The 144,179-nt window shown below is 42.8% G+C and overlaps 10 protein-coding genes across 14 annotated transcripts; 2 read left to right on the top strand and 8 right to left on the bottom strand.

The window, feature by feature from the left end:
* Positions 1–15,642: 15,642 nt before the first annotated feature.
* LOC307234851 (olfactory receptor 2AT4-like) lies at positions 15,643–16,614 on the bottom strand (the record flags this gene model as incomplete). The annotated part of the gene is made up of 1 exon (XM_080006715.1): positions 15,643–16,614. The coding sequence occupies one exon, from the start codon at positions 16,612–16,614 to the stop codon at positions 15,643–15,645; it is 972 nt and encodes a 323-aa protein (XP_079862841.1).
* A 3,504-nt stretch (positions 16,615–20,118) lies between these two features.
* LOC307234850 (olfactory receptor 2AT4-like) lies at positions 20,119–22,437 on the bottom strand (the record flags this gene model as incomplete). The annotated part of the gene is made up of 3 exons (XM_080006714.1): positions 20,119–20,218; positions 20,825–20,877; positions 21,484–22,437. The coding sequence occupies 3 exons, from the start codon at positions 22,435–22,437 to the stop codon at positions 20,119–20,121; spliced, it is 1,107 nt and encodes a 368-aa protein (XP_079862840.1).
* Positions 22,438–29,051: 6,614 nt separating this feature from the next.
* Positions 29,052–30,029, bottom strand: LOC307234849 (olfactory receptor 2AT4-like; the record flags this gene model as incomplete). The annotated part of the gene is made up of 1 exon (XM_080006713.1): positions 29,052–30,029. The coding sequence occupies one exon, from the start codon at positions 30,027–30,029 to the stop codon at positions 29,052–29,054; it is 978 nt and encodes a 325-aa protein (XP_079862839.1).
* Positions 30,030–36,605: 6,576 nt separating this feature from the next.
* LOC307234848 (olfactory receptor 2AT4-like) lies at positions 36,606–37,583 on the bottom strand (the record flags this gene model as incomplete). The annotated part of the gene is made up of 1 exon (XM_080006712.1): positions 36,606–37,583. The coding sequence occupies one exon, from the start codon at positions 37,581–37,583 to the stop codon at positions 36,606–36,608; it is 978 nt and encodes a 325-aa protein (XP_079862838.1).
* A 12,461-nt stretch (positions 37,584–50,044) lies between these two features.
* LOC307234847 (olfactory receptor 52E4-like) lies at positions 50,045–50,980 on the bottom strand (the record flags this gene model as incomplete). The annotated part of the gene is made up of 1 exon (XM_080006711.1): positions 50,045–50,980. The coding sequence occupies one exon, from the start codon at positions 50,978–50,980 to the stop codon at positions 50,045–50,047; it is 936 nt and encodes a 311-aa protein (XP_079862837.1).
* A 4,456-nt stretch (positions 50,981–55,436) lies between these two features.
* On the bottom strand, positions 55,437–56,381 carry LOC307234846 (olfactory receptor 51I2-like; the record flags this gene model as incomplete). The annotated part of the gene is made up of 1 exon (XM_080006710.1): positions 55,437–56,381. One exon carries the CDS (start codon positions 56,379–56,381, stop codon positions 55,437–55,439), a length of 945 nt encoding a protein of 314 aa, XP_079862836.1.
* Positions 56,382–59,593: 3,212 nt separating this feature from the next.
* LOC307234689 (olfactory receptor 52B2-like) lies at positions 59,594–60,529 on the bottom strand (the record flags this gene model as incomplete). Its single annotated transcript, XM_080006538.1, has 1 exon — positions 59,594–60,529. One exon carries the CDS (start codon positions 60,527–60,529, stop codon positions 59,594–59,596), a length of 936 nt encoding a protein of 311 aa, XP_079862664.1.
* A 6,103-nt stretch (positions 60,530–66,632) lies between these two features.
* Positions 66,633–128,011, bottom strand: chrna10a (cholinergic receptor, nicotinic, alpha 10a; the record flags this gene model as incomplete). The annotated part of the gene is made up of 5 exons (XM_080007529.1): positions 66,633–67,321; positions 67,395–67,927; positions 68,898–69,052; positions 69,159–69,304; positions 127,966–128,011. The coding sequence occupies 5 exons, from the start codon at positions 128,009–128,011 to the stop codon at positions 66,633–66,635; spliced, it is 1,569 nt and encodes a 522-aa protein (XP_079863655.1).
* stim1a (stromal interaction molecule 1a) lies at positions 81,145–114,513 on the top strand. 5 transcript variants are annotated; one of them, XM_080006910.1, is made up of 14 exons: positions 81,153–81,343; positions 82,138–82,270; positions 86,015–86,145; positions 90,113–90,227; positions 91,796–91,907; positions 92,290–92,405; positions 98,699–98,876; positions 103,197–103,374; positions 105,242–105,409; positions 106,603–106,703; positions 107,986–108,218; positions 109,963–110,026; positions 110,298–110,371; positions 110,751–110,893. In XM_080006910.1, the coding sequence occupies exons 2-14, from the start codon at positions 82,150–82,152 to the stop codon at positions 110,756–110,758; spliced, it is 1,599 nt and encodes a 532-aa protein (XP_079863036.1). In that variant the 5' UTR covers positions 81,153–81,343; positions 82,138–82,149; the 3' UTR covers positions 110,759–110,893. The 5 variants fall into 5 exon arrangements, with proteins under 5 accessions (XP_079863033.1, XP_079863036.1, XP_079863032.1 ...); XM_080006907.1 differs by having other exon boundaries at positions 81,145–81,264; positions 109,963–110,371; positions 110,751–114,513; XM_080006906.1 differs by having other exon boundaries at positions 109,963–110,371; positions 110,751–114,513.
* On the top strand, positions 116,116–122,534 carry LOC307235237 (protein sel-1 homolog 3; the record flags this gene model as incomplete). Its single annotated transcript, XM_080007268.1, has 22 exons — positions 116,116–116,563; positions 116,718–116,844; positions 116,929–117,052; positions 117,453–117,503; positions 117,674–117,735; positions 117,886–118,018; positions 118,101–118,236; positions 118,348–118,485; positions 118,584–118,789; positions 119,137–119,316; positions 119,425–119,544; positions 119,828–119,968; positions 120,080–120,142; positions 120,283–120,456; positions 120,578–120,705; positions 120,812–120,895; positions 120,976–121,066; positions 121,180–121,267; positions 121,369–121,478; positions 121,578–121,705; positions 121,817–121,919; positions 122,211–122,534. 22 exons carry the CDS (start codon positions 116,116–116,118, stop codon positions 122,301–122,303), a joined length of 2,928 nt encoding a protein of 975 aa, XP_079863394.1. The 3' UTR covers positions 122,304–122,534.
* Positions 128,012–144,179: the final 16,168 nt, after the last annotated feature.

Genomic DNA, 144,179 nt, shown 5'->3' with positions numbered 1-144,179 from the left:
ACAGCATATACAATATATACATTTCTGACAGACAACTCTTCGATTTTATTTTAAATTATCTTTATTAGTGGCGTCGTTTGAATTTGGTGGTGTACAGAAAACATAGGCATGGTTAATGAACTAGAAATATAGGAGTGATGAGCTTGAATCCCCCCATTGGATAGAAGGGTGGAGCTCAACAGGTGGATGCAGGGGAGGTGGAGGGGGGCGCAGCAACACAGCAAGCAGATAGGGCAAGAGGGATTTGGCCGCTTCAATATGCCGGCCCAATAGGACGTGGAAGCGTGTGGCGCCGTCAAGTTGTCAGACAGAACTAGCTCTGCAAGCGACGCCTCATTTCTATATATAACGTTGTTTTCTTGCCGTTAGGTGCAAATGGGAACGTGGACCTCAGCGTAACCGCCGGCGATGAAGACGGCGTTTTCTTCGTCAGCCCCGCCGGTGTTTTATGCTTGAACGCGGAGTTGGACCGAGAGAGGAGATCGTCCTACAATCTGACCGTCACAGCTGTCGACCGCGCCCAGACGCCATCGTTGCGGTTAACCAGCTCAGCTCACGTTTCGGTTCTGGTTGGGGACGTCAACGACAATCCTCCGTCCTTCATGTCGGCCCAGAGCGTTGCTCTCCGTGAGGACTCAGCTCTCGGTTCTGTTGTAATGACCGTGCGCGCCGAGGACGCGGACGCGGGCTCCAACGGGGACGTTTTCTATCATCTAGACGACGACGCCAGGGGCCGGTTCACCATCGATAACGCCAGTGGGCGCCTGTCTCTGCAGAAGCCACTGGACAGGGAACAAACGGACGTCCTCACCATCACCGTAACTGCCACTGATGGAGGATCGCCGCCGCTGGCAAGCTCAACGAGCCTCACGGTGCACGTGGAGGACGTCAACGACCATGATCCCGAGTTCTCTCGCAGGTCCTTCAGCCTGGCGCTGAGCGAGGGCGTCCCCAGGGGGACCGCCGTCCTTCACGTCCAGACCCGGGATCTGGACATCGGGGCCAACGGGCAAGTGCGGTACGCCCTGTCCTCGGGGGGCCCGTTTGCGGTGGACGCCGTCCGAGGCCTGGTCACCGTCATGGACGAGTTGGACAGAGAGAAGGTTTCCAACTACACTCTGGTCCTGACGGCTGTGGACCGGGGCAGGAAGCCCAGGTCCTCCACCGCCCTCATCAGCGTCTCTGTCCTGGACGACAATGACTTCACTCCCCTGTTTTCCCCAGCGACGCAGATTGTACATGTGATGGAGAACGAGGGTGATCTCTCCCTGCTCACTCAGCAGGTATCACAGCCCAAATGCAGAGTAACATGTAAGGGATAACGTACAACCAGACCGCCATCGCAAAATAACTCCCAACGGGTTGATCAGGGTCTTGTATTACTCTGGAGGGGGTTATTATGTGGTAATGACCGGTTGGCTGCACATTTACTCTGCTAAATAGAATACAATGAAACTGAATAATGATTTGAAATTATTTTATAACTAGTATGCCTAGTTTAAGAGCTTATACACTAAGAAAAATAGTCAACAACAACATCGCTAATTGGTTGCGCGTAGCAACGGACAATATTAACAGACAGGGGTCATTATTCAGAAATAACTGCTGATTTCCGCTGTTGACCAGTCGGAATTGAGTATTCTGCAGAGCGGTGCTCCAAGCGGTTATGATTAACTTCGCTATTTATATTATGGTAACAATCATCTTTTGCCTTCTTTATTTTATGAGGTTTTGGCTCTGGATGAGGATTTGGGCGTCAACAGTCAGCTGACGTATTCCATACAAAGAGGAAATGAGGAGGATTATTTCAATCTTTCACCCAATGGCACATTTCGCCCCCGACACAGCCTGGACAGGGAGAAGGAACCGTTGTACACCTTAACAATTATTGCTGTTGACGCAGGTAATTCTGTGGTAAACTTGTGTGTGTTTCCCTCATAGAATGACCCGATGTTGGTTGTGGTGAACGAAGGCGGTTTCCCTTTGCCCCCAAGGTTCTCCGCCTTTAACAGGCACCGTCACCCTGCACGTGATAGTGGATGATGTGAACGATAACACACCACAGTTTTTGGAGGACGGCTACAACACCATCGTCCCTGAGGACAGTCCCCCGGGCACCGTGTTTGCTGTGGTCTCTGCTTCCGATATCGATGAGGGAGCCAGTGGAGAAATAAGGTCAAATGCCCTTTTTTTGAGTTGCTGCAATTAAAGGGAGGCATGGTAAAATAAGACTTGATCTTTAATGTTAAAGGGGAAAAAGCCCCCTTATGAAAGCGGAAAACTGATTCCATGACAACTGAGAAAAAATTCACTTTATTCCTCACATCTTCTCTTATTTTATTTCACCGGATTGATTTTTTTGACCTGTACATTAGGTATTCCGTGGCGGATGGTGATTCCCCATTTTCCATTGAAGCCACATCTGGGGAGTTATTCACAACGGATATTCTGGACCGAGAAACCGTGGCCATGTACCAACTGACTGTGATCGGCAGCGATAAACATCCTACTGATCCTCTGTCAAGCTCTGTGCTTGTCACCGTCCTGGTGGGCGACGTGAACGATCACTGGCCACAGTTCCTTAATAGTCCTTACGTGGCCCATGTGCCCTCTGAGATGGATCCAGGTGAGGGGACCTTCTGATAGTTAAGGTCAATTTTTCATGCTATTTGTTCCTTACATGCTTGGTACATGGAGGAATGGTTGGGAATACATTAGTGTTTACTTTGTTTACTGTTGTGTTCTTTTATGCAGGCTCTGTTATTTGCGCGGTGAGAGCCGTCGATAGAGACGCCGAGATGAACGCTGAACTAAAATTTTCATTGTACGGACCGAGCGCTGGTCTCTTCTCCATCGACGCCCACAGTGGAACGGTGTTCAGTGTAGGAGCCGTCAAGCGAACCAAAGGCCTCACCATCAACGTACGTGTAGAGGACGGCGGGGAAGCTCCCAAATCCGACGTCGCCACGGTCACCGTGAGGTTCCACAACGCCTCGGAGTTCCCGGCGGTTCACGTGGACGTTATCATGACGGTGCTGTCGGAAGAGGAGCCGGTGGGGACGCGGCTGGCGCTGGTCTCCGCCACCAGCCTGAGGACAGAGGGACGGGTTTCTTTTTACCTGGTGTCTGGAGACGCCGAAGCGGTGTTTGGCTTGGACCAGTCGAGCGGTGAACTGACGGTGCGGACTCCACTGGACTATGAGAACAACAAGCACTTCGCGTTGTTGATCGAAGCCAGGGACTGGGGATCGCCGCCGTTCTCGTCGTTCCAGGAACTTGACATAGACATCGGCGACGTGAACGATAACTCCCCAATGTTCACGCAGAGTGAGTACAGGTGTGAGGTTTTCGAGAATTCCCCCGCAATGGCGTTGGTTTGCGGCGTCGTTGCCATCGACGCCGACTCTGGAAGTTACGGTTCAGTGCGGTACAGCATCGCAGACGGAAACACCGACAGCGCTTTTATTATTGACCCTGAGAGCGGTGAACTGAGCACCACCAGGAGTTTAGACAGGGAATATATCCCCAAATACAATCTGTCGTTGGAGGCCGTGGACCAGGACAACCCTCTACATAGAGACAGAGCGATCGTACTGGCCGTCGTTTTAGACAGAAACGACCACGCGCCTCGTTTTTCACAGATCTTCGTGGCGGAGATCGCGGAGGACGCCCCCGTCGGGCACACCGTCATCCAAGTCGTCTCGACCGATGACGACACGGACGCTCACTCTCAGATCGCCTACTCCATCATTGACCAAAGCGGCGATACCCCGTTCGGTATTGATAGCGCCAGCGGCTGCATCACCGTTGCGAAACCTCTGGACAGGGAGAAGCAGAACCGTTACGCGGTGAGAGTCAATGCCAACGATTCAGCGTGGAGCGTGAGCACGGACGTCGCCATCGCCATTGCAGACGTCAACGATAACAAACCAGTGTTTTCACATCACTCACCCCTCATCGTTATTTTACCGGAAAATAAACCTCAAGACGTGTTTGTCACACAAGTTACCGCTACGGATGCAGACGCAGGGAAAAATGGTCAGATTTTCTATGTCATTGAACCCCCCAATGATTACTTCTGGGTGAACGCCTCCTCTGGGGAAGTCTTTACCGCTCAGCCAATGACTTCACACAATTCTGCGTCTGAGGATTTTGGTTTTACAGTTTTTGCGTATGATTGTGGAAGGATTTCCTTGTTTAGTAATACCACTGTGACCGTAAGATTAGTACCATACAACTACTATCCACCTACCTTTTCGCCTTTCCCACAGAAAATAGCCATTCCCTTTGACACGGCCGTAGGAACGCGGGTGTTCCAGTTTACAGCACTAGATAGGGATTATAATCACAGTAGCACTGATATTGAGTATATTTTAAATGGAGGACATGCAGCTGGTATATTTCAGATCCACAGGGAGAGCGGAACATTAATGTTGAATCAAAGTCTTAGGGAACACATCACTGAGGTTTTTACATTATCAGTTACTGCTAATGATTGGGGCTTTCCACCTCTGTCGTCACAGGCAGAAATTACTTTTGAAATAACGCCAAGGAATACATTTGCGCCACACTTTTCAGAGTCAGAAACCACTTTCTCAGTCCCCGAGGACTTACCTGTTGGGTCGGTTATTGGCAAAATACAAGCTGAAGATGGGGATTACAGTGCCAACGGTGACCTTACATATTCCATAAATCCAGAAAACGAACGTTTACCATTTTCCTTAGGGAATAGTTCTGCTTTGCTAACAGTTATCAGAGACCTAGACTTTGAGGAAGAAGCCGGATATCATTTTCAAATCAAAGCTGTGGACGGAGGTTGGATATCCAAAACTGGATGGATAAACATTACTGTGAACATTGTGGATGTTAATGACAATCCTCCAGTGTTTTCGGCCTACGAGTATGTGGCGTCGGTGCCGGAAAACTCTGGAATTGGAACAACTGTCTTCCACTTGAAGGCCACCGATGCAGATTCAGGAACTAACTCACAAATAATCTACTCCCTAATCGCTGGGCATGTTGATAGGTTTGCAGTCGACTCAAGAAACGGCACAATCACCACCATGGATGTCTTTGACTATGAGCGAGAGCAAATGTTTGATGTAACAGTCAAAGCGTCAAACGTGGGAGCTCGTCCTTTATTTAGTGTGGCTCATGTCATCGTCCAAATCCATGATGTGAATGAGTTCACCCCAACTTTCGAGACGAAAGAACATAACTTTTCCATCCTCTCTAACGCTCCTATTGGAACTCGGATTGGCAGAGTGACGGCTTCAGATTTGGACGGCGGCTACGAGGGACAGGTGTTCTACTTGGCCTTCGGTCCGAACAAAAACATGGGCTTTGACGTTAAGGAACGTTCTGGAGAAATATACTCCACTGCTAGTTTCAGGAGGCAAGGAAACTCTCATGCAGTTCTACAAGTTCTGGCAAAGAACAGGGGCGTTGTCACTGGCTTGGATGTGGATGAAACCTCAGTCCGGATCAGCATCATAGACACAAATGGGGCGCCCGAGTTTACGTCCGACCTCTATTTAGCTAACGTAAAGGAAGACAGTCTCACTGGAACATCTCTATGCACAGTGAGCGCCCTGGACCAGGACTCCATCTTGGCTTGGAGTAGTTTCACCTTTAGCATCGAGAGCGGAGACCACAACTCTTCTTTTGCCGTTCATCCACTGAGTGGTATAATTTCTGTAAACTCACCCCTGGATAGAGAACTGTGGCCCCTCTACAACCTCACTGTTATAGCCACTGATAACGGCTCTCCTCCAGCCACTGGGACCGCTAACGTCCTGGTGACCATTGATGACGTCAATGACAATGCTCCGATACTGACAATGACTGAGGCTCAGGTGAAGGAAAATCAACCCCAAGGCACTGTAGTGGCCAGGTTGAATGCATCGGACTCTGATCTGAGACCAAACCAGGGGCCTTTTACCTTTTGGTTTGTGCCGCTCTCAATTGGGAGTGTTTTTTCATTGACAGCTGATGGAGTTTTATTTACCACAAGACCTCTGGATCGTGAACTTAAATCTCTGTACCATGTACTGGTGGCGGTTAGGGATGCAGGGATTCCCCCGTTGTCATCTACAACGATGTTCAATATCAGTATTTTAGATGAAAATGATAACCCTACTTTTCAGAGAAACATCCACATCGAGGTCAAATATTTTGGCAGTTCTTTCCAAGGAGGCCTAATCGGTAATGTCCATCCTGAGGACGAAGACGAGTCTGACACAATTAACTGCAGCATCAGAAGTGGCCTCTTTAGCATGTTTGAAGTTCCACATGGGACATGTGAATTATGGTCAGCTGCTTTTGAAGGCGAGGCCACTTACAACATAACCATTGAAGCAACGGACCAGCTCCACTTCCCGGTCAACAACAGCATCTACGTCAATTACAAAGGATTCACAAACGCCTCGATGGAAAGCTGCATACTGTTCTACGTGTCGATGTCCTCCGTGGAGGAATTCTTAACTAACAAGTATCGGAGGTTCATCAAAGCGCTGGACAGTCTTTTCAACTTACAGGCCTCCAAGACCCACGTGTTTGGAATCAAGGTCTTTGGCGCTGAAATCCTTCTGCTGGCTGCCGTCAAGAGCTACAACGGCCAGTATCTGAGCAGGGAGGTCGCTAGCGGCATCTCGGCCGGCCACAGGAAGTTACTGGAATCTCAGAGTGACGTGACGATATCTCACATCACCAGTGACCCCTGTGTCACGGACCCCTGTCGAAACGGAGCGAGGTGCAGCAAAAACATCCACATCGGACCGGACGCCGTCGTGCTGGAAAGCCCGGCGGTCATCTTCGTGTCGCCACAGGTGGAGATATTCAACTGCTCCTGCCCGGTCGGCTTTGCCGGGCCGCTGTGTGAAGCAGACATTGATGAGTGCGAGGGGAACCCTTGTCAAAACGAAGGCACATGTGTGAACAACCCGGGAGGATTCCACTGCCACTGCCAGCGCGGCTTCTCCGGCCCTTCCTGCGCCGCCGATGTCGACGGTGTCTGCCCGAAGGAGAAGTGCCGAAACGGAGGAACCTGTGTTCAAACGCACGACGGCTTTCGCTGTCAGTGCAGCACTGGTTATGAAGGTATAAAATAGAGCTTGTTGAGAAATACACATTTTCTGACGGGTAAAATAATATATTTTTCACCTTTAGCCTTTTTTAAATTTGATTTCAGGGGACATCTGTGCGCAGCTCGTAGATCACTGCAAATCTGTGCCCTGTGTTCATGGCAAGTGCATCAATTCTCCAACAGGATTTTCCTGTCGTTGTCCCTTTGGTAAGAATGATATTCACTAATTTGTGATTGTCACTGGCCTAGATTAATGCATTATTGGTTTTTTTTTATGTATAATCAATAAGCTTGATTGAAAACGGTTGTATATTCACCTCGTAGAGAAACTTAAGCTCAAAATAGTTTGTGATAAAGAATTCCACTCCTCACAGTTAAAAAGAACCCGATTAATCACGGTTATATGGTTACTCACATTTACTGCAATACTTAAAATAAGCTGGATCGGGCTTGTTGTTTCAGCACCTCCCATAGATTCTCGATCAGATTGAAATCCGGGGAATTTGGAGGCCAAGGCAATACCTTGAACTCTTTGTCATGTTCCTGAACCATGTTTTCAGTGTGGCAGGGTGCATTATCCTGCTGAAAGAGGCCACTGCCATCAGGGAATACCGTTGACACGAAGGGGTGTTCTTGATCTGTAACAATGTTTAGGTAGGTGGTACGTGTCAAAGTAACATCCACATGAATGTCTGGACCCAAGGTTTCCCAGTAGAACATTGCCCAGAGCTTCACACTTTCCTCCTTCCCATAGTACATCCTGGTGCCGTCTCTTCCCCAGGTAAATGATGCACACTCATCCGGTCATCCACATGATGAAGAAGAAAACGTGATTCATCAGACCAGGCCTCCTTCTTCCATTGCTCCATGGTCCAGTTCTTACACTCACGTACCCATTGCAGGTGCTTTTCAGCTTTGGACAGGGGTCAGCATGGACACTCTGACCGGTCTGCAGCTACACAGCCCCATATGCAGCAAGCTACAATACACTATGTGTAGAAAGGTAGAAAGGTGTCTGACATCTTTCTATCAGAGCAGCATTAACTTTTTCAGAAATTAGTGCTACAGTAGCTCTTCTGTGGGATCGGACCAGACGGGCTTGAATTCACTCCCCAGGCGCATCAATGAGCAATGAGCCGATGACCCTGTCGCCAGTTCACCGGTTGTCCTTCCTTGGACCACTTTTGGTAGGTACTAACCACTGCATACCAGGAACACCCCACAATACCTGCTGTTTTGGAGATGCTCTGACCCAGTCGTCTAGCCATGACAATTTGGCCCTTGTCAAAGTCACTCAGATCCTTACGCTTACCCCATTTTCCTTCTTCCAACACATCTACTTCAAGAACTATTCACTTGCCTAATACATCCATCCCCTTGACAGGTGTCATTTGAACGAGATGGTCAATGTTATTCACTTTGACTGTCAGTGGTTTTAATGTTGTGGCTGATCGGTGTGTGTGTGTGTATATATATATATATATATATATATACACAGTATATAAATCAGTGAGTGTGTTCCTGTTTATTTTTTTATATTATACAAAACACAAGAAAAATTAAACAGTCAACGATTCGAAGCTCCAATGAACTTCAACGAATGTCCGGTTTTAAAACACAAGGTGTCTTTGTTCTGCTCTACAAAAGGCGTCGGCGGAGTCCTTTGTGAGGAGCACAGTTTTGGTTTTGAGGAGCTCTCCTTCATGGAGCTCCCTCCGCTGGATCCCAGGAGTAACCTGATCTCTCTAGAATGTGCCACCGTGCAGCAGGACTCACTGCTGCTGTTCAACCCGGGAGGCTCCTCAAGCCGCGACTTCTTTGCTCTGGAAATCCTGGACGGGAGGCTTCACCTCTCCTACGACCTGGGGTCAGGACCCGTGAGGCTGGTGACAGAAAAGAATGTGGCAGATGGACGCTTTCACAGCATCACGGCCCGGAGGATCGGCAACGTGAGTCATAAACGTGCACACACACACACACACACACACACACACACACACAAAGCGCGCCATCTGGTCAGTTAATGATATTGTTTAATGGGTGATACAAGGGCCTTATTAGCTCACCCAAGACTCACAGTCCATATTGTTCTGCACTTAACAGATTGGATCTATTCTTGTGGACAATTGCAAAGATGTTGACACTGAAGGATTTTGCTTTTCCCAAAGCGATGGCCTCGGTACAGAGAGGTAGCCTTGAATTTAAACTAAAATACATAATTTGAAGTACTTATCTCTCTGTGGGCTGCCGCTGGCGCACAGAAAACAACCATTGTTCTCTTCACATTGTTGTTGTTTTTTTCTTATCTAGGATGCTGGACGTTGGCAGCAGCAATATGACTTTCGGAGGGCTGAGGACCATTGAATCTATCTCGACGCATTCTGCTCAGATTAGAACTCATGACTTTGTCGGGTGTGTTCGTAACATTAATGTGAACGGTGTAGTGTTGAGGCCTTCCACGGCCCTCGCAGCGTACAACATCCTGGAGAGGTAGGCATCACCGGCAGGCCGGTCATTAGAAATAAGGGTTTGTTGATTGGCTGGCATGAAAACTTGTCCTTGGCACACAATTTCCTACCGCTTGTGGAAAATAACGACAAACAGTGTGAATTCGGGCAAATGATCCCTATATATCACCTGAGGTGGACCTTTCAAATTCCTCTCCAGTATTAGTCCTCCCCTACATGGGTGGAGCAGGAAGATGGCGGCACTTTTGCTTTGCGAACCTGAAATCTCTCAGCGCAATGACAACAGTACAAGAACCATTTTGATTATTTTCTATATATTTAATCTCTGTATTGCTTGTCAATGCTCTTACCCTGTGTTTTTTTTTGCTTCAGGTGTCCCCGGGCCCCAGTTCCACCGTGTCAAAGCAGCCCGTGCGAGAATGGCGGCCGGTGCCAGGACCTTTGGTCCGGCTACTTTTGTCAGTGCCAACCTCAGTATAGCGGTATCAACTGTGACAAAGGTGACTGAGCCATTATTCTGTTATTACTATTCACAACTATCCTTCCTTGATGAGACTCAATATTACCCAGGTGAACATTTATCTCTCCAAACAGAAATCTCAGAGGGCTTGGTGTTGCGACTCAGTGCCGGTGCCTACATTGAATATGTGTTTAAAGAGCGATTCAAGAGGGACTTCCTGCTTGAAGACCTGCAGCACCACGGGTTTACGAAAGAAACGGAGAGCAGCAGAAATCCGACAGAGGTCCATCTCAAGTTCAAGACGGAACGTAGTGGAGTTCTTCTCTCTTTCCTGGGAACAAAAGGGCATACGATGCTCGCGGTAAGCAGGAAAGGTACACCTCTAAATCTCAGTGTCATCTGATTTCCAAGAGCAATGCGTGAAGGGTTATTTCTCTGTTGGATTCAGATAAAGGACAGAAAGCTACAGTACTTGTCCACAGACGGCTCTGGACGCCTGCTGCCATTTGCTGGTGAAAGCCCAGTGGCCGACGGTCTGTGGCACGTTGTCGCTCTGTCAAGCAGCCGACAGAACACTCTGGTCCTTTTGGATGGAAACCCCGTCGTGAACGCCGCCAACGGAGCGCTCCATCTCTCTCCCGTCGGTTTGATTAAGATGGTTCTTGGGGGATCTGCACGACTGGATTCAAAACCTGAAGAGCCGGGTGGGTTGTACATACAATAAGACATCACGTCCCTCGGCTACACGCAGAAGTCCAGTCTAACCAAACACCTTCACACACTTTTTCGTTATGCTTCAGGGACACGCTTGCAAGCATGTAGAAATTTAAGCAGAATACTCCGAGGCATTCCTACTGTCAGCTGGTACTAAAAAAATACAAATTTTTGAATGACATCTGTTCCTATAAGGCAGTGATTCTCAACCTTTTTCACATTATCGAGCCTCAATTTGATACGCATTAGGCAACAGACCCCACTTGATAAGATTTAGTCTCTGGGAGCCAAATCTGAATCATTTTTGCTGTTATATATGATTTAGTCCAAATGTCCATACTTGCCTATATTATAGTCAGGGATATAACAGTGAAACAAGGACCAAAATAGTCATTGTTGCACAACATTACACATTCTAAAGTTGAACTATTAATCTTTTTGCCGGACCCGATGCTGAGAACCACTGCTCTGTCGCACACTTATGGTAATGCTGAATGAAAGCACCTTCCCTCTCTTCGACCCACAGGGCTGTCTGGGTGTGTGGAGTATCTCAAAGTCGCGGGCTCCACGCTGCCTCTCAGCGGCCACAGCGAGATGGTGGAGGTCCGGCCCGGCTCGGCTCTGGTCCGGCCAAGCTGCCGCGCCCCGGCCTCCTGCCTTCCCACCCCCTGCGTCGCCGACCGCCGAGTCGAGGCGGGGTGCCTCTCCGGACCGTGTAGAAGCTTGCGTAAGTGTGCACGTGGAACACACAACACGACATGCATCTGTTTGCACAACGCCACGGACCTGTCCTGCGACGTCTGTACCTCCGCGTGGGACGACCGTGACACCTGCTCGGGGCCCCAGAGCAGATCGCTTCTGTGGCTCATCGGCGTGATCCTCCCCGTGTCCTCCGTGTCGGTCATCGCGGCTGCGCTTTGCTTCCTGAGACGACGCGGCGCCAGGGACGATCCCCGTAAGTACCAAAGTGAGGCGGTGCGGGGAATGGACAACTCAGGTTTCTGCCTAGATGGAGGCAGGGCACGGAGCAGCGCCGGAGCCGGGGAGGAGTTCCAACCGCCGGACGTCATCCTGGCGAAGAAACCAAGTCCGGCTGTGGGTTTTTACGGTGACACCGATCCTTCTTATATCAAGCCAGTCACTCAGAGCAGCGAGCTGGAATACTATGAAATAGACAGCTACAGCATCTGCACCACGTTTCCGTCCGCCTCCGCCTCCCCGAAACAAACCCAGCACGGCCCGAAGCATATTGGGCAAAGAGAGAAACCAAACAAATGCAGAGATTTTCAGACGCCGTTGAGCCAAGACGGGGGAAGCAAGTTTCCTTTGAGCACCCAAGGTTTGCCTTTGCCCAGCGCGGGCACGGAGCTCCATTGTCCCCAGTACCTGGAACCCGTGCGGGGTCTCTCTGCCGAGGAGGTACGACAGCTCAACGCCAGCCGCAAGCCGGTCCGATTCTGCCGCCGTCAGCGACGTCCATCTCCACCGACGTCCGCGACGACCGACGGCTTCCTCTCCGACAGCGAAACGGGCAGCACGTTCACCGGCTCAGAGTTTGAGTGTGCACAGTTTTCGGTCACGGCCGCCAAAGACCAGCGTACGTTCAGTGAGAACGCTCCCATTGAAACCACTGAACAGTGGGAGTATATTGTGTGTATGCACACACCACGCTTCAGTACCTTTGCTGAGGTTTTTGAGGACATTGCGTCTCTTCCCGTCGAGCGTAACTCTGACGTACAAACAGACTTAGAAGCAATTATATGATCATTGTGTCGGGGTGTCAGTGTGTGTCATAACGTCATTACTAAAGTATCGAAGCCTGTGATTTAGTAAAAAAGTGTCTATCTCAAGTGCCTAATCTAAATCTTCATAAAGTTATCTTCTGGCTTCATCTAGTGGCAAAATGTGACATTGCATTCAGTAGTAAGTAAGTAAGTAAGTAAGTAAGTCAAAAATACAAGACACACGACAAGCATGGTTTCAGATTAAATAGGTTATACAGTATATTTGTGATGTGACACATTTTTTTTAATAATTTAAGTTTTGAGCATAAGAACAATACAAACACAACAGTATAAACAATAATTATGTAAGTTGAATGACAAGAGTAAAAACATTCCACCATCCCAATCTTTCCTGCCCCAGGTTTGACTTAATTAGAATTTATGCAGTTTTGAATATTATGAGTTTTGGCATATTTTTATCATTACACAAAAACTGTCCTCTTGAATGATTGACATATGAATGTGTAACAGTAGTTTTATTATGTAATTCTCTGCTGGTATAAAACTATAATCTCGCTTCCAATTTTTGTTTCATGCAACCTCCTCAGGAAAGCCTCCTTGAATTCCTTAGTTCTGAAACAACATAATTGGATTAATAGCGGCAGGAAACAGACTGTACAACAGTATCAGCAGAATTCGGATATCCAGGCCGGATGAGAAGCCCACGTGGACGAAACACCGGGGCAGGTAGAGCAGGCAGGCGATGAAGATCCGCAGCATGCACGTGGCACATGGCCCCTCGCTCGGGGCCATCTGAAATCACCCTGAAATCAGCCTCTGAAATCACCACAAAGATGGAGACGTAGGAGAAGAGGATGGAGTCCAGAGGGACCAGGAGGCAGAACATGGCGACGCACGGCGACGTCTCCTCCACCAACCCGCACCTCGGCCCCGCAGGCCTGGCTGGTGATGGAGATGCCGTCGCAGTAGCACTGAGCGATGACCCCGTCGACCGAACGGCTCCCACCATCAGAGTGAACGGTAAGAACCAGGCCGGGCCGCAAATGACCCAATTGCTGCCGTTAGTGATGAGGACGGGGTATGGCGTAGATGGCGCAGAACCGCTCCAGAGCCATCACCGATCAGGATGAAGGAATGGCACGACCCCAAATAATGCATGAAAAACATCTGAATAAAACAACCGTAGAACGATAACACCCCTTCCTCCCTCCAGTACATGGCCGTGACCTCTGGAAGCGCCACATGGACTGTGAGAGGCCGTAGTTCGGCTCTGCCGCATAATAAATGTCTGAAAAAGGAATGGTCAAAACGAATGACTTGTGGAGAAGGATTTGAACCAAAGTTAAAGGTAAAGGAACAATCAGTAACTTGGGACAATGTCACGCCCCCTAAAGGCAGCAAACGGAACTACACCAAGATTCTGACCGCTCCATATCTATCAAAGGTAAACTCATATATACAGTATCCCTCACACAAGTCCTAAAGCCTGGTTGAGATAAGCAAACTGATCAGTTGTACATAAGTCATTAAATTCTGGACGCCTCATGTTTTTCGACACCTCAACAGAAATAAGACGTTTTTAATCATGCTCCTGGGACCCCATCCCTTTCAATCAGCGGCATGGATCAGAGCTTTGATCTGTTGTGGAGAAAACCCCCACTGTGGTCCTTGAACAAACACGCAGCACTTGAGGAAAGTCGAATTCACAGAGTAGACTTTTATTTAAGAATAACCAGTCTGGTTGAGGTCTGCAGAGTACACGAAAGAAACTTACTACTATATGCCATTCAAAGTATTGACTCCTCCTTGTCTCCATATTGTTTTTCCCTCGTATTTTTTCACTCCTGTTTTTCTGAAGCTTACGTCCCACCAGATGGAGACAATTACTTAGAAGCCGAGTCTAACTCCGAGGGAGGCTCCAGGTCACTCGAAGTGACCCCCACACCCCTCTGGCTTCTACGAGGCCTCTCTGTCGAGACATGCTTATTCATATTGTCTGAATGCATTGTTCATATTATGTCTAAAAAAGTTTTATCTTCTTTATATTATGTAAAAACATTATATCTTGTTTTCATGCAAATATATATTTCATGAGGTTGATTTGACACCGCAAACCCCTGCATTCCTTTTCTAGCTGATTGATGGAAGGGGGCTGTTTCTGGGAGCCTTCCACATCTGCTTCTACTTGTGGAATACCTAACCCAAAGACATGTTAACTTATTCATTGATTCCCTTAAAAACAAGTTTAAAATTACCGTACACTACAGATCATCTCGTCAGGTCCGGATATCAAGTCAGGTCTCGAATAAAACATTACTGATTGCACTTTTAATGTCCCCGGCAAGGGATTTTTTTTTTGTTGCCCCCAAATACATTTTAATAATAGAATATCAGAATATTCCATGTCGTCATTGATCAGCTAGGTAAGCGTCTTGTCCAGCCCAAATCAACATCAACACGGGCCCATTAGTTCTACAAATCGACAAATTAAACAATCAGATCATATATATTTGCATCGCCTCATCGGAGATTCATAAATGAAGTTTTGTATTTATTCATCGCAGCACTTTTTAACACACGCTGTTGCAAAGGGGCAGAAAACAGAACCATAATGAAAACAATGTAAATTTGAACAAACTAAGCAGGGAAAACGTGGGAGAGTTTTAGGAGGGAGAGTAGATCTTCTCCCTCTCTTCTGGAGGAACAACAAGATATATTTTCCTTTATTTATTTTTTTCCATGACAGGGATTTGGGAATTTGGGTGCTCTATGAGCTTGGGGTGAGGGAGGGAGGGAGGGGTAGAAAGGGTGCTGGGAATGTATAAAGTATGTAAAATTCAAAATATTGGAAAAAAGGAATATTTCACTTCATTTTGATAAACATTTTGATGATGTTGTGACTTTTTTTTCCCCGAAATATTGTGCATGTCAATTCCCTTTCCTCACGAAAGGAAATCTCAAGCTTTCTATGATAGTGGGTCAAAGAAAGAAAATGTGTGTGCTGGGACACAGACAAATCCGGTCGAATTCTGAACATTTCTAGATCATACACAGGTGCATATTTTCATTTACAAGCTTTGTTTATGAATCCCGCACAGTAGTGAGTTTACATGAGTTTGTGGGTTTCAGGATTTTTCTCACATTGCTCTGACAATGTGATTTTTACGGCTACTACTTGTACATTTCTTTCACATTCACTCCGACTTTAATCTTTTTGAACCTCTTGGTCAGGGTGTCCTTGATGTCCTTGGTTTTTAAGCAGTAAATAAGTGGATTGACGGCGGCGGGGAAGAGACTGTACACCAGTATCAGCGCGACGCGAAAATCCAAACTGAACGAAAAGTCGACAGCGTGGGACAGATACACGAAGCAGCGCGGCAAGTAGTAGAGGCACGTGATGAAGATCTGCGGCGCACACGTGGACAGCAACTTGTAGCGGCTCTGGCGGTCGGGCACCCGCAGCACCACCACGAAGATGGAGCCGTAGGAAGAAATGATGAAGGCCAGCGGTAGCAGCAGGCTGAACATGGCGAAGCCCAGCGCCACGTCCTTGACGAACTTGACGCCGTCGCCGCAGCCCAGGCTGGTGATGGAGAGGTGGTCGCAGTAGCACTGCACGATGACGTTGCCGTCACAGTAGGGCAGCTGGAGGGCGTGCAGCAGGATGCCCAGCATCCGCACCAACGTCCCCGCCCACGACAGGCTGCAGCTCACCTGCACCGACCTGTTGGTGATGAGCGCGGGGTACCGCAGCGGGACACACACGGCGATGAAGCGGTCCAGAGCCATGATGAGCAGCAGCAGGGAGTGAATGGCGCCCAGAGCGTGCACCAAGTACATCTGCAGGAAGCAGGCGCCGAACGACATCCACCTGTCGTCCCACCAGTACCGGGACACCATTTTGGGCAGCGTCACGGTCCCGAATAGCAAGTCGTTGGCGGCCAGGTGGCAGAAGATCAGGTAGGTCGGCTTGTGGAGGCTCCTCTCACGAGCGACGAAGACCAAAATGAAGAGATTCCCGACAACGATCCCCAGGTAGAGGCAGAGGAGGAGGGCGGAAACCACCCCATAGTACATGGGGCGGAGTCCAGGGAAGCCCAGGATGATGAACTCTGTCACAGTGGTTATATTAGTGTGGATCATTATAACGTGTAGGTGTTGAAAATAACCCCGAACATTTAACAGATATTTGCTGATGCTATATTTCAGCAAGTGACCTTTCATCTCCTAAAACAGCACAATGCGTAGGTTAGTCCATATCACCTGTTCCAGTGCTGAACAATTCATTTTGACTCCTGTTATTAAAGATGTTCTGCAGACACATAGTCGTAGCTCGAGGTCCGGATCTCCAGGATCCACAGCCAAACGAGAGCAGCGCGCCACTAAATAAACCTTCCTGCAGCGAGGTTGACGTCATTATCACCGTCAAAAGAAGCCTTCGGGGACATTTTTGCTGGAGACAAGACAACAAAGTTGAATATATATCTGCGAACTGAATTATTGTGTGTTTTGCTGCTGTGAAATTAGAAACGGCAATAAAAAGAAATGAAGCTAGAAACACATAGAGAATATTATTATTATCATTGTCATAATAATAATAATTATTATTATTTGAATTATTATTCCAATTATTATTATTATTATTATTATTATTATTATTATTTGAATTATTATTATTATTATTATTATTATTTATCTAGCAGAATCACACTTTCTATACATACAATATCTACTTCCAAGGGTTTAGTACCACTTTTACATTTCTACTCAAGTGAAAGTATATAACTACATGCTCTGAAATGTGCTATTTTAATATAAGTAAGTATTAAAAGTTAAACTATTCATTATATCCAGTGTGCTGATATAACATATATATCCCAGTAGAGTCTTTATATCTCATGTAGATCCTGATCCTGATTCGACAATATATCTATTTGGGAGAGGATTATTGTGTTTAATCTGTGTGTTTGCCTGACCTTGCGCGAAAGTGCGCAGGGCCCCATGCAATACCTGACACAGCGTTGGTTTATGGTTAGACAAATGTTCAGAATCTACTGATTGGAAGTTTCAACCAGATCGCAGCGAACGGTCCGGGTTGATCAAGCCTGTTCGAATTTCCTTATCAGCACCTCTTTTCTGGCCAACATCAAATTCATCTGGTTCCTCAAAGGCTCAAGCCCAAAATCAATCATTCAAATGCCACAATTAGCCGCTGATGCCTATTTAGAGGGCATTCCTGATTTATTTATATTACACCACCTGTGGTACATCCAAAAACTTCTCACAGGCAATGCAAAGCACAGTACCACCTCAGACCCGATGCTGAACAGGGAATCACTGCAGTTTTCGAGTTCCTCTTAGAGAGAGGCATTGTTACACCGTGTCCAACCTCTGCATACAACACACCCATCTGGCCTGTTAAATAGGCAGAGGGGGTTTCTGGCGTTTTTTACAAGATTTACGTGCGGTTAATGACACAGTACACCACAGAGCTCCACAGAGCTTCACTGTAAGTGAAAAATATTGAACTAACCTTATGCCCAATTGTAACCCCATATCTGCTTTACTAACAACAAGAACATTTTGTACTGCAGGTCACAGCTGAAACTGTTAAAACTGCCTTGTGACCAAAGGAGAAGTTGCCTTTCACTTGTCTGACTCATCACACCCCACAAGACCGTCTGGACAGGAAACCAGACTACGGCCGCTCCTACATGAGGTATAAAATGTTCCCTCTTCTAAGGAATGGTGCATGAGATGTAGTTGATATAAACCGTCGAGCAAGTTGGTGCGGGGGAGATGCTCTTTCCTATTCTGTGTGACCTGTAAAGTGCTAGTGCTAGTTATATACAATTAACTTAGACTAAGTGCCAGTTGTTGTATTTTCTGTTTAACCTGATCTCACCCCACGCATCGATCGCCACCTGAGTAGCTGGAATTTCCACAACAGTACCCAATCCAACCACTGTACTCTCACAGGTCCCCGGTGAATCAAAATATTTTTCTGTTTGATTTGTTAAATTTGGCCAACGCGCTTTTCAGGATTCCAGGAGAAAAATAATCTCAATATTGGTTGCATTCATTTCTAATGGGAACTATGGGGAGCTACGCTGAATTCCCAGTGGTTTTTAGTGCTGCTCTCAAAGAAAGTTTTAAAACTTTTGTTTTCCTGCCAACAGTACACAAATCCAATGTGTTGATGATCTGCTTATCTGTTCTCAAGATGAAGTGTCAAATTCCTGGCCGAACAGGGCCATAAAGCCAGCAAAGGGAAATGGCTCAGAGAGAATCAAGGCCACTTTAAACATTCCTTAATCAATAACAAAAACACAGCTTGTGTCTTTTCTCAGATGCACGGACATTGTAGACAATGGATTATTGTTTTTTCCTATTTAGCTCAACCTCTACATGATAAAGCACACGGCCATGACCTGTCCCCAAAATACCCAGTGCTCTGGAACTCAGAGGAAGAGGACAGCTTTAAACAATGAAAGGCCTCTCTTGATGCAGCTCCAATTCTAGGACTACCTGACATGGACAAAGACTTCACTCTTGCAGTGGATGAGAAGAATGCTTTGATGTCCGCCGTCCTTTTACAGACTTATGGCGATCGTCTTCCCCCAGTGCCATACTACTCTCAGAGGCTCGACCCATAGAGCGCGGCCTCCCTCCATGTAGGGCCCGTTCCAGATCCTGCTGGTTACCGCCTCCACAGTAATAGTGTTGGGAAGAGATATTTCTGTCCACGTGAGCCACCGCCAGAAAGTTCCAGAACCAGCCGACTACGTAGAGCCTGGTGTGGTCAGCAAGGGATTTCAAAAGCCTTACTGCCGAGGGGGAAGGTCCAGATAAGAGAGGGGTGTTATATTTTAGTGACTCACGACCCTACCTCGCTAAGCTGCATTATTTCTCCTGTGTGCGGGGGCATGAGGGGAACAATGTGCATTGGTGCTTGGGATCTCCATTCTCATTGTGCTACCGCTGTCAGGGTGTCATAAAGATGAATAACAATCAAGAATCAAGATTATTGTGTCCCCATATGGTGCTGCCCGAAAAAAAAGAAAACCGCTGGTACGCTGGTAACTGTCCGTATTTGTGCTACAGGAAAAATCAATATCAGAGACAATATACTAGGAGTACTAAACATACAAGGGAGGACTCAAACATTGCATACAGATGACCCTGGTCCAGACCGACTGCACCCAGAGTGCTCACTCCTGGTTAGCTTGTACCCCAGAATCACAGGCCCCAACTGTTGGATGCGACTGTGCAAGCAAAACCTTGGGCTTACACTATATCCATCATTTCTATGACTTCCCATTTACATGGTTGCTCTGTACCTTTTTTTTTTAGGTCAGAGCCCACAAGAGAAATTGTTCCAAAGATTGTCCCCCACTCATGGTTTACCCATTAGTGAATGTGACTAATTATGTGCGTTTCGGTGGATCAGTGGACGTTCCCAGCGCTGGAAAACAGCAGCTGTGATAGTAACATCACTTTGACAGACTACATTTCCCCAGCACCACTTCCTGAACAGGTGTATCTTGTATGTGGAGATAGAGCGTATAGCTGCATATGCACCTAACTCAAATAATACTCAGACTAAGGCCGAAGTGGTTGTGGAATTTATTCTTTATTTGCTTAGTCTCACACCACCGCCCTGAACACATTCGACCCTGATTTGCATTCCGGACTGGATCCCAGGCGACCCATACTCTGTTGATTATGAAACCCTGTGTCATGAACCCTGTGTTAAGGGAATATTGTTTTTGTGTTGCATATCAATTACGCGTCTATTATGATTTTTCTGCTTACCTTAGTATGTAGCCGTAATGTATGATAATTATGCATGGATTTTAATGATATTATGTTTTGCTGTGCTCATTAAAGTGTTTTTGTGATCATTGTAATGATCAAAGGGGGGAATGTAGTGGAATATTATAGATATTACTTTAGAACTATAGATATTACCTTAATAATCACAGTTACTGCCTTAAGAACAATGAGCCACATAAAATACCTCATGTTTGAATACCTATTTCCTTGTTATATTCTCACTTCCAACGTCATAGTTTTCCCACTTTAAGTTATGGCAGAAAGAAAAGTGTCAAAGTGACGGGTCCATACTCTAACTTACAGGGTCCTCACTGATAACCTCCTAAGTGTGATTTTCCAGAACCACACATCAGCCCAACCTGTGGATTATTCAGGAACATAACAACTTGTTGTATCTCTTCCTTCCAATACTGACAGGCTCCCCCTCATGACGCTCTCTATACCGTCTTGAAAGCAGAGGGCCTGGCCCGATCTGTGTGGAAGGAAGATGTGTATATACAGTAGGTGCCGTAGATACCTCAGACTGAGACACTCCACGGCACCTCCCTGTGTGCACTGTGCCTCCGGGGGCTGCAACCATCAAAAATAAACAGAGACTAAGACAAGAAGTTGTTGTGCGTTCAATACGTTATTGATTTATCTCATACCTGAGTACATAATCAGAAATTCAGCGTACCATGGGGATATCCATGACACACATATAAATATACATATCATGACATAATGTAATAGTGTTACAGAAATTAAAGGGTCACTTTAATCTGCAGTTTGTCAGTCTATGGTTTTAAATAAAGAGGCCGACAGACGTTGGTTTTTACTTGTCACAGGGGTCGGATCAGAGATGTGCTTGAGAGGAGCTCCCTGAGACGAACAGCTTATTTTGGGGGAACAGAAATAATATATGGTCAGTTTGGCCTCACAGATTCGTACGTGTTCAAGATAAGGAAAACTCTGTGATGGGCGAAGGAGTGGAGTGGAGCGGTGTTGTTCCTGCTCTTGTAGCTGCGTCGCGGCGAAGCCCAAAAAAACAGTAGTTGCGTCCAAACATGTACAATATAAAACAAGGCTAAAGCATGATGACTCTACAGCTCTACACAACATTCCAGATGAGATCATGTACAAAAAATAACTTTAAAAAAAGTACAAATGTCAAATGCCCTCACAAACAGCACTAACCTGTGCATTCTGCGGACTAAACCACCACTTAAATCGTTTCAGCAAACTTTCCCTGATGTCTTTGGCTCTGAAGCAGTAAATGAGTGGGTTGACCATGGGCGGCAGGAGGCTGTACAGCATGATGATCACGATTCTCATGTCTGTGCTGAACTTCAGGCCCAAGTTGCCGCTGAGGTAGACAAAGCAGCGCGGCAGGTAGTAGAGCGAGATGACGATCAGCTGTGCGCTGCAGGTGGACATGGTCTTCAGTCGGCCCTGAAGGTTCGCGATCCTCAGCACGGCGATGATGATGGAGCCGTAGGAGAACACGGTGAAGGCCAGCGGCACCAACAGGGTAATCATGGCGGCGATGAGCGCGGGGATCCCGTAGGGCGCCCTGTCGGTGCAGGCCAGCCGGGTGATGCCGACGTGGTCGCAGTAGCAGTGGACGATGGCGTTGGAGGAGCAGTAGGGGAGGGGGTACGCCCGGACCACCAACATCAGAGGACCCGCCTTCGCCACCACCCACGCAGTGACACTCAGCACGTGAATGGTGGATTTCTTAATCAGAATCGGGTATTTGAGAGGATGGCAGATCGCCAGGTAACGATCCAACGCCATAATGAAGAACACAAAGGAGTTCACCGTGCCCAGGTAGTGCACAAAGTACATCTGGATGAAGCAGGCGGTGAACGAGATGGTTCCCGACTGGAACCAATACTTTGCGATGATTTTGGGTAAAGTGGTGGTGCTGAACAGAATGTCAGAGGCCACCAGGTTTAGGAGGATGTAGTACATGGGCTTGTGGAGACCCCGGTCGGTGGTGAATAAAAAGATTATGGCGGTGTTCCCGATCAAGGTGAAGAGGTAAACCAGGAATAACACGGCCGAGGCCAGTCCCTGGTACCTAGACTCCAGTCCTGAAAATCCAACAAGGACGAATTCGGTGACAAAGCTCTGGTTTCCCTCCGGCATGGTGCAGTAAAACGTTCCTATAAAGGAGATGGCTTATACAAATGGCTTACAGTGTCAGTGTCAGTATACAGTAAACTTCAGTCATATAAATCTTGCACTATCAGGGGGAAATGTTTATTTTGCATTTAAATGGATTACTCTGAGTATACTCTAATCACAATTGACTATTTTAGCCATAAAGTTTTTCGACAGTAAAGTTGTGTCTCACCTGGTCCGCGCCGATCGTTGCTGTGGCATCACACTCTGCTCCTCCCGGTTTTTATGTTCACCTCGTGATGTCCTCATCACAAGGTGAACACAGGTCCCAAAACTTTCTCGCTGAGGACCTGCGAACCTGGACGCTTTGGGGATCTGTGCGAGTGTCTCCTCAAGAGATTACGAAAAGAAGGATAACAACAACAATAATAGGCATCAACATATTCCACAGCCAGTAAAACTTGCTCCAATTGTTGTTCCCTCAATACATAGACTGAATCAAATCGATCTATCTATGGATGGATGGATGGATGGATGGAAGGATGGAAGGATGGATGGATGGATGGATGGATGGATGGATGGATGGATCATAGAATTGTAAGGTAATATGGAATAAATACAATTATCCAATAACATATTTATAATATATTGTGGTATTTACCAACTATTGTCACCGTTCTAATGTTGCAAACCTCACATTTAAAAAACCTACTATTTTGCAAAAATAAATACGATAATATATATGAGGTGGGGTATTTTTTTCATCTGAGGTAATTCTTTTTGGACCACAATGAGCAACATTGCTTTATCAAATTCACCGCGGCTGCCATTCACCTCTTGCGCGTGGCGGACCCCGCCACCATCATTTTAATCAGCATTTGGAGGGGCACATACATGACACAATACATGGAATGGTGTGAGTGCCATCTAAAAGAATGCATAAAATATGGGATTTTTTTACAAAATAATATTGTGGTTTACCAATTTAAATATTGCTTTTGGTGTGGTTGATGTTACCTTTGATGCTTTTGAACGTTTATGTTGATGAACTGAGTCGTCATGTGTAAGTCCAAGTCAGTTTGGTAGCATTTATTTTATTGATCTATTAAAATCATTGGTCAATTCAGTACATATTTTAGATTTCACGTGTAGCTCTGTTGCATTTTCCTTAAGTTGACACTGAATGTTAAGTGACCTTTAACCTTTAAGCCCTGGAGGGATTCAGTCCCGAGTGGCTTCGCTGTTTCTGACCAGTCAGAGCAGTGACAAAATATTTGAAAATGTTTCCCACTATTTTAATTTCTTTGGGAGGTTGCCAGTTTGGATGAATCTAGTTATTGTTGTGGTCTCCAGGTGCAGTAGATGCTTTGTTAAATTGCCTAATGGTTGAATGGGTTTGGATAATGAACTGGATAAATCCCTTCCCCGAATTTCCCCCCGGGGACGAATAGTGTCACCTCATTTTCAAAGAAAATTATATGGACCTGTGTGTTACCCCAAGGTGACAAACGTCCTGGTTAATTGAATCGTGATTTCAAAATCCCTGAGTAATAATCCGCTGTGGTTTTGTAAAAACCCCAAATGGGAAATGAATTAATATTTCCAGGGGTGAGTTAGAAATCCCAAGTGGTTAACAGCGCTCTCAAAGCACGGCCACCAGGTGTTTGTTTTCACAACCTTTAATCCGCCTGTTTAGGCTGCAATTAAGATTTAACATACAGTGAAACCTCGCTGTGGTTATTCAATCAATCAATCAATCAATCAATCAATCAATCAACCAATCAATCAATCAACCAATCATTCAATCAATCAATCAATCAATCAATTAAAATATTTTTAAAAGTCAATCCATCATCAATAGAGGAGATTATTATACATCAGAATCAGAATAAGGCTTTATTGGCCTGTATGCTTACACATACAACGATGACAAGGTTTGTTTTTCATACAAATGAAAAGTAAGTGAAGCAGATGTATTCAATTGTAATAAATAAATGAATATAAATTTAAATATATACACCGATGAGTATATACAGTATATATAAATACTGTATACAATTATGAGCCACAACATTAAAACCACCACTAATAACCACTAACATTGTGTATCTCCCCCTCGTGCCGCCAAAACAGCTCTGACTCGTGGAGGCATGGACTCCACAAGACCTCTGAAGGTGTCCTGTGGTATCTGGCACCGAGACGTTAGCAGCAGATCCTTTAAGTCCTGGAAGTTGTGAGGTGGGGCCCCCATGGATCGGGTTTGTTGTTTGAGCACATCCCACAGATGCTCCAAAGGATGACCCCGGCCATCCACATGATGTAGAAGAAAATGTGATTCATCAGCCCAGGCCACCTTCTTCCATTGCTCCATGGTCCAGCTCTGATGCTCACGTGTCCATTGTAGGTGCTTTCAGTGGTGGACAGGGGTCAACATGGACACTCTGACCGGTCTGCAGTTACACAGCCCCAGACACAGCAAGCTGTGATGCACTGTGTGTTCTGACACCTTTCTACCAGAGCAGCACTCACTTTTTCACCAATTTGTACTACTACTCTTCTGTGGGATCAGACCAGACGGGTTAGACTTCACTCCCCACATGCACCAATGAGCCTATGACCCTGTTGCTGGTTCACCGGTTGTCCTTCCTTGGACCACTTTTGGTCGATTCTAACCACTGCATACCGGGAACACCCCACAAGACCTGTCGTTTTGGAGATGCTCTGACCCAGTTGTCTCGACATCACAATTTGGCCCTTGTCAAAGTCGCTCAGATTTTTCCTGCTTAACTTCAAGAACTTGCTGAAATGGAACTTTCCTTCCTGCCTTGTAAGTCCCATCCCTTGATATGGGCTAGTGGAACGAGATGATTGATGAATGTCATTCACTTCACCTCTCAGTGGTTTTAATCTTATGGCTGATCGGTGTGTTTACTGTATGTATGTGTGTGTGTGTGTGTGTGTGTGTGTGTGTGTGTGTGTGTGTGTGTGTGTGTGTGTGTGTGTACAATGAGTGCAATGTGCAAGCAGCATTTTCAAAACAAACATTGATATTACAGCGTGAGGCATGATGTAAACATGTTTGATGGAAAAATGACTTAACACACAATCTGTACATGGAACCACAAACACAATGTTTAATCCCACACTCGGGAACAGTGTTGATGTGACACACTAATGAGCCTCCTCCTGGAGCTCATTTGCTGTGTTCCTGCTTTTAGAACCTAAAACAAAAAACAGCAGCCTATGAGTCACACTTTGAAAAAAATAATAACAATGTTTTCCACATGATTTAATGGAAGTTGTCACAATGTATAACTTATACATCTAGGAAGTATCTCACTTCCAATATGTTCTTCAATGTGTTTGGTCATACCCTCAGTATGAATTTCACTCAGAGACATAATTTAACGGTATGTAAATGTCAGCATTTACTTTTCATATACTGTACGTATAGCTCATATTCAACATATTCAAGTAACAATGAGCTCCACCAATCAGAAACGTTGCAGTTAGACAGTCCCCATGACATTGTGAATAAAACATGTTTTTCTTAAAACAAGGTTGATATCATGCAGACTTGTGGCGCCTATAGGAGTAAAAACAAATGATTGTATATATTTCGTAATATTTCCACAATTATTTATAAACCTTACAAACCCCCCCACCCCACCCACCACACACACACCTCCCCGCGGTGGTGTACAGGTGCTCCTCACTTAATGACCTACCTGTTTAACGACCGTTCAGACTTGCGACCAGCTCTCTGACCAGTCTTTATTGTACGCTGCGTACAATACCGCGGCGTCTCAGCGTCAAGCATCTCATCGCGTATCACCCTTTATATACTATATACACTATATACACTATATATAGTATATACACTGTATACATCTCATCTCATCACCGTTCTCAGTCTCAGTCTCCTTCCCACATTCTGTCAGAATTCTCTCCACTAGCAATGGCAATGGCACAACAATGGCCACGCCCCCTTACTGTGAAATAACACGGACCCTCGCTTATTGACCAATTCGCTTTACGACCTGGTTGTAAGAACGGAACTCGGTCGTTAAGTGAGGAGTACCTGTACTTATGCCTTAAAATAAGCTAATTTTAGTTTTTGTGGAGTATCCATGACACCCCACATTTACCCTTTGTTTTATTTGTTTATATACAGTTAAGTTTGATGCTTACCAGCGTTACTGTCCTCTTGGGGGTCAGTTGAAGACCCTACTTTGCTCAGCTGCATTATTTCTCCCGTGGGGGGAAATTGAAGACGACACAAAGCATCATGGCCGATCCAGAGTGGCCTTGGCACCCGTTCCGCCGATGCCGGGGGCATGAGGGGAACAATGTGCATTGGTGCTTGGGATCTCCATACTCATTGTGCTACCGCTGTCAGGGTGTCATTAAGATGAATAACAATCAATAATCAAGATTATTGTGTCCCTGTATAGTGCTGCCCGAAAAAAATAGAAAACTGCATGTGATGTGGGTGGGACGCTGGTAACTGTCCATATTTGTGCTACAGGGAAAATCAGTATCAGAGACAATATACCTGGGAGTACTAAACATACAAGGGTCTCAAACATCGCATACAGATGACCCTGGTCCAGACCGCACCGGACTGCGCCCGGAGCCTGGTTAGCCTGTGCCCCAGTATCACAGGCCCCAACTGTTGGATGCAACTGTGCAAGTGAAACCTTGGGCTTACACCATATCCATCATTTCTATGACTTCCCATTTACATGGTTGTACCTTTACAACCATGTACAGGTACCTGTACCTTTTTGTAGGTCAGAGCCCACAAGAGAAATTGTTCCAAAGATTGGCCCCCACTCATGGTTTACCCATTAACAAATGTGACTAATTATGTGCGTTTCGGTGGATCAGTGGACGGCCCAGCGCTGGAAAACAGCAGCTGTGATAGTAACATCACTTTGACAGACTACATTTCCCCAGCACCACTTCCTGAACAGGTGTATCTTGTATGTGGAGATAGAGCGTATAGCTGCATATGCACCTAACTCAAATAATACTCAGACTAAGGCTGAAGTTGTTGTGGAATCAATTCTTTATTTGATTTGTCTCACCCCTGGGTACAATATTACAAATCCAGATGCGTGCAGTGGTAAATTTCCACCACAATTCTAGAAAAAAAGAAAAGCACACAAATCTTTCTTTTCTTGCCTTATCTGCCGTCCAGCTAGACGTTACGGATATCAGCGGGGCCGTACAGCAGAACAGAATGGCCCTCGATATCCTGTTAGCCTCTCAAGGGGCTGTGTTGAAAATAACGGGGGGTGAATGTTGTTCTTACATTTCTGATGCCACATCAGTCGTCCATGCCCATGACACCGAAGTCAGTCTCACCGAGCTTCATAAAGTTCATGGCCTCGACCCTTTTGGCGCGGTATACAACATGCTTTGTTCACTGGGTGGCTGATTGTTGAAAGGTCTCTTCTCTGTCTTTGCTATCAATTACCATTGTGTGTGTTTTTGTGGTTATTCCTGTGGCATGCGTGAAAGCCTGTCTAGCTACGACCACTACCTCAGTGATGGTCCAAGCGGATATTTCATCAGGCCACAACGCCCTGAACACATCCGACCCTGATTTGCATTCCATTTCGGACCGGATCCCAGGCGACCCATACTCTGTTGATGATGAAACCCTGTGTCAAAGGAATATTGTTTTCGGGTCTCGCGTTATCAATTACAAGCCTATTGTGATTTTTCCGCTTACCTTAGTATGTAGCCGTTTTGTATGATAATTATGCATGGATTTTAACAATATTATGTTTTGTTATGCTCATTAAGGTGTTTTTGTGATCATTGTAATGATCACAGGGGGGAATGTAGTGGAATATTATAGATATTACTTTAGAACTCTAGATATTACCTGAATAGTCATAGTCACTGCCTTAAGAACAATGAACCAGGTTAAATACCTCATGTTGAATAACTATCTCCTTGTTATATTCTCACTTCCAACGTCATGGTTTTTCCCACTTGTCAAAGTGACGGGTCCCTACTCTTACTTACAGGGTCCTTACTGATAACCGCCTCAGTGCCATTTTCCTTACACAACTGAAAAAGAACCACACGTCATCCCAACCTGTGGATTCACCACGACACAAACACAACTTGTTGTATCTCTTCCTTCACTATAGCGACTCGCTCCCTCCCCCTCATGACGCTCTCAATACCATCTTGAAAGCAGAGGGCCTGGCCCGATCTGTGTGGAAGGAAGATGTTTATATACAGTAGGTGCCGTAGATACCTCAGACTGAGACACTCCGTAGCACCTCCCTGTGTGCACTGTGCCTCCGGGGGCTGCAACCATCTCAAATAAACAGAGACTAAGACAAGAAGTTGTTGTGTGTTCAATGCATTATTGATTTATATCACACCTGGGTACATCAGTAGAAATTCAGAGGCGTACTGTGGGAATTTCCACAAAATCTTTTCAAGATTTACAGTTTGCAATTGAGGTGTTAAGTTGGTACTTCTCACATAGAGGCCACAGAACTGTACTTAAAAATGCATAATATAAAACAAAGCTAAAGCATGATGACTCTACAGCTTCATGTACAAAGAATAACTTTTAAAAAAGTACAAATGTCATACTATTGTGATTTTCTTCAGCCCTTACAAACAGCGCTAACCTGTGCATTCTGTGGCCTGAACCTCCACTTAAATCGTTTCAGCAAACTTTCCCTGATGTCTTTGGCTCTGAAGCAGTAAATGAGTGGGTTGACCATGGGCGGCAGGAGGCTGTACAGCATGATGATCACGATTCTCATGTCTGTGCTGAACTTCAGGCCCAAGTTGCCGCTAAGGTAGATGAAGCAGCGCGGCAGGTAGTAGAGCGCGATGACGATCAGCTGGGTGCTGCAGGTGGACATGGTCTTCAGTCGGCCCTGAAGGTTTGCGATCCTCAGCACGGCGATGATGATGGAGCCGTAGGAGAACACGGTGAAGGCCAGCGGCACCAACAGGACGATCAGGGCGGCGATGAGCGCGGGGATCCCGTAGGGCGCCCTGTCGGTGCAGGCCAGCCGGGTGATGCCGACGTGGTCGCAGTAGCAGTGGACGATGGCGTTGGAGGAGCAGTAGGGGAGGGGGTACGCCCGGACCACCATTATCAGAGGAGCCACCTTCGCCACCACCCACGCAGTGACACTCAGCACGTGAATGGAGGATGTCTTAATCAGAATCGGGTATTTGAGAGGATGGCAGATCGCCAGGTAACGATCCAACGCCATAATGAAGAACACAAAGGAGTTCACCGTGCCCAGATAGTGCACAAAGTACATCTGGATGAAGCAGGCAGTGAACGAGATGGTTCCCGACTGGAACCAATACTTTGCGATGATTTTGGGTAAAGTGGTGGTGCTGAACAGAATGTCAGAGGCCACCAGGTTTAGGAGGATGTAGTACATGGGCTTGTGGAGACCCCGGTCGGTGGTGAATAAAAAGATTATGGCGGTGTTCCCGATCAAGGTGAAGAGGTAAACCAGGAATAACACGGCAGAGGCCAGTCCCTGGTACCGAGACTCCAGTCCTGGAAATCCAACAAGGACGAATTCGGTGACAAAGCTCTGGTTTCCCTCCGGCATGGTGCAGTAAAACGTTCCTATAAAGGAGATGGCATAGTATACAAATGGCAAGTCATCAGTATACAGTACACTTCAGTCATATAATTCTTGCACGATCAGGGGGAAATGTTTATTTTGCATTTAAATGGATTACTCTGAGTGTACTCTAATCACAATTGACTATTTTAGCCATAAAGTTTTTCTTCAGTAAAGCTGTGTCTCACCTGGTCCGCGCCGATCGTTGCTGTGGCATCACGCTCTGCTCCTCCCGGTTTTTATGTTCACCTCGTGATGTCCTCATCACAAGGTGAACACAGGTCCCAAAACTTTCTCGCTGAGGACCTGCGAAACTGGACGCTTTGGGGATCTGTGCGAGTGTCTCCTCAAGAGATTACGAAAAGAAGGATAACAACAACAATAATAGGCATCAACATATTCCACAGCCAGTAAAACTTGCTCCAATTGTTGTTCCCTCAATACATAGACTGAATCAAATCGATCTATCTATGGATGGATGGATGGATGGATGGATGGAAGGATGGATGGATGGATGGATGGATGGATGGATGGATGGATGGATGGATGGATCATAGAATTGTAAGGTAATATGGAATAAATACAATTATCCAATAACATATTTATAATATATTGTGGTATTTACCAACTATTGTCACCTTTCTAATGTTGCAAACCTCACATTTCAAAAACCTACTATTTTGCAAAAATAAATACGATAATATATATGAGGTGGGGTATTTTTTTCATCTGAGGTAATTCTTTTTTGGACCACAATGAGCAACATTGCTTTATCAAATTCACCGCGGCTGCCATTCACCTCTTGCGCGTGGCGGACCCTGCCACCAACATTGGAATCAGCATTTGGAGGGGCACATACATGACACAATACATGGAATGGCGTGAATGCCATCTAAAAGAATGCATAAAATATGGGATTTTTTTACAAAATAATATTGTGGTTTACCACTTTAAATATTGCTTTTGGTGTGGTTGATGTTACCTTTGATGCTTTTGAACTTTTATGTTGATGAACTGAGTCGTCATGTGTAAGTCCAAGTCAGTTTGGTAGCATTTATTTTATTGATCTATTAAAATCATTGGTCAATTCAGTACATATTTTAGATTTCACGTGTAGGTCTGTTGCATTTTCCTTAAGTTGACACTGAATGTTAAGTGACCTTTAACCTTTAAGCCCTGGAGGGATTCAGTCCCGAGTGGCTTCGCTGTTTCTGACCAGTCAGAGCAGTGACAAAATATTTAAAAGTTTCCCACTATTTTAATTTCTTTGGGAGGTTGCCAGTTTGGATGAATCTAGTTATTGTTGTGGTCTCCAGGTGCAGTAGATGCTTTGTTAAATTGCCTAATGGTTGAATGGGATAGTGTTCCCTCATTTTAAAAGAAAATTATATGGACCTGTGTGTTACCACAAGGTGACAAACGTCCTGGTTAATTGAATCGTGATTTCAAAATCCCTGAGTAATAATCCGCTGTGGTTTTGTAAAAACCCCAAATGGGAAATGAATTAATATTTCCAGGGGTGAGTTAGAAATCCCAAGTGGTTAACAGCGCTCTCAAAGCACGGCCACCAGGTGTTTGTTTTCACAACCTTTAATCCGCCTGTTTAGGCTGCAATTAAGATTTAACATACAGTGAAACCTCGCTGTGGTTATTCAATCAATCAATCAATCAATCAATCAATCAATCAATCAATCAATCAATCAATCAATCAATCAATTAAAATATTTTTAAAAGTCAATCCATCATCAATAGAGGAGATTATTATACATCAGAATCAGAATAAGGCTTTATTGGCCTGTATGCTTACACATACAACGATGACAAGGTTTGTTTTTCATACAAATGAAAAGTAAGTGAAGCAGATGTATTCAATTGTAATAAATAAATGAATATAAATTTTAATATATACACCGATGAGTATATACAGTATATATAAATACTGTATACAATTATGAGCCACAACATTAAAACCACCACTAATAACCACTAACATTGTGTATCTCCCCCTCGTGCCGCCAAAACAGCTCTGACTCGTGGAGGCATGGACTCCACAAGACCTCTGAAGGTGTCCTGTGGTATCTGGCACCGAGACGTTAGCAGCAGATCCTTTAAGTCCTGGAAGTTGTGAGGTGGGGCCCCCATGGAACGGGTTTGTTGTTCGAGCACATCCCACAGATGCTCCAAAGGATCGGACCCTGACCCCGGCCATCCACATGATGTAGAAGAAAATGTGATTCATCAGACCAGGCCACCTTCTTCCATTGCTCCATGGTCCAGCTCTGATGCTCACGTGTCCATTGTAGGTGCTCTCAGTGGTGGACAGGGGTCAACATGGACACTCTGACCGGTCTGCAGTTACACAGCCCCAGACACAGCAAGCTGTGATGCACTGTGTGTTCTGACACCTTTCTATCAGAGCAGCATTCACTTTTTCACCAATTTGTACTACAGTAGCTCTTCTGTGGGATCAGACCAGACGGGTTAGACTTCACTCCCCACATGCACCAATGAGCCTATGACCCTGTTGCTGGTTCACCGGTTGTCCTTCCTTGGACCACTTTTGGTCGATTCTAACCACTGCATACCGGGAACACCCCACAAGACCTGTCGTTTTGGAGATGCTCTGACCCAGTTGTCTCGACATCACAATTTGGCCCTTGTCAAAGTCGCTCAGATTTTTCCTGCTTAACTTCAAGAACTTGCTGAAATGGAACTTTCCTTCCTGCCTTGTAAGTCCCATCCCTTGATATGGGCTAGTGGAACGAGATGATTGATGAATGTCATTCACTTCACCTCTCAGTGGTTTTAATCTTATGGCTGATCGGTGTGTTTACTGTATGTATGTATGTGTGTGTGTGTGTGTGTGTGTGTGTGTGTGTGTGTGTGTACAATGAGTGCAATGTGCAAGCAGCATTTTCAAAACAAACATTGATATTACAGCGTGAGGCATGATGTAAACATGTTTGATGGAAAAATGACTTAACACACAATCTGTACATGGAACCACAAACACAATGTTTAATCCCACACTCGGGAACAGTGTTGATGTGACACACTAATGAGCCTCCTCCTGGAGCTCATTTGCTGTGTTCCTGCTTTTAGAACCTAAAACAAAAAACAGCAGCCTATGAGTCACACTTTGAAAAAAATAATAACAATGTTTTCCACATGATTTAATGGAAGTTGTCACAATGTATAACTTATACATCTAGGAAGTATCTCACTTCCAATATGTTCTTCAATGTGTTTGGTCATACCCTCAGTATGAATTTCACTCAGAGACATAATTTAACGGTATGTAAATGTCAGCATTTACTTTTCATATACTGTACGTATAGCTCATATTCACGCCTTTCTGAAAAATTGAATGTACCCATCAGCCAGTGCGGTTAACATTTCCATGCTAACAACGAGCTCCACCAATCAGAAACGTTGCAGTTAGACAGTCCCCATGACATTGTGAATAAAACATGTTTTTCTTAAAACAAGGTTGATATCATGCAGACTTGTGGCGCCTATAGGAGTAAAAACAAATGATTGTATATATTTCGTAATATTTCCACAATTATTTATAAACCTTAAAACCCCCCCACCCCACCCCCCACACACACACCTCCCCGCGGTGGTGTACAGGTGCTCCTCACTTAATGACCTACCTGTTTAACGACCGTTCAGACTTGCGACCAGCTCTCTGACCAGTCTTTATTGTACGCTGTACAATACCGCGGCGTCTCAGCGTCAAGCATCTCATCGCGTATCACCCTTTATATACTATATACACTATATACACTATATATAGTATATACACTGTATACATCTCATCTCATCACCGTTCTCAGTCTCAGTCTCCTTCCCACATTCTGTCAGAATTCTCTCCACTAGCAATGGCAATGGCACAACAATGGCCACGCCCCCTTACTGTGAAATAACACGGACCCTCGCTTATTGACCAATTCGCTTTACGACCTGGTTGTAAGAACGGAACTCGGTCGTTAAGTGAGGAGTACCTGTACTTATGCCTTAATAGAAGCTCATTTTGGTTTTTGTGGAGTATCCATGACACCCCACATTTACCCTTTGTTTTATTTGTTTATATACAGTTAAGTTTGATGCTTACCAGCGTTACTGTCCTCTTGGGGGTCAGTTGAAGACCCTACCTTGCTCAGCTGCATTATTTCTCCCGTGGGGGGAAGTTGAAGACGACACAAAGCATCATGGCCGATCCGGAGTGGCCTTGGCACCCGTTCCGCCGATGCCGGGGGCATGAGGGGAACAATGTGCATTGGTGCTTGGGATCTCCATACTCATTGTGCTACCGCTGTCAGGGTGTCATTAAGATGAATAACAATCAATAATCAAGATTATTGTGTCCCCGTATAGTGCTGCCCAAAATAAAAAGAAAACTGCATGTGATGTGGGTGGGGCGCTGGTAACTGTCCATATTTGTGCTACAGGGAAAATCAGTATCAGAGACAATATACCTGGGAGTACTAAACATACAAGGGTCTCAAACATCGCATACAGATGACCCTGGTCCAGACCGCACCGGACTGCGCCCGGAGCCTGGTTAGCCTGTACCCCAGTATCACAGGCCCCAACTGTTGGATGCAACTGTGCAAGTGAAACCTTGGGCTTACACCATATCCATCATTTCTATGACTTCCCATTTACATGGTTGTACCTTTACAACCATGTACAGGTACCTGTACCTTTTTGTAGGTCAGAGCCCACAAGAGAAATTGTTCCAAAGATTGGCCCCCACTCATGGTTTACCCATTAACAAATGTGACTAATTATGTGCGTTTCGGTGGATCAGTGGACGGCCCAGCGCTGGAAAACAGCAGCTGTGATAGTAACATCACTTTGACAGACTACATTTCCCCAGCACCACTTCCTGAACAGGTGTATCTTGTATGTGGAGATAGAGCGTATAGCTGCATATACACCTAACTCAAATAATACTCAGACTAAGGCTGAAGTTGTTGTGGAATCAATTCTTTATTTGATTTGTCTCACCCCTGGGTACAATATTACAAATCCAGATGCGTGCAGTGGTAAATTTCCACCACAATTCTAGAAAAAAAGAAAAGCACACAAATCTTTCTTTTCTTGCCTTATCTGCCGTCCAGCTAGACGTTACGGATATCAGCGGGGCCGTACAGCAGAACAGAATGGCCCTCGATATCCTGTTAGCCTCTCAAGGGGCTGTGTTGAAAATAACGGGGGGTGAATGTTGTTCTTACATTTCTGATGCCACATCAGTCGTCCATGCCCATGACACCGAAGTCGGTCTCACCGAGCTTCAAAATGTTCATGGCCTCGACCCTTTTGGCGCGGTATACAACATGCTTTGTTCACTGGGTGGCTGATTGTTGAAAGGTCTCTTCTCTGTCTTTGCTATCAATTACCATTGTGTGTGTTTTTGTGGTTATTCCTGTGGCATGCGTGAAAGCCTGTGTGGCTAAGACCACTACCTCAGTGATGGTCCAAGCGGATATTTCATCAGGCCACAACGCCCTGAACACATCCGACCCTGATTTGCATTCCATTTCGGACCGGATCCCAGGCGACCCATACTCTGTTGATGATGAAACCCTGTGTCAAAGGAATATTGTTTTCGGGTCTCGCGTTATCAATTACAAGCCTATTGTGATTTTTCCGCTTACCTTAGTATGTAGCCGTTTTGTATGATAATTATGCATGGATTTTAACAATATTATGTTTTGTTATGCTCATTAAGGTGTTTTTGTGATCATTGTAATGATCACAGGGGGGAATGTAGTGGAATATTATAGATATTACTTTAGAACTCTAGATATTACCTGAATAGTCATAGTCACTGCCTTAAGAACAATGAACCAGGTTAAATACCTCATGTTGAATAACTATCTCCTTGTTATATTCTCACTTCCAACGTCATGGTTTTTCCCACTTGTCAAAGTGACGGGTCCCTACTCTTACTTACAGGGTCCTTACTGATAACCGCCTCAGTGCCATTTTCCTTACACAACTGAAAAAGGACCACACGTCATCCCGACCTGTGGATTCACCACAACACCAACACAACTTGTTGTATCTCTTCCTTCACTATAGCGACTCGCTCCCTCCCCCTCATGACGCTCTCAATACCGTCTTGAAAGCTGAGGGCCTGGCCCGATCTGTGTGGAAGGAAGATGTTTATATACAGTAGGTGCCGTAGGCACCTCTCTGTGTGCACTGTGCCTCCGGTGGCTGCAACCATCTCAAATAAACAGAGACTAAGACAAGAAGTTGTTGTGTGTTCAATGCATTATTGATTTATCTCACACCTGGGTACATAAGTAGAAATTCAGAGGTGTACTGTGGGAATTTCCACAAAATCTTTTCAAGATTTACAGTTTGCAATTGAGGTGTTAAGTTGGTACTTCTCACATAGAGGCCACAGAACTGTACTTAAAAATGCATAATATAAAACAAAGCTAAAGCATGATGACTCTACAGCTTTACAAAACATTCCAGATGAGATCATGTACAAAGAATAACTTTTAAAAAAGTACAAATGTCATACTATCGTGATTTTCTTCAGCCCTTACAAACAGCGCTAACCTGTGCTTTCTGTGGCCTGAACCTCCACTTAAATCGTTTCAGCAAACTTTCCCTGATGTCTTTGGCTCTGAAGCAGTAAATGAGTGGGTTGACCATGGGCGGCAGGAGGCTGTACAGCATGATGATCACGATTCTCATGTCTGTGCTGAACTTCAGGCCCAAGTTGCCGCTGAGGTAGATGAAGCAGCGCGGCAGGTAGTAGAGTGCGATGACGATCAGCTGTGCGCTGCAGGTGGACATGGTCTTCAGTCGGCCCTGAAGGTTTGCGATCCTCAGCACGGCAATGATGATGGAGCCGTAGGAGAACACGGTGAAGGCCAGCGGCACCAACAGGACGATCAGGGCGGCGATGAGCGCGGGGATCCCGTAGGGCGCCCTGTCGGTGCAGGCCAGCCGGGTGATGCCGACGTGGTCGCAGTAGCAGTGGACGATGGCGTTGGAGGAGCAGTAGGGGAGGGGGTATGCCCGGACCACCATCATCAGAGGAGCCGCCTTCGCCACCACCCACGCAGTGACACTCAGCACGTGAATGGAGGATTTCTTAATCAGAATCGGGTATTTGAGAGGATGGCAGATCGCCAGGTAACGATCCAACGCCATAATGAAGAACACAAAGGAGTTCACCGTGCCCAGATAGTGCACAAAGTACATCTGGATGAAGCAGGCGGTGAACGAGATGGTTCCCGACTGGAACCAATACTTTGCGATGATTTTGGGTAAAGTGGTGGTGCTGAACAGAATGTCAGAGGCCACCAGGTTTAGGAGGATGTAGTACATGGGCTTGTGGAGACCCCGGTCGGTGGTGAATAAAAAGATTATGGCGGTGTTCCCGATCAAGGTGAAGAGGTAAACCAGGAATAACACGGCAGAGGCCAGTCCCTGGTACCTAGACTCCAGTCCTGGAAATCCAACAAGGACGAATTCGGTGACAAAGCTCTGGTTTCCCTCCGGCATGGTGCAGTAAAACGTTCCTATAAAGGAGATGGCATAGTATACAAATGGCAAGTCATCAGTATACAGTACACTTCAGTCATATAAATCTTGCACTATCAGGGGGAAATGTTTATTTTGCATTTAAATGGATTACTCTGAGTATACTCTAATCACAATTGACTATTTTAGCCATAAAGTTTTTCAACATTAAAGTTGTGTCTCACCTGGTCCGCGCCGATCGTTGCTGTGGCATCACGCTCTCCCCCTCCCGGTTTTTATGTTCACCTCGTGATGTCCTCATCACAAGGTGAACACAGGTCCCAAAACTTTCTCGCTGAGGACCTGCGAAACTGGACGCTTTGGGGATCTGTGCGAGTGTCTCCTCAAGAGATTACGAAAAGAAGGATATCAACAACAATAATAGGCATCAAAACCGGACCCTGCCACCAACATTGGAAACAGTATATAGAAGGGCATATACATCACACAATACATGGAATGGCTGTTTTATGAAGTGCCATCTAAAAGATGGGATTCTTTTACAAAATAATATTGTGGTTTACCACTCTAAATATTGCTTTTGGTGTGGTTGATGTTACCTTTGATGCTTTTGAACTTTTATGAACTGAGTCGTCATGTGTAAGTCCAAGTCAGTTTGGTAGCATTTATTTTATTGATCTATTAAAATCATTGGTCAATTCAGTACATATTTTAGATTTCACATGTAGGTCTTTTGCACTTTCCTTAAGTTGACACTGAATGTTAAGTGACCTTTAACCTTTAAGCCCTGGAGGGATTCAGTCCCGAGTGGCTTCGCTGTTTCTGACCAGTCAGAGCAGTGACAAAATATTTAAAAGTTTCCCACTATTTTAATTTCTTTGGGAGGTTGCCAGTTTGGATGAATCTAGTTATTGTTGTGGTCTCCAGGTGCAGTAGATGCTTTGTTAAATTGCCTAATGGTTGAATGGGTTTGGATAATGAACTGGATAAATCCCTTCCCCGAATTTCCCCCCGGGGACGAATAGTGTCACCTCATTTTCACAGAAAATGATATGGACCTGTGTGTTACCCCAAGGTGACAAACGTCCTGGTTAATTGAATCGTGATTTCAAAATCCCTGAGTAATAATCCGCTGTGGTTTTGTAAAAAACCCCAAATGGGAAATGAATTAATATTTCCAGTGGTGAGTTAGAAATCCCAAGTGGTTAACAACGCTCTCAAAGCACGGCCACCAGGTGTTTGTTTTCACAACTGTTAATCCGCCTGTTTAGGCTGCAATTAAGATTTAACATACAGTGAAACCTCGCTGTGGTTATTCAATCAATCAATCAATCAATCAATCAATCAATCACGAAATTAAAATAATAAAAGTACTGTATGTATGGTATTTTATGAATATTGCTCGTACTCGTGGTCACACTTCAAATATTGAATCACTAAACGGTGGTCAGTAACCTTTAACCTTTGATAAGTCCTTCAGTGGAGGCGTCTTCACATTTGGGGCATGTGGCGCTTTTATGCAGTCCTTGTTTCAACGATAGTAATTAAATCAAACCTCGATTAAGAAACTAGATTTTTTTTTTCTTATTGTATACAAATAAATAAGTCTTTTAAGATACAAACAGAATAGATAACATTTTTGCGGTGCAGTGAAAATATCCAATATGTTTGCTGTGCTGGCCTGGCCCCTCAACCACTCTGTAACACAGTGTGTCAGAGAAGCTGCTTAACTGTACGAACCAAGTACATGTTGGGTCACACACGCAACGCTGAGTTTATGAGATTGACGAAATCACTCACGTTGACAATTTGCTCAGAGCAAAGTTTATCACTTTGCCTTATAAAACGTTTGATTATTTTTTATCATTTATTGATCAATATCTCTGTCACTATGCGTGCAGCACCATCCTTGTTCATACGACTTTATCAGCAAGGTGTCCCACCTGAATTTCAGTGGCAGAAATTTGGTCACAGGTCATTTTTGGGCACTGGCTTTATTGGCCTGTATGCTTACACATACAAGGATTACAAGGTTTGTTTATCCTACATGTACAAAGTAAGTGAAGCAGATACAAAAAAAAGGAAACTATATATATATTTTATAGTTAATAAATTAATATAGATTAAAATATTAACACAGATGATATATATATACTGTATACAATTATGAGCCACAACATTAAAACCACCACTTATAACCACTAACATTGTGTATCTCCCCCTGGTGCCGCCAAAACAGCTCTGACTCGTGGAGGCATGGACTCCACAAGACCTCTGAAGGTGTCCTGTGGTATCTGACACCAAGACGTTAGCAGCAGATCCTTTAAGTCCTGGAAGTTGTGAGGTGGGGCCCCCATGGATCAGGCTTGTTGTTCCAGCACATCCCAATAGATACTTGATCGGACCCTAACCTTTCCTAGGACATATTGTGTGCTCCTAGGACATATTGTGTGCTATCACCGGGTGCGTTGCATTACATTTCACTGCATATATGTATATAAGTATGTATATGTATGTGACAAATAAAAATCTTGAATCTTGAATCTTGAACCCCGCCCATCCACATGATGTAGAAGAAAAGGTGATTCATCAGACCAGGCCTCCTTCTTCCATTGCTCCATGGTCCAGTTCTGATGCTCACGTGTCCATTGTAGGTGCTTTCAGTGGTGGACAGGAGTCAAATGGACACTCTGACCGGTCTGTAGCTACACAGCCCCATACACAGCAAGCTGTGATGCACTATGTGTTCTGACACCTTTCTACCACGGCAGCATTCACTTTTTCAGCATTTTTCCTGCTTCCAACTCATCAACTTCAAGAACTTGCTGAAATTGAACTTATAAATCCCACCCCTTGATATGGGCCAGTGGAACGAGATGAGTGATGAATGTTATTCACTTCACCTCTCAGTGGTTTTAATCTTGTGGCTGATCGGTGTGTGTGTGTGTGTGTGTGTGTGTGTGTGTGTGTGTGTGTGTGTGTGTGTGTGTGTGTGCGTGTGTGTGTGTGTGTGTGCGTGTGTGCGTGTGTGTGCGTGTGACACAATGTTTAATCACACACTTGGGAACAGTGTTGATGTGACTAATGAGCCTCCTCCTGGAGCTCATTTGCTGTGTTCCTGTTTTGAGAATCTAAAACAGAAAACAGCAGCCTATGAGTCACACTTAAAAAATATATATTTTTTCCACATGATCTAATGGAAGTTGTCACAATGTATAACTTATACATCTAGGAAGTATCTCACTTCCAATATGTTCTTCAATGTGTTTAGTCAAACCCTCAGTATGAATTTCATTCAGAGATAAAATTTAACTGTATATAAATATCAGCTTTTGTATGACATACTGTACATAGCTCGCTCGCATTTGCGCCTTTCTGAAAAATCAAATGTACTCATCAGCCAGTGCGGTAAACATTTCCATGGTAACAACGTACTCCACCAATCAGATACGTCGCAGTCACACAGTCTCCATGACATCACGAATAAAACATGTTTTTCTTAAAACAAGGTGGATATCATAAGGACTTTTGCCTTCTACAGGAGTAAAAACAAATGATTGTATACATTGCGTAATATTTCCACAATTATTTATAAACCTTTCAACTGAATGAATAAAGAGATGCATTGCAGGTTGAGAAATTGAAGTCCACTTGCAAACTAACTCTGTCCTGCAATGGAACAAATACTCAGTGTTGTATGCCCAGCGTGATGTCAGCACAGGTTAAAAAGAAGAATTAAATAAATAAATAAATAAGTAAACAAATAGATAGATAGATAGATAGATCGATAGATAGATAAATAGATAGATAGATGGATAGATAGATAGATAGATAGATAGATAGATAGATAGATAGATAGATAGATAGATAGATAGATGGATAGATAGATAGATAGATAGATAGATAGATAGATAGATAGATAGATAGATAGATTTAAAAAGCATTGGTTTCAATTTTCAGAATTAGGGCATTTCAAATCCAGCACCTCAGCCAAGGAGAAGCTCTGGAGTTTAAACATTATATGGCCAGGAAATATGACCATTAGATCAGGTTGGCGAGGGAATAGGTGCCAAACTGGCCAATCAATCATTTTGAAAATAATTTGATCAATAAATTCTATCTACAATCCCGATCCAAATTGCACAAGCACATTCCCCATATGATACAAAACATTGTCTCTTTGCTTCGCCCCATTGCACTTCTATTCCTCTAACGCTGACAATGAAATGGCCTTTTTTGTCCTAGTGTCATGGCACAATCACACACATCTGCAGCGGCGTGGCAGCTGACATGTGGACCTCTCTCAATATAAGATTCAAGATTCAAGAGGGATATTTTCCTGAAGGTGACGTGCCGTTATATCACAGTGGAGCTGATGCTGGCCACTCTTCTTTTGGGGATAACAAAGCTCCTCCTCAGCACACAGCAGCTCCCCTGTGGCGTCAGGCTAAAGACGCTGTTGAAGATGGTCACCTCTTCTTGATAAAAACCTGTAAATAAAATTATAAACTACCCCTTTTGCACTATTGCACAAATGCATTCCCTTTTAATGCACAAATTCCATTTTTTTCTTCAGCAAATCAACCCCCTGCGGAACTCATTTTCCAACCACAAAAGTTCGTTTCAACCAACCATGTGACAGTTCCGCACTCGTTGGCGAACTGGTCAACAGCTCACAAAGGTTAACCAGGTTTTTTTTTTCCACCTGATTACAAATCCATATCAGTATTCAGGTATTCAAACGTGGCTGAAACACTTTATTGTTGTTGTGTTTCATGGACTCTGCGTAAACATGACCTTGATATTGGACATTTGAAACAAAAACAACAAAAACAATACATCCTGGTGTATGGGGCATACGAACAGACGTGGCGGGGCGGAGGCCTGCATATACAGTACGTTCTATTAGTCAAGCACAACCTCCGAAATATGAAAAACACTATGTAAAAAAAATAAAAATTAAGCAAAAAATGAATTCCTACAATAAAATGCAGAGGCCTTATTTTTGAAGAAATGATGGTGGTGCGTTTGTCAATATAAATGTCGTTCCTCAATAAAGTGCATTGTTTTGGCACACACAACTGTCACTGGAAGTGGAGATGTTTCCACCGAGGGATGGCGTCAATGTCGCTGTTTACGAGCCCGAAGGTGAAGCCTCGGGCGAGGCTCCTCACCCGAGGGAGGAGAGGGAAGTTCACCCCAGGGGGGCCGCTTGCCACTGATTGCTGCTGTGTTTCATTTCCTTTCTATCAACAAATGACTCATTAACCTAATGAGCAAAGTTGCCTGGGTATGAATATGTGACAATAACAACGGTAAACTTTTGTTGGTCTCCACTTTGCAGCAAATGTTTCTTCGGGACATTGTCTTTTGAAAGAGACGTCATGATTAAGATTGTTTGTTTTTTTTAATGGTCGACACCAACGGCCCTTTTTTAAGTGCCGTGGCACTGTGCTCAATGACAAGACACAAGAGAGTCAAAGACAGTTCCGCTGTATCAGGCAATTATAATACAACAATAATAATAAATACAGCTGCAGGCAGCAATGCGCAGGGTCCAGTGTAGTCGGCCCTTTGTTAAAGTTCAATGGACAAGTGTGCGTTGGCTCTCTGTTCAGGTGTGTTTTATGACTGCAGAAGTTCACTCATTCCGGCCTGGTTACGGTGTAATTCTGTAATCGGGTGGTGTTTGCGGCTCTTTGTGGGTTTCCCACGCCGTAGCTACGTCGCGGTCCTCATTCTGAAGTAGGGCTGCATCATTATGACTGAAATGATGATATTAATTATTTAGTTCATAATTTCATTGTAATTCTAACTCATGATAGTAGTAATGCTATGGTATTAGGGGTCCAGCCGACAGACATTTACAATTAATTTGGTTGTATGTCATGAATTGTATTTAGTTATAACATTAATCGTAATATATTCTGTTCAAAGTATTCATCATCATATGTAGTCATAATGACAATATCACAATAGCTATAATATATTACACAGTGAAAGTAACTTGTATTTATTGTTTTTGTGTTATGAAGTAATTGTATTGTTTGTGTGTTTTCGTGTTCCAGATGCTATGGGAGAAATGTACTATATGTTAAAAGGAAATATAATTATTATGTACTATACATATAACGAAAGTATAATAATTATCTTGCCTCTATGCTATATGAAAGAAATTCTGGGACCAACCTGAAAGACAGGAAACGCGTGGGTACGTTTCACAGAGACGAAAGATAAACTATAGCTATGTGCAGAGTGTGTGAACATTTCGCAGCAGCAAAGATAAACATGTGCCCACATCAGGTAAAAATGCACGGGATGTTATGACAGCCTAAAAGAGATGGATCTACAGGACAGAGAATAAGAGTCTGAGTCTGGGCAAACAAGAGAGCCTTTCTGCAGAACTGCTCGGCCTTCATACTACTCATAGTACTACGTTTTAATAAAGGAATGAAGTTCATTCCTTGATTTCATAATCTTTCTCTTACTTTGCCGGATCCATGAAAAAATCCGAAATAAACTAGTCTATATCAACTCGTGACCACATCCAGTCGAGTGAACTCGACTTATATCACGAATGTGCGAGTAAGTTATTTTTTTTTTATTTTTTATTTTTGTAATTGTTATAAAAAATACAAGGTTTGGTTTTAAGTAAAAAATAGACTGTTGTTTTAAAGAGACTTCCTCCGGATAAACATAGCCAACTTAAATGAAAAGACAAAGTGTTAAGTATTGACAAGTTCTTCCATAATAATTAAAATGCAAAATTTATGTTAAAGTTCCATAAATGTTGTCTGCATTACAGCATGTGACAAGTTATCTATAATGCGGAATTTTCCAATTGAGATTATTAACAGAAAAAATACAATGAAGTACAAATTAAAGCTTACATTTACTTATTATATTTATGAAATAACATGTATTTATTATGATTGTTATGTAAAATAATTACAAAGTTTGTATTTGTTATTGTTCCAAATGCTGAAAAATAGCCGAAGATGTAAGACAATAAAGAAGCAATTGTCCAAAAATCCAGCCATCGAGGTGAGTCACAATATTCTGCAAGAAAATACTCAAGAAAAATACTGTGAAAAAAATAAAAACTAATGAGGGAACTTAATGCGCGAGAAATAATGTGAAAACACAACGTGAAGGTGAATCATTTCTTTATTTACCCTTGTTAAGATAGCTTGCTTTCAGTAATACATGTATTACAAATGTCAAGCTGTCTTTATAAAAATGAGATTCCCGAACATTATCTTTTTTGGTTATATAACTACATATAACACAATGTTTATTAAAAACTGTTTTATTTGACAATTTAATACAAGTTGTAAATTGTTTATTTTCCCTTATGTAAGGAATTGCTGAATATTGCCATTTTTAATAATACACAACTATAACAAACGGTGAGATCTTTATAAATACTGTGATGGTTTGTCTGATTGTTTTGTCCAGATGTTGTGGATTTGACCGGCCTTGTCATCTCTCCTCCGAATCACCCAATGCACTCTGTTTCACAAAGGAAAAAGAGTTTTACTTAAATATTTCAAATATTTAACACATACAATTGAAAAATTTGAAATTTTGCAATTGGCGGCAATACAATAAAAATATGTTTCACCGAACTTCCATACCCTTCAATAGCTATAATGTAAAACTAATTTACAATTCCGTCCCCCACAGCCGATTCGGATGAGGATCAGGCCGAACCCATGTAGTTTCATGTATCATGTTGTTATTATTATTATTATTATTATTATTATTAATAATAATAATAATAATAATAATAATAATAATAATAATTGTTGTTATTATTATTATTATTATATTACTTCACTTTCTTCAATTTGGAGTTTTATTTTTGCCGAAAGAAGAAGAAGATTTTATTTATAATGTTGTATTAGTATTTTTAAATTCTATTTTCGTGAAGGTTGATTTTACCCTTGAACTTTGACCCTTCAGCCTCGTCACGCTGCGCACTGCGTTATGTGCCTTACGTCGGCGGCGATTGAGCAGAATATCCTGCTCGTAGGTGTATGACGTGAGGAAACATTTTCCCTCGTAGAAGTATCCAGACAGCCATTTCAAAATATATATATATTTTGTCATTGATTCATATCTTATTTCGCGTGTAATTATTGGTGTATTTATTCATTGTTTTGTTGAAGTACCTGCATCGCTGTCTTGAGTGAGGTCGTTTGCGCTGATAGCCACCAGATGGCGCCGTTGAGCCGCTCGGGAGCAGCGTGTCCCAGGTGGATTATTCAAGATTCGAGATTCTTCAAGAGGTTCGTTTGTCACAGACGTTCACACATATATGCGAACAAGTGACTAGTAATGATTAGTTATGGATTCATTTTTGCAGTTGGAGCGGTTTGAGGGAGGCCGCGTAGCACCTGGGCGCCGCCGTGTCGTACATCGAGTGCGGCACCGCCTCGGAAAAGGGCGCCCGAGGAGGCCGGGTTCGCCCTGCCCCCCGCAGCGCACGGCGGGGGCACAAGCGCCGAGACAAACTCAAATCCCACCCCCCCCGCCCGCCCGCCTTCTGCCGGCTGTGCGTGATAAGGCCGCACGCGTCCCCGTAAATGCGCCGCGAACAACAGTGTCGCAGAGCAAGGCGGCTGCTTGGTTTGCGGAGGCTTCCCAAACCCCGAATGCAAACATGGCGCCGGGCCTGAACTAGATGCATCTATCGTCAATGAATAAATATCCACGCCGTTCGTTTGGAGGACCGACGCAGTCCCCGGGGCTGTTCCCTGGCGGCCGCCGGGATCAGGCGGCGATGACTCGGCGGGTCGCGAAAGGCGGCGCCACGCGGCGGAGGCGGGACCGCGCGGGGATGGGACGCGCGCGGGCTCTCGCCGGTGAAAGGTTCAACGCGGGGTCGATACGTCACGTCGACGGTGGCGAGGCTTACTGACGCAACAGTATGAGTGGGGATAGCGGTGAGCGTGTGTTTATTCCATCCGTTCCATCCTATCTTATAACCAACAGCGCACGCAGCAGACCACACACACACGCACACACGCACAACTGTGGAAAGATCCAAGTGCAATTTTTTCTTATAAAAAAAAAAAGAAAAAGTACAATCGCTGGTGTGCAACGTGTCGAAATACAGTATGTGCAATACGCTCTTGACTCCTCTTTACTCTGATTCCTGTTTATGTTGGTTCGACTCAGGTATATGTTTTCTAAATATTTTATAGTGCTTATAGCGCTCACCCTGATATGCTCTATTTTCTGCCGTCACTTTTTGCTGCTGTAGCGGTGCAAATTTCCCAATGGCGGGACTAGTCAAGGTTTATCTTGTCTTATCTCATCTTATGTTCCAGGGTTTCCCCCAATGTATTGCAAGCCCCCCACTGGGCCTGAGCGTTGGCGATTTTATTTATTTATTTTTACGGTATTTTCAAGGTTGTTGTTTTTTAACAAATATCAACATTGGCCCCACATTGATTTTTATATATATATATATATATATATATATATATATATATATATATATATATATATGTATATATATATATATATATATATATATATATATATAGTATACACACACACACACACTTTTTCTTTTTACTATTTAAAATGGGTTTAAAATTGTATTTCATTATAGCAGCGATAGACTTTCTCTCTCGCTCTCTCACTGACAACTGACCCGTCTGAATAACCCTCCTCTCCGTGCACACTCTGAATGGAAACATGGTCATGCACGGGGTGTTTTTTTTAACATCCCGTTGGGTTGGACACCCACTACCACTATGGCACCGGTTCCTAAACGATAGGTATCTACCGGACCGACTCGCAGATTTTTAAAGGAGTGTCAGTTTATTTACATTTATAACATACGGTAGGGTTGACATTTCTCTTTTCTGATTTTATTTTAGACACACACACACACAGATACAGATATACAAGTGAAACCACTGTTTTGAAAAGTGGTTCACAACTACCTTTTATTCATGAAATACTGCAAAATTATTCTAAAATAAAAACATAGACTGTTACTAATGGACAAGTTCATATGTAATGTTTCCTGGTCAGCCATGCTGCTAGTGACTTTTTTTTTTTTTACTTAATTTGTCGATCCCCTAAGTACTGTATTCAGTGAACTGCAGAAAGTGGACTTTATTTTCCTAATGAGTTTATTGACAGTTAATATGTAGTTGGTACAAAAGGTCTTGAAGATGTGTACATCAGCAATGTGTATATGTATATATACATATATCATACCTGTCAACATTGGGATTTTAAAATAAGGGAAATGGGGAGCGCTAAGAGAAGGACTGAGAAAGTGTCCCTGTTACGAATGGGTCTTTTTTTTGTGTCATTCAATTAGGAAACTGAGAAAACGGAAAAAAATACAATAAAAACACACTGTTTTTATTGCTTTTGTTCGGAGGAACGAGGGAACGAGGAGATTTACGGGAAAAAATTCGAAATGGAGGATGGTGGGAGAGTCCCGGGGGAGTCCCGGGGAAAACGTGGCAGGGTTGGCATGTATGACATACATTACTGTGAGATAGAGAGATTGTTTGAAAGATGTCCAAATATAAATGTACTGATTAATATAAACCTTCCCCTTGGATTGTAAAGGTACAAGCAGGATCATTTCATGACTGGGTCGTCAGTTCCCAATGTCCTGTCTCATAATCCATGTATTGTTATAGAATAGAACTTGGGCCATTACTGATAAATGTCCAGGGGTAAAAAAAATAAAATAAAAGGAAAAAAGGTGATTGGTGAAAGGTGAAAAGATTTTTACCACTAAATGGGAATAAACACAAAACATATGTAAACTTTTTTTCATTTTTTTACATTTACATTTTAATTTCAAAAGAGAAAACATTCATGCTGCATATCCAGTTCTTTAAACCACTAAAAAAAATGAAAAAATAAGTTAAAATATAAAGACAGAGGGATACATAGTGACACATATTCTTGTAGAAACAATTCAGAGTAAATTTTACCAACTGGTAAGCATTTTTTGTTTTTCACCAATTTATATGAATATATATATTTTTTTATAATAAGGCAAATATTTAAATTAGTTTAAACTTAATGATTTTGTTTGTAATGGATGAAACTCGATCATATATGTGAAGCACTTACCTTTACCTTAAAATAAAAGAGACAGAATTCTGGGATCAAAGTCAGAATTCTCGGTTTTAACATCATCGCGATAATTCAAGCGCTGGGTGAGGGTGTGCAACAGTGAGGGGAGCCCACAGTTGAAGGAAGAAAGACCCCGTCCTTCAAGCATCTCTTGAATTTACTGTTTTATTTATTGATTTGAAGTTTGGTCTTTTCATGATGGGGAGTGTCCTATCCTGTTTCTTCTTGAGTAAAGAAAATAGAAACATCTATTTGTGGTCGGATATAAATCCTGTTTATTATTATTATTATTATTATTATTATTATTATTATTAATAAACCACGCCCCCACACTGTCATTTCAAAATATTTACCTTTTAATTGTTTTCACTTTCTGATTCTACAAATAATTTAATATTCTGTCAGTACGCTTAGAACACGATATAAACTCTATTCCAGTCATATTCATTAGCAGCTTTTCTTTTATATCCTCTGGGATACCACAACATACATTTTATTATTTTAATTCAATGAGAAGACTATCTACTGGCTTAAAAAACCGAAATATGTTTTACAGAAAGCTTAATATTAATACAGATTTTTTTCTTTATTTAGTCAATGCATTATTAAACGTGTCATATGCAATTCATTTGTATACACGTTTCATTTTTAAAATCTGTATATCTTCCCACACAAAATCTCACGTATCTAAATGCACAAGTGCATGGATAGTCTAATTTGTAATTTAATTTATTTCACCAAATACACTGCAATATCTTTTTTTTTTTTTTCCTTTCATTGTACTGGTGTTATAATCCATAATTTTCTACATTCGTTCACTAGTATTTATAATCTGATATCGTTATGATTTCAGTTCCTAATTACAAGTGAGCAGATATGCATAACATGACAAAAACAGAAACCAAATGTATAATTACATTTGAATTGTACAATGAAAAATGGCAGATTAGGTTGCCTACTTTCATTGTCGTACTTATGCAATGCATTTGAGCGGGCCAAACGTCCGTGCATGACGTATTGCCCATATTACAGTTTATTATACTATATATATTACTGGAAATTAATTAAAAAATATATATATTTTAGGAAACCTTTCGAAAATGAATTCATGTGACACATTAAAGTCAGTACTCAGTTCCAGGCACAAGTGACGGTGCATTCTTCTCACATGAACAGAGTATAACAATACATAAATATAACTATCAATGGGATCATATGAATATTAAGTACCCGTTTTGTTTTTATATTGTCCCTTAAAAATGCCACTCACATTTTTTCATAGTATACACACAGAATATACTCGGAACTCAGAAATAATCTCAGATTAAAGAGGATAATGGTTGGCTTGTCATGGCTCCACTCTACAGAAAGGAAATCTTTTTGTTGAAAAACTGCACCAATTTTGTACGAATTTCCTTGGTCTTAAGCCCGTAGATAATGGGGTTTAACATCGGGGGGAAAACCAGCGCCGACGCGCCGATGAATCGTCGCAAGTGCGGCGAAATATCATTCAGTCTGTAGGATATGATGGTGAAGAGGCCCAGACACTCCAACAGCAGGAAGACGATGAGGTGCGTGGCGCACGTCTGCATGGCCTTGGCTTTGGTGTCGCACCCTTTGGACCTGAAGCAGGTGAGGAGGATCTGCAGGTAGGTGTACAGGATGACCACGTGGCTGATGACCTGCGTCACGGCGACCAATGCCAGGCCGTAGACGTTGTTGACGGAGGTGTCGGTGCACACCAGGCTGAGCAGCGAGGGGTTGTCGCAGTACGAGTGCGTCATCAGCGAGCGGCAGCGCGGCAGACGCAGCAGCAGGTAGAACAGCACGGCCATGGCCAGCACGTTGAGGCCCCACACGGCGGCGATGAGCTTCATGACGTGGGCGTTGGTCATGATGACGTTGTACTTCAGCGGGCAGCAGATGGCCACGTAGCGGTCGTAGGCCATGGCGCTGAGGATGAACACGGCGCCGAGGCCGTAGACGTGGATGCAGAAGGCCTGGGCCACGCACGCCGTGTGGTGCATGCGCCGGGTGTCGAGCAGGATCTCCTTGATGACCTGCGGGAAGAGCGCGCTGCAGCCGATCAGGTCGTTGACGGGCAGGTTGAGCAGCAGGTAGTACATGGGCTGGTGCAGGGACCTGTTGAGCACGATGGTGATGATCAGCGCCAGGTTGCAGAACAGGATGATCAGGTAGCTCAGCACGGCGAAGAGGAAGGCGGGGAGGACGCCGTCGGGCGGGAGGTGGAAGCCTTGCAGGGTCAGAAAGGACGAGACGTTGTAGTGGTCGGCCATCGGGGACATCCGTCTTTTAATCCTTAAAACCTGGGGGGAGAACAGCGAGACCGCAGCGGAAGGGCATTTCAACACGACCATGTGACCGTTGATCCAGACTGAGAACTCGACGAGACATCGTTTTGAAGAAATGTTGGCCAAAGAGACGCGAAGATCTTACCAAGCGAATGCCAGAGTGCGCCGCTCCGTCTCCGGGTTCTGCGCGAGGTTGGACGTGTGCATTGTGCATGAAAGTCTCGAGATCTGAATTCTAATTTGAGATCATTTGGAGAAAAGGTTGGAAAAGTCTCAACGAACACTGCAGAGATAGACGCGAGAACGTGTCATCTGGTCCTAGAAGTTCATAAACTCATAAAGATGCAAGGATATGCTAATTAAAAACTGAAAGCCTAAATCATGGCCGTGCGGTCGACGCCTCCTCAGGCTTGATGCTGATTCCTGGGAAGGAACGGAGGCTTTTTATCAGCGTGTGTGTGTGTGTGACGATGCTGAGCCGATACAACCCGTCGCTCCCTGGAGTCTCTGACGTATAATGCAATTGATCTCTTGAGTTTGATCTTTAAAGGCAGCATCATACATAACTCATTATCTATTTCGATATGTAGTCTTTTTCTTACGATTTTTTATTTTTTCGACTATGACTTTGAGGTATCATACGTTTCACATTAAGTAATTTACTCGTTATTTACTTAACCTTTATTTTAGCAGGAATATTCCCACTGAGATTTTGACAGCATCATAAAAGGTGTCACATAAAAAACAGACAAAATGTCCCCCACATAAATAAAATAGCTCTTTTGAAGCAGCAAAGTTGTAATATGTACTATACGTAAAGCAGTGGTATCTGGTTGTTTTATTTTAACCTTTGAATGTGCAGCACTACGTGTCTCAGTAATTCTTACCAATTCAGGAGGCTCGTCCATAGTCTGAGGAAAACTGCAAAAGCGTAATAATAATAGGTAGATACTTGCTATGTTACAGCTTCATCAAAAAATTGCTAATAAATATAAAGTAATACAAATAGAAAAGAATGGCAATATGCAAGAAACAAAAAAAAACAATAAACCTCTGGACCAACACGGCACATTGTGACAAAAGAAGGAAATTGTCTAAAGTAGGAAATGTATTGGATTGTATTGTTGTGTATTTCACCTAAAATATTCAGTATATTTTTCATTTGTCTAATCGTGTTACATATACCTTTTTTTAAATTGAATAAATTACAATAATACCTGAATCCAAGTCTGAATAACTTAATTTTGTACCATAGAAAATAAAAAGATATGAAGATCAATGAATCAATATACGACGATCAGCCACAACATTAAAACCACCACTAATAATCACTAATATTGTGAAGCTCCCCCTCATGCCGCAAAAACAGCTCTGACTCGTGGAGGCATGGACTCCACAAGACCTCTGAAGGTGTCCTGTGGTATCTGACACCAAGATGTTAGCAGCAGATCCTTTAAGTCCTGGAAGTTGTGAGGGGGGGGCCCCATGGATCATTCCAGCACATCCCACAGATGCTCCATCGGATCGGACCCTAACCCCGACCATCCACATGATGTAGAAGAAAACGTGATTCATCATCAGACCAGGCCACCTTCCATTGCTCCATGGTCTAGTTCTGACGCTCACGTGCCCATTGGTGGTGCTTTTGGCCGTGGACAGGGGTCAGCATGGACACTCTGACTGGTCTGTGGCTACACCCCTATGTGTTCTGACACCTTTCTATCAGAGCAGCATTCACTTTTTCACCAATTTGTGCTACAGAAGCTCTTCTGTGGGATCGGACCAGATGGGCTGGACTTCGCTCCCCACGTGCATCATTGAGCCATGGGTGCCCACCACCCTGTTGCCAGTTCACCGGTTGTCCTTCCTTGGACCACTTTTGGTCGGTACTAACCACTGCATACCAGGAACACCCCACAAGACCTGTCGTTTTGGAGATGCTCTGACCCAGTCGTCTAGAGATCACAATTTGGTCCTTGTCAAAGTCACTCAGATCCTTACGCTTGACCATTTTCCTGCTTCCCACACATCAAATTCAGGAACTGACTGTTCACTTGCTGCCTAATATATCCCACCCCTTGACAGGTGCCATTGGAACCAGATGAATAATGTTATTCACTTCACCTGTCACTGGTTTTAATGTGTGTGGCGGATCGGTGTAAATATGTATGTGTTAATATTATGGAGAAAACTTTCAAAAGTAAGGAGAGACACAGCGCAATACATTTATAAAGATGTAAATATAGATATATACATAAATATATCAAACCACCTGAAGTTCATTGACACAGATTGGTTGATTTCCAAACATTTCAAAAATCCATTATCAAAAACATGAGTTCATTAATCTTTTAATCAATTATTTAGGTAAATTTTAAAGCAACACTGTATTAGACTCTGTGTGTTGGGCCTCGTATGAAAAGCTGTTTTAACATTTAATCCAAAGGACGAACTGGTCACTTTTTAAAAATTACGAGTATGTATAGTGAGTTACTACTGTAGTTGCTATTCCAACAGTACTAGTAACTAGTTTAGTTTTGCTAGTCAAAATGCTATATGGTACTAGTACTTATATATTAGATACTAGTAACTATTGCAATGTTTCTATTCACAATTTGGACAATTTTGGCATTGAATCCTATGCGGCTCTGTGTTTCATATATTAAACATTTTCCTGTGACTATGTAGTATCTCTTCCCATTGTTACTAATATGTATTTCAATTTCACTAGTCACTTTTCATTGAGTACTAGTACTTATTCATGAGTGCCTTTTCTTGCTATTGCTATTTTTTAGTTCAGTTTGCCATAGCCTCCGGCTGTTTGCACCGTGAGTAAAAAACCTTGAATCGCTTCATAGAAACTACAGTTGAGGTTGTGTTTTTCCAGGACGAACGGTTCACTACTGTTGCAGACTATGTAGTTGTCTGAGTGTGAGCTCTGAAACCATGCATACTACTTATCTAGTCATGTTCATTTCAAATCAGTATTCTGTCTCGGTGTATACTTTATTTAGTGAGTAGTTGTTTGCAGGCCAGACTGGGTTGTTCTTTTTGACCGCCCGGCTGCACGTCATCGCTTGCGTATGAAACTTGCAAACTTGAACTTGCATCTCAGGTCTTAATGGAAGGGAAGATGAACTGAGAAATGTATTAGAATGTAAGTTTGTTTACTCTCCTGACCCGCCGTCTTACCCAGCGCCCCACTTATTTGTGGAACTCGCAGCACTTTATTATAAACTTGATTGAGATTCTAACTGTTTAGAACAGCGAGGGGAGGGTATCAAGGAGGTGGGACTCTACATTGTTAACCATTCTTGGACCATTAATCACTGTTGACAGTAATATTTCATCATCAGGAACATGAAGGCATGCACGGCAGCTGGATTCCCCTTTCCCGTCGTACTAAAGGAAAACCTTTCGTCAGCTGAGATTTTGAACCAACATGAATAATTTCACAAAGAAAAGCCAAAAGTACATTCTCGTCCTGAGTGATATTATCAGTTCAGAAGCTCCGTCCGCTGCATTCGAACCTCAGCCTGTTTAAATCACTGTTCGTCGGCATACAAACACTTAATATCTGCAAGTTTGAAACAACGCACACTGACACCAAGATAGTGTTCAAGCTGCTTTTCCGCTGTGCGGGAATTAAACCATATATGTACTGTATCACAAAATGTGCTCAAAAAGGTGTTTTTTTATTATTCATCTTAAATTGGATTATTATTGTTATGCTTTCCTTATTAAAAATGATTGTGTATTGTGTGTACACAAGCCTCTGCGACCCTTCACCCCAAATCACAAAGCCTCAGACTTGCATCTTTTTAACCCGCAACAGCTTAGTTACAGTTAAATATTTAATATTACACAGAGAAACATCACAATCATTGCAATTATTACATGTATTCAACCTAATACATGATAAAGTGAAATAGCTAAAATATTTTAAAAGCAATCCAAAAAAGAAAAACATGATTCTTTCCAACAGATGACATTTCATAATTATTATTATTTTTTTATCGTTCATGTTTTAATGCTGTAAATTATGTTCATTATTATGTGCTAGATGTTTACCTTTCCTCGCTTTTATTTCATCCACAGTTGTGAATTGTGATTCACAATCTAAATCCTTTATTATATATATAGACATAAAATGAACATGACGTTTGCTATTACACACACTCCTAATTGGACTACAGTGTGATCGATATTGTAGGAATGAATAATAACTAATAAATAAATAAATAGTCAAAAGTCATGGAGAAAGATACCCTCAAGGTTTCTTACACAGGGAATCCGGAACACAAGGCATTGTAGCTTCATCCATCTCTATAATATACATATATTCAAAATATAAATACCATAGTAGAATGAAGGTTGAACTACTTAAAGTAGTAATTAAAAGAAAGTGATTGAGCATCAACATGGAAATGGATTATCTGTGTTACTTTCTGCTTAGGCAGGCTCGCCTGAGGAATCGCACTATATTAATTCGAATTTCTTTTGTATTCAGTCCGTATATGAGAGGATCAATTATCGGCGGGAAAATGAGCACCGAGACGCCCAGAAACCTCCTGGTGTTGGGCGACACGTAGTTGAGTCTGTGAGCGGTCAGGGTGCAGACGGTGTTGATCTGCAAGACCAGGAAGACGATGAGGTGTGTGCCGCAGGTCTGCAGGGCTTTGCCCCGGGCCTGCGACCCCCCGCTCACCGCGCACGTGACCAGTATCCGGACGTACGTGTACACCACCAGCACCAGCGGGCCGCCTATGACGGCGACCAGCAGGATCAACCCGTAGATGTTGTTGGCGCTGGTGTCGCCGCACGCCAGCTTCACCAGCGACGGGTTGTTGCAGTACACGTCCACTATCTTGGTCCTGCAGATTTTGAACCGCCCGACGAGAGCGAACAGCGCGGCGTAGATGGCGAATATCGCCAGCCAAATGGAGGCGGTGATCCTCGCCGACCTTTGCAGCGTCATGATGGAGTTGTACCTCAGAGGGAGGCATATGGCGATGTACCTGTCGTAGGCCATGGCCGCCAGGAAGAGCATGTTCCCCGAGCCGTAGATGTGGAGCAGGACGGCCTGGAGGAGGCACGCCGGGTGGGAGATGGAGCGGCTCCTCGACAGGATGCTGCCCAGCAGCTGCGGGTAGAAGGCCGTGGCTCCGATCATGTCGCTGACGGACAGGTTGAGGAGCAAGGTGAACATGGGCCGATGCAAACTCGCGCTCACGGCGATGGTGGTCAGTACCAACAAATTGCATGCGAGGATGACTCCGTAGGAGAGGCCCACGAACACAAAGGCAGGGTAGACGTTGCCCGGCGGGATGGAGAGCGACTCCATCGTCAACTCTCCCCATGTGTCGAGAGACACGTTGACGTTCATAGTGTCGCTTTTTGCCGTCCGGCTCCGAGTCGGTCCGGCTTGGTGAAAAGAAAGGGGGGGTGAAAAAGGTTATTTCGGCACGACAGATGCAACGGAAACGCCAGACTGAACCATCAGAGACAAACAGAGCACAACAAGCAGTCTGAGATTAATTGTCCAATATGTATTTTGCTTTCCTCTGGCATCGGAGCTGTGACCGGCACCGTGTGTTCCACACCTACGGTGGAAACAATGCGGCTGCGTTGTAAAAGACGAGCTCTTTTATTGGCGTTAAAGCGCTAAATCCACCCATTCGACTCCCCAAGAGACCTTTCACCGCAGAGCTTTATTGCTAATTGTAACTGCTGAGCTAAATGTTGTCGGACCGAATAAAAAAATGGATAATGATGAATATATAATATGGAAAAATAAGCATATGGAAAAAAATTCTAAATGATGAAAATACATTGACAAATTCCAGAAAAAGCTTAATGAGAAGTTCAACCCCCTCCCTTGTTTTCAATACTAATAGTTAGTTAGTCACATAGTCACTAAATTACTTAGATTAGTAATTAGGTTAACCCATATTTCTTATCTAACCTTGACTTCTCTCTCAATCAATTCTTGTTGAATTAAAGGGAAATATATATATAGATACATTTTCAAAACACAGTTTTGTTACTTGACTTGTAGATGAAATGTATTTGACCCAAGAAAATGTAAATGCCATGACCTAGTGCTGCCAATATCTGTTTCATCAACCTTTGCATCAACATGACAAATGCATAGTGTGCATGGTGTAAATGCATCTGGCGGAATAAACTGTTTTGATTCTGATGTTTTAGAATACCTAAAGGAAGAAGGAATATTTGTAGGAATTATTCAGTTCATTTTAATGTGCAGGTTTTACAAAACAAGTTTTTTTTTTATGGGATCGGGAATCGATAAATTCACAAACTTTGCAACAGCAATAAACTTCTTATACCTCAGAAAAAAATCTTTAAATATAAAAAAAAAGTATTAAAAGGGAGAATATTTTAGGAAATCTCCCATTGTAGAATGGTTATAGTAAATATGAAATCTTTTGATGTACATAACCTCCCTTACAGTATTTTATTAGTACATGGATTAATAGAAGACATGATGATTAGGTTGACAACAATTACTATTTATTATTATTATTATTCTTGTTGTTGTTGTTGTTGTTATTATTTATTATTATTGCCTTGGTCAGGGTCACGGTGGGTCCCCAGCTCTCCTCCCAGGTGGATGCCTGGTGTCAGCCCCAAGGGCGGCTCCCGAGAGGCTTCCTCTCCAGATCCTCTCAGTGTGGAGGTGAGTTCCTCTGGGACTAATAAATACTTCTGTTATTGCCAACAGAAGCGTTGAAGTCGCCAGCAGGATTATAGCAGGGTGTTTCCTAGGTTTGATATATACTGTGTACTGTATACTTTATTATTATTTTTTTTCTGTTTTGAAAATGTAGTTGTAGCTAATATAACCTTATACGATTGTACATACCTTACCTTGGTAAATAAATAAATAAAAAAGTAAAATTTTGCTTGATTGTCATTATTTTCTTTTTGCCCTCTCGTACACATGGCCCTCTTATTACAATATTCTACTTTACATACCTTTCAAAATTCAGTGTTTCATTGACCAGTTGTTTTTCAATTCCCCCATTGTCTGTGTGCAGGCTGGACCCCTAATAATAATAAGATATTGTTCATTTATTTATTTATTTTAGAAATAAAATTGCTTCATCCGACACAAACGACAACAGTTATTATTATTCAAAACATCTGTGTTAGCGTGCATTCACCAGTGGAACACACACACACACACACACAGACACCCACACACACACACACATTACCAGCCTCTGCCTCACACAAGCCCCTGAACACCGTCCTGATAACATCCCTTCTTCCTTTCTCTCCTTTACTGCCATCGCTATCACAGGAAGAGGCCACACACCATAATTGCGTTTCCAATTTCCCCTCGACTTAATAAATCATGTTCTGTCAAACACATGTTGTCGTCTAATGTTTCTATGTCGAGGTTTTGCCAAGTACATATTTTCGTATGCCTCTGTTTATCCATCTCACCCGTCTCACCGGGCCTGCCGACAGCACAGGTAAAAACTAACAAACAAAAAGGAATGGTCTGTCCTGGGAAGGCAAATAAATGTATAGATCAGTGGATGTAGTGTATATTTCTGCTTTTCTGCTATAAAATATGTCTCAGGTGTTAGTGATTTGAAAAGGAGAATATGAAAACATTATAGAAAGTTTGACGTATTCATGAAACCACTCAAATAAATGCACATTTATTCAAAACTTCTCAATGATATTATACTAAAAGACTACAATTTAAATATTACCATGTTACCAGATGATTCAGGGTGGATTTTGGTCATGGAGAGCATATGCAACAACATTGGTTTATTTTGGTTTGTTATTTTGTAATAATCTGAGATTCTGTGGTTTATTAGAAGGAGTTATTGGACAAATTTGAAGTGGAAAATTGTTTTTTCTGCAATATGTAAGGCCGTTTTATGTGTGCATGACATGTGCAGGACACTTTAAATAATGATTATAGAGCTTATATTATGTTCAATTGATTGACTTCCCTTCTTTTCAAAATAGAAAATGACCATTTATCAAAAATCAAGACATTTCTGTGACTGCTGAACACATTTATTACAACCAAAATGTAATAAAACTGCATCCTACATCCAGAGTCCACTGTGATATACAGTAACAGAGGTAAAACCATGGTTTGTGAAATTATGTGACACAAGGTTTGGGTTAGATTAGGTTCTTTATTGTCATTTCTCACCATACATCGAGAATGAGATTTGTCCTCGTCGTCTGACCCGTCCTACCTACCCCGAGGAGCAGCAAGTTTCCTACATTGTAAATATGAGAAAAAGTACATTTTAAACCACATCAACGCATATCCAGTTTCAACATGGATGACGACACATCAGCCTGCTTTATAATTTAGAGCGTCATCTCCTGTGTGTTTCATGTTAATATCATGTGAAAAAGAACAACAAAAAAACAGCTCTGCAGTCCACGCATCACTACACACTGAGATTTGAGCACAATTAGTCACTTTGCATGAGCTACATCTGTCACCCATAGAACCCCTATACAGTATAACCCATTTTGGCGTCGATTGGCGGACGGATCTTACGGGCATGTCTTTTGCCGTGTCTCGCGATGGGTTTAGAAGGAAACTTTATTTTTACAAACTCTCACCAGCGTGCTTCTTATCTCATTGGTGTTGAGGCCGTACACAATGGGGTTGAGAATCGGAGGCACCAGAAATATCAGCATGCCCATGATTTTCTGCAGGTCAGCCGAGACATTTTTGAACCTGTGCGACAAGATGGTGAACGTGCCGACGACCTCAAATATGATGAATATGATCAGCTGGGACACGCAGGTGTTTATCGCTTTGTTCTTGGCCTCCGACCTCCTGCTGACCAGGCAGGTGATGAGGATCCGGACGTAGGAGAACACCTGGACGGAGACGCTCACCACCTGCATCACGGCCGTGTTGAACAGCCCTATGATGTTGTTGATGGCCACGCCGCCGCACGTGAGCTTCAGCAGCGACGGGTTGTCGCAGAACACGTTCATGACGGCGGATTTGCAGCGGGGCAGCCTCGTCTGCAGGATGAACAGCGACACGATCAGCACGAAGTCGAGACCCCACATCAGGCAGATGATGGACACCACCGCCCTGGGCGTCATGACCGAGCCGTAGCGCAGCGGCATGCAGATGGCCACGTAGCGGTCGAAGGCCATCGCCGCCAGGATGAAGAGGACGCCGCCGCCGTACATATGCAGCACGAAGCCCTGCAGCACGCACAGGTGGTAGTAGACCCGGTTGGTCCCCGTGACGATGTCCGAGAGCACCTTGGGCAGCATGGCCGTGATGCCGATCAGGTCGTTGAGGGGCAGGCTGAACAGGATGTAGTACATGGGCTTGTGGAGGTTCCTCTGGAAGATGATCAGAGTCAGCAGGGTTATGTTGCAGAATATGCCGAGCAGATAAATGAGGACGCCGAGGAAAAATATGGGGTACTTCCCTCTGGAGGGAATGAAGAACGGATCGAGCGTCAACGTGGAGCTCACGCTCAGCGACTGGTTTTCCATTTTGATCTGAAAAGCCGACAGCCTGGGCAGGAGACAAATCATTGAAGCAATCGCAGTTCAGCGCACAGAGTCGGTGACCGAGCAGCAAATAGGAAAAGCATTCAGGGTTGAGGCTTCATCTGCCGGACGGAGCACGTGACCCGGCGTGGATGGCGTCGCGGCGAGAAATAGTGAGGAGGGCATCGATCACCGTGGGTTTATTTAACATCAGCGCTTTGATTGTTTTTGTCCTGTTTTGCATATCCTCTGGGAAATGCCTCCTTGGCAAGAACGTAATGCTCGACTGAACAACTGAGACTTAAAATGATGGAATCGATTAAATTATGCGATTTATTTCAGCAAAGGAAATTCATTCAATAGCAGCAATACCATTGAAGACAAGGTATAAGGGAGTTAGATTCAAGATTCAAGAGGTTTATTCGTCACATACATATACATACTTCCGTACTTATATGCAGTGAAATGTCAATGCACGGCATGGAGATTATGCACAATACGTTCTAGACTGAGCACAGTAGAAGATCAAGTTATAGAAGTTATAGAAGATATTTGTGATTGTTTGGGGCACAATGATTTCACCTTCCACATACGCAGTTGGATGTTAAATATAGCCGAGTGCTTTTGTGATGTTTAATCTTTGGCAAAACAACATTTGGGAGTGTTAGTAACGCTGAAATATGTGAGAAGCATAGAGGAGGAGCAGTTTCACTCTCATACGGGGTCGTCCTGGGGCAGTGGCCCTGGGGTCGTTGTTCTCAAAGCTGGACTTCACCTCGAGTCCTGTCTGGACATTTTTGAAATCCTGAGTCACAGACCTGACAGTGAATGGAGTGAATTGACTGGATAACAAGACAAACATGAAAAATATCATTCTCATTCTCATTCATTTCTTTATTTTTGTCCCAAAACTTGAAACATTTAACTAAAAGCACTACATGTTTGTCTAGGGCTGCCACTGCAACGTGATACAATAAAGTAAGACATCATCTGCAAAAAATGTTTTATAATGTACGTCCAAATATTATTAATACATAGATTTCATATAATTATACTGAATTTATGTACATTTACATTTAAAGCCACTGCTTCATAACACAAAGACAGTCGATTCATGAGTGTGACAAATTGAGTAACTTAATCAGGCTCTTTATTTATATATACATACATATATACAGTATATATATATAAATATATATATATATATATATATATATATATATATACTGTATATATACTGTATATATATATATATATACACATATCTAAATTTATATGTATGTATATATACACATACTGTATGTACATACTGTATATATATATATATATAAACATATATAGAAATATACTGTATATGTATATATGTTTATATAGAGCTTGAAAAAGCTTAGCTTGATATATAGCTATATATACCTTATGTATGTATATACTGTATATATATATATATATATATATATATATATATATATATATATATATATATATATATATATATATATATATATATATATATATATATTGTTATATTATATATCAAATGTTGACTTTGAGATCTGATGTCATAATTGCTTTTCTTTTACTCTCCCCACGAGGTTATTTATCTTTTCTGAGTGACTTTAATGTTATATGCTTATTTAAAAAAAACATACCACAATGCTTTGCATAAAAACAACAAAACATTGTTATGGGAAAACTTCTCGTCAGGGAATTTCCAGCGTCTTGTTTGCAACATCGTGTTTCACAAAACAACAGTGTTTTGTGACCAAAGCAAACATTGCAAACTGTCACACTTGCATCATCCTGCAGATCATTACCTGTTCAAATAAAAAACACTCTTATTTATTAATTAGTCCCTTTGAGGTGTGTTTAAATGATGTCCTGCATCGCATCGTAATTAATCCCTGCAGAATTTAAAAGCCTCCTGTTGATTGCTTCTGTTCACTAATGAAGCATGTTTACGAACGCTGCATTAGACTTTAATAACAGCATGATATCATAACTTTATTATAGAAAACGTCTCAAAAGCTTCCTGTTAACTCACATTTTAGGAAATGTGAGTTAAATGTGAGTTTTTAGTAGAACGTGCTTTCTTTCAAGCTGCTTATACTTCACCTGCTGTAGTTAACGCTGTTGTTTCAGTCAATAATGTACCTGATGTAAAAAAACAAAAAAAAGACATTCATACTGTACTTTATGCAAGTCTGTTTTCATCGTCTTTTCAATCCCTTCATGAGGTTAATAGGATGAATTTAAAGTGGAATCATTTAAAGCATTAATTGAAACAAAAGGCACAACTGGACACATGAGACTGACACACACATCTAAATGGGCAGTTTAGGACCGTTTAATCACCACACCCAGGAGAGATGGACACTGAGGACCCCGTGCTGAAACTGACAATTGATTTTAGCCAATTATTCCATCCTGTGAATAAATCCTCGTGACCAACCTTGCATGGGTATTAAATCTCTGTGAGTTCCGGGTTGTTTTCCCTGATCTAAACCTAAATATCATCAATAACATGTTTCATGCAATAAATGGCTTTGTTCCATGTGGTCCAAATGCTGAAGTTGTGCTGTTCTGTGGGATAAAAGCAATGTAAACCCCCCCGGATAAAAAACAATCTCCATACCCGACAAGATTTGACACAAGACATCTTTGACATCAATTGATTACATTTATCAATTTATATAGTCATTGTCACTAAAATGGAACATTTTAGTGAAGGCCCCTCCCTTGTGTTTCCACATTCCCTTCGGACACATACAAACATGCATACATACTGTACAAACATACATATATACATACATACATACTCTACATACATACATACATACATACATACATACATACATACATACATACATACATACATACATACATACATACATACATACATATATACATACTGTACATACATATTGTACATACATACATACATACATACATACTGTACATTGTACATACTGTACATACTGTAAATGCATGTTCCTTTTTAGTGACATGGAATATGAAAGGGTTTCATACTGTATAAGCACGTAACTGCCAAGGATTATGATCCTGTTGTTATGATGCCGTTTCATGGGGGATAATAACTGATTGATAAACATAAACAACACTAAATTAATTCAATAGTGGTTAAATGGACGTCAGGATGTAGACAACATCCTACCATGGCCTCCCCAGTCACCTGCTTATCGCATTATAACATCTCTTGAACTTAAACTTGAACATTATGCGATGGTGCAGTGGTGGCCCTTGCTGCTTTGGTCGCCGAGATGGCATTCTGAAGGCCCCTCCCTTGTGTTGCACCTTCCCCTCCGACACATACTGTACACACATACAGTACATACATACAGTACATACATACATACATACATACATACATACATACATACATACATACTTACATACATACATACATACATACATGGATACTTACATACATGCATACTTACATACATGCATACATGCATACTTACATACATGCATACATACATACATACATACATACATACATACATACATACATACATACATACATACATACATACATACTTACATACATACATACATACATACATGCATACTTACATACATGCATACTTACATACATGCATACTTACATACATGCATACATGCATACATGCATACTTACATACATGCATACATACATACATACATACATACATACAGTACATCCGCTGGGACGGGCGGAGGAGAACCAGAGCTGTCACCACCCAAGTTGACACGAGAACCGGACAAAGAGAAGGGAAACACACCAGGACGGATGGAAGGGTTGGAGGCCATATCCCCAGCGGGATCTCCACCCCGATTAAAGTAGGCGGAGGAGGGTAGTAGCGAGGGCCTTTCAGGCCTATGTGGAGAACTGCGGGTGGAGATGGCCAGGATTCTGGCGATGGAGCTACCGGGTCGGCTGATGGACTTGCTCATACTTGGGGAGGTGGAAGAAGAGGATAACGATGAGAATAAATGAAATGCATTAATAAAGAATGATGTCTGGAAACATTGATCTTTAACGATGATGAAAAGAATGTAGGTACTTACAATGATGTAAGTAATGATATAACAAATTGTTTATAAATGACTTTATTTTAGTCTAGAAAGATAATTACCGGACGTTCATGATGTACCCGTGTTATGCAAATGGTTTAATGTGAGAAAGAAATGTCGTGATCAATGTAATGAGGATGTGTAAGAATTAGGGAAAGAAAATTGTAAGATAAAGAACATACAGTATGTTAATATATATACAGGGGGAAGTCTGAAAAAAAGAGTTAATGTATTTACAGTAAAATATAATTTTACGGCGTTATTTGGGGAGCGGCCATTTTAGGAGAAAACCTAAAATGTTGGTGAAGTCACGCGGTGGGGTGGTTGGGGTTGAGTCATGTGGAAAAATACCAAAAACTTTATCTTTGCAGATGCACAGAAAAGATAACATCAACAAGGAGGCTGTTTTCCAAAGATGCATGAGTCACCGATCATGTGTTCCCCACAGAGAGACGTTGGCAGAAGTTCTAAAAAGAGGAGACGAGCGGAACACACTGGGATTCTTTGCTCCGGAGAAGACGCGACAAGAACCGAAGGAGGATTACGACGCCCGACAAAAAAAGCAACTTGGAATCCGGGTCCTGGTCGCCCCAAGCCTTCTCTGGATTTTTCAGACATCTGAATCTCGCCAGCGAGCAGCGGTTGTTCGGCTGTGGTGAGGCCCGGGCTCCTTGTACCGGGAGGCAGGCTGTTCGGGAGGACATCGCCACACCCGTCGCCGCTGGTAAAGCCAGCTTGGAGCTTCCTGATCAGATCCTCCGGCTGACTCCCAAATTGAAATTAGGCCAAATTAGAATATGATAGGGAAGGCATTAGGGTATGTTTTTATTATTTTCTTTTCTTTTTCTTTTTCCAGATTTTGATCAGATTGATTGTTTGATTTTATCAACACCATTTTTCACGATCTGTCTGTGTCATGTAACGATTAATTACCCCTTGGCACTGCTTCAATAAATACTTTACCTGCACTTAAAGTATCAGTTTTAGTTATTATTTTAGTTTAGAGAAACAAGTCATCTAAGCCTGAGTACCCTTCTTGTAGATGGTAAAAAGTTAGGAAGAGGTGGTTAGCATAGATGGAGGACTAGTCCGAAGCACTGTACTGTGCTATTGCTGAGAGGCAATACATACATACATCCATACATCCATCCATCCATCCATCCATCCATCCATCCATACATACATACATACATACATACATACATACATACATCCATCCATCCATCCATACATACATCCATACATCCATACATCCATACATACATCCATACATCCATACATCCATCCATCCATCCATCCATACATACATTTATACACACATGCATACATACTGTACATATTTACATACATACTGTACATATTCATACATTTATACTGTACATACATACATACATACATACTGTACATATACATACTGTACATACATAGTTACATACTGTACATACATACATACATACATACATACATACATACATACATACATACATACATACATACATACATACATATGTACAAACATACATAAACATATGCATACTACTGTGTCTTTTGACAACATTTTGTAGTTAAAATCAGTGCAGTGCAACAGAGAATACAGAAAGAGAAACAATAACTTCAGTCCTCTATGGCAAGTATTTTGTAAAACAAAAATATATTTAATTTGACTCATATTGTGAGGATGTCATTAATACCATTTGTTTCAAGGTCACAATTACCGGTCACAAATGAATTTAAAAAAGACAGCTGCGGGTTGATATAAACAAGGTGGTATCATAACAGTGGTATCACGCTTATTCACAGTAATGTTTCACTCCCACTCAAAACTACTTGAAAAACTGATGCCAGATCAGCCCAATGGCATCAATAGGGAAATTAATGAACACAATAAAGGTAACCAAAATAAACATTGCTATTGTATAGCTACTGGTAAATCTACCCTTAATTGATGTATCAACAGGTGAACTTTTGCACATGTATTACCCACCACACTATGGAGACCACACAAGTCACAAAAAGTCAAGAGTTTGTTTTTTTAGATGGCTTTAGACATAATAAGGAAGCTCATAAGAAAGACCATGATAAAAAATATCCACATAAAGAAACGATCCAAGACCTTGGCCACTTTCTTCCACTCTCCAGTTCTTTTCTGCGTGGCCCTCTGGTCTTTGTAGCAGTTGGCGATGTACTCGATGTTTCTCAGCAGCTCCTGCTCTTGGCAGGCGGTCTCTCCAGCTTTGTTCTCGGCCTCGCCGTCGCTCACGCCATCCTTCCTGCATCTCCTGGCGGCTCCCACTGATTCACCGCAATCCAAGCTCATAAAAATCCCATTCTTCCAACTGGTGTAGTGGTTGGTGGGATTCTTCCCTATCGAGTCGCGCGGAGTCGTTATCGCCTCGCTCTCCTCCGGTATCATGGAGCTCGCTGCCTCTCGCTCTTTCTCCGCCGTCGTCGCGTATTCCTCCCTGCCGGGTCCGGCATTTCCGTTCATCACCCAGTTTGTGTTCTTCAAAGGGGAAGGCTCCTGTTTTTCGGGCTGCGGTGACAAGCAGTTCTCCCCTACTTCGTAGACAAAGCACATTCTGGCCATGTGCTGGAGAATTACCTTCTTGGCCCACTTGGGCACAGGCTTGGCGTCCGGCCCACAGTGGTGGATGTTCATGACGAAGATGGTCAGGGCGGTGGAGGCTGTTATCATGGTCATGGTAGCAATATAATACTTCCCTGTTGAAGACAAATTATGGAAAGCTCAGCACATGAAGATGAAGACACGTAAGAGTAATTGTGTCGCCCTTACCTATAAGAGGTACGCTCTCCGAGGGTGGCATGATCTCTGCGACCAGGAGCTGGAAGACGGTGAGGGCCAACATCACGGTGACGCCCAGGGACACTTTCTCCCCGGAATCAGCAGGCAGGTAGAAGCCCAGCGGGGCGAGGAAGGAGATCATCACGCATGGGATGAGTAAATTGAAGACATAGAACGACGCCCTCCGGTTCAGCTTCAGCGTGTAGGTCACATCTGGGTACGGTTCGGCGCAGCAGCCATACTGGACGACGTTCCTCTTGGCGGGCATTCCCTGCACCTCCCACTCTACATTCTCCACCAGGTCGGCCAGGTCGGCGCTCTCCATGACGTTCAGGATGTCCAGCTGGTTCCCGTTGTAGGTCCAGGAGCCGTAGGTGAACCTGCACTGCTGGGAGTCGAAGGGGAAGAAGGAGACGTCGACCTTGCAGGAGCTCTTGGTGATGGCCGGGGAGTCCCACATTATCTCCCCGTCATGGCGGATCACCACATTGGTGTCCATGGGACCCGTGAAGTGGTCGTCAGCGCTGAAACGCAGAGAAAACACTTCTAGCAAAAAAAGGAAGGTTACAGACATGTTGTCCCGCAGCAATACCAAGAATAGAAGCAGTGTTTTGGATCCATTAGGTCTCTCACAGTAATTCAAAACAGGCCGCAGAGGTGCTTTATCTAGTTGCTGGAGATTATTAGAAGAGGAAAAACAACAGATCTGGTGGAAAAGGCACAAGTTCACCAACTGAGAGAAGGAGTCAACCTGTTTCAAGAAGTTGCACTCTGCCTCAAAGTTGGCAAAATGGTTTCTGCATTTTACAACTTTCTTGTCATTTTTGTTTACTCTCAGTGTCTTCATCACCAAAGCACTTTAATTGTGAGCACTGCTGGGAATATAAATTTAAGGCCAGTGTCATATTGCCTGATTCAACGGGACTAAAACCTATTACTTGGGGCTCCATAAATATGTCTCCCATTACTCGATGGACTTCTAGATGACTTCTAGAAGCGAATTGTGGTGTGGGGATGGTCTGGCTGAGCAGCCACACCTGACCTGGATCTATGCGATCGGGTCAGGGTGGCTGGATGGATTGCTTTTTGCTTGGTCTTATGAGCAGCAGGTAAAACTGCCATCCCCACACTCACTTAGGATAGGAGCCCCGTCATGACAGGTTCCATCTGCTCCTGGCTCATTCCACCTAGCCTCCTCTCTACAATAAACTGGTGTCTACAACCCATCCTCGTCTGTGTCTCTGCCGGAGGTCCCTGAAACGCCACTTGGGTGGCGGGTGGTGGCGAAACTGCCACAGAAATATTTTGGTACAACTTTTACAACTTGTCGGATCACTTCACTGCTGGTGTGTTAAAAAGCAGAAAGCCGCCTGAACACTCCCATGAATAAGGGCTTCAAGAAATGTTCAGCCTGTGCCTTTTCCCTGGTGAAGTACAGTACAGCTCATGCGTGAAATTTTTTCTGTTGATTGACCCAATACCAGTCCGACCTACTTGTTATATAGGACTATATCAGGTCTCCATACATAACTACTAGGTATACGGATGGTATCAAGTCCATCATAATCATCTTTACTCCATGTGAGGTGGGAATCGACCCACACCTGCCGTATCCATAAGTACGCTGTCAAGATCTGGTTACGTTCATCCTGTAAAAGATTTAAAAAAAATCTAATATTTATTTACTGATACATTTTCAGAAAGTGCTATTTGAAAGTACACATAATTGCGTTCGGTGTGCATTGCGTATTTTACCATGTCGATAATCTGCGACAGAGTGACCTGCAGGGTAACATTCAGTATGGTGTCAGTGTCCTCCACAGGCCTCAGGGCACTAGTGTAGTTGGTGAATAAGTCGTTCAGGAGCTTCTGCGCAAGTTTCCCATTCGCGCACCAACAGGCTGGAGCAAGGTGGAAGGACAGAAAGAACATCTAAGATATAAGACATATAAATGTATGTTTCACAATGCTCCTTGATTGAGTCCATACATCTTTTTTTAATCGTTTAATATATATATTTTTTGATTAATACAATCTTATTTACTCACTGCCACTCAGCAAAAGATAAATAAACGTGATTATGATGGATTTTTCCCATTAAAGGGAAATATACAGGAATGATATGATATGATATGATATGAATGATATGATATGATAAAATAAATAAAATAAACCATTATAGAGAGCAAAGGCGTGACAGATGGCATACAATTCAAAAAGGGGATTTCAGTCTAGATTCCCTGGCTATAAAGCTCTTTTAAGAGGTCAAGCAAATCTGTCGTTGTAAAGCAGCGTTGACTTGAGCTTCCTGCATCTGCATCAGCATCTGCTGAGCAGACCCTTAATCCACCGTGCTCATGCTGTGCCAATATCAAGCAATCTTATGCATTTCCGCGTGTGATACCAATCATAACGTGCTGACTCCACAGTATCATCACAAATCCCTGTCTAGGAAAAATGTCAGTGATTCCTTTTTGTATTTTATAAGGGGCCAGAAATATGCATTTCTTTGTAAAATTCTACCATGCATACTCTGTAAATCCCACTGTTCGTGTTCTACCAAATGTGGCCTACAAGTTCTGCTACTATTATTATTTTATCAGGGCATGTGTACTCTCAGTGGATTTCGGTAAGCCGGATGTCAAATGTCCTTTGCTATTTCAATGAAGGTTCTTGAGTGGAACCCAGAGAAGGGACAAAGGATTATGGTGCAAAAATCCCTAAACAACGGGCTGAACGTTTTCAGCTTCTAGTAAACAGCAGCGGGAGGAGAGAGATGAGACAGAAGATGACAGTCAATAGTTCACCACTTTATAATGCTCACTGGAAAATTACTAAGATGACATTTACATTATTAACATAATTTATTAACATCTGATTCAAACAATGAGTATCACATCATTTCAGTTTGACAGAGTACATTTTATGAATACCTAGCCCACAAATTTACAATAGCTTGGATAGCAGAATTATCAGAATTAAAAATATAATAATCATGATACTACTACTACTACTACTACTTATAACAACAACAACAACAATAATAATAATAATAATAATAACAACAATAATAATAATAATAACAATTATTATTATTATTATTATTATTATTATTATTATTATTATTATTATTATTATTATTATAGCTGTATCAACTTTTTTTTTTGTCCTTTCAGTTTCTTCACCATTGAAATATAATACAAATCTTTGCAGTCATTAAATGTAAAAGCAAACAACAGGTCATTGCAAATTGAAATTAAATTAAATTCAAGTAACTTACTTGGAAAAACACTGATACAGAGCAATGATTTAAGAAAAGACTCGAGTCTCCATGGCCGCATCTTGCTGAAACAGGTTAACTCCAATCAAATAGCATTCAAACAGTTTTGTGCCAATAAAGAGTGATCAAGAAATCAAGAAATGAGCGAAAACTGGAACATCCACGATCGCTCCCCCAAGTGCTCCCTGGAGTGGAAGGCGCAGCAATGGATTTAAACAGACGGCCAGTCACACTTCCGCTGTAATAATAATAATAATAATAATAACAATAATAATCCTAACAATAATCATAATAATAATAATAATAATAATAATAATAATAATAATAATATTGTTGTTGTTGTTATTATTGTTATTATTATTATTATTATTGTTATTATTATTATTACAATTATAACAATAACAACAACAATAATAATAATAATAATAATAAGAAGAAGAAGAAGAAGAAGAAGAAGAAGAAGAAGAAGAAGAAGAAGAAGAAGAAGAAGAAGAAGAAAAAGAAGAAGAAAATTAAAATTAAAATTAAAATTAAAATAACAATAAGAATAGACAACAACAATAAAAATAGTAATAATAACAATAATAACAATAAACAATAACAATTATAACAATTATAATAATAAAAACAATAAGAATAAACAATAATAAGAAGAGGAATTAACAATAATAACAATATCAAATATAATAAACTATAACAATAATAAACAATAATAATTAGCAATAACAAAAACGATCAATTTCATTAAAAAAGCAAGTATTATGCTCAATATAAATGTTACAATTATAAACCAGTGTTACAATTCGTTAATCAATAAACCTATAGGTACATACATTTCATTTTAATATTTTTAAATAACGATTATTATTTATTTTGTCATTTTTGTCAACGAAACACGAACCACAGGTTCCCATGTGACGCGGGCGTCACGTGACCTCACCTCGTCTTTTCTTCCGGGTCTGAAGCGTCTCCCTTCCACCGTGATGATGGAAGGCTCGACCGCTTTTTCAGATTCGGCCTATTACGAGTCGCTCAGTAAAACGAGTCGATGCATTTCCCAACTCGGTGTTCGTTTGATCCAGCTGGCAGCGTAATGCGCGTTGAGCGAGGGGGAACTTGAATGACTATCGTTCATGAACCATGAACGATAGTCAGAAGAACGATAGCCAGAAGAACGATAGTCAGGTGAACGATTGTCAGATAAACGATTGTCAGAACAACAATAATCAGAACAACGATAGCCAAAAGAACGATAGCCAGATCAACGATAGTCAGGTGAACGATAGCGAGGTCAATGATAGTGAAATGAACAATAGTCAGGTGAACGATAGTCAGGTGAATGACAGTCAGATGAACGATAGTCAGATGAACGATAGTCAGGTGAATGATAGTGAGGTGAATGATAGTCAAATGAACAATAGTCAGGTGAACGATAGTCAGGTGAATGATAGTCAGGTGAACGATAGTCAGATGAACGATAGTGAGGTGAATGATAGTCAGATGAACAATAGTCAGGTGAACGATAGTCAGGTGAATGATAGTCAGGTGAACGATAGTCAGGTGATCGATAGTGAGGTGAATGATAGTCAGATGAACAATAGTCAGGTGAACGATAGTCAGGTGAATGATAGTCAGGTGAACGATAGTCAGGTGATCGATAGTGAGGTGAATGATAGTCAGATGAACGAAAGTCAGATGAACGATAGTCAGATGAACAATAGTCAGTTGAACGATAGTCAGATGAATGATAATGAGGTGAATGATAGTCAGATGAATGATAGTCAGATGAATTATAGTCAGATGAACGATAGTCAGATGAACAATAGTCAGGTGAATGATAGTCAGATGAACGATAGTCAGATGAACAATAGTCAGTTGAACGATAGTCAGATGAATGATAATGAGGTGAATGATAGTCAGATGAATGATAGTCAGATGAATGATAGTCAGATGAATGATAGTCAGATGAATGATAGTCAGATGAATGATAGTCAGATGAACAATAGTCAAAAGAACGACTTTCAGAAGAACGATAGTCAGATGATTAGGTTCAATTCTGAGTTATGACTGCAATTCTCATGGAAATCACTTACTTCTATAAAAATATATATATTTATTTAGACAGAATAATGCAAAAATATTTCAAAATATTTACTTTGGCAGAGAAATGCAAAGTTTGAATCACAAAATATGTCAAAACTATTTATTTCGGTGGAACGGGAAAGTTGTAGTCAGTATAAAGTCAAATATAGGAGTCAATATAAATTATGCCAAATGCCTTGGTCTTTTATTGAATTGGACATAAATGTATTCCTCGGTAGATATTTGCAGTTTGTCAGTCAAAGATTCAGTCTTTTACTGGAGTGACTCCCGACGCCCGAGTCATTTAATAATATATATTTCGCTCCGAGCGAGTCGTTCGCGGATCTCGCGTCTCTTCCTTCCACCGGCCAGTCCCGCAGCGAGGATGCGAGGATGCAAGGATGCAAGGATGCAAGGACGCTTGGACGGTTTTTGATCCTTCATCCGAGTGTTTATTCCGGACACCTGCGGATAATGGATTAGAAGATACGAGATCCCTGACAATTATTCAAATATGTAGGTAAACTCATTGTGGTAGAATAGTAATCAGAGTCCAGAGGGTGTGTGGACTGTAATGCACTAGTTATACCGGTCAGTTAAAGTGGTAATCCGCAAGACTATTTTGTTTTAAAGGACAATGTTTGATGCTTTATTAAGCTGGCACTTCATTAAATACAACCGTTCAACGTATTTGCATTGTGTATGTGCTCCTCTATATTCTGTTTCCATCGTTGGCGGCGAGGTCCGCCACCTCCACCGCCGCCGGCGTGTCACTCGCACAAAGGGAACGTCTGCCGTGGTGCATTTGACAAACCAGCACGGATTTAGCGGTGGGTAAAGTGTCGGTGATGATTGATGGATGAACATTAACAGAAAAGAACAACACCCTACCCCACCACCTCCAGTGACGAAGGAAAACACAAATCAAGTGAAGCAGAAGAGGAAGAAGAAGGAGAAGGAGAAGGAGAAGAAGAAGAACTTTGGAGAAAATAATTCCGTTTGAGAGTGAAGACGGGGGTAAACCCGGATGTTCAAAAGACACTCTGCCGTTTCTCATGGAATTCTGGGTTTTCAGTGTAATCCATCCAAATGAGAGGGTTTTACAGATTACCACTTTAACGTATAGTGGCTCCTATTCATACCTGCATTCCAACACTTTGTATACTATACTTGTATACTACAAAATGTGATCGTTAAAGGAATTAAATTTATTGTTATGTTGCCCTGTTTTATTTCATAACCCCCCCAAAAAGATATATATTAAAAGATTGTTAAAAATATAAAAATATTTTTCTATACCCAACACAGGATTCTACAAGGGTCCCAGATCTCGCGGCACGAGGGGCCCTTGGTCTTCAGCTTATCACTGAACCTGTGTGTTTTCGGAACCGTCGCCCTCCCGTTGATCGGCCTCACAACGTGTGTCCTGATCTCCTCTGTTTTCCACTTTGAGGACTCCACCGGGACACATTGTCAGGTCGCGCATCCCCACTTTGAGAATTATCACGCCAAATGTGTTGTTTTGCTGCCCATTAATTAAACTTTGTGTTTTAAAAAATATATATATATTTTTTTTTAGGTTCCTAATTATCTTCCGTCTATTAGCGCGTCGATAAGCCAGAGCCCCGAGGGCCACATCTGGAGGTTCTGCGTCGGGCTGCACTCCGCCCCGAGGTTCCTCATCGCGTTCACGTACTTCAAGTTCTACAAGGGCCGCGTTGCTTCCAGGTTCCTGGAGCGGTCGCTCGCCTTCCTGAATCTGGCTTTCTCCGTCTCCGAGATCTTCGGTCTTCTGCTTCTTACTTACGTGTCGTCCAGTGAGACATACTGTGAGTGAGTCTTTAATCACCATCAATCCTTTTCTGTAATGTAAAAAACGGAGTTGGCCTTTTTTTTCTATTTCCTTTTTTTGCAATTTGAATTTCGAATCACCCCTGAATTAATTCCTATAATCAAACTGAAATGTGCTTTTCCTTCTTAAAGTACACTAAAGCACCTAAAGTACACTGATGACCAGCCGCAACCTTTCATGTCTTTCACTTCACTCAATCAAGTAATTTGCAAGGACTGTAAGACTTATAGAGGTTAATCGCAATTTGTAAGTAACACTTTATATTTGTATCTTGGCAATACGCCTGGACACCTTGTCAGTGGTGTATCCTGGGTTCATTCGGTGTCTCGGGTCAGTGTCTCAGCTGGGTCACCCAGGCGACCCAGCCGGGATTGATCAAGTCCCGGTTTGTGTCCTGGTAGCGCTACCTCACCCACGCCTCTCCTGTCCTGATCCACAGTCGCCTTGAGGTGCCTCTGCATGTTATAGGCCCTACGTAGGGACCGGCCAGCGAACCCCCTGCTCCCTACTTCCATGGGCCTCACACCACGCTCCCCTGCTCATTGGCGTGGCACTGCTCCACCAGCTCGGCGCACCTGCCTCTCTTCCTCTCGTTGGCTTCCTCGATGCGGTCTTCCCGAGGGACACTGAGCTCCAACGGGATGACCCGCTTTGAGGCTCCGGAGAGCAGCACCATGTCTGGCCTCAATGTTGCGGCGGCAACAGTTACTGGGAGCTTGAGTTGCTTCCCCGGGTCAACCTTCTTCTCCCAGTCCTGTGCAGTTGAGAGCAGGCCGGAGGAGGAGGTTCCGGAAGCTGCTGTTGGCCTCCACCAGCTCTGATGTAAGCGATGGTTCTCTTCACTGGGCGGAGGCACTCGCAGTGGTTAATTCCACCGCGATGACCTTCAGGGTGACGCCAACGGTAGCGCCCCGCCCCCCTGGGCTTTCGTGCCGCGGCTGAGAAATGCGCTCCAGGGGTCCCTCCCCTCGGGCACTGGGGGCGTGCTGGTGACTCGGCTTCCCCCCGGGTGTGCAGGTTGGACGGGCTCGGTAGAAAGTCATACACAGCCTGGATCAGGAACTCGACGCGGCGGGGCTCGGCCCACGTCGCCTTTCGCTCCGCCGCTCGCTCCCGTCTTGGCCAGGCTCCCTGCTGCCGCATTCCAGCCGCCCGAGCGGCGCGCTCCTCCTCCACTGGCGCACGTGCCTCCTCACGGACCGTGGCCCTCCCATCCTTCCCCTTCGCCCTGTCGTAGCGCGGTTTGGCGCTGCTGCCAAGGCCCAGCCCCTCCGCGCGTTACCGTGCCCGCCAGACAACATAAATATTCACGCAGTTTGAATTGCAAATGACTCCGATCAGCAAGGTTCACGATGCCCGGTACCAGAGATGTGGAGTCGAGTTGCTGTACCTCGAGTCCCTGTTTTGACGACTCGCAACTCGACTTGACGGAGAAGAAACGACTTGAGACTCAACTCGGAAGGACTCCAATGACTTGTTTGTGTTCATTTTATGTTTTCAGTTTAAATATTATATTAATTATAAAATGTTAAAACGTTCAACGCTGTCAATGTTCACATTATAGTGTCAGTGTATGCGAGCGCACACTGGCAGTGGCATTGCCATGATCGGCAGGGGTGCTTGCAGGATTTTTTGGGGGGGGGGGGCAAACATATTTCGGGGGGGTTCCACACCGTGCCACACCTTTACATCCGTTCTTAAAACAATTCTCCGTAAAGAAGTTCAAATTAAAGGTCAATATAAATTTGAACAATAGTCCAACAAGCACATTTTTTTTTGGATTGAGAACAAACAAACAAAGAAACAAACAAACAAACAAACAAACAAACAAATAAATAAATAAGCTTTTAGAAAGTTATTCGATTTTTGTTTGATTACATTTATTTCACTGAATATCAACAGTTATAGTACAAATTCAATTCAATTCAAATTCAGTCATACTTTTTGAACAGGTTAGATGGATTGACCAATAATATTATTATTATACAAGTACTGCTACCTTATAATAATACCGGATTTTGCAGGTAAGACTGCAGTGTCTTTGGGGGAAATAGTGACTTGACTTTCCTGAACGCAGGACTCCATTTGACTTGACTTGACTTGCCCGAGGGAAAATAACTTGGGACTCTTACTTGTGATTTACTTGTGATCAGAGTGACTTGGTCACATGTCTGCTAATACTACAGTCGACCACAATGCATTCTCTATAGCAGTTCATGTAGATTAGATGGCAGTTGAAAGAAATAAATATAGAATTTAAATTTGAAGATTGTAATTTGGAATAAAAATAGAATCTAAGAAAAATGTGTTATGTATTTAAGTCATTTGCTGGACAAAAATATCGCAAAAATATGTTTTTATTTATACATTTTTTTAAATAAAATACAAGTATAAAAAATTAATCTGAGCAGTAACAATTAATAATAATAACTAATCGTACATTGCTGGTTAGTTAGGAAAACATTTGAAGTATTTGAGAATATTCATCCAATTAAAACGATCCACAAGTCGAGCTACCTCTCCCTCCATCTTCCCTCAGTTGTACATAAAGGGGGATTTGTGGTGTTCATCTTCAGCGCCGTCATCTACATGACAACAACGTGCCGCTTGTGGAGGATCATCCTGGACTTCTCCTCAAGGCCCGAGGTACAGTCATTTAAACACCATGTTTAAATGTTCTCAAGCTGCGCCCCATGCACGTGGCATTACCATGCTTTCATAATGAACTGAAGATTTGCGAAAGTGACGTATTTGCTGTAGATTTATAATAAACCTGTCTCTTATTTTTTATATATAATACGATATTGCATGTCTGTCTTTCGTCAGGATTGCTTTGGTCATGAATGCACTGTGTTTTTTTTCTTGCAGGATATGAAGTCTTACCACTGGAAAGTACGTTTCTTGATTCTCAACGTCTCCTGCTGCGCCTTGGCTGCGTTCTTTTACTGGAAGCACAACGTGTACTGTGAACCAGGAAGTAAGTCACATCAGCAGCCTGAAAATTTAGTTTAAAGACCATTAGACCGATATACGAAGCAATTATTCTCGGCAATGCGCTACATTTGCTCGTGATTAAACCGCAGAACTCACCGCGGCCTTCTCTTCCCCGTATGCGCGGCAGGTTACACGTTCTTTGCCGTGTTTGAGTATTTGGTGGTGTTCTCCAACATGGCGTTCCACCTCACAGCGCTGTGGGACTTCGAGAGCACAGCCTTCATGGTCGTCTCCTCCTCTGAGGATAAAGACTTCAGAGGACTTCTGTTCAGCCACTAAAATCACTTCTGCTCGGGATGAAGAAGAATGGGATGAGGATTTTATTATTATTATTATTATTATTATTATTATTATTATTAATAATATATATATATTTTTTTTGCCATCACATAGCTATGATGATTTCTGTGCGTCATACTGTAAATCATGGATCTTTTGGGCTAATTTGATCATGATTGCACCGTCAAGGTTACGGTGGACTGAATGGAATCATCAGTTGGTCAATTTGCACAATGAGTGATTAAAATGTTACTGATCGTCCCTTTAATGCGTTATTTAATCCGACTTGGCACTGTTCTTGAGAGATGTAGTGTGTTTTGTCTTAATTAAGGTCTAGAGCGTCAAATGACCCGACCGGACCAGCATCACACATCACACATCACACATCACAGCATTGACATTTCACTCCATATATGTATGGAAGTATGTATGGTATATGTTCTGTATGTGACGAATAAACGTCTTGAATCAGAATGTAAGTTACTGTGTTCTGCAGTGACTTCTCCTGCCAGTACCCTGTGCATTCCTATGGGTACAGCCAACGCATTTTTGAGGATTTCAGGATCCGTTCGCTGAAACTTTCCATAGAGTGACAGCACTACCATTCCCCGTTGAGAATTGTTGGATCTTATCTCATCTCCCCTTTTCGCCTTTTGGGGATAAACATGACATTTCACTGTGTTTTAAGCCCCATTACAGTTGTGGTGGGACCGTGGGAACGGAAAAAACACAAAGCACTCACAATTAAAAAATTGTTTTTGCCATGATTCATTGATTTAAACCTAGCAGCAGGGGCTTCAAACCACAGGCACGAGGGCCACACCCGGCCCCCAATACAATTTAATGTGGCCCGCTTCATGTTTATGATATATTGTTAAATCTTGTCTGTAATTTGATATAAAAATCACAATGCGTCATTAATCCAAGCAATTGTACTTGAAATGTTAAAAAAATTAAAAAACAGAATATAACAAAGTGGGGTTTTTTTTATGACTGCATTTTTAAGAAATATTATCATAATATCGACCGGACACTTACTTATAGAGGTGGTTGCCAAGTTGGGAACCATACATCTTTTGTTGGTTGCCAAAACTGACAAAATGGCTGCTGCATTCTAAACATTTTACAATTGCATAATGCTATATAACTGTAATCACAACATCAATGTTTTCAATTGTTTCACGATTTTAATACAGGGTAAATCGGTACACAAGGAAAATACCTTTTCCTGGTTAGGAGTTTTCTAAACATCTGGAGGGAGGCCGATGCCATGTCACTGTTTTTAATTTTTTGGACGAATGAAAAGTGGTTGACAAACGAGGGCAACTGGGCCGCACGAGACGGTCGTCAATGGCCCCAAATCTGGTTGCCCGGCTGAGGAGAAAAATCCTAAATTCAGGAAGTGAAAATCCTGCCATGTTTTTGCTTCACCCGTGCACTGACATCTGGTTTATAAACACCCCCCCATATCCCTGTTGCATAGTGTGCACACACATATTCACGTACATGCATATATTTTTTGCTATATCTTTTGTCTCATATAAGGAATGTGAAGCTGACGTCACATTGCCAGAGCAGGCCGCCATATTTGGGGGATCACTCACATTGACTGTGAATGTGACGAATAAACCTCTTGAATCTTGAATGCGGTTCAGCATGTTTAGGTTAAAGATGCTTGGAGGTCTTGTTTGGTGAAAATAACGCCACAGAAAATCTTGCAACCGTCTTGTGTGAAACCTCCGCCCTTCTTTCTCTCCCTTCCCCTCTCCGTTTTTGTACATTTCGTATGTATATGTTTTGAGCTGTTTCTCTATGCAATTAAATGGAAGCGATCCTCCAAAAGTGGCGGGCGGAGTCCATAGCAACCCAGAACAACCGTCAGACTTCACATTCCCTCTTGTAATTTTCATATTTTGTGCTTTTTGCATTTATTTATTTCTTGTTATGATGATGTTATTTTATTATTACCCCATGGCCTTTCATCCTTCCACTTCACTGTACTCGTGTGCCGTATGGTGTATGTGGCAAAAAAAAATCCACGCGGTTGATTCCAAATCCCGGAGTGGATTCTCTTACTTTCCGAACCTGGATTTTCCCCACCTCTGTTGCCCGGGGCAACTGGGCAAACGTCATTGTCAGACCCCGCCACTGACCGACTGCATTGCATTACCTTGCATTACACTGCACAACATTTCACTGCACTGAACTACACTGCACAACATTGCACTACATTGCACTACACTGCACAACATTGCATTACATTGCATAACATTGCACTACACTGCACAACATTGTATTACATTGCATTACACTGCACAACATTGCACTACACTGCACAACATTGCACTACATTGCATTACACTGCACAACATTGCACTACATTGCACTACATTGCATAACATTGCACTACACTGCATAACATTGTATTACATTGCATTACACTGCACAACATTGCACTACACTGCACAACATTACACTACACTGCACAACATTGCACTAAATTGCATTACACTGCACAACATTGCACTACACTGCACAACATTGCACAACATTGCACTACACTGCACAACATTGCACAACATTGCACTACACTGCACAACATTGCACAACATTGCACAACATTGCACTACACTGCACAACATTGCACAACATTGCACTACATTGCACTACACTGCATACCACTGCATTACACTGCATAACACTGCTTAACATTGCACTACGTTGCATGAAATCGTTGGGAGCGTGACGGTATTCCCTGCGTCGTCCACCGCGCGGCAGACTTGAGCTTTTTTGCTTTTTTTTTGGACCCACACCGCCGTGCCGGGTGTCGTGCCAAAAAGTGATCGTCCGCCAAAAGGTGGTCGCAGCCTCTGCCCTGTCACCGAAACCTTATTGACGCCCCGGTTTCACCCGCGAGGCTGAACTTGTAGATGACAACCCACCCGGTCCCTTCCTTTTCTAACCTGTGGAAATGCATTTAAAAGGGCCAGGGCAGCCCATAAAATGGGGTTTTGCACTTGTCAAAAAGTGATCGCAGGTTGTTTATGACTCAACGTGACCTGGTTTCACTCTCGATGGTTATATTTTACAGATTGTGAATCAACGTTCAGAGAGCCAACACAGCTCATAAAAAAAATAATAATAAAAATAAAAATAAAATGCAGTTTCGCACTTCGCGACGGGTTGAGTTTGACAGACCATAACCCGGCGGGCGGGCGGGCGGCGATCACTTTCTGGCACGACACCCCCCGGCCGCGCCGCGCCGCGCCGCGCCGCGCCGCGCCCCGCCCCGCGTCGCGCCGCGCGTCGCACCGCACCGCGCCGCGCCGCACTCTGCGGATCTCTAGCGCCGGGCGGCGGAGCGGAGTGAGGAAGTGAGTTCGGCTGCGGGACCCGGACCCGCCGCTGTGATGCCAACGCGGAGCTGAGCCGCGGACACGGGCGAGGCGTTTTGTCAGTTTTTGGTTTTGGTTGTTTTGTTTTTTTTCCCTCTCTCTCTCTCTCTCCTCCTTTCGTCTCATATCGTCGTCGATAAAAAAACAAACCGTAGCGACGGCGCCGTTCGTCCGGCGACGCGGACCCCCGTTTTGCGTCGCCGCCGTCGACGTCTTTTAAACGCGGGGATGCGGCGGCGTTAGCCGAGTTGGCCGTTAGCCGAGTTAGCGGCTGCGGGCGCCAGCGGAGTCGCAGCGGCGGTCGGTGTGGACGTGAATTGCATTGTCCGCAGCGTCCACTGCGGCGTGGCGATTTCGGTGTTTCACGATTAAACCCCCCCCCCCAAAAAAAAAAAATTCAAGCGCACCTCCGCGGCTCGTCGGTGTCATCTGTGAGGCTGCGGCTGCCGGCTAACAGGGGGGCTAGCATGGAGACGCTAGCCGACGGCAGGGCGGGTTCAGGCAGCTGTCACTGTTAAAAACTACGCTTTTTGACATCGGTGTGGGGGTTTTTTGTTTTATTTTTCTGTCCTCGCCACAAAAAAAACAACCCCGAAAGAAAGCGAGAAGAGGTCCAGCGCTGGCACTTTTAATGTTAATGTTGTTCGTCCTGTTACGTCCTGTTTTTTGTTTTTTTGTATTCAACGTTATTTCGTGGTTTGATTGCGTGCGGTGCTCGTAATTGTGATTGAAGACTTACCGCCGCATGTCGGATTTTCCCGGTTATTAACCTTTTAGCTCATTATGGAATTAACGAGTTACAAATCAAAGATAATTAAACGGCAACGTGCCTCTCTCGTTTTTTTTTTCCAGCAATCATCGGCTATGGAGTTTTCCAAATTACTGATCGTGTGGACGATTTGCCTGTGTCTCTTTGGAGAAAGTCGGACTGACAGAACAGGGTTCGGCACACAGGACCAACAGCATGCTGACAATGGAGTGTCAGGTCAGTAATACACACACTAGTAATGTAGCATGCAATGTCACGTCAGAGGAAAACAATTCCGTCCATCTATTGAGTCAACCCCACACACTAGAAATAGATGAGCCATATTCCATGTCATATCTGTCAAATTGTGCAGGATCTAAATGTAGCCGCGCTGAGAATAGTCCGGCGGGCATTCTCCATTAAGCCCCGTCCTCTAACATAGATCATGACATCCAGTCAAACACGAGGGACGAGCTAATTCTCTCAATAGCTCGCATAGATAATGAATAGTGACCCCACAGATTTGTTTGAGGCAAACTATAGATTAAACATCAGTCTACTTTCAAGCCATGTTGATGTGCAACAGTGGTCTGTTCATCACATTACCATGTCACACCTTTCAACCTGTCCTGCATTTGTGTTACTGCAAGACAGCCTCAGGCGAAAACAGCTTCACAGAACCAGATTTACAGGCACCAGATTCCTTAAGTGCATTTCATTTGCATCTCAGTACATTTAAGTGTATTTCTCCCATCTAATCTACATCTAATCTTAGATCCTCTCAACACATATATATTTATATAAATAATAAATAAATTAAAAAACTGTCATAAAATTACTTGTTCTATACCTTTCTCCAATGCAATATGTACTAGTTATTTTTGGCTTGTACTTGGCTCCACTTTTGTTCATGGACATTGGAAAGTAAAATGCAAAGTGCTGCTATTAAAATGACCAAACTAAAATTTGAGGCAATTGTTATTTTTTCCATCCCCACTTCATTGTAATATTTGTTTTGTGCTCTAAAGTAAACCAATTCCCACTTAATAATAATAATAATAATATTGTGTTACCACTTTTGGTAGGTACTAACCACTGCGTACCGCGAACACCCCACAAGACCTGCCGTTTTGGAGATGCTCTGAACCAGTCGTCTAGCCATCACAATTTGGCCCTTTTCCAATTTGCTAATTTTTCCTGCTTCCAACACATCGACTTCAAGAATTGACTGTTAATATATCTAATATATCCCACCACATAACCGGTGCCCTTGAAACAAGATGATCAATGGTAATAATAATGTTGTGGCTGATCGGTGTACAGCACAGGTATAGTACTTGTAATATTTTTAGCATTAGTTTAAATGTCAATTCGACACAGCAGCATCTCAACAAGTCCCATCAACATTCAAACCGTTGCTGTCAAAACTGTGCGAGCTATGGTTATTGTGGTCACACTGAAAACTTTGTTAACAAGGCAGACTGTGGGGACATTTTCTATGTAGTTTGACACGTTACATTCTCCAGGTTCAGCTATTTGACATATTTCCCAAGTGTCCGCAGTGCATGAAAGAATTGATTCTTGATGGTGGCTCTCAGGGCTTGTCAGCCATTTTGAATGAGACAAAAAAAGAAGCTGCTCCAGCCTTGAAGCTCATTTGTCTTACAATATATATTTTTGTTGTTGATTCACATGGAAGAACACAGGGTGTCTAATATAAGCTTTTATTTTTTTTTATTTGATGAAAGGAAGACACATTATCACTGTACTGGGGGTTTGAGAGCAAACAAGAAAGACAAGTCGGCTTAGTGTGAGAATGCTGCAGGTGTCAGGTTCACAGAAGAGTTTTGTAATACGGTGGTGATCATGTGTACGTTACTTGAAAGGAAAAAGTAAATAGAAATATCGTACTTTTCACCCCCTTTTCTTTGTGGACATGTTCTATAGAGGTATTAGATTGCTGGGGTTTAGGAAGATTCAAGTAATTGAGCTGGGAGGAGATCAGTGCATGTTTGCTTCAGCAGGGTCACATTTATTTCTGTGGAGGTTTTGGGAAATGCTACTTTTTACCACTGGTAAACCAATGATCATCAGTTTGATAATGCAATGTTTGATAACAAATCATGTTGAATTCCAATTTAATTAGATGGGAATAACCCACAGAGAAGCATTGTAAATGGACCTGTCTACGCTGTACACACCTCGAGCGAGATGGGATAACTATGGAGGTTTTTTTATTGCAGTTAAGTCCTGATGGGCCTTTTCTGGAAATCCATCTGTCAATTCATTTAGAAGGTAATTATTATGTTGTTAGTGCCTTAAAATTGGTTTATTTGGGTTAAGTGTTTCTCATAAGTTTCCCTCTCAAAGCTGCTTAGAATCAAAAAACATAGTGCCATTTAACAGATTACTTGTATTGTTGATGTGTAGAACTCCCTTTAGATTTACTGTTTAACTGCAGTGCAGAGGTGCCCTTTTTTCGTGTGAAATGTGTATGCTAAGGCGGTGGTGATTTGTAATTAAGGTGGTTGGAATGCTGTACTTCTGGAGCCTCACGGAAAGCCCTAAGCCCGGTTTGCGAAGAGAAACCTGTTTACATGTTGTTCCAAGTGACCAGAAAGACAACCAGCCCCGAGTAATTTCAGAAGTGTCATAAAACTGTCGCCTGTTTAACAAGCTCCACCCGGACTTCTGTTTTTAGCTTTTTTTGTCGCAATGACTAATGTATAACTAGGAAATTCCACTCCCCCAAATAATGGCAGTGTTAGAGATTTGCTGAGGCAAGGCAACATGAAAGACTTGGCGAATGTGCTGTGAATGCTGAAATCTGGAGCAAATCCTCCCTATGTTACATGTATAATATTGTTATGCTGTTTCACACAACCCATGACTGTCTGCAGTGCATGCTATACAAGGCTTCCTCTACACAGGGCTGTCTGCAGACTGGTGATATCTCTGATCTGTGGCAGAGGCCTTCTAATCCTTTGGGGGGATGTGAACACTTGGGCCAGATGGGCCTTGCTGGATGTTTCATAATCATGACTAGGCCAAGCCCTTGACTGCCTCTGGTCTGCGATAAGTTTATGAGAGTGGTGAAAACAGGGTAGGCTTCCTGTCAAGGATAGTTCTGTTTTATCTTGACTTTGCACAAACAGCTGTTGTTCCAGAAAAATATTAAACTTGCCAATTCATTTGCCACACTTATAACAACACCTATATACCGTAACTAAACACATTTAAAAAATATCTGAAATGATGGGGGGGGCATCTATCTTGAGACCTGTTTTCACTGATGTGAAATCTTAACATCATGGACTGAAGACTTGTCATTAGATACTTCTGACTGATCCAGTTTAAGAACGCATGTGTCAATTAGGTATGAAATGCCATGCGTGGCTCTAAAATGTAGAATTCCAGTAGTCACTCTCGCCTTACATAAGTTAATGTGCATACATTCACTTTGTCATTGAACAATGTAGCCTATATTGTATTTAATTGCATTCAAGTTTTAACCTACAAACCTAACCAAACTAATCTAATCTGTCGTTGGTTAGGAACAGTCAGAACAGGAAACCTGAAATTACTCGACCTACAAAGTTTAAAGTGTGACTTGCACTCATGGGTGTTGGCCTATGGAAAATAGACCTCTCTAAAATGTTAATAGATTCACTGCCATACAAGAGCAATAGTAACCTGATCTATTATTTGAACATGATCTTGGACATAGCATTTAGCCATTGATTCAAGCTTCTTTTGGTTCTCTTCAAAGTTTACTCTTTTTGTTTTTTATTTTTTGGATATAACTGATTTCTTTTGTACTACAAAATAATGATTTACTCCAAGGAATAGTGGAGCACATAGGTACAATATGTTTTTGGATTTTAATTTGTAGTTTCAAGGCATGCCCTTGCTGCATGCACCATTCTACCAAGGGCTTTCTATAAAAGCTAAATTCTCAATACGGTTTTGATTCTCCAACAGAACTCTGCCACATTGATGAGCCACTTTGCTTGGATGACAATGCTGCCATCAGCTATGAGGCTATCCGTAGTATCCACAAGCAGATGGATGATGACGAAGATGGCAGTGTCGACGTGGTGGAGACAGACGGGGTAAGTAACTGCCTAGAAATTCAGTTGACCAGTTGTTTGTGTCCTTCTGAAGGGGACATAGTAGGTTATTGGATGTGCAATATTTTGGCCTTTATGAGGAAGCTTGTTTCATTACCAGGGCTCCAGACTAACTCTTTCCACTTGTAGCACTGGTGAGCATCAGCACAACATTTAGGAGCACCACTAATATAGGCAATGCAAGAGATTCATAATGTTTCTATCTTAACTCTATTACTGATAAATGCTTTGGTGATTAATAGACAATTTACAAAAATAACAATGTGCTGTTTTATTTCAAAGGAAAAAGTCACAAAGTAAAGTAGTGCTTTAACAGAAAAAAATATTAAGTTAAATAGTGCTTTTTTAAACAGACACCAAATAATAAATTAACAAATGTAAACATAATGTATGTGGTCAGTACATTACTGTCATTAACAGCCAGACAGAACAAATAAACGACATGGCACTGAAATCTGCGTTGCGATTCGGTCCGGTAGATGCCAAGAGAGAGAGAATGTGAGGGGGAAAAACCCCCCAAAAAAAACAATTGCCATGTTTGCAGGTGCTCCTTGTTATGAAATTTAGAAGCGCTGTCTCCAAAAATGGTCGCAGTCTCGATCCCTGATTACTTTAAGCCTTGGGCTCTAAAGAATCGTAAAACAAGACCTCGTGGCAAATAGGATTGATTAATGTTATTCCTGTAAGCTTCTTAACTCACCAAGACTAAATAAAGGATTATTCCCCAACCAAACTTTGTGTGAGGTAAATCAGAGTCAACAGTTCAACATATCTTGCAGCTGTTTGTAGCCGGTAGTCCGTTTCTGTTTAGCACGTGGCAGTTTTTTCATGCAAAAGCAAAGCAGGCAGTCTCACCGGTGCAGCCCTCTTGGTGCTTTTAAGAGTCACTTGACATGCTGAGAACCAAGTGCAATGAACACTCCTATCAGTTGTGGCCTTGAGCCAAGAAAATGAATGCTCAGAACGGTAAATGGCACTTCAGACAAGGGCCCCCATGTGTCATTGTCTTCCCTTGATTTAATAATGAAGCAGGTAAATGCTTCACAACAAAGTTGTGAAATCTGCACCTGGCTGTATTTAAATAAGCAAATAAGTGTCAGCCCGGTGGGATCTTGACTCCATGGACAGTCTTCTAAATCTCATGTGCAGTGCATTTCACCAGCACAAATAATATGTGACTGTGTAAGGAAAGCAATTTAGATGCTCTATCCAGACGTTAAAGGAATATAACATTACGTAATAATATACTGATGATGATTACCATAGAGAAACATTGGGCTACATTTGGCCCGTATGGTTACGTTTTAGGGATGCGCCGATTGTGAAATTCTGGGCTTACACGGATACAGTTTTTTAAGAATTAAAATTTGGCCGGATGACGATACCGATGTTTTCCGAATTCCTGTGAACACAGTGTCACTTCCTGCTTGGAGCGCTCCAGAGAGCCGTCCCCATCTTCTGAAATCTATCGCGGATGACGTCGTTCTCTCGGCCTGATAAGAAAAATAAAAAATAAGAACAAAATAAGAACATTTGGAACTTCACCTAATTCCTACAACTCACTGCTTCTAAATGTGTTTATGCTTGGTATAACCATTGGTAGGGTATAACCGTTAACATTATATGGTAGTTCTTTGGTCTCCAAATATTGGCCGACATTAACAGCATACCGATATATCAGTCGGGCCCTAATTTAGATCTAGATCTGGTCCAGGTCCTGAACCTGGTCCTGGCAAAGGGACCAGGTTCCTGACATTGTATTGAATGTATTGATTTTACAAAATGATTGCGGTCTCCTCTAACTATTGTGATCAGGAGATTATGTCATAATTGTGACAGCTATAGTTTACGAGTCAATAAAGTTAAACTGAATTCCAGCGTTCTGGAATCAGCTGCGACAAGACTGCGTGTCTGTGTGTGGACTGAAATGAAGCGTGCGTTCACTGAAATCTAGCGCGAACAGCTGAATCATCATGAAGTGGACTGTCCACCTATGTAGGGGCGGCCCTTCCTATAGATCAGCTCCTATCTTCCTATCAGCTAGGGCACCATCCCGAGGTGGTGTGCGGAGAGGGAGTGATTGGGGCGCATTTTGCGTACCTGTCTCCCTCTCCGACAGTAAAAGATTCTTTATTTATCACATCGCACACACATCACAACTCATGCGGCAACGGCAACCAACACACACAAACACACACACACACACACAAGTGGTGGCCGGTGAAATTAATTCTCTGCTCTTATCCCATCCTGGCTACAAATGTCCATCGCTGGTCAGACAACAAGGATTTTCTCCATCACTTTTCCCTCAAACACCCCCTCCTGATGCTTTTTAGTTATTTTATTTGGAGGAACGGGGCACGGCTCTCCGTGTTGCTCTCTGCGATTAGTACACACGGAGAGCCGTGTTCACGTCCGTGTCTGGGCGTGGACTATTAACACATATATATTCATGGGGCCCCATTGAAATGGTATCCCTTCTGTCTGTTTTCTCCTATTATTGTAATGCACATTGACTGGAGGGAAAAAAAAAAATAGGCTGCTCGACTTAAAATCTCAGTCGACTGGTGGGTTTCAGACTGATAATTCGACTCGTCAACTTTCAGGTGGAAGCCCCCCCCCCGCCCACACACACACAAAGGCTTGCATGCATGTCACAACTATGTGTTTGCTCCATTTATTAAACACATGTAAGAAAGAAAAAAATATATATTCATATAGCCTACACATTGGCTTTGATGTGTGTGTGCTAGAGTTCCCGTAAGAAAAAATTGGTGCTGGTCAACGTGTCCTGGAAGATTTCAATGTCCCAGACAAATGGGAGAAATTCCGGTCAAATATTATCTGTGTTTATTGAGCTTAAAAACAGTTGATTAGCAGGCTATCGATATAAAGAATGAAATCATGAAGGCGTGTAGATGTATAATATTTTTTTTATTGAATATCCAAAATAAAATAAGTCCGTCAGTTAATGGCATTTTAAAAATGTATAAATATGACTATTATGACTTCAGTCAAATAATTTCTGTTCATGAACAATAAGTAACAAGTGCAGCTGCTTTAAGTAACATTTCACCAAAATGTAGATAAAATAAAAAACAAAATAAATATGGCAAGTAAGTCTAGATCTAAATAAATCATAAAGTTTGTGGTGTTTTTCTTTCATTTGTCTTTGTCAAGTCTGGTCTACATATTTTACACAATGTATATTTACCATCTGCTTTGGGTCAGAAGTGAAATATCCCCAAAAAAGGGCGGCAAACTATACACAACAATGTATGTGGCCCTGTTGTCAACGATACAGCATCTTTCTGCTTCTCTCTGTGTGTGTGTGTGTGTGTGTGTGTGTGTGTGTGTGTGTGTGTGTGTGTGCGCGTTTACAAGCACAAACTGTCCGCGGGGCCTATTTCTGTACCGACAAACGTGATTGGTTAGAGGTGTAAGGTCAGCTTTAGATCGTCCAAACTGATTGGCTTTCTGTTGCCTCTTGCCGAATGCAGAAGATGCGTTAATTCAGTATACCCGTCCAGTCCGGTGTTTTTACAATTTTTACACCGGCCCAATCCTAGTCCAGATATCTATAGTGTTTCACGACCCTTTTCAGGAAAAAATGAGAATGTACACAGACCAGCTGAGCTGCAGCTTCGTCCTTAACCTGAAACGTCACAATGAAAATGTATACAATGTGCCCACTTTCCAATTTTACCACAAATTAAAAGACCATTTACCACACAGTCTTGATGATCTTATTGGCTTTGTTTTAACAAGGTTTTAGTCATTTTTACGCTATGGTAAAATTGTAACATTACACCAACAACATCATTTTAACACGACAGTCTTGCACAAGCGAGAGAACTTGCTTTGACTATCTCAACAACCATTTTTTTATCACCAAAATCATGTTGCCACAAATGACATAACCTGTCAATCATCCCATCCCATCTCACAGTTCCTGAGGGAGGATTTGAACTACCACGACCCCAAGACCAGGCACAACAGCTTCCACGGGGATGACCAGCACATCAGTGTTGCTGATCTGTGGAACGCATGGAAGGGTTCTGAAGGTACTGCCCTGGAAACCAGAGCATCCTTTTATTCTGAGGCCCAGCGACGACTGAACCAGGCAGAGCGCGCACTGTGCATCCAGTTTGCATAAATGATTCTCACATGCAGAACCCCACTCTAGCACTGCACACGGCGGTCTACTTTCATCTGCATTATTTTTTATTTTGGGGGGGGGGGGCAGTGGAAAGAGTACTGAGTACTGTGACATTATGTACTTGAGTACTGACATTAATTAAATTGTGCTCAACTATAAGTAAACAAGGGATGTACAAGATTTCAAGAAATGTACAAGTAAAAATTATTATTCTCAAAAACAATTCAGAGCATTAGTAACTTTTTAACCGTTGGTCTTTGAAGTACACAAAAATACAGATACAGATACTTAAAACCACGGATAAAGTAGCCTCCTAGGAATGTTTTGTTAACCTGCTTAGAATCCTAGTACCTACATGGTATAAACTTCTCCCAATGCATTGCAAACAAACGGCCAGAGGAGGAGGAGGAGGAGGAGGAGGAGGAGGATGAAGTATGGAAAATATTTGGAACCAGCTTACCGACAACCATTACCTTATAAGTCATAAAGGGAAAAATTCAGATGAAAGGACTGTGCTCAGTAGCGATTGATGATTGTAACAGTAGCAAAGTAGATTACCTAGTCGAACGAATACTTGCATACAGTAAAATTTAAGTCTTGAAAAATACTCAAATACACAAAACTACTTAATTACAGTGAGTAGCTGCTTTTGTTCGATCACTTCCCTTTCCTGCACATCATGATTCTCAGCCCTGGGGACTGCAGGGTGTCACAGCCTTCAATTTTAGTTATGATTGTCTTACAAGTGGCATAAGACCGGGCATTCTTTATGTAATCTTCACTCGCCCAACAAGCCAGCAGTTTATCAGCCGTCACGTCAGCTACAAGCATAATTAAGCAGTAAACAAAGTGCAGACCACATATCGGCTGTAGTCTCTTGGCCGAGGGGCATCATTGAGTCTGTCAACAGGACTCTGTCAACATCCCTGCACACACTCACATACTGTACAGATATGCACCGTCACCTTGTTTGCCGTATCTCCTTTTGGCTGGCCTGTTGTGTACTCTACTTTCTGCTGAGTTCAAACCACTTCCTAGCACTCGTGTTTTTTTCCCACAGTATCTCTCCTGGCCTCCTGCCCCTCTCCATGTAGTTTTCTCTGCCGTACACTGCATTGCAGCTTCTTGTCAGGGCTTCGGGAGATTCTCTGCAAGAAACCGGGGCACTGTTCAGGCCTGAAGCGTATTAGCACAGGCAACACAAATTGTCTCTCTGCCAGAAGCTCTTTGGAGTGAACTTTGTGCACTGTTTTTACGCAAGCCTGTGTTGTATGTCATGTAAGGTGATGCATCTCAGATTATTTAGGATCCATGTGCAAACGTATAAAATATTGAGTAGAATCACAGATGTCTGTCTGAACTCTAAGTTTGTATACTCTGCAGATGGCATAATGTTGGCTATGATTTCGCCTGATGAATATAATCTGAATAATCTTTTATCATTGTATGTGTGTGTTCATGTATTATAAATAGTATACAACTGGACTACTGACGAGGTTGTGGAATGGCTCATCACGTACGTGGAATTGCCTCAATATGTGGAAGCATTTCGCAAGATGCAGTTTAATGGCAGTGCCATGCCCAGGTAAGTTATTTACTTGGTGTTTATTACTTCACAACGTTTTCAAAATTCAAAATCTACTCTGGTTCTCTGCTCTTTTATTAGAAAACTGCTTATTTGTGATTGAAATAGGGCTTTCAACTGGTTTTCTAATGGTGTAGTCCTAAACTATTGCTCATGCTATGCTCTACCATGACTATATTTACCTCTGTGTATAAAATCCCTACAATACATTGTTTCTTGGTGGAAATTCTCTTTTTAATTTGCTGACAAACTGTTTAAATTTTTTGTTAATATCTGTTGTTTTGCATATATTAAGACACATTTGTAATACTCTACATGGAAATCTTGAAATAGCAAGAGGAAAATGAGAAAAGTGTAAATGTTTCTTTCGCCCACCCCCCAGGTTAGCGGTGAAGAACGTCACTTTGACAATGACCATTCTGAAGATTCTCGATCGCAGCCACGTCCAGAAGTTGCAGCTCAAAGCTCTTGATACTGTACTTTTTGGAGCACCGCTTAGTAAGTTAAGCTATTCTTCTTTATACTTAAGTTTAAGCTATTAACAAATAAGTGAAATCAATGAAAATCCTTAAAATTCAGTAAGGTACTGGAGTATTTAAGACAACATTATGTGCTTAGTTTCCTTTATTAGATGACCCATTGGTGATTACAGGTGATATAGCCTCAAACTGTCATATGAACTTGAGTAGGGATGGCATAATTTCGAAATATATTTGAGTAATGTAATTTTGGTGGCATTTCAGGGCATGGGTTTTCCTTTGAATGCATTATAGTTTGTACCCTGTCATTAAAACAGGTGTGACTTAATAAGCAAGACATGTGAAAATCAAAGCTGTTTCAGTGACCAGCCAGGAAGGGAGGACCTAAACTTGGGTCTCAAACGCCAATGACCTGAGGGCCACTAAGTTAGCTAAGTTCAAGTTCAAGTTCAAGTTCTTATGTTCTTCTCACACCCCAATTTCCTAATAATTAAAAAAAATAATAATTATATAAAATAATTTGCAAAATGATGAGCAAATAAATTATCATTTATTTAAAACTTAATTATAATAAAAGGAACATGTAATCATGAAAAAATCTGAAATTAAAGTATTCTATTTGATTCTGTTTCATATTCTGTAATTATGTTCTGTTACACATTTAGTTAAATTGTGTGGATTAATTAAGGATTGTGATTTGATAATTAATGTGCGTGCTAGATTTAACAATATATTATAAACAGAATGTCTTGTGGGCCGTGTGTGGCCCCCCAGCCTGTAGTTTAAGGCTCAAATATAAACAATAATGGTAACTAATATAGTGATTTGGTTGTCATGAAAAATCCGGAACATAATTTCTTATTCCTGGGTTAGTGTGTTGATTTCTGATTATGGATGATAATTTAGAAAAAACAATTCTGACCGATAGCCGACCCTCATTAACCGATCCTTAACCGTTATCAGACAATATTAAAATATTAGAGCACTGTCCCCCGAAAACCAAATTATTACTGTCTTTTTTTTTAGGGCTTAACAAATTATAATTATAAACAAGGGGAATCATAAATATATTTGTATACACAAACACAGCTGTCCGTGCCTCCCGAGAGACGGTCCTCCACAGCAACTAAAAACTGTGTTTTTAGTTGTTTACACTATTTTTCAGTTGTTTTATTTGGAAGAACTGGGACGGCACGGAGGAACTCATGCCCCTTTCCTCTGTTTGCAAAACCATGCAACAAACCTTTTTTTATTATTTTTTATTATTACTTAAAACTTTTTAGATGAATAAAAAAAAATTAACTGAAAGTATCTGTCAAAATTCCTGTTAACGGTTAGACGGCCTATTTCTGATCATAATAATGATCTTGCGACAAATTATTACTGTATTTTGGAGATCCCTGTGGTGAGACAACTTTCAACTAATGTTACTGATTCTGAAACCTAAACATGGAAGTATTGGACGAATCAAGTAACGATCCAGTTTGCTTTTAACAGTGTTGGTTGGAAACTGTATCTCATCATCATGGACAATGCAATGCAGTATAGTGTAGTATAAATGTAATCTACTATATTCTCGTTAAAGCCTCCTGTATGCAAATACAAAGCCACTGAAAGCAAGTACAGTATGCTGTTGATTTAGGTGGAAAACTGAGCAAGTTACTGCAACTAATTTGTTTAGTTTGATGGCCTGAATCTGATATTATCAGCTTCAGGCCATCAAGAAAAGACGCTATGAAGTTATGTCATGTTTGGCTTTGGACATCTAAGATCTATTGAGAAGTGGTGGCCCCATTAATCCTGGTTTAGTCAAGCCTTAAAATATACACAGAATGTGCGCATGTTCCAATGTTTATCTTGCTGCTATTTTTTGGCAGATTCCATTACTAAATAAATGGTCATTGCCATATCATTTACACCAATATAAATCAACATAATTACTATTTTAAGCTGAATTGAGATTAAAGATTTTCTGAGTTTGTCCTTTGACTCCCATACATTCTATTGGGTTTTCTTGTCTGCTATGATCTTTTCTTGGAAAACGCTTTTTAAAGAACTGACACCCCCCCTCCCCTGCATTATTCCACTGCTCTAGAGTGAGTGCCAGCTTTAACTCAGGTCTCTAACCTGATTCAGTTTGAGTTAATCAAAAAATCGACTAATGACATTCTAGACACACCTCTCTCTGGAGAAGCTGTGGTCTGTTAGTCTCTGAATGCACAGAGACCAACAGACCCCAGCTTCTCTCCCTCCCTTTTCTCCAGAATTTCCACCCCAGGCAGCAGTTGTAGAATGTGAAGTTTCAGGTTCCTTCTTGTGGCATACCTCCACTTCAGAGGTGTGTGTGTGTGTGTGTGTGTGTGTGTGTGTGTGTGTGTGTGTGTGTGTGTGTGTGTGTGTGTGTGTGTGTGTGTGTGTGTGTGTGTGTGTGTGTGTGTGTGTGTGTGTGTGTGTGTGTGTGTGTGTCCCAACATTAAAACCAGTGACAGGTGAAGTGAATAACATTGCTGATCTGATTCCAATAGCACCTGTCAAGGGGTGGGATATATTAGGCAGCAAGTGAACAGTCAGTTCCTGAAGTTGATGTGTTGGAAGCAGGAAAATTGGTCAAGCGTAAGGATCTGAGGAGTGAATTTGATAAGGACCAAATTGTGATGGTTAGACGACTGGGTCAGAGCATCTCCAAAACAGCAGGTCTTGTGGGGTGTTCCTGGTATGCAGTGGTTAGTACCTACCAAAAGTGGTCCAAGGAAGGACAACCGGTGAACCGGCGACAGGGTCCTGAGCGCCCATGGCTCATTGACGTGGGGAGTGACGTCTAGCTCGTCTGGTCAGATCCCACAGAAGAGCTACTGTAGCACAAATTGCTAAAAAAGTGAATGCTGCTCTGATAGAAAGGTGTCAGAACACACAGTGCATCACAGCTTGCTGTGTATGGGGCTGTGTAGCTGCAGACCAGTCAGAGTGTCCATGTTGACCCCTGTCCTAGCAGAAAGCACCTACAATGGACACGTGAGCATCAGAGCTGGACCATGGAGCAATGGAAGGAGGAGGCCTGGTCTGATGAATCACCTTTTCTTCTACATCATGTGGATGGCTGGGGTCAGGGTCCGATCCAATTGAGCATCTGTGAGATGTGCTGGAACAACGAGCCCGACCCCACCTCGCAACTTCCAGGACTTAAAGGATCTGCTGCTAACGTCTTGGTGTCAGATACCACAGGACAACTTCAGAGGTCTTGTGGAGTTCATGCCTCCATGGGTCAGAGCTGTTTTGGCGGCACGAGGGGGAGCCACACATGTGTGTGTGTGTGTGTGTGCAGTAAAGCAGCATGTTTTTGTGGAAAGCTAAACTTGAACTTAAAACATGACTAGCCTACCCCAGTATTTTCACTGCAGTAACGGGAGAATTACATCGTGGAAATTACTTATGCAAAATGTTGTGACATTTCAGGTAATTCATGCAAAACGATGCAAACAACTGTGGAGCAGGGGGGGAATTGCTAAATCTCATACAAAATGAACCATTTAAATGGAGATTTTTTTTACACCACGGAAGCATGTGTAGTGGCCTGTGTCTGGCATGTGTTATTGTGCATACGTTTTGTTAAAGAGTCCTAACCAGAGGAAGCCATTAGAGAGAGTCTGGCTGTGACAGCCCTTCAAATCCAGGGTGGTCCTCCTGATCGCAGAGTCAGACAGGCCATAGCAGCAGCATTTTAAGACACGTCTTACAATGGATTAATGCTAATATGCCTGACGAGTAGTCACTTGTATACTGGTTAACAGTTTTACTAAACAGGGCCCTTTTACCGTTTTCTTTTGTAACTTGTTTTACATTTAATGCAACTGTTCACCACAAGTATAACCGAACAAATGTTTTTTTTTTTTTGGTCTTGTAATGTCTTGTAAATTCCCAGTTTAATGGTTAATGAAAGACCACTTCAGACTGTCTTGGTGGCATTCCTAAAATGCAGTGATGCAGTATATATGAAGTAGTAAATTGCATTCGCCAGGATTGGTTTTATAACCGAGTGAGCCGCTTAGTATGTCGCATTCAAATTACTAAACAGGCGTAAATGTTTCTTAATTGTTAGGTTTGTTAAGTCTTAAAATTAAATGTAACCAAAAAACTATGAATTTTTAATTATCCACATGTTTGGGCTACTGACATCCAACCACAGCATTAACCAAAAACATTTACAAATATATATACTTGCTAGCTAAATCCATTTTCAACCTTGTTGATCTTTTGTGGCCAGCAGGCACCTTTATAGTCAACTTCACTTTTGTACGTCATGGTGATAAAAAGGGGGCTTTCCAAAGTATTCTTCCCAAGATATAACCTGAGTTTATTTAATGCATTTATTTTTATATTAATGTTTCACATTGTTGATGGAGTATGGACCTACATTATTACACAGCTGTAGCTGCTAGGGGCTGTCTTACTGGATTGTTATGTACAGTAGTAAGTCTACACTAATCCCAGGTTTCCCTCCTCTGTGATCTTTGTGACGTCAAAATTCAGAAGAGGCTGTGGGAAAGGCCTTTGAATGTATTAGTCCATAATTTCCAGCTTCAAAGTAAAGCCTGTCCTTCTGCTCTGTGGCTCTAATGTGCAGATGTGACTCACAATAGCCAAACACGGATCTGTGTTTGTTTCGGATGTGTAAAGATAATGATGTACTGCTGTATACATTCCCCACTCAGTTTCAATCATTTCTGGCCTAATATTGCACCTATTCTCCTACATTAACCACATGCAAAGTAAGTTCTGTGCTTTTTGGGAGATGTTGGTTTAAGGGGTGAAAGTGGCTCATGTTTTGTTTGTTTTTTTTTTTGTTTATTTTTTTTGTTTTTTTTTCTCGAAGGATTGGAGCGATTGCTATGTAGGTCTCCTTTCTTCTTGGAATGTGCTTCTTGATTTTATCTAACATCCAGTACAGCCCTGGCCTGGCATTCCTTTTCTCAAGTGTTTTGACTCACTCAGAGAAACTGGTCTTGTTTTCTATTGTTTTTATTTCGTTCCTTGCTCCCCACTTGGAATGTTCAAAAGAAGATTCACTCAAGTAGGAACTGGGATTTATGTTTTATTCATTATAATTTATGTATACCGTATATATTATTTGATATGAGGAAGGATTAAGTCAAGTTTGGTGCCAGCCAGCTCAGTCGAAGTTTTGCCTTGCAAATCAGATTTGTTTTTGGGTTGATCAGGAAATGTGTCTCGCCATGATGTGAAGAGAAACCTGAGATGGGATGGCCCATAAAATGAGCCGTTCATTCATGAAATAAGACTTTTCTTTTCATGTTGCATATTATCTTCATGTTTTTGTTTGTTGTAAATAACACCTGTTAGTCTTAGCAGGATATCCAGCCAGCCGTTACAATCCAGCCTCTATGCATCAATTCAGCATCTTTGTTCTGGTTTTCTTTCAGAATAAACAAAATAGTATGAGGTAGTATCACATGATCATCAATTTTATTTAATGGTGGTAAACCACACACCAATTTCCAGGCCTTTGACGTACATTTTATTATCTTTGTCACGACAGAATAACAATCAAAACAATTTTAAAAGTCAAAAAATATATATTTTATTTGGGGTTGAATTTTCCTTCTAAAATTGGCCCTTTGTTCAAGCTCTCTCTACATAGGAGTTTTGAATTGGCTTTGTTGCTCATTATAAATGAATGGTTTGCTGTTTGTCCGTGTGGGACTGTCAGGAATTGAACATCTACAGTATAAATCCTTAGCAAAACAACATTACGGCAGAGGACACTTGCACCTCATTCCCAAGCCGCATGGGGGACCAACAGGACATGGCTTTGTAGATTCATCACTTTTTCTCTTGTGCAAACGTAACACTTCCCATACCTTGATTGTGTTGTGGGCGTAGGTCATTAACATAAGTTTCCATCACTCTCTGATGGCCTTCTTTTAATGTAAAGCAGTTGTATATGAAAGGTGCTATACAAATTCATGTTATTATTATTATTATTAATAGTAAAGGTAGCAGACAAAAAATAGACTAGTTAAATTTGGAGGGCCACCATATAATTATTTTTTTGTTTTTTTTAAGTTGGCTTAAACAAAGTTACTTTTCAATGTTTGCCCTTGTAACAGGTGCAACTTCTCAGTTATGTCCACATTCAAATCTGTTTTATGAGATAATTAGCTTAACATGCTATTTTAAAGAAAACATAGTATGTATATTATCCATGGGGGAGCGTGTTTGCCTTATTATGTTATTATATTGTCATACAAAAATATTCCTACTTCTAATACCCCCCCCACAATTTCTCTCCCACAGTGAATAGACATAACCACTTGAAGGACTTCATGCTGGTTGTGTCGATAGTTATTGGCATGGGTGGCTGCTGGTTTGCCTATATCCAAAACCGCTACTCCAAGGACCACATGAAGAAGATGATGAAAGACCTGGAGGGCTTGCAGAGAGCAGAACAGAGTCTGCATGATCTCCAACAGAAGTAAGTGGTTTTCACCACCATTTACACAACCTTGACTTTTCTGTGCTTCTTCCTTGATTAATTCCTTCAAGCACACACTTTTTTTGAGGCCTCTTTTTAGTATCTTTCGACTCACCTTATCCATGGTTCGTATTTCATTCAGTGATCTGCCATTTAAAAGTTATTCCTCATAGTGAAAGTATTATCTAATAGAATAGTGCAGTTATATAATCCATTCAATTAACCAATATAGAGCTCCCCTCCCGGGCTTTCCCCTATTACCCTGTACTCACGCCCTATGGTGATATTAAATATTGTCCCTAAGCACTTTACTCTGTAAATAGCAACTGTGTGTTGTTGAACCGGTATTCTCAACCAAGCTCATGTGCTGTTTCTGCAACTTGTGCCCTTAGAACAGGTATGGAGAAGACCATTCTCATGGAAGCCGAAATGAATGCATCGGTAACAATGCATAAGGAGGCCGATCCATTGGCTAGAAAAATATTTTTTTACAAACGACATGACAAGAATATCGTTATAAATTGATTAAATTGCACCCATACAAACTCACACACTTATGCAAGTCTCACAGACGTACCGTTATTATCCCACATGCACTCAGTTAGCGTCCAATAGAAAAGACAGTGTTACATTTAACATCTAACAGCTTAGGTCAATATGTAATCTTTGGGCCAAAATGGTGACATATATTGACTGAAAAGGGTGATGTGTCTCTGTGGTTTGACAATCATGTTCTCAGTAAGGTAAGGTGCAGTCGTAGCCTCGTGGCTGTGGAATGTTCACTCCTTGATGCAACCCAAGCTTTTGCTATCCGGTCCCAAAAAAAGTTCCTTGATTAATGATTCTCCCAAAGTGCCTTTTCATTACTAATTTAACCAAATTTTCCTGTCTGAGTTAGTGCTGAACCATATCCTGTCCCCTGTGTTACTGTTGGCCTTGGATGACACTTTCATCATAGTTATTGGTTTACAAATCCCCTTCTGGTATGTATTCTCGGTGGATTGCTTTTCTTTTGTGTGTGATGCTCTTGTATGATATCACATGAGACTTGGAGGTGTGCTTTACCGTGGAGAATACCATCTTTGTCTAAAACCGAGCAAAGGAGTCCAGCTCTGGCCCCCTGAGACTGCGAAGACGGTGTGTTTTATGCCTTTGCAGCTTGATAGAACAATTTGTGTGGAACACCCATTACCCCATCAATATCAACTTGTGACAACAGTGATTCCTGCTAAGCAATGTTTCTTTCCTAATTTAATTTATCTTCATTGTCAAAGAACATGAGGATAGGCCGCAGAGTGTTCGGCTACTGAAAGAAAAAAAAAATAATAAACAAAAAAAACAACCCACTGTGTTTAGTACTTGGCCAAATGAGTGAAAGTGTTGAAACTGAATACTTCGTCAAGTTTATTTATATAGGCCTCAATCACAGTATACTGGAAAAGGGAGATGAGTAAAGGCGGGTGAGGAATTATTTGTATGAAAATGAATAGTCAACTTAAATTTCATCGTGTTCAGCTCTAATCGCAAGTTTACTTTCATAAGCAGCGATGCTTTCTAAAAACCGATCCGTATGCACCTACATTAAGACGGTATGGCAAAAGATAAAATACATTGTGATAAAAGATAAAATACGATGTGATACTTAGACAGCATCACGACCTAGGGCTGAACAGGAGACTTTCCTGGTGTATTTTGAGAGCCTATACAATTGGAAAACCAAACCAGTTGTGGAGCTGTAGAGGCCCTGTAAAGCATGCACTGCTGTCACACAGTAGACTACTACAGCTACTGGCACAAGAAGCTGGTGTCTGTCCCCCAGTATGCGTATTGGAGGCGGAGTAGCCGTGCCTTTCTTCCTGATCCCCGCAGCCAGCTGTTCTCTTTCCAGCCCGTGGCAGTATCGGGTGGCCTGCCCCAGCCATGGCCTCTCTATTGGGAGACAGGGGGAGAGGCTGTCTCTGAGTGGAACTAGATTTCCTTGGTGCCTTTTACAACACGAGATGGTGTTAAGCATTACTACGTAACATGTCACCTCTAGTGTTAATTCACCGGCAAAGTGGGCTATGGTGTGATGTTCAGACAGACGCCTAGGACGGTGGACAGGAGGGGGGGGCGGGCTGTAGCCTTACATGAATGTCTTACTTTGAATCTGTTGAAGTAATGTGTTCAGAGGGCATTTGTATTAATACAACAGTGTTGTAAAGTGTGCAGAGGGACAGAGTAACGTGAAACCTGGCTCCCTGACACTTAAACAGCGTTTGCCCTCTTGTTTTTTGCGGAGCTTGCCATCGCAGCCCTTTGAGGGCATTTTGTACCATCAGCTAGAGAATGGCAGAGGTCAGGGTTGAAAGCATTTGCAGGACTGCCCACATTTTCCATACCAAGCCATTTGGATCACCTTTCATTCGGCCTCTACAATGCCATGCCCGCTGTAGCACGGTCGTCAACGGGAAGAGTGCAATGCTCTCTATTGACAAACAATATTACTCTTTTCTATTCTGGGTTATTTACGCCATGTCTGTAGCTGTGTAAATAATTAAAAAATGAAACTAAAACATTTCATTTCGTTGCACCTGTAAAATGCAACCCCACCGAACATTATTTTGGGATTTGCTGCAAATTCTGTCATGGTGTTCCATCAGAGACCTGATATCGATGCTTTCGGTGGTTTAGTGCAATTGTTTATGCCATGACTAGACAACAGACAGCATGCCGTGAAAAGTGCTGGGGAATTTCTCTTCTGTTGGGCACATTGAGAATAAATTTGGGATTATGCCCATCTGTCTACCCATCAAAATAGTATAAACCCAATCCAAAGACATCACACCACTGAGCTTAAACTTTTATTGATATCATATTCAAAAAGTCCAGCAGCACCAAGCATGCACTCCAATCTAACCATACATACACAATTACTCATGATAAGATGACATTTATGGTTTAAATACATTAAGCAGTGTCATGATAATCCAAAAATGACTGAAAACAGTGGCGCCTACATATTCTGTGGTTTCTCCAAGTATGGCTATAGGTCTATGCCACCATCATAGCTAGAAATAAATATTTCAAACTCTCAAAATATTTTTTGGGAGGGACAAGCTTGAGATAGGTTGAATGGGTCAAGCATAAACAGATGGCTCTGCCATGCACGTCTAAGACACTGCAAGGACTTTTATTTTTCTTTTATAGTCTAGTCTAATAATAATCAAGACCCAAACCGCCACTCATATGTTCAGGTTACTACAGGAACATCAGACGCAGTTCTAAAAGCGCATGCAGACAGCTGTGTCACTACAGTATGTCCTCATTCTTGGCCTTGGACATCAGATTACCGTGAGATCCCAGGCAGCTGATGGAGGCCGTTTTTCCTTCTAGACATTAGCTGTTGTTTCCGGTGATGCGATGCGAGACTCCTATTTTTCACTCACACGCCACTCACATGCTTGCTTAGAATGACACACTTCTGTAAGTAAAAGCTTCAATGGATGGTGATGGTGGAGTTTTTTTTTTCCAGTACTTTCAACTTTCCTGTGATGTTGTCAATTGTTTAATGATTTTCACATGAATCCAACCTTAAGCGGCTAGGAGATCAGTAGTGCTGTAGTGTTCTTTCACTTACAATGTAAGTGGACAAAGACAAATTGTTGCTCTCAAAGCACTTGAACGTTATCCATGCTAAAATCAAATGGCACATCCTGTCACAGCAGTCATAGCAAGTTCAGGACATTATTTTAGGTATTTGTTCTGGCTTCGTCACTGCAAATAACTTCTTGCTATGACTAGATTCTGTGTGGACATTCCTGCGGTGAAGTGATAATAACATGCCCAGAAACATTTTCTATATGAACGTATTCTGACGTTTTGTCATTCTCGTGCTCTCATTTTCTGCCTATGAATGTGTCACTTTTGAAAAGGAGAATAAACCTAAGAATTCATCAGGGTACACTGAATATGTGGGACTGGGGAATCTAAGGTTAAACAAACTATAAGTAGGTCTCTTGTTAATGTAAGGTTGTTTTTGCAATTACTTAGTCAAATATTAGCAAACATCAGAAATGGGATCTTCCTGTCCTTTCACAGTTGCCTTGAACTTTCCCCCTAAAAATGTATTGGTAGCTACCTTGTTCAGGCACTGCCAGAGCAGAAGAAAATGCAACCCTCAACATCAGATTACTGTGAGCTCCCACTAGAAACTTTTAAAACTTTTCTGCTAACCAATTTTTTCTACTCGAAACGCACATATTCATTCATATATTTGCCATCTTGGGGAAAACAGGGAGTTCCTAACCTGTCTTCTTCCTGGCTCCTCCTTGTCCCCAGGCTCCAGATTGCCCAGGAGGAACACCGTACAGTGGAGGTAGAGAAAGTAAACCTGGAACAGAAGCTGAGGGATGAGATCGACTCTGCCAAGCAGGAAGCCCAGCGACTCAAGGGGCTGCGCGAAGGCACAGAGAATGAGCTGAGTCGGCAGAAATACGCAGAAGAAGAGCTAGACCAGGTACGGTTTGTCATGGTTGCAAACAAAGTGTTCCAAAGGGGATTGATTGTGTTTTTTCACTTTGGACGTGTGAATAAAGCACTGTTGTAATTGAACGTGGAACGGTGGTATTTGATTAATTTCAACAGCGAGTACGGAGAGAAAGTTTAGTATGAAGTGGAAGCCGAACAATCAATAAGATTAAGAGCAAACAATGTAAGGTTTTGAACTGAGCAGGTATACCAGTCTCCAGAGGGTAATCTGTAAAGCATGTTTAGGTTTGTTGGATTTAGATTGGATGTTGTATAAATACACCCACTCAATTCTTGGTCCATTAGGGAACTGGCAGGGCGAAGAATGTAAAGTGCAGCCCACACAAGAAAACTGCATGCGTCGGGTCCTTGCTCATCAGGGAATATCCTGGTGCAAGCTCATGCATTTCACCTGTGTCATTCTCTACATCTCTGATAAATGTGTACACATTGTTTAAGAATTGTTCTTCATATCCATTTTTTATATGGCACATTTACACCAGCGGTTACAGCAATGATATGCTAGCTGTTCGGCTGATCAAAGTTTGAGTTTATAGCAACATTTTGGCATATGTTTCAGTTGTCTGGCTGGCACACTTGACACAGTGTTGAATTTAGTCTTTGTTCAGAGCTCCATTTTATTAGTGTAAGTGCAAACATGCCTCACTTTTCCCAAACAAATGACTTTGGAAATTCTCTATAATACTACTACTACTACGAATACACAACTTTTTGATTTGCTCACAGCCCCTGACTAGTTACTATGGTTAGAAGTCAACTCTTTACTCAGACTGTGCTATTATTTTTTTTTTTAGTTTGCAGCCCTGTATTAGTGGTTATTCTTATACTGTCTCTTTGTTTAAATATTTATTGTTGAAGATTAGATCTGTTGGAGAGAGTATTACTTAATTTCTGTTACTAAATCTCTTGTCAAGTGTTGTCTGTAAAGGTAAATGTGTTGCAAGACATCTTGTAGAATAGGATGTGAGAACCTGTAGAACAAAAATCTGAACTTGTATATTGAAAACTTCTATATTGAAATTTTCCCTTTCACACACTTGCATTCTACATTTGAAGTGACAAAAGAAAATTCACAAATGTGTAATTTGATATTTGGATGGTGTGGCAGTTTCACCTACCACGTGCCATCCAAGTGGCAAGTTCTGGGACCTCGGCACAGAGACACAGGAGACGGGGTTGGGGACACACCAGTTTATTGTAGAGAGAAGGCTAGGTGGAATAAGCCCAGGAGCAGATAGAGATGTGTCATGACAAGGGCTCCTCTCCTGAGTGTGTGTGGTGATGGGGGTTTTACCTGCTGCTCGCAGTAAGTTCTCACCGATCTCAAGACAGGGGTTTTTCGCGCACCAATCAGGGCGCTGCTAGTTATGGAAAGGTGTCGGTTGATGGGCGGGGGAACAGGGTTGCAGTAAATACGTGACAAATCACAAGACAGGACGTTTTTGTTTTTTTGCGCCGATCACAGCCTTGACGATTTTGGTGCGATTTTGGATCACAACCTTGAAAATCATCAAGGTTGTGATCAGTACAAAAATAATAAATAAATAAAACTTCTGTCTTGTGATTAGTCACATATTTACTGCAAACCCAACTTAAAGGACCTGGCTGCCGTCAACTTGAGTTTTGGCCTGTTTACTAGTCATCACACACCTTATATACCCCTGAACATTTTCCTGATAGCCCACATTTTTAAACATTTGCGTTTTATCATGAGGCAAGTGGACTTGAGCTTGTGAAAAGCCAGTTAAGAACGTGCTAAACTCCAAATTGAGCCTGGGCAGGATGATGGATCTGTGTTTTTAACTGGAGGCTTGTTCTTCTGACACCTGTTGTAGGTGCGCATGGCTCTTAAAAAGGCAGAGAAGGAGCTGGAGTCACGGACCAGCTGGTCACCGCCTGATGCGCTCCAGAAGTGGCTGCAGCTCACCCATGAGGTGGAGGTGCAGTACTACAACATCAAGAAGCAGAACGCTGAGAGGCAGCTGCTGGTGGCCAAAGAAGGAGTAAGCTCACAAGGGGATTCAGTAGTGATTCATAGGTTGTACGTTAGAATGCTCTGTAACGTCTAGGGTTGTCACGATCTGATTTGATGTTCCATTTTGAGGTCACGATTCGAATAGCTTTTTCCATTTTAAACGTGTGGTTTTTTTCCCCTCCCTGAGCACTGCCATTGTTCGAATGAATATCAAGTATTGAATTGTAAAGAAAAACACTTTCTCAAATAATTATATTTTTTTGTAGTAGAATTAATACAAACAAAATATTTCATACAATTTCATAGATAAAAGAAGTGCTTGGCAGCCGTAAAAGCCGGCTCATCACTGAAAAGAGACTAATTATACACGTGTCACAGCACATCATGTTCCGTTTAACAATATAATCTTATCTTTGATATCACAATCCAAATCATATCCATAATGTTAACTACTTTTATGGAGCGCGTACAGTACTGGTGCGTACCGGCACTTCTCACAAGCTGCCCGTCTCCTCCGGTTCTGCCCTCCATTTTGTAATATATATCATATTTTATTGAATCAGAGCGCACTTTCTCTTTAAATTATTAGAACGCACAAGCTGCGAGCGCCAGCTCGAGCTGTGGCTTGACCCCATTTTTCATTTCGATCGATTTTCGATTTCAAATTGGAGTCGTGACACCCCTAGTAATGCCTGTAAAGATGTTTCACTCGGCATCTATTCCACTGATGTAACCCTAGTCTGTCATAAAGTAATGTAGGATTTAGCCACCATTACTCCTGGCTACTTAAAGAAAGCGCACCTTGTCACTCCTGGAGTTCCATTTTCAGAATCCAAACCCCGGTTATAAGGCAGTTTTATTTATTTTTTTTAATTTGCGGGCTCTTTCATCTGGGCCTTCATAAAAGTGGGTGTGGCCCTCCTCCTGCACCTTTAATTTATTAATGCAGTCACATTTCTGCCTTGCGAACCTGATTAAATCAGCCCCCATGTCTTTGTGTGCATGCTACAATAGCATCATCAGTAAAGTGTTGGCCATCAAACTGGGCATCTTGTATTCATGTTCGTCATTCAAAAGAGAGGACTTGGCTGCAATTCATGTGGTCTGGATCCAAGCTACAGTACTGTATTGTGGCTTTACAATATCAATCAATTGGAATCGGACCGCCTCATGCCATGTGATTGTGATGTTATTTGCATACATGTTTTTATCTGATCTTAGGCAGAGAAGATAAAGAAGAAGAGGAACACCTTGTTTGGAACTTTCCATGTGGCGCACAGCTCCTCACTGGATGATGTGGACCACAAAATCCTGTCAGCAAAGTAAGAATTTGATTGTATATAGTACTGTATGCCGCATGTAGAAAATATTTAATATTATTTTCAGTTGGGGCTAAAATTTTTTCAACTTGGCAAAATCCTACATTTTGAATAAACAAGTCAATTGAAAATTATGTTAATTGTAGGAGTATTGCATTTAAGGCTTAGGTTTCATGATAAGAATTATTTCTTTTGATAAGAATTATTTCTTTTGAAGTGAGTGAGCGTAATGGCGTTATCATATTATACATAATTATTGGTGGGTGGTGTGTGTGCGCGCGCGCGCTTGTTTTATATTATTCACTGATGTTGCTTTCATGAGTCACACACCTCAGACTTCAAATTTGTGGCAAGCAGTTTGCGCAAAATGGTAAAGTATAGCCCGATGGTATAACTTGAGGTATTGATTTAGTTACCATTCATACTGTGATATTCAAATGTCATTTGTGGTCGTACTTCTAAGAGGAGAGAGCCAGGGGTCCTTATGCCCCTGAACAAACGTTGCTTACCTGCAGAATATAATGAGCCCTCTACATATACCAAGTCCAGGGATCGAGCACTGAACTACTTTGCATGCTCCAGCTCTCTGCTTTGCCGTGGGCCATAATCATGGGAAGCCCACTGTGCTAATAAATGCAGATCATTTGTTCAGTTGTTCAGCAAGCTTTTAACTTGGGCACAACACGACAAATGCAGGGATGTAGCTATTGATGGAGGCCAGGCGCTCCACTGTTCCACTCAACTGTGGGTATATCTGGCTTTCAATGCAGGCTGTCGGGTCCGTACATCTACGTATGGCTGTCTGTTCTAGAATTAGTTTCGGCTTTTATTTTATTCATTTCTTTGTCCAATTTGATTCTTCTTGAACATTATTTTGAAACGATAGTGTTTATATCCTCATGCTAATTATCGTTACCAATTCTTCACTGAATGCATGCATGAATAAATAAATCTTTTTGTTCTTTTACTTTATTTTCTTTACCCTTCAGTTCTATTACAATTTAAAAACAATACTGTGTCAAAGTAAATCTCTTTAAGCTTAATTTCAATTTAGGGGAACATTAAAAACGTAGGGTGGGATGGGGTCAATCTATAGTGTGTATTATTTGTATTCCGCCAAAGATTCTTCAGCACACACTGTTTCTCCTGACTTTGCTGTCTGTTTAAACAGCCTCGTCGACTGATAAATAGACCATGATGATAGAAAATGTCTCAGAACCTTTTGGTCGCAACTTAAACTCTGCACGCTTCTTTTTCTCCTCACTCTTTTCTCTGTTCCCCTCAGACAGGCCCTGGGAGAGGTGACGGCCGCCCTCAGGGAGCGGCTGCACCGCTGGCAGCAGATCGAGATCCTCACCGGCTTCACCATCGTCAGCAACCCCGGGCTCCCGTCGCTGGCCTCGGCTCTGAACCTCGACCCCAGCTTCATGGGCGGCAGAGCGACGCCTCAGCACTTCATCATGTCCGATGACATGGACGACATGGACGAGGACATGATGCCGCACGGGACTCTGCAATGTAAGAGTTCCACTGAGTCTGTCGGCCATTCTGTGGGGCTTAGCAAGCGACCCCCTAGAAACAACAAGGGCCTTCTGGGGAAAAGCAAAAATCTGCAATCTTGAGAATTAGGGCCTGTTTCTTCATTCCTGAGTTTTGTAAAAGGAAAAAAAAAAAAAAAGTTTCCACTGTGGCCTCCCTACTGGTCAAGGGACGACTGCCTTTGATTGAATGAGTATTCTGTTTTTATAAATGTGTAACATGAAAACTGATCTCATTTTTTTGTGATTTTTTTTTTTTTTTTTTTTTTTTTTTTTTTTTTTGTTCTTGTTTTTGTTTGTGTCAAGTTTAATGTTTTTCCATTTTGTGTACAACATTTATTTGGCTTTTCAGTCAACGAAGTTGACGGATCCTGTGCACAATGACTTTGTCCCATGCTTTGGAAGAAATATACTTCTTTATGAGACCCTGTTTTTGTGCTGATGTATTTGAAGGGTTTGTGTTTGGGGGAACTGCTGTTGGTAATATATCTAGCTGTAATTACGCGGAATGTAAAGAAATGCAAGTACACATTTATACACAATGAAATGTGCACAATTCAGCTCAAAAGCTGCCCGAATGTCTTATGAAATTCTGTGTTAAAGTCCAAAATCTAAAAATTTTTGATAAAAATGTCAGGAAAATCATCTCTCACTCCCCCACAAAAAAGAAAAAAAAAAAAATCAACAAATGACGCAGCCTTGCAGGTCTGATCGGCATTTGGTTTGTTGTCACGGCAGACCTTGACTAACTGAAGTGGAAAGTTGTACTACTGAGCCTCTAGTGAGTACTGCAAGTCTTTGAAATCCACACTTATTACACTCTCACCACACCACTCCCCTCTCTCCAACCGCCGCCACCAACACCTTTCTGGCCTATGCCCCCCACTGGCGCCGTCCAGATGCCAGCCAGTTATTGGAACGCAGAGCCAGTGCGGGTTCAGATATCCAGCCCCTGTGGAAATATTCCAGTTGGCCACTTATTTATGCTCCTCCCCCTTAGTAGTGTGACATATCCCATGTCTCACCTTGAGCCAACGCCACACGCACACACACCCAAACTGAGCAGGACCCTGTGGATGGACGCAGCTGGAAGGAAAAGAAAACCCCATGCTGAGGTCATCCAAAACGTCCCATATCTTGCCTGCCAGATTTATCTCTCCCTCTTACTCCAGCTTCCTCCCAGTGCACTTATTCCATTCCCTGTCTTTGTTCACGGGCACTGTATGTTACCACCATGATTTGAGGCATTATTTATTTATTTGCTTCTTCTTTTTTTTTTTTTTTTTTTAATTACACCTAACGTTGTGAGGGAATCTTCTTTTCGGGTATCCATTGGGCTGGGATTGGGGGAAAAAAAACAAACAATTTATTTTATTATTATTATTTTTTTTTTTGTATTTAAATTTGAAGTTATTCTTTCATAATTATCACCTTGTTTTATTATCTAGTTGTTTCCCTGTAATGCAGTGTCACGAGTAAGATTCATGTGTTGGGTTTTCACCTTCATAAAATAACGATTTTATGGGCAAAAGTAAAACAATTAAGGGGCTTTCCTCAAGGGAGTTTGAATTAATTATCCTAAATACTCACTACCGTAACAGAAATTTGCCCCCAACACCTGATTCTTCCAGTCACTGATTTCCCAGCCTAAATCCCCTTCTGAGCTTGTCAGTGAATACATTAGCGCTGATCCGTGGCTTAATTCCACTGTTTTGTGCCCACAGCTCCCAGTATGATGTCTCTGCGCCAGCGCCACATAGACCCCCACCTGGCCATGGGCTCCCAGAGGTTGGTAGAGAGTTCCCATTTGGCTGGACAGCAGGGCGAGGGCACCCCGTACCCCCCCAGGTCTAGGTCCACCCTGAGACAGTCGCGCAGCCAGTCCTTTGGCCAGTTTGAGGCTCTCCCTCTGCCGCCCCTCTCTTCAGCAGTCTCGCACCCCTCTATCATTTGCACCAGCAGCCCGAGTCCGCATTCCCTGTCCTCCTTCTCTCTCTCCTCCTCCTGCTTGCCCAGTTCTGTGGGACATCCATCCCATATGTATTACTCCTCTTTCCAGCCCATGGACACCATTCCCGACTTACCCTCCCAAGATGTCGCCAAAGAGCGCCCCACGCGCCGCAGCAGCTTCGGGTACCCCTCTGCTCTCCACACATATCGCATGTGCGTGGAGTGTCCCCCTCCCCTCCCATTTGCTTCCTTTATGATACTTCATGGGTCTCAAACTTCAGCCCCAGGGACCACACCAGTCTGGGTGACCACAAGTTGGTCATTTCAGGTTGAGTTGTCACCTCACTCACCTTTTAAACTAATTTTTCTATGGTTCTGATCCAATCCCTTGGCTGCATTTCTAACAAGTGTGGGTGTTTTAGACCAGGCTGCGCTGGCAGCGCCTTTGGCCTTGCAGGGATTGAGTGAAGATAGATCAGTTCTGACATGAAGTGTAATCTGCTTGCTACTGCTCTTTTATTTAATTGTCTTTTATTTTTAACTTGTTTATGTTCCTCTACAGGGACCTAAATCGCTCTGACTCAGATTCCTCCTTGTCGTTGTCCCAAGTGGGCGACCGCCTGGCCGCCTACAGCTCAAAGAGCCACCTGGTGAAGCCCACCTCGCTCATGCACGGCCTGTCGGCCCGCGCCGAGGATGTGGCCTCGCTGCACGCCCACACGCCCAACGGGGGGAACCGAATGTACGAGGGGGGGCAGCCTGAGCCGGTGCCCGAGAGCCCGATCCTCATGAAGAAGCTGTACGGCATGGAGAAGTCCTCCAGTCTGGGCGAGATCAACAGCCTGTCGGAGTCGTCGCGCTCCCTCAGCCCCAACTCCACCGAGCCCGACACGCCGTCGCCCACGGGGGAGCAGTCGGCGGCCAAGGCGGGCAGCCGCATCCCGCAGCTCTCCTCCAAGAAGAGCCCCCTGGAGGAGGACAGCGGCTCCACGGGAGAAGACACCGACTCGGTGGCCAGCCGCAAGAAACACACCTTTAAGATCTTTAAAAAACAGAAGAAATAAGGGCTATGAACAACCTACCTAAACTGTTTTGACATTATTCCTTTGTTCTGTTATTTTTTTTTGGTCCCTTTCTGTCTCTAGCGGTCATCTTGCGGTGCCGCTTGTTGCCGTCGTATCGTTTTGTTGGTACCAATTCTGAGGAAACGCGGGAGCGGCCAGCGGTTTGGTGTTTCATTTTATCTCCTTCTTTGGTCAATGTTGAATATGTGGGTAATGGGCAGGGTTCTATATCGGAATGTAAAATACTATTTATTCTGCAGGAAATGGTGCCAGTCTCAAAAGGAAATAGGTCTCCCGTTTGATATATCTATTTAATTTTTTTTCTCTCTCTCTCTTGTGCTTCAGTCTATATCGGTTTGCATGTCTTCACTTTTGTTTGGCTGACGCGTGAATGCTTTTAGTCTTTGCCTGGTTCTTGCCACTAATTTGCTGAAGTGTCACTTGATAGTTCTTTCGTCATGACCTGTTTCAAGTAGCCTGCACACCCGAACTGAATACGCACCGAGTTTACCTTCAGACTCCTCTTTGAGGAGGGTTGGTTTCTGTTTGCTTTACAAGAAGTTAACCTGTTTTCTGTCACAAAATTCACATTTAGGTTTCTAGAGGTTCAATTTAATGTTTGGCTCAAAACGTTACAGAAGGTGTTTATATCCAAGCAACGGTTCTTCAAAAGCCAGGCTTGGCCTGCTGACATGTTGTCCAGCCACAAAGCTTTAATGTTTGATGGTCTGTTCGTCTTTTGTTTTACAAAAAAAAGCTTTGAAGCACCGCGACGGGTGCAATCGTCATTCAAAATGGCCGCACAAATCAGTTTCCAAAAGATGTAAAAAAAAAAAGCTGTCTTTATGGTAAATATGTTGGATTAACGGTTTTTAATGTGTTTTTTGGACACAGACACCTTTTAGCTATGTTTTGATTAAACCTTTTAATCGAATGAGTCCAAATCAGGGACCTTACCACCTTTTTTGTTGGTATTCTATTTTAATTTTTCAATACTTTGTGTGAGGTCCAAGTAACTCGTTTTCTGGTTTTTACATATTTTACACCAGTTTGGTTCAGATTATAGGTGCTACATCCGGGAAACGGTGTGCATTTTAGTTTGAATTGAATTTCTAGGCTACTGTGCCTCTCCCTCCGTTTTCCTCATTTTAAAGTAATTTGGGTGGACTGGGAAGGCTTTGCAGTAGTCAGTATTAATCATTGAGGAATGGGGGCTGAAAAGGGCTGAATAATTCACACAAAACCCCCTCCTGAGTGAGTCGTGCTAATTTAGAAATTTTTGCAGATCTGTGTTGACAAAACTGTTTGTATTGTACGCTTGGAAAAGTAATTGCATTTTATACCAAATCAGCCCTGAAATCGTACCCACGTTCGTGTGCTTGTAAATATCAAGCACATTTATTTTTACCAATTTGTGTCACTTTAGGCCAATTTGGAAATTGTGTTTTGTTCACAGGTTTGACTAAAAGTGCTTTATATAAATGCAATTGGAACGGATCCTCTGGCAATTCTTAAGTCCTGAAAGCAGGCTTCTTAAAAAGAGGGCCAATCCTGTCAAAGTGCCAAATCGCCATCGATGTAAGAGACCTTTTCATTTCTAACTTGTAGAACACTGGCTTTCACAGCAAACATGTAAGCAAGCTTAGAAGCGCTACTACTTGCTACTGTTTTAAAAGCAGCTCTTATCTTCTCACTCCAAACCACTGCTGCAAGCACTCAGAATAGAAGGTTTGACCTTTGAAAGTCAAGGTTCATTGTCTTGAGGTTGTCTAACTCTCAGTACCGGCCGTGGTATTTGTGCAGCAGATCTTCAGACGCTATGTTCACCTATGTAAGAGAATCAGCAAGCATCATTCTTCAAAGATATCCTATCTGCGACACCCAAGAAAAAATTGGGCCAGTATTTCTCTACACTATGATATAAGCACAGAACTATGCATTAGTAGTTGTAGGAACTTTCGGAGTAGACCAGAGTAACGCGGACGCCTGTAGACCCAGCGCGCTCCCGGTTACATTGAACAATCAAAAACTGCTGCAAAACACAGTCAGCCCCCAGATGCCTCGTTGTGTAACAGATAGTATGGATGTATAAGACATGTTGAAATATTTTCTTTAGCTGCCAGCTGAGAACAGGATTTTCCTACTGATAATTTTTTAACTGTCATTTGTACCTCTTTTGCACGATGAAGCTATAAATGGAATGTGCTGTCAGTGAGTGTGTCAGTCCGTCTGCTCCCGGTATAATGCACTGCAATGTTGATGCATGTCAACTGCTGTAAAAAGGTCAAAACAAAAAAAAAAAAAGCAACCTGTATTGCAGGCGTTCTCAACCTTTTTTTTGGCCCTTGACCCTGTTTTTAGGTCCCAAGATTCTCCCAGCTATAACAAAGCTATTTCCTTTTATTATAATAATAATTATTATTATTATTATTATTATTATTTTGGGGCCTGCACAGCTCACGTGGTATGTGGTATAATTCACCTTAAGGCCAATAAGCAACAAATTGAGGATAAACGACGATCTTGCTTGCTGGGCTTTCAAAGGTGGCATTAATGGTCAAAGTGCAGATATTCCACTTTGCATATTAGACTGTTTCACGTAAATGTTAGTATCACACAGGCTACTTTCATTATATCATTGAGCAGGATGGGAGCTCCAAATTATATATAAGTATTTAACAAAAACGTTTTTTTGTAAATATCAATATAGGAGTCTTAGAAATGTCCCGCAAACCCATGTGCATATCAAGTGACCCGATGTGGGGTCAGGACCCCGAGGTTGAGAATGTCTGCTATATTGGGTTGGATGAGTGGATCAACTGACGTGTTCGGCTCTCTCCGCCCTGTCTCCGTCTCTTCTCTTTCTCCTTTTGAGCTTCTATTTATGAATACGTATATTTGTACAGAGAAAATAATTTTGCATCTTCTGTGATGTTTCAGACTTTTATGGCACTCCTGCATGATAGCAATAAACTATTTTGAATGAAACACGAGCCCATTTGTAACGGGATATTGCAGAGTAACGTGTGTTGAACGATACCAATCTGATTTATAGTCACCTGCCTTAAACAAAGAGAGAAAGTAGAGGACGTTCGACTCAAAATACTGGGGGCGACAAAGACTCCGAGGGCCACTGAGAAAATAAGTTAGCAGGTTGGTGAATGACCCTCATTAAATTGTAAAAAAAAAAAAAATGAATGAAGTTTAAATGTGCACACTAGCATTGTGGGTACTGTATATGTGTGTTATATTCAGCCTATCCTGAGTGAATCAGCCCGATGTGTCATCGCACAATGTATTTTATTTTTAGCCTTTCCAAACGGGCACACCTTAAAGAGTAGAGAGCTCTTTGCTGGGCTGTCTCCTATCTTCCAACTATTCCAAGGAGAGGATGGTGCAATCTGCCGTGTTCATTAGAGCTTGTGAAGATGAGGAACAATCACCAAATCCCACAAAAAAATGAATAGTTAGACTCATCTGATCAGAATTGCTTTTCATTAAGGACGCAAATGATGCATACATTTGTTTGTAAATGGAAATGTCAAACAATCTATAAAGAGGCTCCCAGACGCATCCGGAATTGAAATGAAAAGATATATATAACACGACAAAGAGCTTTATGAACTTGAAATTTTAAATGACAAGCTCTCCTCTAGGAACTTGTCTGTGGAACCAATCAGAGAAATGCTCTGGGGAGGGGGACAGAGGCAGGAAACCGTCACAAACACCCTCAACAAATGAGACTCACCACAAGCATTGATCACGTTTAATACTCCTGAAGTTGCCCCCCAACACAGGATAGGATATAGTTCAAAGTATAAATAGATGTACCTATGAATTACATAGGCTTTTCATATACTGTACAGTGTAAATCAGACATTCATACATACCCAGGATCAGAACCTCTGAGTAGTTTTAACAAAAGAGGAAAAGGGGCCAAATTATTTTATAGATGAAAAAACTCTGATATGCCCTGATATGCTCTATTTTCTGCTGTCACATTTTGCTGCTGTAACAGTGCAAATTTCCCCGTTGTGGGACTAATAAAGGTTTATATTATCTTATCTTAAACAAACTTTGCAGATGAAGGCACACAATGAAGTCCACGTTCAAAATTGTTTAAGCCTTGCTGACTATTTCATATAAAGAGCATTTTGTTAAAACCTCCGGGAGCCACTGTTGGTATGGTATCAAATAGGCCTGAGTTTGTAGTCATGATAAGCACCTAGATGGCAGGTTAACCCCCTCATTACTGTCCCTGCGATCAGTGAAGTCACAACTGATGAATAGATGAGCTGCAGAATGACCCCGAATGTCGAAACCCAACTTCTCCCTAAACCTCTGTTATTCGCATCTTGATTATCGGAGGTGTCTTCGTGCATGAAAGAAAAGGTGCGTCCCTCTTTTGGGCCCCGTGGCTTTTTTTCACAAGCTTAATTCACAGGCGGTGTGCAGTGTAGGTGGAGCAAGGTGTTGTTCAATATTGACTCAAGCACATTTTCTGAGGAGAGGCCGGATGAAGCCCGGAACTCAAACCCTTTTGTTTCACTTCTCACTTTGGTACAACATGCATCCACACAGACTCATGAATTGTTATCTCATTAGCTTCCACCTCTCAGTCTCTTATTTATCTATTTTGCAGAGTGTTTTGTTGCCTGTGTTCTGCTGCAAGTATTCCTTCTAATGGACTTATATTGGGAAACATTATGGAGTGCCGCAAACTGTGCAAAAATATCCTGCGGTTTTGTCTCACGCTACAGGTAGGAGTCCACATTTTCGATTCTATACCATATATGCGACTATTGTGAAACATCTGTGAAGCCACGTGGCCCTCACGTTCTCCATGTACAGATTGTTTGGGGTATGGATGAAGTCGTCCTCCTGAATCCACCTGAGGAACCCGCAGACCATCTTCTAAAAGTGCTCTACTCCTGCGACGAACCTGCTCTGATCCACCTGGAGTGCGTCGTCACCTTCGACACCGGGACGACGTCCACACTCCCGCTGAGGCGCTGGACCTGCGTGCCCGGCGACCCGAAGGTGCGGGCTCTCAAGCTGACCTTCCCCGATTGGCTGGTGTACCAGGCCGACGGGATCGTCCCGGACGCGCCGTGGGTCCTGAGCAGCTTCCTTCGAGTGTCCCTCGGGTACAGTGGGTCGGAAGGCGGGGTGCTTCAGGACGTGGCACCTCTGCGACTCGTTCCCCTTCTCCGGAGGCCTTTCAAACCGCATCGCATCTGCCTGGCCTGGAGCGCGCGGATGCTCGGGCTGTCCCAGAACCAGTCGAAAACCCAATGTCCGATGGAGGAAGGTAGGTCAGAGGAGGGACTTTGTGGGTCAACCGTGCATAGACTCAAAGAGTCCCTCTTCACAGTAGCTCATTTCTGTAGACATGCAGGCTGTCACTTCATTACACTAAAGAAACAACAATTATGTGCACCAACGCACCTTGTTCTCCCACTTAGAAACCGTGCATTTGCTGTCCTCGTTGTACGCCTCGACCGGAGAGAACTTCGGGATCACGAAGACGCTTCGCCGGTTCAACAGCGAGGTCCTCGAGAATCTACGGCTGAGATCCTTCTCTTTTCCGTGGTGAGGGACCCAGTTGCAGGCACGACCCAGTTGCTCGGCAGCGGCGGAAGCCATTTCCTGAGCGCGCTTCCTTTTTGTTGCCAGGTGCATGTTCTCCGTCTGGCTGTTTGTGATCGCGCACTGTCGGCACGGCATGTGCGGGGTCATTCACCACATTGACTCCAACGACAACTACGTCACACCGGCAATGTTCCTCACGAGTTCCGGTATGAACTAATCTTTACTGTAGCTCCAACCGGCCCTCCTCAGGATCAGGATTATAACTATAACCAAATAATCTACTCGATGTATTGTATTGTGGGGAAGGACGGACACTACGTTCTCTCTGTTTTCTCACATGCTTTTATATACAGACACATAAATGTTCTAATAGTGTCTGTGTGTTATTTTGAACCAGCTCACTTTAATATCAAACATGTTTGATTTACGTCTCGTGCTATCAAATTTTCTGTGGAGATTTTCCCCCGGTATAAGACGACGATCAGTGAATCCCTTGCCCCTAGCGATGTTGCAATGAGTCTTCTTCTTTCCTGACGTCCGGAGGCCACATACATGTGCAGATGACTTTGGAGTCCGGAGCGTCCTCCGCGTTCCTCTGCCCGTTCCAGGTGCCCCTTCGTCAGTGGTGTCACGTCGCTGTGACTCTGCGCGGCAGAACCGTGAGTCCCCGTCAGCTCGTACACCGGGCTGACAAGCGTGTATTGTCCCAGCGACGTCAACGTGACGACGGGGATGTTTCTTTTTTTTTATTCTGCACCCGGACACGAATTGCGTGGGGTGTGCACGGCAGACGTTCCAGTCATTGACGGCCATTTCACCGCCTCCGCAGGTCACTGTCTCCATGGCGTGCACCGATGGGAAGCGGCAAACAGTTCAGTCTGCAGATCACAGGTAAGGGTTCTTTTTCTTTGGCGTAAACTGATTAAAAGGCGGCGTCCGCGACGAACAATAAACATCTGAGGCGAGAGGCCTTTTCCGCTCTTTGCACGATCGTTCTCTTTCACGCCGTGTTTTCGCGCGGTGTGTCCCGGTCTCTTCCAGATTCAGCCGTGCCGTAGAGTTGGACGACACAGAGGGATACTTTGTGGTCGGAGGAGGGAAATATGTGACGGGAGTGGAGGGTTATTATGGGCCTTTGGCTTACCACCGCAACAGAATACCTCCATACGACGCGGTAACGGCCTTTTCCACAGCAATTGCAACGACTGTCATCACAGTCTCGTACATGAGGTTCTTACAGGTGTTTCTGTTTGCAGTCGGAGGTCGTTGTTCCAAAACTCATCAAGAATATCAACTTGACTGGATGGCTGAGGACCTGTCAACACCTTCAAATGGACTTGAATGCCAAAATCATTGGCTATTCTCTCCGGGCCAAACGAGAGGCAGCCGATGGTAGTCTGGTTGTGAGCCACTCGATGGCGCTGAAGTAACTTCTGAGATTTGAGTTTGCCATCACTGTCACAAATTACACAGGTTGACATTTGACGATATTGTTTTTTGCAGAGGGCTGTTATGATGCTTTTTACAATTTGATGGAGAAAACTAAAGAGACGGTGAAGTCACAATGCGAACCTTGGGAAGTGACCTCGCCTCAGAGACGGCGTTCTGCAAATCTGGCAAAGTTACTGGCTTTCGAACATGGTGAGAATAAAGTAAAAAGGAAAACAACAACAACAACAGGCCTCATTCATTTAAAAAAAACCCCTAGGGTGCTGAGATGAAGCCACTTTCCCACACAGGGGGAAGAGGAGTCGCCCTGGAAGACGTGGGCAGAGCCCTGTACTCCTCATCTCTCCTGAAACTGGACAAAGCCACCAGCCTTGAAGTGGTTGGTAGAATAGTTCCTCTTCTGCTTCAGGCTGGATGCCTGGGACACCACCAAGCTCTGCACGTGTCATCTGTGCTCTACCGCGCGGGCCTGGGGGTCAGGAGGCAGCCCAATAAGGTGCGTATTGGTGGGTAAAAAGTCCAAGTCACGTGCACATAACATGTGAGTCCAGCCTTCAGAAATGCTGAGGCTTCACATTTCACATAGAAATCAACATCATCTCCGAGTCCTAACTCCCACCCAGGCAAGGGAAAAACTCCCAGAAAAAAAAGCGCACAAAAATGGAAGAAACCTTGAGAAAGGTCACAAAGTCACAAAGGGAGGGATCCCCCTTCCGGGGCGGCCGGGCTGCAAATCAGCCCTCACCCCTCCCAGCGTCAGACCCCCCCCCGCGGTCTCTGGAGGGCAATGCGCCGAGGAAATGAAAACAGAATGTGGCATCACGTCCTTTCTGTTTGGTGCAGGCGTGGCTGCTGGCCTTGCTGGCCGCCCAGCAGGACTCCCGGCTGTCCCTGCTGCACCTCGGACACTTCCACCACCAGGGTGACGGTGGCCTCTCCCCAGATCCAGACCTGGCCTACGCATATTATGCCAACGTTGCCAAGCAGACGCGTATAGACCGCCAAAACCCGTCTCCTCTGCAGGTAGCGCATGCAATTATTAATGACGGACTCTCTCGTACTGCGATTTTAAACAACTACGTTGTCTAAGGGGTGAAATTGAGGAGTTGAAATTGGTCGGACTATTTCTAGGCGTTTGTCGAGTCGGTTTACCTGAACAACGAGGAGGTGTTGGAGCTCCAAACAAATGAGAACCATCATATCTTCCAGTGGTTGAAGCTACAGGCCCGCAATGGAGTAGCTGATGCAGAGGTAAAACTTTTAATGACTTAGACTTATATTTTTAAATGAACAGAGAACAAAGCATGCAAATGTAATACAAATACAAATAAGAGATAACACATCGATTTAATTATATACAAAAAAAAATTATGGTGTGTGTGTGTGTGTGTGTGTGTTAGTGGGCAGCATGCAGGATTGTCATGTGTCATCTTGAATGATATCCTATTGGACAGGTGGTGCATGGGGGCACATGCACCAGGTGAACATGCTTCATTGTCTGATCTCGGTCAAAAATGTACCTTCCATTCTGCAGCAAGCCATCGGCCGCATGCTGTTCTGGGGTCAGCAGGGGGTTTCTCCAAACATCCAGATGGCCGTGAGACACTATGAGAGAGGAGCCGTCCGACTGGAGGACCCTGTGTCAATGTACGACTACGCCATAGTCCTAATGCAGGTCCGATACATATGCAGAGTTTGGGAAGAAACCTGAGCACTTTTAATTTTGACCTGATAGTCGATTATTAAATTTAAAATCAATTGCAAATGTTGATTCTCCACCCTGTAGGGACAAGGAGTTGAACAGGATGTTCCACGAGCCGTCGCTTTCTTGGAGAGAGCAATGGAACAGGTTTTAAATTTATACGAGCTGAAACATGGCTGTACGCTGCAACCTCTGACCGTGACCTTTGCTCCCTTTTTTTGTTTTCGAAAAAACCCCAAACAAAATCTGCACGCCCGGCATTGTTCTCACAGCGTTCTCTCCGACAGGGCTATGCCCCCGCTATCAATGCCCTTGCCTGGTACTATGAGCAGTTTGAGAAGGACTACGGGCGGGCGGTACAGCTGTGGGAACAGGCTGATCTCCACGGGAGCCCAGATGCAGCCATGAATCTTGGTGTCATGTACTCCCAGGGCCTCTATCCCGGAAAATCTGCCAACCAGGTTAGGTCGAGTGTGCAAACAATTTATAGACACCTACTGGGATGCACGGACATCAGCATGAGTTGCTTTTTGATTTTTCCCTGCATAACTGGGCAGTGTCGTGTGTTTTGACCCCCACCAGCTTACGGCTTTTAAGTACTTTCTTAAGTCTGCGCAGAGAGGGCACATCAGTGGAGCGGCCCATCTTTCTGAAATATGGACCACGGGGATCCACGGGCAAATTGAGAGACGCCCGTCAGACGCTGTAATGTAAGTCACCGACTTTTCTTGTCTGTTTGTCAGGTGAAGTCATGAGCGCGTCGTTCATTCTTTTTCCCCGCATGCTGTACATATTTGGTATACATTATGTTTATAGGTGGGCAAAGTGGGCGGCTGAGCACAACGGATACCTGGGCATCGTCTTACAGAAAGCTCTGGACTCCTATCTGAAGAATGACATGTAATATACATTTTGTCTTTAAACCTGATGAGATTCCTATGAGATTGGAGTAACAGCATCTGGTTGTTACTCTTCAACAGACTGCGGTCATTGCTGCATTACATGATGGCCGCTGAGGCGGGGTTTGCCACCGCCCAGTTCAATGTTGCGTACCTTTGTGAGCAAAATAGTGTGAGTACGGGTTTCACAGCATTCTGTTTTTTTGTAATATGCTTATTTTTTTTATTCTTTTTTCTGTTATTGTACATTTGCATTCAAAAGATCTGTGTGTGTGCGCAAAATAGGGAGGTTTTCTGGATCCTGCTTTTGCATCTTATTGCATGAAGAGATATTACAACCAGACAATCCACAGTCAAAATCCTGACACCTATGGTGAGTACAATTTTGCTTTTGTTGTGTAATGTAATTATTTTGATCTTTTTAATCAAACTATAATCCTTTTTTTTTTTTTTTGTAACTCTACTTTGTTGCAGCCCTGATTAAGATGGGCGACTTGCTGTATGAGGAACATGTCGATGGTCACACAGGCTTGCTCTCTGCTGCACACATGTACAAACAGGCGGCATTAAGGAAAGATCCCCAGGTACTTTTCTCTTAAATTGAAGTGTTGCGCACGAGCAAGCTGTGTGTGAGTGTAGCCAAGGTTGTTTTGTATTCAGAAATAAAAGCCTCTTGTCCACAGGGCTGGTACAACCTGGGACTCCTCGCTGAGGAAGGATACAAGCTGCCACTGTCACTTCTGATTGAACTGGGTCTACCAGAGCTCTACCTGGCAGACCCATATCGGCTTCTCACGACGTTTTACAGCAGGTCCGTGCTGCTTTGTCCCGAAATCTGCTATTCACACCTCCCTTCCCTGTGCAGCAGCTGATATTGAACTCAAAATAACAAACTCGGATTTGAACCTGTTCCTTTCTCTAGATGCAGAGACTCAGAGGCGACGGAGTCCAACTTGCCCTGCAGCCTGGCCCTTTTCAGTGTTTACCTTCAGTCATTCCAAAAGGACTACGGTGCAGCTATTACGGTTTGTGCAACTATAATGTGTGCGACTATATTAACTATAATGTCTCCACATAAACATGGAGCCATTCTCAAAGTCATTCAATATTTCCAGTTTACTACTGCTAGCAATTATCTGTTGAAAGTCTCCTATCTGTGATGAGGCCATCCCCTGCGAGAGCCGAAGAGAAAAAATAACCTTCCGAAACAATTTAAAGATTGGGCAGGAATGCAACAGGAGCTGCAACAGGAAACTGTGGTGTTTTTTTTTTTTTTTAATATTGGGGTACCGCCCTCATCGTCTTTTTCCTCGCAGTTCTCCAGTGCTGCCGTGGCGGTGGTTGCGGCTCCTCCGATACTCTTCGTCATTCTGGGTCGTCTCCGAGGGCGCGGCCCGTCCCGCCGCTGACCCCCCCAAGACCCTGTCGCTCGATTTTACGCATATCTCACTCCATCGCGGGCGTGACTGAGACGCCGTTTCGAAGGCTTAAAAGTCATACGGCCGTCAACCCAGGTCGCTTGTCCAGCCATGTCACTTGCAACGGCAACTGTTCAGAATGCAAATCACAAAATTTGCATGAACGTGTAACTTGAATTTCAATTCTAATAAAGAACACCTTTTTTTTTTTTTGTGAATGTATTGCTGTCGAAAATGTGTACGTTTGTATGAAAATATCTGGGGATACGTACCTTATACTATTTCCATCAAACTTTTCTTAGTTGTGTACCTTGCTGGGAACCCCCTTCACTGGTATTAGGAGAAAAAATAAGAAAACATAAATGATGTACTGTATGTGCGTCTTATGTGTTTTTTATATTTTTTATTATATATAACCAATTTTTTTTTAACACATTTTTTTTTAATTTTGGAGTACCCCCTGCAGTACCCCCATTTGAGCATGACTGCATGATGTCATGGTGCAGTGTGTGCGGCATTCAACCAGATTGTGTCCAGCGGGGGAAGTGGTCTGACCGACAGGGCCTCACTCTGACCTCTGACCCTAATTTGGAGGAACTGGGCGACCCGGCACTGACGCATGGCGGCCAGTACGCTCACAGTACGCAGGGTACGGAAGGCGCGCGACGGGCCGATGGCGCGGTTTCTTTGACTGGGGACGGGGCCGCCTCTCGCCGTGGCTGCCATTTATCTGGACAGGAGAGGTGAGGGGAGGTCCAGGGTGGGTGCCAGCGGCAGCGGCAGTGGCACCATTCACCGCGTGAATTGGCGCAAATCAATCAACCCTGTTTTGCGTCAAGTCCACTGACGGAAAAACCTCCCGCGAAACAAAGAAAGGGCGACAAGACGGGGGAAGGAATCACTCACTTAATATGGGAAATCAGCAATGGAAATAAATTGCATCCTGTTAGGGTGCAAATTCGACCAAGGTCTTGAAGTCAGAACTAAGTCAGGGATAATGTGCAGGGAACGCATTGCAGGAAATGATCCCGCTTATTACACAGCTACTGTTTACACAGTATTTTAGGCTAAATTCAAATACGGTGTTGACTGACGATCAGCATCTCACTACGCCTGCCAGGCTCCAATCAGAAGAGCTCTAGGGCCACCATAAAACCAGCAATAATAAATAAGGTCAATATTATATGTATTATTATGTATTTCATTTTTTCATTTGATCATATTTCATTGAATTTACTTCCGTTTCATTTCATTACGCTTTGAAGCGCGTCAAGGTATTGTCCAATCAGAACGCTGCTCTCAACTTCTTGACGGACATGGCAACAGAGCTGCGCTGAATTGGGGCCTCATCTCCCGAGGTAGGCGAATTAAAATAACCAACAAAAAAAGTATTTCAGTGTCATTTAATATCAAACATGTGACGGTTTCACCGCGTCATTATTATTATTGTGATTATTATTATTATTACTTTGACTTATCGTCGTCTCCTTGGTCTTATTCCGGCCGGCCTGTGGAAAAGATACAGTAGAATCCACACTGTTCCTGTTTTCACAAATAGAATACTTTCACAAAACAGAAACTGCGTTATATATTCAAAATGGACTTGTCGTTACCATCTGGTCCAGGTTTGACTGCGATAAGTACAGTGGTTTGACTACTATGAGTACAGATGTAGGCATGGTTCGAGGCGTCTGCGCGTACTGAAAAATAAAAAGTCTATAAACTCCCGAGGAATTCGAAGGCACCATGAAAGCAGACGCTGTGAATCTGCGTCAAGTTGAATCTGCTGCTGAGTTCGGAGCCGTTCCGCGCCTGGGAAAGCGTCGACCTCCGTGCTCATCAATGAATTAGCAATCAACAAATGAACAATCGACGAGTCGATAAACAACGAATTAACAATCAACTTCGATTTAAGTTCATTTTTCGTCACCGACTGAAGTACAAAAACGCCCGAAAAAAACAAAAAAAAAAAACGAGAGTCAAATGAAGTCATCTGGTGTAATTGGCGAAACGTTCGCATGGCGCCTGTTGGTCCCTTTCAAACGGTGACTTTTGCACCGACGTGGTCTCCTCTGCGGCGGCTCTGAAGCTTCAGCTGCTCAAACAAACGAAGCCACTTCAAGTACAAACACTTGGACGGAAACGATTGTTGTGAAAGTACCAGGCGACACTTCTTGCCCGAACGCAGGGACCCGAGTACCCGCTCCCGCGTCCCCGCGCCCTTGACGAGGTCGAGCCGCTCCCCTTCCTACGTGCAGTGCGCCCTGTCTCGAGGGACGGGGTCGTGTACTCCGCGCATATCTAGGTTGAAATACACGAAACGTCATGTCTGTATGACGTCATAATTATGTACGACATAAAACGACACTTTAGTAATCACCGAGAGGGGGATTCATGATGATAAGGTTATTAAAAATGACGGATATTCACCTTGCAATGGGGTGGAGTCAAGTCTCTGGAACTGGATGTACTTAAATAAATACTACTTTAATTATACTACTACACTAGTACTACCACTTCTATATTACTACTTCTACTATAAAACTACTACTACTAATACTACTACTACTGCTACGGCTACTACGACTATAATACTACTACTACTATACTACTACTACTACTACTATAATACTACTACTACTACTATACTACTACTACTACTACTATTATACTATACTACTACTACTATACTACTACTTCTATAATACTACTACTACCTTTACTACTAATACTATAATACTACTACTATAATAATACTACTACTACTATAATACTATTACAACTACTATACAACTACTATACTACCACTACTACTATACTACTACTACTACAATACTACTACTATATTAATAATAATACTAATAATACTTGTAAAATGTACTAGCGTACAGTGATGAAGTACTTTGTTACTGTACGCTGTCCAGGGAGCCCTGTGCAAAAACTTCCTCTGAATCATACGTTGACATTCTCTGTAGAATCTTTTATTCCTTTTATTCTTCATTGATTCCTTGTTTTTGGGGAGTGTTGAGGGTTTTAATCATGTAGCAGGTCTCCCAGCACACTGCACCGTGCTCCCCCGCGTCCGCAGGTGCTTCCTTCACTTTTATTTTCATTTTGGTATCTCCGTCTTCCCCCTTTTGCCTTTCCTTGACTTGCACTGTTTTGGTTTATGTTTTAGTTTTTTTTCGCCGCTGAAGCCCCCCTGCGGGCATTGATACGTTTTTGTCTCATCTTGTCCACCTCGTCTCTTGTTTTATTTGATCTTATAGTGGCTTGTCTTTATCTATTCAAAGGGTTTCTTCTCGTGCGACGTTGGTCTCGTAAAACTGGAAATTAAAAAATAATCTATTGATGTTCTATTTACCCTCCATGTAATATGAAAAAGCAAAAAAAAAAAAATATATATACATATTATTTATTTGCATGGGACCACTCATTTATAGAAGAAAAAAGGAAATGATATCAACATATATTGTTTTGTTCTGCTTCTGAAGATGTTAGAAAGTATGTTTTTATTTATTTAAAAACAATTTTTTGAAGTGAATCCTGCAGGGTTTTGTGGTTTCTCATTTCTCCGGATCTTGCATGGATGTAACAGGCACAGCAACGAGGCTCAGGACTCCTTATGCGTGAGAGGGAGGGAGGGAGGGAGGGAGGCAGGCGGGCGGGTTAAACGTGGGAAAAATAAATAAATAGAAAGGAAACACTTTGCAGCGGGAGGGGCATCCAAGGGATCAAATTAGTTTACGCGCGAGATGACAAATCTTCTCATGTATTGACTTACCCCGCGTGGCAGCCTCCATTATCAGGGCAATCCCTCTACCCTCCTCTGTTGCCCCCCCCCCCCCCGCCTCCTTTCGGTTTTCTGGCTTCTTTTTCGCTCCACCCGCCTCCTCCACCTCCCCTCTTTATTTTGCAGATGGTCTGTTTGGACACACTGAGTCGGAAGAGTGTTGCGCCGACAGACGCTCGGACTCCAGATCGTGGGATTTAAAAAAAGGAGACGACCCCACAGCAGCGAGCGTCAAGGTGGCCACAGTTACAGGTAGATGGTGTGTGAGGTGTGTAAGGTGTGTGTGTGTGTGTGTGCGCAAAGGGGAGGGTGTGGGCATGGGGTCGGTCGTACAAACCTGAAATGGTCTCAAGTTTGTTTCCTTCAGCGGAGGGGTTGGACACGGATGAGAGGGTGGAAGGAATGCATTCGATCGATTTATGTATTGTCATTGTTTGGAAGTTATGCGTCCATTTTCCAATGAAATAAAATATGAAAAGTCAATAGTACAAATGGTCACAAATGAATTGGAACTTTCAATTCCTTTATTCGACTGAATTTGTCCCGAGATTTTTTTTTTTTCAGATGGTATTTCCGGATGGATGGTATGGATGGTAATTCTCATTACGGATAGAATGTGGATGTAGAGCTATACAATCGAATCATGACATCCTGCCAAATACCCAGCCCTATGCTTTCACACATGCACTGCAACCCTGAAATTATCCGGACATTATCCCGGAGGAGTTGTATGTGTGAACGCAAATGTCCGAATCAGTTGGACCGGACATTACCCGGACTTTACCCAGCCAGCAAAGTCAAAGTCTGCGTAATGTCCGTTTGAGCGGTATGTATGAACAGAGCAGGTGATTGTCCGGAGAATTCACAGCGAGCGAGTGGAGAATTCACAGCGAGCGAGTGGGCGCGTCGCGTGTCGATGACATCTCTATCATGCGCCAGTTATTTACCTTTGTGTGGACCTTCGCGCACGGAGCGTAGCTGCTTCGTACTCCTTTCTGGTTTCATTCCTTTCCACTCTTTTGCTAATATTACATCCAAATACATGGAGTATCCGCGCAAAAAAGTACCGTGGAGGGGGTACCGAACGGTTGGATAGCATACCGTGAACCGTTGCATCCCTAGTAGATAGGTCATTTGGGGTGTGAACAGCTCGCTATGTTTTTGCAGTGTTGACAGTGCTGCTGTGGACTATTTTTCTGAGTGGAAGTTCTTAAAAAAGTCAATCCGAGTTATAAAATCAATTGAAAACATCCCGCGTCAACGAACCGATTCGATTGCGAAGCGGCCACGTCAAAGGTGCAACAGTAGGCGGCCGGCCGGTCATTACCCCTTATCCCTGCACATTACCCCTGACTTCCTTTGTGCCGGTGATGTTTTTGCTCAAGCTAATGCAGCAGCGGGCAGATTGATGGGAGCTGCATGATCTCTGTGGAAGCGGGCAGGCCAAAGATTAACACTGTGACTAATGGTGCCTCATGCCTCCGCCTGCCCCGCCGCTCGTTCCTCCCCTGACAGGGGCTGCTGCCGAAGCCAAGCCCGGCGTAGGGAACCCTCCTTTCCCACCGTTTAGTTATGCCGTGGACTATAAATACGACGCAGTAAACCCGGGCGTAGATGCTGTTTTGATTAGGTGTCCGATTTTTAATAAACCCTTACGTTCGATCCCCGTTAAGAGTTTGAACCTAAGTGGAATTAAATGCGATTTCACGGCACCGTACCGGAATGTGGTGAGATGACGGCGGAAGTTCTTCTCTGATCAGAATAGCACACACGCACGCGCACACACGCACACACACACACGCACACACACACACACACACACACACACACACACACACACACACACACACACACACACACACACACACACACACACACACACACACACACACACACACACACACATACACTCAGTTTGTTCTCTTACACGAAGGATAAACAACTTTTTTTTCCCCCCTCACAGCATCTGATGGCAACAGGGAACCAGAGACGCCAACAACATGAACGTTCGGCCTCCCCTCGTGGCTTTTCCAATTTTCCAACTCCTCTCCATCTTCTGTGGACGCTCACTTCATGCCCAGGGTCAAGGTCAGAAATCAGGCGGATAAGTTTTATGTGTATTATATTGTTTTATGTGCCTGTTGCAGCTAAAGCCACGTGCAGATTTGATGTGATCTTGAGGAATGGGATGGTGGTTTTGTGGCTTTCAGCTCAGGCATTCCTACTATTCGTCATTCAGGAGTGATATATCAAGGTTTACCGTGGAATGATTGTATTTTATTTGCGCTGGGTTGCCGCACGGTCGGCTCGGTACTGTAGTTTTGGGACCAGATTTAATTCACATTTTCAGGCAAGACAAGGCCACCATGCCCTCTGCTGTCAGACCACTCCCCTGGCTCCCACCCCATCCCTGGGGCCAGTATTATTTATAGCATGGCGGTAACTGTCATGCTAACAAGTGACAAGGACCCCACACACACACACACACATGCATGCGCGCACGCACGCACGCACACACGCACACACACACACACACACACACACACACACACACAGTTTCCACGTTTAAGGGGTGGCACGGGCGATCGCAAGGTTAATGTCCCGAAATGGAGCGTTTGACTGTTTTAACATGCAGCTCTTACACAACCAGCTCTAATTAACGGCCCTCAACCCCGGCACATGCCAGGGTGGAATATTTAGGGAAGACGGGCGAGGGCAAGTGACAGAAAACTGGAGATATATTTAGACACAATCTCATTAAAATCATGACAACTGGGAATCACGATGGGATGTTTTCGGGCAGCCATTACGGGGAACAGATTTTGTCAGGTAATGTTTTTTTCATGATGTTTTTACATTCAGTGAGTGACTCCGACTTAAGACAAATATTTAAAACAGGATTAAAGCAGATTAGTGTGAAACGCAGGTAGGCACTGAACAGTTTGTATCCGGTGCACGACTGCATTTCACACTAATCTGCTTTTCAATGTTTTCATTATGTCATTTTGCTCTTTTGGGTTCCTAGATTACACAGTCTGTACAAATTTTAAGGAAAATGGAGGCCAAAACTCACCAAAATTTGAATTCCAAAACTGTTATTATTAACAAACATTTGAAGCTAAAGATCTTAAACCTTGAGGCGCTGACCTGTTCTTTCCCTGACGAGGGAAGCTGGACGAGGATGTCATGAAGATGTACGTGCTCATAGTTACTCTGAACAGGTGAACAGCCGCAGTTTTCATCTTCAGTCTCAAGAAATCCTCCCAAAACTGAGAACTAATGAGGTGTAAACGATTGTCCCCATTCAGAATTGGCTGTACCGAAGTAGCGTGTTTTTTTTTTTTTTTTGCAAATATTTAACAGCAGAAAATTCTGTCATTTAAAAGATATGAAACACACAAATGAAAACATCAATAAATACTTAAAATACTTAAGTAGCTTTTTTTTTTCGCAGTGTGGAATGGCTATAGATGGCTTATGGTCTTTGAGACGATGAGGGCTGCATGAGCTGCTGCCGAAATGAGTTTTGGAAATGGCAGCAAGAACGACATGGTCCTTCTTATTCGCGATGCACTACCTGTCCTTCTTATCTATAATGCATGTGGAGCTGTGGCTCCTGATCAAAGGCGTCGTCTTAAGGAAGGAGTGGAAGACGCTGGAATGCTCGTTAGAAGGCTCCCGTCACGACCGTAAGATACAGTAGAGCCTCCGTCGGAGTGATTTAATTTTTTCACCGACATAAATCGTGTGGCGTCTCAGGGAGATATGTCTGATTGTGTGCTTCAAGGCCTGGATGGATTTCAGTCTCACACAAACTGATTTTACCGGATCCTCATGCCGCCTGTTTTCACCCGTGTGAGCTCGTATTAAACATTTTCCAGGGTTGCGTCCAAGACCACTTGTTTACGCGCATAAAAACATAATGCCGATGCTCATCATTACTACTGTGTTTTGCCCACTCGATTACGCACATTTTAGTATTTTTAGTATTTTGACAGCTGATAGAGCTTATTGTGGGTAATCACCGGGTGTCATGACATTTCACTGCATATATATGAACTTGGTTATTTGAACCTAAAATGCATTTAAATTGAGACCGTTTCCTGTTTTCTTAGGGTCTATGTAGTTATATCCACCAGGGGGCAGACATTCATTGCTTTCCTCCATTCACACTGTTGGTCAGGATTTTCTTTCCAATAGGCACGCTGTCACCAAGCTGTCTCACTGATCTCACGCAAATTAAGAGACAGTTTTTATTATGCAAACGTTTTTTATTTTTTAATTTAATTTTACTGAGTTAAATTCACGGTGCGCCAAGGGTAAATTGCCCCGGCTGAAGGCGTGGATGTACAGAGTGTAAAGAGTAAAGGTTTTTGGAAATGGTAAAGCTCCTTTGTGATTGCAATCTGGTTATTAGCTTTGCTGCTCCCATACCTTCTGCCAGCGAAGCGTCAAGGTGAACGTTGTGCAGCAGAGGGAACAACACGTCCCGCACCCAGACCGGGTGCATTCCAGATGGCTCGCAGCAGAGACCAAAGACATAACATTTCAGTGCTTATAATGTACAATGTTCTCCTTGTATGAGATGAAAGTGCTGCATTAGTACCATTGTTGACGTTGTGCTTTCAAAATGCCCGAAGAGGTTTTTTGATGTCATGCGTGTAGCCTAAACGCTGCTCTTCTCCATTGTTGTGGATGTCACAATGTGAATCTGTTGGTTTGGATGGTCGTGCTGTCCAACAGAATATAACGTCTCACCCAACTCTATGCCGTACCCGGAGCGGATTTCTAGAATTCATCATGGAAATTGCCCCGGATCATCCATTAGAGACCCCCTCTTGCCTGCCCCCCCCCCCCCCCCCCCCAAATATATTGATGGCTGATTGAAATTTAAGAGAGTGACATCAGTTTGGTTTGTTACGTAAAAATAAAACGTGTCAATTTCAGCTTTACAGACAAGTACGGCCCATTGAAGGAGGGCATCGTGCTAGACATTAGATGTATTGCGTGTACGGAGCCGCCCTGGACTAACCTTTAGTAATATGTCCGATTATTTCACAGAAACACCACGTTTAACATCTCAAGAACATCGGTCTTGTGTTTTCACACTTTTATGGAAAGCAACGACTTGCTTCTTGCTCTTTGTCGCTTAATTGTCAAGTATGATTTTAACCTATGTTTTCTAAAGAAAAGGATGCACTGAAAAGCGTTTGTTTATATATATATATATATATATATATATATATATATATATATACAATTCTGATTGTGTCAGTGTGTACAGTTGCTTCATGAGCCAATATCAATGCAAAAACAAGACACAGTATTTGGCTGAGGAATTTTACATCAGCATGTACAGTATGTCATTGATTCTTACATGGAATGTAAGTCATACAAGGCTATGCGGACACAGCAATGGACAAAACACACAGGACTTATCAAGCGATAACGTTGTGGCCTCTGGTTTCTTGACTATGGCTGTGATCCTGGACTCTACTAAACGGTTCTTCAAAGCGTTTGCATGGCCCTCTTGCCAAAATCACGCACCATGTTATGCCAAACAGTGAAAGGTAACGCCGCGCCCGTGGCGTCTTGTATTGTTGTGCTGTTGCCATGGGTCTGTTTACTATCATTTAGCCGGCGTTCAGTAGAGCGTCAATGCTGAAGACATCCAAGTCATTGAAGCCCTGGATACAGAAGTGGAACCACTTCCAGCTCCATCAGAAGCTGCAGAGTTTTTTGGACATTTTAACTTATGTGATAACTATTGAAATAGTTATTACTTTGCCAGTTTACCCTATTAAACACCTTTACTGTATGACCTCCTTGGCAAACTTCTTTAAATGTTTAAAGTCTGTTTCTGAAGCTTGTAGCTGAACAGAGTAGGTTCTTTAAGATAAACGTAATTATATATTATAAATACAAAGACCTCAAGTTTGTCTTAAAGCTTCATAACATATTACTTTTTATGAAAATGGAACGACGAGAGGATATTGATGATGCTCGTTGATCATTGTTGTGGCCTCTGGTTTCTTGACTATGGCTGTGATCCTGGACTCTACTAAACGGTTCTTCAAAGCGTTTGCATGGCCCTCTTGCCAAAATCACGCACCATGTTATGCCAAACAGTGAAAGGTAACGCCGCGCCCGTGGCGTCTTGTATTGTTGTGCTGTTGCCATGGGTCTGTTTACTATCATTTAGCCGGCGTTCAGTAGAGCGTCAATGCTGAAGACATCCAAGTCATTGAAGCCCTGGATACAGAAGTGGAACCACTTCCAGCTCCATCAGAAGCTGCAGAGTTTTTTGGACATTTTAACTTATGTGATAACTATTGAAATAGTTATTACTTTGCCAGTTTACCCTATTAAACACCTTTACTGTATGACCTCCTTGGCAAACTTCTTTAAATGTTTAAAGTCTGTTTCTGAAGCTTGTAGCTGAACAGAGTAGGTTCTTTAAGATAAACGTAATTATATATTATAAATACAAAGACCTCAAGTTTGTCTTAAAGCTTCATAACATATTACTTTTTATGAAAATGGAACGACGAGAGGATATTGATGATGCTCGTTGATCATTGTTGTGTCAAAATGATACGATTTGAACTCCATTTAGTAACATTGGGCAATTGGCATCAAATGGTGATCACCCAAGGAACTTAAGCCTTAGAAACTACACTGACATTGACATTATTAGACCCCTGCTACTTATCATAGTCAATTTGCGTAACAAGCGAATAAAATATTACTAATTGCACCTTTTTGGAGATTTCAGATTGTCAGTCATTTTTTATAGCAATGCCTTATCCATTCTATGAATACAGAGATTTAAATTCCTTATGTTTTTTTTTATGACCTCTAACAGGCCCTCCAGTCACTATCATAGCGCCCACCGTGTGTTTCCTAGATCTGATATCGTATACACAAATACACAAAGGTGATTTTTTTTGCTTTAATTAACATATTGAAATCAGCCATGACAGTAAATCTTTATCACATTACCAGGAAACACTGATGCTGAGCTTTTTGGAATATTCGCCTCCTTCCATGACCGGTCCCATTTTATTTTACATGGAGACCCCTGCTCAACCCAAGACTTGTGAACAATGCAAATAACACTGCCCACCTCCATGGGAGCCTGGCTGCTGCTGAAGGGGGATTCCTGCCTCTGTGACCCCTCCTCAAGGACTCTTCCATTCCTCCTACCCCCCAGGGTGTTTGTTTGTGTTTTTTCCCAGGTGGACGTTAAGACGAGGGGAGGCTGTTGATTTCCGTGTGATCTTCTGAAATCTGACTTTGCAACTCACGAGTCCGTCCAACCCCTCTCCCAAATGAACTGTGTTGTACGGTATTACTCCGGTGTTTGACGGACAAGTGAGGTGGAACGCGTGCGTGGCGCCGCTGGCGACGGGGCCTTTTACCTTTATATCCTTGCACATCATACCCCGTCGAATAGTTTCACGTACCTTAACCTTTTCTTTCAAACGCAAACGTCAACACTTGTGCTTTGGCCTGGTGATGTTGTTATGATGTACCCAAACAAGTATTCAACACTGGGTGGCACTGTTGCTTAAAATGTAGGGGTTGGCCATGCTGAGAGGAGGGTGAGCAGATGCTGATGATGATTGGTACAGGATCTACCATACAATCTTCTAATACGCTTTGACCGTCGCTAAAAATGTTGACTTCATTCGTTCGTTCTAAAGCTCTTGTCCTGTGCCGTGGTTTTTAATTTCCGATTTGATTTGTGTCATATTTTTTAATAGTGAGAAATGTAAGCAACTGTCATCGTCCCGATGAGATTCCTCACTTTGTACAGCACAGCCATTGAAACCTAAAACCAGCAATGTTGTTGACGTACAGATGCCGCAGTGTTTCCAACCTCATGTAAGATTCATGCGTCCAAACATGGCCGCTCTACTCATTTGAAACACCACCCAGCAGGTTGGTGGTCGCTCCATCGGGACACAAATGACTTTGAGACCCTTCATGAGCAGAAGCATACAGGGAGTTGATTAAGGATGCCTGGTTGCGCTTCTCCGTTTTACCGTAGATTACTTTTATTGTCGCTCGGCCCAAAGAGATTAAAACAAGGCTTTTTTTTTCCCTCTTTTTTTTTGCCGGTGTTCATTCGCCGCGGTTGCCTGGCCTGTGCAGTGAGCCTGCTTTGTTGTTTGATTTACCAATATGAAGGGTCATGAAATATTACTGAGAACCATAAAGCTCATGGCGTTTCCTCGGGGCAGTATAGAGATGGGGGGGGGGGACATCCCAGTGGACTGTGTCACTCCCGACACAATGGCGGGAGCATTAAGTCGAACTCTATGTCTTTGTATTAGCTAGGAAAAAAAACAATATTTGATCATTTAAATAAGACGGGCAGTGGACTTGTGGCCTCCGCATCATACTTGGAGTGTATTATTATGGTGTGATTAGTGTCCCTGGAGCACTATATACAATCACAGAGTAATTAAATTGAATAATTTAACATATTTGTCGTTTTGTTTGAGGCTCTAATATAGAATGACTTTCAGTCCGAAGTGAGAATATGCCTCCATTTCTAAATGGGGCCTGACCCATGTGGATTTTTTTTTGTCACCTATACGGATTATAAGGGGCAAAAAATTCCGCTAACCGATATTATCTGCCCATATTTTTATTTTTATTTTTTTCAGCTTTTGGCTAAAAATAAATGTTTCTTAGGTAGACACTGATTTATTGAATGAAATGAACATGAATGTGTTTAATCAGTTTGAATCGTTTGAATATTTAATATGAATATGTAATCAACTCACATAACAGTAACAAGTTATTATTATCATAAAATGCACTGGCACTCGATTTTTATTAAATAATAAAACATTTTTAATATATATTTTTTAAATCCCTCATCTTAATTTGTTTCTGTATTGTTTTTTGTCTGTCTTTTTGAAAACAATTCCAGGACAGATCCTGTGGGCAGAGACGGGGCCTGTCGCTTTAAGACATTGCATTGTGGGTAATGTAGGAGCCCTGTCGGCGTGTGGCTAGGGGAGGACGACGGAGAGATGGCTACGAGGGCTAGTCTTGTTCCAACCGTGTTATTATTTTATCCCAAAAGTTAGAAGGTGCCTGACTACTTCCTCTAGTCCACAGTGTCCCGGCTCACGGTGTCTCTGTGGAAGGAAGTCGCTCCGTGTGGAAGTTCCCAACAACACGGTTCGATTCAAACGGTCTAAACCCTGCATGGGAAGGCCCTCAGAGATATATCATCAAATTTATAAACGTTTGGGACTAAAATAAAACTGACACAATTCACACCCATTGCTCTGGAGCTGCAAGCGGACTCCATGTTTTTACGACACAAACGCGGGATATGTTTTTGACTGACTCGGGGGGGTGAGTAAGGAATGTCACATTTTGAATGTTGGGGGTTCAAACCCCAGCAGGGATGAATATAATGTTATATAGTAGACCTGTCCCCGCAGCCTCCGCCAGCTTACTACCGACACTGACAATCCTTTAGTGGTTATTTAATATTCTCCAAGATTACATTAAATATTCTCTAAAATTAAATGTCCACAGATGAATACTTAAAGACTTACTGTAATACTGAAGATTTAGTTGAGCAATGGAAAGTTATACTAACATTTGGAATTTTACTTCCTTCTATTCGTGGCTTCTGAATCTGTTAATGTGTGGTATAACCACTGGTCCGGTGTAAACTTTATCGACACTATATCTGTGAAATTTCACCGATAAGATAGGTCATCGGAACCCAGATATCGACCGATATTATTGGCCTACCGGCAGCTGTAGTGCCCTTTCAATATCTGTTATTATTCTGCACTGAACAACTCAAGGGCTGGACTGTTTCGTTTATATTTCTCCTTATTGAAACAATACATTCCTTAATTGCCTTTATATCGCAAAATGCACGAGATGTGAGCAATGAACACAGTGCGTTTACGTGCACACTAAAGTTCAGATTTTATTCTGAATAAGGCATTATTTCCAATATTGCAACTGACATATAATCACAGTATTCGTAATGTCTGATCCAAATTAAACCCCATGCATATTGTGATGGACAGACCTTATTCGATCATATTGGGCCTAACTGTGGCGTCTTACACCTTAATCATGTTGCTTCTGGCGTGTTCACGCTGCACGTTCATTCATTCATTCATTCATCATTTGCAAGAGGAAACAGCTGATTCACCAGGGGAACCAGAGTGTGTTTACACGGAGGACGGCTGCACGAAGACACGCCTTTGAAGTGATGAAATACCGAAAACAGCGTCGATGCTCACCCAAATGAAAGAGCCGAATATTAAAAATGTATTGAATCGGACAAAAAACAGAATTGGTGGCATTTTCGTGAAAGTCTCCCCCAAAATGCACAATGGAAATGTGGAAAAGTAAAATTACACAAGAAAAGCTCCTCTTTCATGGCCTGTCACCCTGCGGCATTCTGTCAAACTTGTTTTCAGTTACAGGCGAGATTAGACCAAATTCCACTTTGTGTCGACCGGATTATGTTTTTAAGCAGTGCTCCAAGCTCTGTGTGTGCACAGGAACAAGGAAGTCTGCCCAGAGGCTTTTTGGACTTATAAAGTTGGAATCGTCAATTGATCAAGCCGATCAGGGTGGACCTCAGACAATACAAAGTGTTCAAAAAGTACATTCATTTTCACACTGATAGAAAAATAACTAGACCTTTTATTTCCCGAGATGAATAAATAAAATACAATACGTCAGTCATACCGTGAGCCAGATTTCACATCGCTGCCTTGCAGGCTGACCGCTGTGTCTCCTGAGAGGAGTGTGTGCAGAACATTCCCATTGTACTCACAGTTAATCTAATATGAGCATTTTCAAATGTTGAATTACTATAAACTCTAATTGAGGAGGGGGAAGGTGAATAGAAATGTGCTTGCAAATAAAATCAACTCGTAGGGTCCATGACTATCATTTGGTCATTGATATCGTTCTATCGATATAGATATATGTAAAATCAATATAATACACTGTGTGTGTATATATATATATATATATATATATATAGATAGATAGGTGATTTTATTTTTGAAAGGATATAAAAATGTAGTTTATAATTTATTGCGAATTGCCAGCAGTAATTTTTTTATGTTTATAAGCAGAAGTTACCCTCTGGCCTAATAAAGTGATAATCCAGGAGATTATGTTGTTATTTGAATATGATACTTTTGTTAGGGTGGCAATTTTTAAGAAATGCACAGTATGTGCCTCGTGTAAGGACAGCCGATCCCTTTTTACCGAAACGAGCCTCAGCCCTCCCCATGCTCGCCATTGTCAACGCCGACCTGCGCCTGTTGAGGCTCCTGTTGATGGTTACGAATCTCTCTGTTGCTGAGTGAGAGCGCTTCAAGAGTGTTGCACTGTTTGTCCTCTGTGCGTGATGGTGTTGTTATGGTTTGGGGGGGGATGGGGGGAGGGCATAACTTGGCTCCTCTTCAGGATGACATCTGAGGGAGGAACCTTTCACCAAATGCATCACAGTCTCATCAAGTGCTGCAGTCATCTTAGATTAATGGGGCCGAGGGCTGATTATGCAGGGCTGTACATCATGTCTGTCTGGCTGCCCGCTGCTCTCCCTGCCTGTCGATGCTACAGCCTGCCGTATACTTTCCTTCTGTGGGGTGGGAGGGGGGCAAAGAAATAAATCAACAACCTTGGAACGGTTTCGTTCAGCAAAAAAATGACATAAATAAACACTGTCTTGCTCTAAATCTATGCAAGAAATCTTTTTTTGAGCAGTTTTAAAATTCTCTGAAAGAGATTTAGTTTAACTTGTATAGTATAATACAGTTCCCGCCAAATGTTTAGATAAACCGATGCTAAAGATATTCAAACTCATGTGAAATTCTCAATTTCACGTTACCATACATTTATTTTGGCAATTTTATTAAGGTATTTACTCTGTTCACAGCAGATGTCACTTTAAAACGATAACAGACGTTTATTTATGCTTTAATTCACCATATCAGAATTCCACTGGGTCCAAAGTTCACATACGCCAAGTTGACTCTCTCCTTAAACAGTCTGAAAGATTCCAGAAATTGATGTAATTACTTTTTAGAAGCTTCTTATTGGCCAATTGTCATAATTAAGAGTTAATTGGCACCTGTAGTTGTATTTAAGGGCATGTATTTATTTTTTTGCCCTTGATACCATGGGAAAATCCAAGCAACTCAGCCAAGACCTCAGAAAAAGAAGTCTGGTTCCTTCTTAGGAGCGATTTCCAAACCACCCAAGGTACCACGAGCATACCTACAAACAATTGCATGCAAATCTAAAATTCTTGGGACCACAAAGACATGGCATTGTTCAGGTAGGCGGCACAAATGAACCTCCCAGGGCTGAAAGAATTTTTGTCCGAAAGGTTCAGCCAAACCCCAAGACATACGACAAAGGAACTGGGGAAGGAGCTGGAGGCATCGGGTACATAAGCATCTACATCCACTATGGAGAGATCGCCACGGCCTGGAAGGCTGTCACCAAGGAAGAAGCCCCTACTCCAAGACCTGCATAATAAAGGCAGAATGCAGGTGATCACCAGGATGAAGACCTAACCTTTTTTAGGAGTGGTCAGATCAAACAAAACTTGAACTGTTTAGCCGTAATGATCAGCGTTAGGGCTGCAGGAACGAAAATTTGAATATAATTACAATTTAAAAAAAATTAACATTATACAAATGCTGAAATTGCCATTGGATTGTGTATATTTTTTATGAATAAATCATTGATTATAAATGTTTTGACTAATGTTAGCGAATCATTTTGCATGTGATGAGCACTAAAGTCCAGTTTGTTGCACAGTGAATGCACATTAGAGAGAAATGTTCCTGGTAACGGTGCAAAGTCTGTGCCAGTGGAGATGCACGAGCGCTTGGGCGCGTTTCCCTCTCCTCCGGCGTTTCACTGTGTACAAGGGAGAGTGCGCCTTTGACCAGAATGTCCAGTAATTCCACAGATGCCGCGATGAAAATGGGAAATAAACCCGACCATCACTGACGGAATGTCCTCTAGTGCAGAGGTTCCCATCCACCGGCTCGCGGACCGTGCTTGGCCACGGGGCATCTGCCACCGGGCCGTGAGAATGCGGGTGGTATTTTTTCACGGAGCGATCTGCGATCCGCAGCGGAGCAGCAGGAAACGGAGTAAATTAAATACATCTAGAGTTTTTATTTGCTTTGTTTGGAGAAGGGATTGCTTTGATCAGAGCGGTGCAGAACCATGCATAACTGCCACCCCACCCCCAGGTACAACATTTGAGCATTAAAACATTTTATATATTCAAAAATTTGAATGGGATTAAAGAGGAATATCTGCAGGGGGCGGCAGCGTCATGTTGTGGTCCTGTCTGGCTGGAAAAGGGACTGCTGCACTTCAGAAAATAGACAGCATCGTGGGGAAGGAGAATTATCTAGCAATACTGAAGCAACACCTCCAGACATCAGCTAGAAAGTTACAACACGGTCGCACCTGGGTCTTCCAGCAGGACAATGATACTAAGCCTACCTCCAAAGTTGTAACAAAATGGCTGAAAGACAACAAAGGGAAAGTGTTGGAGCGGCCATCACAAAGCCCTCGCCTGATCCCATAGAAAATTTGTGGAGTGAACTGAAAGCTTGTCCAAGCAAGGAGGCCCACGAGTTACACGAGTTCTGTCTTGAGGAATGGGCAAAACAAGACAATGCCACCAAATAGGAACAAAGTGTATGTAAACTTCTGACCCACTGAAAATCTGATATAGAAATAAAAGCTGAAATATGTCTCTTAGTTATTATTTTGAAATGACCTCTTATGGAAATAAAGTATATACCCTAATTAAATTAAAACAGGAAATGTATGGTAACATGAAATGTGTGAATTTGTGAAAAATGTAGTTTGAGTGCCTAAAACTTTTGGCCTACTTTTGGTACATTCAACAAACTCAAGTGCCTACCACTATTTTTTTGGCTTCTTTAAAACAATCATTCGTAACGTGGATATTATGACCAACCAGGTAGAAGCAGCAGCTATTAAAACAGGCTGCAACAGTCTATGAAGTTCAGAAAATTGTATTAGGTTACTTTACTGACGCTGTAATGCAGCATTAAAGAAAATATTTAAATATATCACAATAATATTATGAGCCAAAGCTCAGACAATATCTGTCAAATACGTGTAAAATCACAGTATAGATGTTATATCGATATACTGTATATTGCCCAGCCCTATAAACAGGACACGGGTGCATATTTAAGAAAATCACAAGTAAAGTAAATATGCAAAGATGTGGCGCACAGCTTGAGAATGTTTGGGGATGCATCTGCGGATTGTCCCCGAACAAACGCAATACTGAGCGATGCTCAGAAAGTCATAATGTGTGCTTTACACGGCACCCTTGTGGTTTTAATTCACAACATTGTCACACTGGAAAGTTTTAAAGTCTAATTAAATGGTTTGGAACATCTAATACACTGGTATTTTATGGCACCAAAGGCCTCAACTGCTGAGTTGAGCTACCTGCGAGTGTAAATTACCTCTGTCGCGACGCCCTGCGAGCCCCGGCCCCGTACGGGGGGACGGATTAATCTTCCCTGCACATTATTGAATGTGTTCTCTTGGTCGGGAGCAGCCGATAAATTTTACTTGTCACAATGGCCCTGCACCTGCTCGCGCTATAGCCTTGGAACTTCTCACAAAGCGTCACATTTCTGCACACAACACTCGGGGAGGGAGGGAGAGAGAGAGAGAGAGAGAGAGAGGAGGAGGGAGAGAGAGAGGGAGAGAGAGAGAGAGAGAAGATTTCTGATACTGATTGTAAATGGCGAGCAGGTCATGCCGGAGTCCTAAATAAAGACGGAGTGAGCTCAGAATTGAAACGCGATTGTGTGTCACACACGTCAGTTGTATTCAACATGTTTAACAATGACTTATTTTTATATTGCAGCACCCTGCCGATCCCCTAATATGTATCAGCATTCCTTGAAAGCATCCCCACTTGACAATGAGAAAAAAAAAGCACGACCATGAGTAATGACTCTGAAAGTTTGAGATTAACATGTCTGCCGGGGGGGTGGGGGGGGGGAGGGTAATGATACAGTAATGAGGTTTTTTTGTTTCCATCAAATTTGGATGATTTGGCTGTGCTCTGTTATTGAGGGCGGCTGGCTTTAGAATGAGCGGCGGTGGGGATCTGTTTTTTTTTTTTTTTTTTTTCACATCAGTAAAGCTTGTCACAGAAATCCTCCAATCTTGGTGTCGTGAGTCCTGACCCATTGTGGGGGCCACACCTGTTCGCGTGGCTGATATGTTTATTCGATTTATAAATTTTCAACAAAAAAATTTATTTGAATTAGGCTTGAATTATATCGGAATTTCTATATCATCTAATTGGAGCTCCCTCCATCCCTCTGTGATATAATAAAAGCAGCCGATGAGATGATTTGCTCATATGCAATTTGGAATATATAGCGGCGCTGGCTCCAAAATAATCGGAATAACTGAGAAAAATTGAGAAAAAAAAAAATCTCCCTCTCCAGCTGCTTGTTGTCGCGAGAATTTTGGAGGCGAGGTATTCCGTCGTGGGCCAAGAAAGGTTCAGTGCCCGCGATAGTGCCTTCAGCGTCTCAGTTATACCACCGTTTCTCCAACCGCCAGAGTTTATTATATGACATTGTCTCTCTCAAACACTCGGGGAAGGCTGGAATGGCTGAATAGGTTTTTTTTATTTTTTATACCGGTACAGACATCCGTGGAATTAGCCGAGCAATTCAATCCGATACGCTTAAACAAGCATCCACCGTGAATATTTGTCGTTTTTGAAGCAAACATTACAAAATCAATGGGCTCTCTTTAGATCCTTGGCCCTGTTCAAAGATTAAAACGGCTTGTGCGCCCTGATTTATTCAGCGAACACAAGCTCCCAGTCTCCCAGCAACCATACCATGCAATTATTTTTTTTGTCATCCAAATCAATACGCTGCTCACTTCATTGAACTCTGTAAAGACTATTGAGTTCATGAAAATCTTGCTGGGTTCTTTCTTTTTTTTCCCCCTCCCCTCACCATTGTTCTTTCCTTTGAGCTCCTTGGTTCTGTGTTATTTATTATTCATTTTTTTTAAACCCTAACAAAACACTGTTGATGCACAACGAGTTGTGTTCTAGTGTCTTTGAGCTCAGGATGCTCTTTGTCTGTCTTAAAGGTGCAGCGCCGTGAGATGCACGCTGGAAGGTGTGTGTTCTTGACTTACAACAACAGGGGGCGCTTGCACACTTGCCTTGGCTTGAGCTCCCCCCTTCTCCGTCTCCGTTGTCCCCCCTCCCTCAGCATCACTCAGTCCTTTTTTTTCTTTCCGAGGCTTTGTCTCCCGCCGTCGTATCTTCTCTCTTTCCAGGCATTTCTTTGCGTTGTAAATGCGCCGCGTCGGTCTCACAACAGCCGGATGACAATCACTGATGTTTCTCTGAAAACAGGACCATTGCAACATGGATCTCCATCACCCACTGATAGCTCACAGCCAGCCAATCAGTAGCTGGCGAAAACAAATTGAAAAGATATAAGCATATCGACGACATACTTAATATTATTTAAATGTTGTAATGTAATTTGAATATTCATTTAAAATGTTTCCATCACAACAAAATGTGATCGGTCAAAGTTGATAGGAGCTCTTATTTCTGTTTTCACCCAATCTCCCCTTACCCTGGCACGGCTTCCTCCGCCCCACCCTCCCCTCACTCCCGCCCACACCAGCCCCGCTCGTGCCGTTTCATCCCCCCCAGAGGTGGAGATCAGACTCCTATAATTACCCAAGTGTCTGTGAAATGAATCATTGGGCGGCTGATTGAGCTGCATGATGGGAAACATCCATCCTGAGTGGCACGACGCGAGCCGTGTCAGCGGCCCCTCCCCCCGCGCCTCCCTTCCCCGCGATCCATTGGAGCAGGGCGCCGGAACGCGTGCATGCTCGCTGCGAGAGGCAGGGTGTGGTCTTCCACCGCTTTGAGTTACGGCAGCGACGACGGACTGGGAGATTGAGGGATCCTCGGCAATCTTGATGAGGAAACCTAGTTTTTTTTCAACATGGCACACAAAGAACAATGTCTTTGGAAAAAGAAAAGTAAATAAAAAATGCACTGAGCGACGTAGCGTCTCGACATTGACATCTGTTTAACTACTATCTATAAAAAGTGCCTCGACTGGACAAAATATGTCGTATAAAAATGGAAGAGCTTGGTCTTCTTCAGTAGTTTTCTCAGCCGGACATTTAACATTTTTAATTAATGATGATGTTTAAAACGTCCTATATATTGTGTGACATTAAGGTTAATAATCTCATTGTTTTATATACGCCATTTATATACTTATTTTTAAGCCCAGTCCCAATAACTCTTGCTTGCCCGACTCGGTAACAGTGGCTTCTGGTGGTAGTGTTGGATGGAGTTGGACTTTTTCCAGATCCTCAATCGGATGCGGAAATTCCGCACAGCAGTGTCGGAGCTTCCTGCATGCAAAATCCCAACTCTCCAATAAAAAACGAATCTCGCGGACAATTGTTTGTTTTGTCGGATTCAGCCGGCTTTAGCTCACTAAACCAAATATATCCCCGTTCGCATAAGCATATACATTATTGACACAGCATGACATCACATAACATTTAAAAGTGGAACATCTCAGTGGAACATCTCCTTGGCTCCTCGACCCCTTCCCCCCTTTTTTCTGCTCGGGTGCCTCCTCTGGTCCGTGTACTCCAACAAACCTAGTTTTTAACACTTGCCCAGACTTCTCTGGATCAGTAGAACTAGAACAGGTTGGAGCTAAGATGAGAAAAACCCCTTGATCGGGATTATAATATTATTTTATGGTTTGTGTCATTAAATTGTAGGTTATTCAACAATTACGTTTCTAGATATCAGATTTTTTGTTATGTTAATTCATCTTCATAGCTAGCATTTTTTATTTTTTTAAATCTGCTTAAACGTATGCAATACTTTAAATTCATGCCAGAACGATGAAATTAATAATGAACCGCTGGGTATCACCTGGTGGCCTCCGGTCTCA

This window comes from Zeus faber, assembly GCF_960531495.2.
Source record: "Zeus faber genome assembly, chromosome: 9".
Classification (NCBI taxonomy): Eukaryota; Metazoa; Chordata; class Actinopteri; order Zeiformes; family Zeidae; genus Zeus; species Zeus faber.
Note: the sequence above shows the minus strand (reverse complement) of the source record. Positions and strands in the feature narration are given on the sequence as shown.

What these genes read in the sequence shown, in the direction of transcription:
- stim1a (XM_080006907.1), top strand. Translation starts at nt 82,150, where the DNA reads ATGGAGTTTTCCAAATTACTGATCGTGTGGACGATTTGCCTGTGTCTC. An exon ending in CGCATGGAAGGGTTCTGAAG is followed by an intron (nt 90,228 to 91,795) that starts GTACTGCCCTGG and finishes TATTATAAATAG; the next exon opens with TATACAACTGGACTACTGAC. An exon ending in TGCTGGTGGCCAAAGAAGGA is followed by an intron (nt 105,410 to 106,602) that starts GTAAGCTCACAA and finishes ATCTGATCTTAG; the next exon opens with GCAGAGAAGATAAAGAAGAA.